Here is a 144,179-nt window from a genome sequence, read left to right on the forward strand (position 1 = left end):
AGTGCAGTGATTGACTGGTGTGCCCGGACTGACAGCGTTCTAGGACTGACAGCTCTCTTTATACCTTTCTCTCCCTCTCTCTCTCTTTCTACTTTATCCTATCACTCCCCCTCTACTTCCCTTCCCCTGCACTGGGTTGTATGCAGGTGAGCTCCCTGCCGAGCTCAAAATATCCCCAGTGAATTTCCTTTCATTTTCCCGTCGCAAACCACAACCACCACCACCAGGTGGTCAAGAAGGGGTGTTCACGACGAGGTAGTTTTGTCCAGGTGGGCAGCCCAGGCCTCCCAGGTGGAAATTTGGCGGGGCAGTGAGGGAGTGAGACAGAAAGAAAGTTATTTAAGCCCAAACTGGTAGAAGGAAGGGGGTACACAGGGAGGATGTCCCTGGCCTTCACAATTAGATGGCGGCCATGAGCCCGTGGGCCCTAGCGGCATCTTCCGCCAGCTGGCCGAGTAATAGTGAGTCGGGGTGAGAGCTGAGCAAAGCGGCCTCCCATTGCTTTTGAGTCCTGATGTTTAATGCTCGATTAGGTGACTGAGGTTTCTGTGGCCATGCCCATATGATGTGCTGTAGGGTAGCTTTGTCTGCACACCACTTGCATCTGTCAGAATATGTGTCTGGGAATTATCGGTTGTAGAGAGCGGGGTTGGGTAAGATGTTTGAATGTAGTCGTCTCCACGTAACCGACTGCCATCTGTAAAGAGTGGTGCAGGGTACTTGAGGTGGCTCAACCTGTAGTTGTGCGTTATCTCCCTGTACGTGACCAGCCTGTCTCTGCTTCCCGTGCACGTGGGCCCGTTGTCTCCGTCGAGGTCAGCCTGGTTGCCGAAATCTCGGCCTGCCTCGTGATCCAGTTCATTCCCCAGCAAGGACGAGTGTGCTGGTGCACATACAAGAGGAACATGCCTGCATCTGTCGCCAATAAAGGTCGAATAAAGGTTGAAAGGTGCGAGCGCAATAGCCGCTTCTTCCGCCACCACAGGGTGCGTCGTAAGGATTGTGCCCGAGGTCACTGCGTTTCCTTGCTGGTCTACCACGGCTACTGCCGCAGCCGGTCGGTCGTGATCTCCCGCAGCATCCACATAAAGGAAATGTGGGTTCCCGCACAGCTGCCGGTGAAGTGCAGATCTGTCGGCTCTTCTGCCTTGATGATGTTGCAGGTGCATATTTCGTGGTATGGAAGAACCATGGATGCACAATCGAGTGCTGTCCTTCAGAGAGCATTTGATGCCGTGGTGAGAGGCGAAGGGGAGGCCCAGGGAGCTTAGAATTTCGCGGCCAGTCTCACTGCATGAGAGCCTGTGCAGGTGCGCCATTCTTTGTCCTTCTACTATCTCTTCCAGGTTATTGTGCACCCCCAATGCTTGGAAGCGCTCCGGGGATGCCATGACGGGCCCGCATTCCTACAGCTTGCTTATAGGCTTTCGGGATGATGCACTGAAGTTTCTCTATTTCTGTGGTGCGACGTATAATGAAATAATGAATGAGGCGCAGTAAATTTGCCTCCCTGAGGCCGTGGTGTTAGCTATGCGGGCAATTAGTCGGCTGATTCGCTCCGCACTAAATCTCAACGTCGATATAGTAGCTGTGTTGGCTCTATTTGCTTGAACACGAAGGCCAAGGACGTGAATGCACTCGACGCGTGGCATCAAGTTGTCCTGTATATACATTGAATGTTCGAGACGTCTTTCTTTCTTCTTCCCTGTTTGGGAGGTTTGTATAATAGGATCTCCGATTTTTGATGGGAGCAGGCAAGACCTCTCAGGGTGATGTAGGCGTGGACTGCATCGGCAGCTTGCTGCAGCCTTTCCTCCAGATCCCCGTCACTGCCTCCAGTCGCCCAGATTGTAATATCATCTGCGTAGAGGCTATGTTGGATCCCCGGGATAGCCTCTAGGAGTGGAGGCAGCTTGGTCATAGAGACGTTGAAGATGAAAGGCGACAGTACGGATCCCAGTGGTGCGTCCTGACTCCCCATATGAATGAGCTCCAATTCCAATTCTCCCACGGTGAGACCTTCCGTACGACGGGACAGAAAGTCCTTGATATATGCATAGGCGTGGCGCCCCACTACCAGCTCGGCCAGGTTGTATAGAATGGCATCGTGTCTGACGTTGTCAAATGCCTTGGTGAGGTCCAGTCCAAGTATAACTCTCGCGTCAAGGTCCGAACTTTGCATGTTGTCCATAATCTGGTGTTTTAGTTGCAGCATAACGTCTTGCGTGGAAAGCTCGGGCCTGAAACCTACCATCATGTGAGGAAACAAGTGGTTTGTCTATATGTGCTTGTGTAACCTATTCAGCACCACGTGTTTCAGAAGCTTGCCAAAGGCAAGACGGAAAGGAAATAGAAGTGACGTTGCGGTGTGTGGGCTCTGATACAGGTCCAGTAATTGTGGGTGTATGACCTTGTTCCGAATCTCACCCAGAACCAAAGCTTCTGCAACTTTATTTTTAAATAAATAAGTTACTCTTCTACGGAAGATTTCACTCAGGCAATGTCGAGCCATTAACGGCATTCATTCACATGACTTCTATTCTTTGAACAGTCGGTCATTTTGTGTGCCATTCATAGGTCATCTTACGTGGTTTTCGGACTTCTAACCTCTCGCTGTATTTATACGATGAGCCTATCTTTTCTACGAATCGTCATTGTACCTTTAAAGGGGCCATGAAGACAAAAGACCAATTAATGTGAAGCAGTGGCCACACCCCAACCATCTTGCGGCACCTTTTTTATGACGGCCCCGAATCTGGTGTGCTTGGTGTCCGCCGCCCTAAAACATGGCTAAGACATAACTATACGATTTTAGTGGGGCCATTAGTTTCGTTTGAGCGTATAACTTAAATGCCAACGTTCAGTTAACGCTGCGGAAATAATAATTTTAGTGCTCGCCCACATGACGTCACTGTAGCACAAAGTTTCGTCGCAACCCCTCCGCCCCCGCATCCCCATTTCTCTCCCTCCTCGCGCGCAGTTGGTGCGCTGGATAACGCCATACTCCGAGCCAATCGAAGGCGGCGAAGCGCATCCAGCCACGTCGCAGACGCGCTCAGAAGAACGTTCGCTCAGCCAGTTCACCGCCGTCCGCGACGTGGGTAGGCCGCGCTTGGTTCGCTCTGCCAGAAAGCGGGCAGCCACGCAACAACGCCTACGTGAGCGGGCCCGCGAACCTGCGCTGCTCGTCGAGCTGATCCCGAATTCAGCATTTGGGTCAAGAGGAAAGCGCTGCGTTGTGGTTGGTCAATGGTCTTTCAAAAACTATAGTCTTTCTTGGGCTACTTAAACCAAGAAATTTTGGTCTGTATGGGTCTGTGACTCGATTCAGCGACAGGCCAAAGTGAAACGAAGTCTGCGCAATAGCTAAAGTTCGGTTTATATGTTCATACTTGTCAACATTGCTGAACACGAACAAGACATTACACTAATATAAGGCATAAAATTAATACACAAGGAATATTGGCAGTGTTCCTTTATAAAAAAATTCATAGATGCTTGATTTTCCCAAAATGTATTACAGTTTAACCTCGATTTAACGAAGTCACCGGGACCCGCGAATTATTTCGTAAATCGGGAACTTCGTAAAATCGAGAGAATGACAAATTTTGTTCCAGAAAAGGACAATTTTATTGCCTCGAGAAAAAGCTTGTGATTTTCGCCTGCGCGCGCTTCGTGAGCAGTGGGAGCATACATTTCTCGTAGCTGGCCAGTGAAGTCAAAGCGTCCATGGCACCCTCGCGTGCACCACCAAACCGCCTCAGAACGTCGACGGCGTCCATCACCTGGCTTGGTGTGGGCACGGAAGCTTCGTCAGTATTCGGATCGTTCGCATCTTCAGACTCCTCTTGAGCGTCGGAAACATGCTGCACTAGGTTCTCGTCGTCGAGAACTTCCGTTGTGCCAGTGTGCGCGTCTGCGTCGGCGTAGATGAAGTCGTCAAAGTTCTCGTCTGCAACCACCTCGTCACGCCGACGAAGCTCTTCCCAACAACTGGGCAATGCCCCTTCCTGCTCGTGTTGCGGGCTTGTGTAGCCCGCAACAGGCGCTAACAGCACACTGCCTGCTCGTGTGCTTGTACTGCAGCACTCTACCAGACCTTCTAGACGCCATAAATTTGGAAAAAAAAAACTCTTCATATGCATATTTTTTTCGCGGAATGCTTCGTTAAATCGGGTTTGGCGGCGAAGTTTGTTTCGTTTTTTGCAGTTTTCCAAAACATTTTGCCTATGGCCAACAGCGAGGGGAATCTGAATTTGTTCGTTAAATCGGGAAATTCATAAAATCGGGTTTCGTAAATTTGAGTTTCAACTGTACTACATCTACTGCAGAAAAAAAAATCACACTGTCGTCTGCTGTTGCCCGCGCCACTATAGCTTCTGGCGGCATTTTAAGAATTCAAGCGGCAACAGTTACGGGAGGTTCCACTAGATAGGTCCCACGTGCTGCTTGGAACGCACGTGTACTAGGGCAACGCGGTTCTATAAACGTTGAAGTACAGGGCGCCTCGATTCACGCGCGTCTCCGCCGTCCTGCAGCGCTGGCATCGAGGCACCCGGCCTGGAGCAGTGGAACGCGGTAACTTTAAATTGGCTTGAGCAAATTTTTAGCAAACCTTGGGCGGAGCGCGACGCAAGGAGGACAACACGAGCTGTGAGCGGGAAAGCGAAGGTAGGCGTTTACTTGGCAAATGTCGACAAAGACTATCGTCTTTTGTCGTCATTTGCGAATAAAAGAGCAGATACGCCGCCAATTTTTTTTTATTTTCATTTCGTCAGAAGGGATTGGTTTTCGTTTTCACAGAGGTAAATCTTCGCGTTCATCCCCGTTTCCGGTAGGGAATGGTTTCGTTTCTTCTGTTGTTATAAACGTCTTTTGTGGCTGAAACGGAGCTGAGTGTGAAGTTAAGTTCTTTCAGATTAAACAACTGCATTTTGTCTTCATGGCCCCTTTAACAACATGCAGGATTCCCTCATCTCTCACCCTGCGTAACAGCACAGCCCCTCGGGATCGAGTTTGATACTGGTGGTTGTGGCACGCGCTGGGGCACTAACTTCTCCTGCTCGAGGCAAGTGCACGACTTGTGGCTCGTTGCGCTCTTCACGCCTCAATATCGTCGTACATTTTTTTAGTGACGGCCATCTCTACGCTATAGAGGACCCGCCACACCTATATACGCACCATTCTGTGTACTGTCCATTCATCCCATTATTATTTTACTCCCGAACTCCGCTTAAATAGCTGCTACCAATCGACAAAATCAGCATGGTGCTCTAGCCACGCAAGATTTCCACATCGAGAGGAGAAAGTACACCAGCTCCGAGTAAACCCTCATGCATTCAAGAGAACGTGAGAAGGCCGCGAACGAAGAGCGCTGGAGCAGGCGGTTTCTTCGGTGCTTTGTGTGGGCCATCCTCAGTGTGGGTCCGCAAACCCCTTTGTTTTCACATCGTATTACTTGCAATCTCACGTGACCCGAACGCCTGAGCGGCCCGTGAGGCATCCGATACTTATAGGCACGTCGACCCCTGCCAAACACAACCCCCGCCCAACCAGTCACGATGGCAGTGAGGGGCGCCGTACAAACGCGGAAAAGACGTGATTACTCCGCGTATAGGCATACCAATGCACGAACGGTTTGGTCACGAATCACTTCCTTCCTCGGCACGTGTAGTAAAGTTCAAGAGGACTTGGCTGGGGCAGCGCGGACGCCATGTAGCCGGGGCGTAATACGCACGCCGCCACAATCGCGCCCAACCAAACGGCGGTCACGGCTCTGCTATTTCTCAAGGCGAACGTGGCCGAGACCCTTCCATTCATGTTAGGCTTCGGTTGCGGCGCAAGTAAAAAAAGAAACAGCTGAGTACGAAGTCAAAAGTACCGGCAAGCTGTGGGAAAGTAACGATCGATTGTCACGGTCGTGTTCTAAGCCCGGAATGGGCTCGCATGCCGACAAGCGTGTTTCGGCTTTGGGACGGGGAGTATTCTGGAGTACGGCGGAGTGCTGTTGCTCTTGGGGTCCCCGAGGTGACCCCGTACAAGCAGCTGAGTATAGTTGGAAACGACGGGCTTGAGTTTACCTACATATCAAATGGCTTTCACCGTTCACGATTGTGGGAAATACAATGATTATTAAAATTCGACAGTAATTCTACAATTGCGTTGTTCATTTTGTGAGACGTTTGACACTGCAATGTATTGTGACCTAAGGTACAATATTTTGACAATTCAAATTAAATGGAGATTGTATACATGCTGGAGTTACTCCTGGGAACCGTTGTCAGGAATCGAACCCGTGTCTAAGTGCTCAGCAACGCAACGTCCTTTTCGATGATCCACCACGGCGTAGCTCACCAGATGCGATATCTTGCAACTTCTTGTATTTTTTGTCCAATGCACGAAAATACTGACGGCAAGAATGACAAAAAACGAGGTACATTTGGATTAGAAGGGTAATCGACCCCCCCCCCCCCCCCCTAATTTGGATGGAAATGAGAGTTCAGCGCGAATCCCTAACGCCCCTAATGCAAAGGGGACCTAGTGAATGCCTCGTAGCCCTCGACTTGGAAACGTGTGTTATGGACATGCGCTGACACCTACATGAATAACTGGAGCCCGTAAATTACAGAAATCGTAGTTAGACGAGCGGCAAAATGGGGTCTCGCTGAATGTCCTCTGCTTGCGATGTGAAAGTGGATGTGTGCCGGCTTATAGGGTGCCTTGATTCACGCGTCCGCCGTACAGGGGGGCGCTGGCATCGAGGCACCCTACCGGCCTAAAATTAGTAGCGCCATCATGCACCATTCACTAAAACCTGCAATCGTACGCTGCCACCCCAACAAATGGCGCGCGAACAGTGAATCTCCAACGTCGTCAACCAGGACCCGCATTGTTTGGAACATCCTAACAAAGACGGTCAACCAAGGCTCAGCATGAAGGGAAAAGGAATGGCTACACTATATGGTGTGCGTAGTGCACTCCAAGGCGATATATACTCGACTTCTCGCGACACGCCACATGGAAGTTCACTGATGCACTTTATTCTCGTTTTGCTGTCGAGTGCACAAGTGCACGCTTGTCAGCGCACACATATCGCGCATACTGGACTGTTGAGTTCATAACTCCAGTATAGCGCACGCCTGCGCACGCCATGCATGCTTCAATCTGCATGTGTTCCAAATCAACGTATACGGGGTGTGTGAAATGCTCGTCCGCTTTCCCACGATCACCGCGACAGAATTTATCGCTTCATCAACACCCGCTGTTCCGTAAAGGTTTGTGAATCGATTTGCCGTGATTTACAGGACGTTTCTGCCATCCTCTGTAATGATTCGTCGAAAGGAATCGATCTTCACGTTCGGCGACGAGTTGCGTGAGGGCTGGTTGCGTGCAGATTTTGGCTTGCATTCTGGAAATGATAACGCGTAATTGCTTCTGCCTTACGTGGATCTTATGGCACACCAAACGAAAATGCTGCTACAGGAAACGCGCCTGAAACCACCCTTTTGGCTTCTTGTTTCTACAGCTTCAAGATCCTAGTTTATATTAAGTAGGACATTTGGTACAATGTCCGTCTAATGCCGACACTGTGACAGCCAACCGAAGCGTGCGTGCCCTGCTGAATAGACCACGAAGTAAAATTCGGTAAAAGGTTTTATTTAGCCCTCACTTCGGTCGCCAGGGTAAGTTTCTCGGCTCGTTGCGTCGAAAGAAATCAGAAATAACAAATTCGCAATCTTTTATGCAAAACCTTTGCTTACAACATATTACAGCCTACATTCATTCAGGAGGAACCACAACCAAACACCGGTAAAAAATTGAAGACATGCGCGTAAACAAAAATGAAGGCATTAAGTACTTTGAGGAGTACAAGATAAAAAGAAAGCGTTTTCAAACCCTAACTGCTGAGTGCCGCAATCAGATATCAAAGGCGCCACAGCAGACACCATCGTCACCGCTCGGCTGTGACGGCAGCAGACGATGACCTCCTGCTCGGAAGCGACAGTTGAAGCAAGACTACAAGGGCACATCGTTCATGTACAGGGTAACAGATATACCCGATTTCCGCCGCACCAGAACATTCACCTTGCTGAATATACATTTCATATTATCATGAAGTAGATTTGACCGAATGTACGAAATAATGCAATGATAATATTATTTCAACCGTCCACGTATTGTCTGGTGTTTAAAAGTATGCCGAAGTGCAGAGCACATGGCTTGCCAGTAGAGCACAGGCTATACGGTTGAACGTCATCTGACTCGTTAATTGGCGTAAGGACAAGGCTCTTTAGAGAGCACGTAAGCTCAGCCTCCAGGACTAACCTGCAGCCCAATAGAATGCCTCAGTTAAACTGTGGGCAGTACAGTCCTATAAGTCACCTGACCAATGAAGTGCCGATCTGACCTGACAATTACGTAACGGACAACGTGGCATCACGTGTTATAATCACATGGCTTATAATCGCGACAAATCACCAAGACACATCACTCACAATGCGCCCACTTTTCGGTGCGTGTCATTTAACGAGGTGACATAGCTACCAAACATGACAAAGCGTTAAAGAAAATCTCGCGAACATCCAACTTTTGGCCACAATGTAAACTAAAATCCCGCAAAAATGTAAGCTGGGCTAAAACGTCTGTATTTATAGCTGGCGCAATGAAGAGACAGCACGATAAACAAAGCGTCCATCAGAAAAGAGCGCCGTCGCCCAAACAACCGCAGCCCGAAATCGTCGCGAGCAACGGCGCCATTCCGTCGACGCCATCATCGCCGCCCGGCGGCTGCAGCGTCACCAGACGATGCACTTCTGCTCGGGGTTCATGATCGTCCCGACGCGGCAGTTGAAGGCCTCCGAGAACCGCTCGAAGTTCATCAGCGGGATGATGGTCCTGCGAGGAGCGCCACGGAGCGAGACTCACGCTGACAATGGCGGCTCATGCGTTGCGCCAGAACTGGCTTGAAGGGGCCACGAAGAGAAAATAAAGCTTTGTTCAGCTTGAAATAACTGGCCTTTGGTAACTCAATCAGCCCAATTCCGGCCACGAAAGAGGCTTTTTGTAGGCTGTGTCTGCAGTGCCGTCCGATAGTACTACAAGCATTTCACTAAAGGGTTGTCCACCACCGCTTCCATGAAAAAAATGCCAAGTCTGGCACTACTCAGCCCTCCTTTAACGTAACGTAACGTAAACTAACCTAGCATAACCAAACGAACAGTAAAAAATTTTAGAACATCGAAAACATATAAGCCATGAAAATTATATTTGAAACTTAAAATAAAAAAAATAGAGGACACAAAAGCCAGACTAGTAACAGGAAGCTAAGGCGGAACCTCTACACCACAGTCCAGTCTTAAAAATTCGAACGTCGTCAGATGGCACTATAGCTGTAGTGTATTAGAAGTTATAAGTGTGTCGTTCGGGGCCAGTTAAGGTGGTCCCTAAATCCTGTTGTAAGCAGCGCCCCTGGTGGCCGTCGCTTACCAGATGGCTTCACAAGTTTTGTTTGTTAAATGAATCCTTATTTATTGCCCTAAATAGTCTTAGTTTTTATTTCTTGATATAAAGTTTTGTAACACCCGTCAAATAACTGTTTAGTTTGATTTAAAAACATAGATGGCGCTGGCTACAACAGGAGTTGTGCGGGGAACGCCTGCGCTCCATACAATTTTTTCATCGCAAAAGGGACCTGCGCTCTCCATTGGTTCTTCCCCCGCACGACGCACCTCTATCTTTCAGTTCACCGTACTATAGCCATGGCTGTAGCATGGCTGTAGCGCTAAGCTGGGGTGCTGTCGGACGACAGTCTAGACACTCGGTTTTAAGTGCGAATGCACTTCTTAAGCGAGCCTGAATCGTCCGCCGCCGTAGTCCGCATAGCAACAGCTGCGGGTGCGCGCGCTCCTCGTCTTCCCTAGCAACGGGGGGAGATGGGCGCGCGCTGCCTGGCCGCGTCCCCATGGCTCGTTCTTGTTGTTGTTCCTGCCGACATGGCACATACCCACGTGGGGGATTGGCCAGGAATCGGGCGTGAGAAGGGCTAATGCACCCGCTTAAAGGAGTACTGACACGAAATTTCAAAGTTGAGATCCGCTCTAGCAATCAAGTACAACGACAACACAAATAGGTGTCTGTGAATAAATGCATCTTTCTTTCTTTGTAGTTGTGTGTGTGTGATCTCTCTTTCGCGAACATTACCGAACCGCGCAAATTCAACTCCTGCATTCGCACTTTCACATTCTTCCCCTCGGGGAAATGCGGGGAATTTTTTTTTTCTCACCGAAGAAATACAAGAGACACAGGAAAACTTTCAAATTTCGCGCCACAGTGACGTCATATGGGCAGGGGTGTCGTAGTACGGGCCAGCGCTGGAACTAGATATCAGTGGGTTAACTGCTCGTTACCATTCAAATGATACGATCAAACTGAGCTTGAGGCCCCACTATACAATCGCCCAGTTATGTTTCCTGGCGCTGGCTCACGACGGCGACCGCCAATCGCACGAGCAAAGTTCTGCGACGTCATAGAGACATCACCGAAACGTGGCTGAGGCGTCATGTTTCATTTAATATGTTGATAATTTGTCTGAAATAATTTGATAAAACAGGTATCTTTATTATCGAGACAAAGCAGTCTTTTTACTGAATCAAACTTGCGTTTCGCGTCTCGGACCCCTTTAAATTTGCCATGAAGAAAGAATACAAGTCTGAGTTCTGCTTTAGAATGACCCGTATTAACAAGTGTGATTTGTCCGCGTAACAAAGGAACCAATTTTATATCAACTTCAGACATGATAGTAATTTCATTGTAACTCCAGACAAATAATCCATAAAACGCAGCAATGGCGGCTCACCAGTGACTTTCTGGCCGGTTCTACATGACGTCACAGGACCTTGTTCGTGCGATTGGCACCGGTCGGACAAAGCCACCGCCAAGGAACGTGACTGGGCGATTGCAGTGGGGCTTCTAGTTCCGTTTATTCGTATCGCTTGAATGTTTTACTCGTCCCTCTGATAGCGCTGTGTAGCGCGAAGTGTGAAAGTGTTTCGATATTTCACGTGTTTTTTTTTTTTTTGTTTTTTTTTTTTTTGTTAGGAAAAGCTTCTTTCGTGGATGGAATTGAATGACTTACCGAAGGTTAGTTCATTCAAATTAAACAGGGCTGTATTTTGCACCTTATCTAAGCATTCTTGCACCTGCAAGCATGTTTTGATAAGGTGCGCCTTGTTCATTTGCTCAGCCCAATCACTCTGGTCAATTCTAGGGATTAAAAATTGTACACTGTTTCAGCAGTTCAGTGACGATAGGCAAGAACATCACACAACGAGCAGTGTTGCACTCGCTACATTAAGCTGACCTTCCCACAGCCATCTGCGCCTCCTACTGGGTACCCAGAAGATATATCACTTATGTCTCCATCGTGGAGTAATCTTGTTTAGAAAGGAGGGGATACGCATTTTTGAACGCGAATCATTCTTACCATACTCGTCCAGCAATGTACGAAGCTCTTAAAGTACCAAGAAAACGTAACATCAACCCTCAACGCTGACTGGCTCACCGGCCTCATGAGTACGCGTTAGTCCTCATTCACACAGCCGTCACCTTCTCCGTCACGGCACCATCACGTCAAGAAACCGCGACGGAGACGTAAACGGAGTAGCGTTCGTACTGGAGCTCTCCGTCAGTGTACAGGGTTGTCTGCCTAGTTATCAGTTTAGCTTAGAATTGAGCTTGCTTAATCTGAAAAGTAAAGAAAATGGATTAGATTTTTACTTGTGATCACTTTTCACTAAATTTAGCCTTAAAAATTTCTTGTCTGATTGGGTGGTTTAGCGCGCGGCGTGGTCCCGTCGCGTTGACAGAACGGAAACGTAGAGCTCGGCTTCCCGTCACCGCCCCACCGTTTTCGGCGAGAAATCGCCCGAGAAACCGTCGACCATGACGGAAGACGGTGACGTGACGGTGACGTGACGGGGTGAAAAACGGCTGTGTGGATAAGGGCTTAGACACAGATCTCAACCGGAGGACAAGTCCCGGTATGGTGCATTTTGCAGGCTGTCACTATCCCCGCAGTTCGTCTCATGAAACATGGTCTGGATCCCGCACGTGGGATCCAGACCAAACGCCTATGCGCGTCCCGGTATAGTGCATTTTGCAGGCTGTCACTATCCCCGCAGTTCGTCTCGTGAAACGTGGTCTAGATCCCGCGCGCGGTTTCGAGGCAAGAATTTACGTGGTACCGGACAGTGCCGCCACATCCCGTGCCCTCTGCTTCCTTATCATCACCACCATTAAGACCGCTGCAGGAGGAAGGGCTCTTCTCTAATCGTTCCCTTACTTTATCAAGAATGTGATTGTATGTGACGTCGCCGGCAGGTGGTGGCAGATTACGTAAGTAGGAGCGTTGCGTCATTTTAGTGTTTGTTAGCCCCAGCTGGCATGCAACGTGCTAAGCAACCCGAGGAGGAACGGAGCGGCCGTCGACGCCCAGCCAAGGGAGTGAACGGCGAGTCGGGGGAGACACCCAAGGAAGGAGAGTCTTAGCCCGGTAGTATCAATACTTGCCGAAGTGACAATTGTTAAAGTATGAAGGTTGCACGTGTGAAACAATTTCATTCCAATTGGCCACAAAATTTGAATGTGTAGCGTTTTTGCCGAGTACCCCGCAGCAAGGGCCGTGTAACGCCATGCATTCGCACAAAAATGCAGAATTTGCAGAAGTGACACATTCAGTTGTTCTAATGGCGTAAATGAAGATAACTGGTCGAACAGAATTTTTTTGAAAAACAAAAATAAGAAAAATAGGAAAAATAGAACTTTCAGAAAACTGATCTCACGAAATCAGAAACATGCATCTTATGTATATCCGCCAAAAACCAAAGGCTGAACAAAAAAATCCCGCAAAAAAAGTTCAAAATACGAATAAAAATAGCGAAAATGCGAAAAGTGCGTAACGCCCGGAATTTCCCCAAAAATGAATAACAGGCGGGAGTATACATTTGATAGAGCAGCGTAAATTAAGATAATTGGACGAAGAGAATTTTGAATAACCAGGAAAATAAAACAAAAAAATAAAATTTCCCCGGAAATGAAATGACGAAATCAACGATATGCATCTTATACATGTCCTCGGAAAATGGAAGACTAAACTAAAAAAGCTCTTATCAAAGAACGTAGGAAATGCGGATAAAAAATAATGAAAACAGACCAATCCTGCACTACATCTTGCATTTCCGGAAAAATACACAATTGGCGAAATAATGGCATTTGATCGCTATGATGGTATAAAAAAACATCATTGGTGCAAAAAAAAATAGAAACAAACACTAAAATAACCCAACGTGTTCGGCTACTCATACCTAACCTGGCTGCAAGGAACTCGCGCTCTAGACAAGCGGAATAACAATACTGCGCATTAGTATACAATTCTATGATTTCTGCCGATTTTTCAGCATTCCGTGGACCATAAGGACTAAAAATTTCAGCATTTTAGAAAAAAAAGTGTGATTTACGGGTCTTGTTAGGTGTTAGGTTCTTAGAATAAATATCATGCTGTAGAAGTAAAAGCACTGTTGCAGTGTTCGTATTTTCCCATTTTATCTCGTCCTATTTGGCTATCCTCCCGTGAGCAAGAACCTTGACCATACAGTAGCCAAACAGGAAACAAGCGCTCACCGAAAGTTGCCGGGTATCGTCTCCCGAGGGTTGAGGTAGGAATACATGGACCTCTTGCGAGGGACCTCGCACCTCGACTGCAAGGAGAGTTCAAGGACACGATGAAGGTCAAATGTGGCCGCATAGACTTAACAGGAAGGAATCAGAATTGTGTGTTGGGGGCCACCCAGGCAAAAAGCTGCTCAGTGACCGCTTGAGGGGACCTGGGGGCCCGCACAAGCCAGCCGGGCTTCACGAATACACTGCAGAGGGTAAATTACTAAAATACAGAGTGGAGAGTCTAAAATACCGTAAAGTGTAAGATCTTATACAGGTCATCGTGGTGTCGCATGTAACAGAAATAGGCACACTATTATTTCTTTAAAATATCTCTTCATACAACAGTATATGAGCTTGTAATAGTAATATTCCAAGTTTCTATAACATCTCTTTTTGACAAACAAGAAACAATGACATTTTGGCGAACTCACGTATCAAAAACAAACCACACTGAGCATTCTGGAAAGTTTCCGTAAATGGATTAAAAAGTATTCGCGCACTTGACGCGGAGAGAGTGCGTTAATGTTTATATTCCCGTAGGCAAAGGGTATGCTAGTGGTTGAAAAATGTTAGTCCGGTGGTGAGGAATAAACCACTTGTCAGAGCTGCGGGTGCGGGAATCAGTGTGTTGAGCAGTTGTTGTGAAAATGTTAAGCGCATTAAGTGTCAAATGTTAAGCACAATGTTAAGCGCATTAATTGCCAAAAAGCCTAAACCGAGCCTTCATTCGCTTTCAATTGCGTTTGTCCAGGCGACCATCGATTATTTTGTTGGCGGTTGATGACAAGCTGTTCGACTGCGCATCGTTGGTTCTGGATGCATTCGTCATTCACAGAGTGGCGAAAAGAATAAACACACTTATAACTTTATATTAAATGTTTCATTTGCGCCTGTCTCTATAGACACATATACCTATGGAGCCTTATAATCGAACAAAACTAACGCTCGACATTTTTATGTCCCTAGTTTGCCGATTTCCTTGCACAGTTTTGTTAAAGTCATGGTTGTAAAATGTCCAAGCAGCAAGCAGGTAGCCCAAAGTGAGGCCCAGTTTTTCAACTGAAAACGCCATTATATTATAATTTGGGGCGAATCGGAGTGCGCACTAGGAGTCAACGTTTATAGAACCAAGGACCTGGTTCTATAAACGTTGCCAGGAGTTTAGTACAAGATTACCTTTCCACCTCTCAGAGTTACACTGATACATGAACTGGAAAAAATTGAGAACCCGGTGCCTCGGCTCACCTTGGAACAGTACAAGGGGGGGTAGCGGCACTTGAAAAATGTACTTGAGTTGGAACTGCTTGCCTCGGGCCGACGAAAATCGGGGTTAAGTTCGTCTTTAAGATTATGAAGGAGAAAGTGAATTACCGCTTATGTAGACCTGACCATGTTTTCAAAATAAGAAAAATGGGTGCCCCGACTGACTTATTTGCGAAATCCTTCGTTAGAACCATCAGAGAGTGGAACAAGTTTGTCTCAAGTGCAAGTGTGCTGTAAAAATTAAGATTTGGTTATTGCAGTGCCGCGTCCCCCCGCTGTAGCGCTTCGAAGTTTCTTATTCTTTGAGCAGCCGACTTCATTCAACCCTGCTAAGTTCTTTCTAAAGTTATTTCATGCGTTGTGTCTTAGGCGGCTTGAGAGCAAAGACCGGCGCCGTGCACAAAGTAACGTGGTGGCTTATTATACTCACGAGAGCGTAGGCGATAAAAAATACTTGGTCCATGGTGTACGGCTCCGTACCGGGAATGGTGTACGCGCTGTACAATTCCTCGTACTTGACCATGTACACGCGGTACGCCTGCGCAGAGAGTTTTCAGAGCGAGCGCGCCGAATGCGGTCAGCGACAGCAACACGTTCACAGTGCTACGATCCGCATAAACGAATGGCCTAATGCTCTGCACATTTTGATGCGAAAACACTGCGTGACTGATTGTAAGAAAACAGTTGCGACGGCGGTGCCTCTAGCCGCAAAACGGCACCTGAAACTAAATTCCCGCTGGCTGTGACACATGTGGCTGCGTACAGCGGCCCTCGAAAAAAATGAAGGAGCTCACACTAACGCGTAAGAGTTGATGGTAGCAAAGCTGGGCGCAACAGTAGCGTGTTTCATCTTTTTCGCCTCACGGCGAAGCGTCGCCGCTGTACGAGCGACCACAGCTGGATGTTCGTCTTAAGCCCGTTCTACATGGGGCGAATTTCGCGTGCGAATTCGCAGTTGCGGCGCCGCCCGTGCGGCAAAACTATTTATTTTCCTATTTTCACTGCTGCGACATATTGCCAAATGATAAGCGGCGTTCACAAGTTCGACTCTTCCAAACATTTAGAAATTCGCCCGCCCGAGCAACGAGAATAGATCGTTTTGGTGCACGCGAGCGGCGCTGCAGCTGCGAATTCGCCCGCGAAATTCGCCCCATGTAGAACGGGCTTTACTTCATCGCACACGGCTTTGCGCGCACGTCGCCTTCCTTCGTCGCGGGCACTTATCGCTGCGGCGGCGGCGTCCTCGCCTTCCTCCGCCAGGTGGCGGGACGGCTACCGCGCGCTTCTCCGTTCCCACCTCGCCTATCTCTCCTCGCCATCGGGTGCTGCTCCAATACGGGCGCTTGCGGAAGGGGGTGTGGTTTGACCTCTAGCTCTCAAGGTCAAAACTGGTCACCCCGCGAAGACTGCCCGAGGTAGCGTACTGTAGCTTTCGCTGCAGAAATATGGGGTACAAAGTCTGCTTACGCGCTTTTAAGGCGAAAGCCTGGCCTATTGTGACGGCCACCTTACATACCCCCCCCCCCCAGTTGACGCAGCAGCCACGCTATTTGACCGTACTAATTCGCCTTAATCCCCTTCATTCCAATTTTTTACATACCATAATTCATCTCAATCTACACTATCTTACCTTAATAACGCCTATCCGTCCTTAATCATTATTATCACTGTATTCTAATTCAAATGGCTCCCCTATAATCCACCATAATCCACTCTCTCAACACTCTAATCTAGACTATCAGTCACAAATAAATCTTTTATTTTATTTATTCATTTTATTTTTCTTCATTTTAGTCTCCGTGATATATCTTTATCCACTATAATCGGGGCTTATTAGTTTTATTAGTCACTAATTAGCCGCTATTCTATTTTCATTCATTTTGGTACTCTTAATCCAGCATATTGTAATATATTCCCACGTTGCTCATCATTACTATTACTCACTAATCTAACATTGACTTTAATAGTCATTGTTAATCATCCGTTAAACAGGGCTGGCATGCTTTTCTTCGCTTGTGCCTTTATTGATTTTTTGTACCGTCTGTGTCGACACCGGGGTACACCTTCCAATGAGACATTTAGCAAAACGTAGAACAGCGCGTGCCTCCATTGAGGCATACATGGCTACAAAAAAAACTGGTTGATGCCTCTTTCACAGGAATCGGTAAAACACGAAAGTCAAATGTGCCTTCGCAGGAGCATTTAAATGTTTATTGGGCATCCATATGAACTTGCACATCGCTATAGTATATTACGTCGGTATGGCACCACTAGACGCATCAACGTCAGACACTGGATTGCACGCGCCGGAACGTTGCGCAAATCCGACTGAAATCACATCTCCTGAAAACCGTGCGAACGAAACCGAACCGAAACCGAAAGCAGTGAGGTGTCTCAATTCACCCGCGTCCCGCGTACACAAAGACGCTGGCATCGAGGCGCCAGCTGCAGGCGCTCATTAGCGTCGTGATAACTACTTCGCTTCGCCTCTCTTAGATGGCAGCACCATCTGAATGAATAAGGTAGTGGGGATGATATAAAGCGCGTTCGTAAGCCTACTTTCGCTAGCGAAGTGGGCACAGCGCTGTGTACCTGCCGTTGTGGCGAGAGAGTTCGTGCCTCGAATCCTGTCCGAGCCGCGTCAATTCACTTTTTCTGGCAATGCCATTTCCGTAACGAATATGACGCCGTGACATCTCGGTGTACCCGAGCATAAAACACTTTCGTGCTAAAATGTCTTACGATTACTATTCTCCCTAATGCGAAATTTGTGCTCAGCGCGACCTGCAGTCTGCTCGGTCATGGCACATGCCGTAAGCTGCATCTCAGGAAGTGATCGCGTCATCAGCGAACGCAGAGCGGCGCGCGCTACTCTGCCGTTATCTCGCAGCGCGTCGCCGCCGCCGAGCGTGTTGCTGTAAATCGTGCTTGAACCTCCCGAGCAAATGTCACGTGGTTCGGATGAGCCACGCAATGGAGACGACGCCGAGGGATCGATGCACCTGCAGCACTCAGCGAGTGCTGGGCTTCTGTGGCGCGGCATCGGAATGCTGCTCTCCTCCTCACACTTTCACCACACTTTCCTCCTCCGTTTACTTTGTCTTCGTTCAGTCGGTTACGAGACCGGCTACGCCGTCAAATCACGGTAGCGGACGCTTAAGCGCTGTGCCCTAAAAAAGCGAAGGGTGTGACGAAGGCTGCCGCATCTGTTCGGCAGGCTGTATCGTCACGCCGAGCCTCGCACTCCAACTACTCACGCTCCCCTCAGCCTGCGGTGCAACAGTCATCTACAGATCCAGAACGCTGTGCGCGTCCGATTGGACATCACTTCTTTTGCATTCGCAGCCCACAAAAAACTGTGGTTGATTCCTCTGTGATAGGAATCGGTGAAACACGAAAGTGACCTAAGCAGCGACATCTGCAGCTGAGCATGACTTACGGGTCGGCGGCTGTCTTGTAGGTGTGCTTGGTGAGCGACGTCCTGCTGTCGGGTCACTTCGGCCAAGGTGTACTAGCGTCATTTCCGTGACGGATATGACGTCAGTGAAATCTTGGTGTATCCCGGCATAAAACGTTTTCGTGTTAAAATATAAAACCCAAAAACAAACAACCCTAAGTATAACCAGAGTCCTTCAACGTACGCTCTAGTACTAAGTGTTGCTTCCCCGCAAGGAGACCCCTGTCTGCAGGGGTGCACCCTTTACAGGCCGCTTGCTTTGTTGAACTGGCGTCACTTCCATGACGGATATGACGTCATTCAAATGTTTGTGTATCCGGGAATAAAACAGTTTTGTGTTAAAATGCTTAGGTGTAGTCGGAGATTTTACGATATTATGCTTAGCGGGGCACTGACCTAGTGGATAAAGCATTTCGCTCCCGAAAGGACCCGTGCAAGATCGCTGAAAGACGCTTCGGCCATATTCTGGTTAGTTCGAGATTCAAGACGGCTGTGCACTGAGACTTCTGCGGAATAGCCTTAGCCAAATACTGTCACCGGATGGTATTTGGGACGCAAGCCTCGTATTGGGCTCAAGCAGCACGATATGGACGCTTCTACTTTTTGAGACGCAAGGTTACAGAAAAGGCAACCTGGAACCATTGACACTACACCCACGCTACCTATTTGACCGCACTAAAAGAGTCAGGAACCGTAGCTCTTACACCACATAATAAGCGTGCCTTCTTTATAACAAATTCGGTTTATTACAAACCTCCATTTATTGAAAATGTTTCGCGGTACCAACTGCAGTGAACTCGAATCAAACTATAGCCGCTTTTAACAAAATATCGCCTATAACGAAGCAACTTTCCTTTGCCGAGGACTTTGATGTTACCAGGGTTTACTATTCCCTCCCATTTTTCCCGCGGCTTGCCTTCTTTATTCGTTTTACATAAATTGCCGACATTTATCATGTAAGCAGGAAAAAAACACTGCAACATCAAGCGAGCTATACAGGTTACGCCCGTAGGTGTCCTTGCACGATGATGTCGTAACCGCGATCCCCGATCAGGCAGGTGCGGAATTCTGAGTTGTGTCAGTTCCAAAAATGTGTCCATTTCGCGTCCCATTCAAGAGTTACACACTTACACTTGCGAGACCTCTGCCCAAAGATAAACACAAAACCGAAGCCCCGCCTGCTTCAGCCATTAAATTTTGACGAATTAATTAGCTTTTAACGAATTATCGATTATAACGAAGCAAGTTTCGCCTCCCGATGACTTCGCTGGGGCCAGGGTTTACTATTTCCCCAGTTTTTAATCGGCGTGCCTTTTCCAGTTCACATAAAATGCACACGTTTTGCAACTAAGCGGCAAAAAAAGCACTGCAACATCTAGCGAGCTATACAGGTTACGTCCATGGATTTCCTTGTGCTGTGCTGTCGTAGCCGTGACCCCGAACAACAAGCTTCGGATATTCTGAGTTGTTTCAGTTCCAAAAACTTTGCCATGGCTTTCTAAAGAAAGTCGAGAGAAGCGCGAAAGCTTTCGAACGTCAAAAACTGCGTCAAAACTGCGCCAGAACATTTGCTACAAGTGCGCCCAACCTTCGCCGAAAGTGCGTCCAATAGATCGCCAAACCTTCAAAGACACAAATCGCAAACGAATAACGAAACCACGCGACGATTTCTCGCGCATCTGCGAGCGATCTAAATGTATACCAGTACGTGGTTTACGAAATAAACGTGTACTACCGTACTCCTTTATGATCGATGCGTGCGTTGTCTTATCTAAAACCGTTTCTTTTCAGCGATATTCAAGCGACCGTTATGACACAATGGAAACCCGGTTTCACGCAGGCGTCGTAGGTTTAAAGATCTTAGCGGAGATTTTCGGTCAACCAACCGGTGTATAGGAAAGTGCATTAGTTTTTTGATAGGACGCCACCGGTGGAATTAAGAAAGCCTTCGCTTTAAAAGTGTGCATTTCGCGTCCATTTCAATCATCACTTGCGAAGCCTCCGATCAATGACAAACCGAAGCCCCGCTTTGCTTGTGCTGCGTCGCCTCCGAGTTATCTACTTCAGCCAATCAGGGCTCGCTATAAAAGGCAATCACCATCATTTTCAAGTTGCTATTTGCGGCGGGTTCTAGCTTAAACCTCGCGGACCAAGATCTGTGTTGTCTGCTAGGTAGCCGATACAGTCAGTTCTAGGGGCAGGCGTTTGCCGGAAAAATTCGGAGACTGCACGTTGCGTGTTTCGAAATCACATTCGGAATGCGCTAATAATCTCCCCGAGACCCGGGAGGGTGCTTCAGTTCACGTATACGTTTGACATCGTGTGGGTATCCTGGGGAGATATGTCCTGTTCTATGGGTGCAGCCGACGGCACAATACACGCTGCGTACATAGCGGAGCTTCAAAATTACTTCTTCGCTTTTATGGGCTACGTTTCTTGTACGATAGCAAGTGATCGTTGGCTTGTGGAGCTTACCTTGAAAGCTTGCCGCAGGCCCGCGTTGTCGGCGATGTTGAGCTCAATTGTGCCGTTGATGTTAAGCTGGAAAAGGAATGAACGAGCGTAAACACGACGAGGTACAAAGCCATTTTTTAATGCGGAACATGCATTGCCAAAAAAAAAATCGCCCTTCTAAGTGAGGCCGCTTGTTATTCTGTCCATTTGTGTTCCCATCCACAATGATTAGAGTAATATATGCTTTCTATTAACGTAACTGACTTTATGTACGGCTAGGCTGCTTCTATCAGGTGCAGACCTTGTTAGCGCTGATTTTCCTGAATCAGCGCTGACAGGTAAGATATCACGCGAGATAAGGGCAGACGGGCCAAGCCGATTACGGTGTCTAGGGGTGATGCCACCACAACAAAGATTCAATCGGTTAGGAGAGGGATGGATAGAAAGGTGGTGGGAAAGGAGGGGAGAGGAGAGGTGATGGTGATTGAAGATGTCACGCGCAGCACAGATACTGGCAGCATCACAGCCGTTCAGAGAGTCCGTGTCTTTCAGAAAATTCAGGAGAGCACGGAAGGCGTTTTCGCGAATGAAAGACGACCGCCTAGGAACAGCAGGTATGAAGTCCCTTTTGAGAAAATCCAGTCCTCAACTTGCTCCTTCTAAGCTTGCTCCAGCACGGGTAGAGGTAGCCGGAGCACGAAGAGGACAATGATGATCCGTTTGTTCGAAAGGGACAATGTCATCCTACTCCGCATTTTGTTGCGACTCGTGGTCGGTGGCCGACGGGCTCAGTTGCTCTTGAGTCGGGGCGAACATCGAGGCCAAGCTGAATGAAGTAGTCACGTGATTCTAATCTCGGTGAACAGGGCGCGCGCTCCTGCATGCAAAGGATTACACGTACACGTACGGTCCATCCCCTATTCGCGTTCCCTACGCAAAGACCAGGGGCCGTATTCCCGTGTTTTGTCCGTTTTGTGTCCGTTTCAAAAGTGTCCGTTCTGAGCAAGCCCTGATTGGCTAAAATCGAACACCCGGATGTGACGCCATGGAAGCACGGCGGAGATATGAGCCGCGGATTCTCGGCGAAGACGATTTGGAGCAGACGATTTTTCGTCGCCTTGTTGCTGGTTCGCTGGCGGAACAATTAACTCATAAAAAATAGTTTAAAATAGGCTTAGTCGTTTAAAATGTGTACAGGAACAGTTGCGCAAAAGTCAACCCAAAGCCCGCCTACAACTGGAAGTAAGTCACAATAAAACGGACGCAAGACGGACGTTCTCAAATAGACAAACACGAGAATACCGCCCCAGGTTTGCACCAGTAATCCTGACAGAGTCACGACAACCGAACGCTCGCACTGAGAGGGTACCTTTCCCTTTCAGACAGGTGACGTCTCGTCGACTTAGGGGACGCTGTCCTCGGTGTTCAGCGGGCCGTCGGGACCACCGAGGCAGGGAGCCAAGACGGCGGGCCAATACAAGCGAATGCTTGATATCCCTACGCGTCCAGAGGCCTACGGATCAACCCGTACCAGTGCCATCGGACCAACCACTTATGCAAGCTGACGCCGTCCACTCGTCACCTTAAAGAATGGTCGCGCGGAACACTATTGTCAATTGCGGGTTCGTTTTGATTGATTGATTGATTGATTGATTGATTGATTGATTGATTGATTGATTGATTGATTGATTGATTGATTGTAGGTTTTAACGCGCCGACGCAACGCAGGTGATGAGGCGCTCCGTAGTGGAGGGCTCCGGATTAATTTTGACCACCTGGGGTTCTTTAACGTGCGCCGAAATCTCATACGCACGGGCGTTTTTGCTTTTCACCTCCATGAGAAAAGAGGCCGCCGCGCGGGTTCATTTTCAGTAGCTGACTCCGTTCTGACGGAGGCAAAAAGCAAAAACGCCCGTGTGTCGAGGTTTCGGCGCACGTGGAAGATCTTCAAGTGGTCAAAATTAATCCGGAGCCCTCCAGTGTGGCGCGCCTCATCGCCTGCGGTAAACCTCATAATCAATAACTGACGTCAGCATATCCCGTTAACAAAAGAGTTTGTCGGGCTGAAGTAACAAAAGGCTGTCCGCTGAATTACGCTCCTATCTTTCCGTGGTAACAATATCTACAATATCTATACCACTTCGTCAATGCTTCTTAAACACGTCAAGAGCTGATAGCATCTGCATGCGTGCGTGCGTGCGCGCGTCTGGGCGACCGTTTATGAATATAGCGAACCGCACATTCGTAAATTCATTTCAAACAGGCGTTAACCCTTAAGCCAAAATAAAGGAGTCTCGCGCTTAAGGAATAAGGATCGTTAACGTGTACGTTTGAGCACCCACTGTTTTACCACTACAATTACCCAGTACCTATGTGCATCCTGCGTTACAGGGCAGTTTTTGTTATATTTCAGGAAAAACGGCTGTGTCACTGCTGTCCGCTAAGCATTATTACTATAGCAGTCTGCATGATATAACCCTGGCATGGTGAAACCACAGTGCCGACCCCATTGTTCGGCTAGCCATGACCGCAGATTCGGTCCCACAAAATTCACATCCCCGCTCAAACTCACGCGGCTAAAGGGCGGAACACTGGAGAAGACGCGTTTGCGCATGCGTATATTACTCTGAGAACCGATTTGTCTGCCGTGTAGCTACGTGCACACTAGCGTCGAACTTGCCGTGCCGCACTGCCGCTGGCGGCCGTCGACAGTACGGCACGGCAAGTTCGACGCTAGTGTGCACGTAGCTTAAGATTCCCGGATCGGTCGCCCCCGCGCACTTCCAACCTGCTAGAAACGGGATCACGGGCACTCACATCTGTCTGCCGATTAAGTCAGTGGCAACACAGCGCAGTGTGCGTTGCTATCAGCTGTCAAAAGACGACTAGCATCTTCTTTCTCAGTGCTGAAGGCTGCGAGGTCGGTTCGCCAGTTAAACCCGTTGCTAACATGTTGCATGGTGTCAGGCTCCTACGGTCTAGTTTCCTTTTCGCGTCCGGTACATTCTCAATTTTCTTCGTATACTCTCCCCTTTCTAGAATAAGCATCAACAAAACTGGCTACTTAGCCCTTTGCGACACGCATTATTAGGTAGCCGTTAGAAAATTTTGAAACTGCGTGTTTATCTCTTTGATAACCAAAATTCGCTTACAAACCCTACACAACTCAATCCCATATTTTAGTTGTGTCTTAATCGTAAACACGCTATCGTAAACGTGACCATTTCTTAACCATTGCTACAGTACAAAACGTATACACATTGTGATCTTTGGCCCTCATATATTAAGTTAAATGCTTCAGGTTTGCTTTATTAAACGTTTTAATTAGATAGAAAACGGAAAACCAAGAACACTTACTTGACGCGCCGAGCATTTGGGGCGTCAAGTAGGTGTTCTTGAACTGCTCGGTAGGCGTTCTTGAACACCACTTGAACCGTACAACCAGCATTCGCATTTCCCGCCGTAGGGTAGGAAATGCGAATGATGGCTGTACGGTTTAAGTGGGGATGGCGATTGTAAGTCGCAAAAATGCTCTTAAAAGCCGCGTGTGCAGTTGTACACGCCGTCTCGTAAAGGGTGGAAAAGTAAACGTGCATTGAGCTACATATGTAACTAATTATTGACACTACCACAGCACTTGGTCAGAGACGTGTGCGAGAAAGGACAAACGGTAGCAGATTCGTACTTTCCGCCAGGCCCCGTCTAACCGCAGCGATATCCCGAATTCAGTAGAGCGCTGATGACTACAGGTGTCTGTACATCGTTATTTTCAGACATTGCGTTATAGTCGGGCCACCACACCTGAGGCTCCGGTTTGGTGCTGTTGATTTTCGATTGCAGTTCCTTAAGCATCCTTTGCAGGTGTTCTGCAGCCTCACTCAGCAAGATGTCGTCTTCAAACCTCAAATGACTCAAGTATTCTCCGTTTATCATTAATCCCGTGTTTTCCCAGTCGAGCTTTCTGAATAGCCCCTCCAGACATGCTGTGACAGCCGTGGGGCTAAAAGTAAATATTTAAAGTAATAAGGAATAAGCATGCCGAGAGTGCCCTCCTCAGCTTAGGAAACGAAATGCCAGAAGAAGTAAAAGAATAAAACTATCTCGAACAGATGGTTGGTGCTGACACCAACCACGAGAGAGAAATCCGGCGCAAAATAGGTATAGGCTGGGAAGCACTCGGCAAGCACTCCCAAATAATGAGAAGCAAGCTACCTCTGTCACTCAAAACAAAAATCTACAACGAGTGCGTACTGCCGGTGATGACATACGGAGCTGAAACTTGGCGCCTTACAAAACAACTGGAAATCAAACTCAAATCGGCTTAACGGGCCATGGAACGAATAAGGATACAAGCAACACTTAGGGACAGGAAAAGAGCTTCCTGGATCAGTAAACTAACACGTGTAGATTATATCATAGTTCAAGTAAAAAAAAAAAAGAAATGAACCTGGGCTGGCCGTGTACTGAGACGAACCGACAACCGGTGGACAAGTAGGGTGGACACCAAGAGATGGGCCTAGAAGAAGGGCAAGGCCAATAACACGACGGAAATAACCTACTCAGGTTCACTGCAGGCCTTCGTCCTGCAGTGAACTGGAGTACGGGCTGTTGTTGTTGTTGTTGTTGTTGATGATGATGATGATGATGATGATGATGATGATGATGATGAAGTTTTCGAATGCTCACCTTTTTGCCGGTAACGGGGTTGGTGAATGCGTCGTATTGCTCTAACAGGCAGCGCGAGCTGGTGGAGTACTTGCGGTGCGTGTGGCGCGTCCACCACTCGACCAGCTTGCCGCGGTCATCGTACATGGCACCTGTCATTGCAAACAACCTGCCGCTGTACTGCGCTGTTTGCGCTTACGCTGCCCGCGGATTTGCCACAAACACACATTTTAAAACATTCTCGGAATATATATTGGTGGCTCTTCACGACTGCGATTCACGACTCTTGACGACTGGTCCTTTCCCTCGCGAACTTGAGGTTCGACCAAAGCTCACGCCCCACTCCGGCGTCACAATTCCGCGACGCGACGTTTCTCGCACACCCCTCGTACGCCGTGCCAACCGTGATTAGCACCCCAACCGTGTCAGTTGTTGCGTTGGCTCGCTTTGGCATTGGCTGCCTGCCACCTCTTTGCTGCCAAACAGTATCGGCCTTTCGCCTAAGCCGTTCCCATTCCTCTCACTTAAATCTACTACCTGTGCGGGTGGCACATTTAATTTTAAAAGCGCAAAAGCGGTCGCGGGAGTCGCAAGACCAGTCGAGGTGGCGACGTCTGGCGCTCCACGCCCCCGCTCGTATCCATGGCAGCGTGGCCAGCGTTCAGAAAGAAGGCTCTCGATGCGTCATATCCACTCTGCCGTTCTCTGCTCCTCTATCGCTGCCTGTGGTTACAGAGCGCAATGAATAGTTTGCCGATATTCCCCATTTATTGTTCACGCTGTTAATGAGGACAAAATGTGTCAGTCATGCTGGGTTGAAAATGTGATTGGTTTTCAGTGTGACTCTCAAAGTAGATTACACATACATTTTGACCACCTGACGACTGAATTGCTGTTAATGGTAAAGCAAGAATTCTATTTATAGGGTTGCTCGTCTTACTCGTCATCTTGCACCAGCATTGAGCGGCATTACGAGAGTTGGCAAGTACCACTGCACTTGGCTGCTATATTGTCGCCGGTGATGGACGCCGAAGCTGTTGCTACAATTGATGATCGCGCTACGACTGCCAAGATAGTCAGCTGATAAACTGGACGCTATGGCATGGTACCGCTCAAAAACAATTGTGGACTACAAAGATACTTGTTTCCTAAAATTCCAACATGCAATGTAGCGATGGATGTCCGCAGGGGGTATATGCCTTCGCCCAACCTTGTGCGTCAAAAAAAAAACAGTTAAGCGTATACTTGGAGATCAGTACGGGGCTGATTATGTGGGATACAAAAATGGTGCCCAAGTTGGGGATGAGAAGGCGCGATAACGCGTTGAACATTTTTAACACGAAAATGTTTTATGCCCAGGTACACCAATATCTCACCAGTCATATCCTTCACGGAATTGACATCGCCATAAAAAGTTCCATTGTCGCGGCTGCGCCCGGATTAGAGCCACGAACTCTCTCACCGCAACGGGAGGTACACAGCGCTTTGCCAAGTGCGCTCAATCGCAAGTAGGTCTATGACTGCGCCTTATATCTTTCCCACTACCCTCTTTATTCAGATGAAGCTGCCGTCTAGGAGAGTCGAAGCGAAGTAGCGCATTATGACGCTAATGTGCGCCGACAGTTAGCGCCTCGGTGCCAGCGTCTTTAAGGTCCCTGAAATTACTAAGGTAGCGCCATCTTTAGATCTCGCCGCCTTTCGCCCTCGCCCGCGCTCCTTTCCTCCTTCGTTTTTTGCCATTTTCTTTTTCGCCGGCGAACGCCGCGCGCCATTGGGCAACGGCCAGTGACGTAGTACCTCGTCCCCGCGTTGTTTGTTTTTTCTTCTCTTCCCCGCAACTGTCCATTTTAGGCTCAGCTGCCTCGGAGCAGGCCTTATCGAAGCCGCCAGCGTATAACAACCGATAACAACCGAAGAGTCAGCTGCTCGTTTCAAACAAGTGTTGCGTCGGCATCACTTTATGTAGCTTCGCGATGCCGAGTTGTTCTCTCGGCTGCTCGATTAAGGTCAGTGCAGTCGCGGCCAGCTCGGCTGTAGCAAGCGGTAACTTATCAAAGCCCACACATGAATCAATGTTACCTGTACAGCATAAAAAGGATTCACAATTGCTCTTGTTAGCGCGCTTCTGGCCTTGGAATACGGTAGTTATAATAGAACTGGGCACAACAGCTAATTGTAAGCTGAGCGCATTCTTTAACTGCGCGTTCTTTGTGCGAGACTGTTCCAAATATGCCCGACAGGGCCTTACTCGAAGTAATTGTGAACGCCAATCGCACTAACATTGCTATGCCACGGACGCACTGCTAAAAGTACAGCCGTCTTGGGCGAGGCCAACAAGGAGACGCGAGAACTTTGACCTAGACAGCAGCCTATAACGACGTGAAGGTGACATATTTTGCAACAGCGTCAAAGCACCGGAAAGTGCACGGAATAAAGGCGGCATGAATGTCAGTAGCTAATGCGGGACGCATACTGAGCGCTGCCTAATGATCTACAACTAACGCAAAAAACGCGAACGCAAAAAAGCCAGCGCAGCGCTCGAACTGCCGCGAACCAAGGTCACCGCGAACCATGCGCAAGCCCTCTGTGCAGCGCTTGCACGACCACAACTTAATCACGCAAATGCAAGAACGGAATTACTGTAACAGAGCAATTTGAAACGTCGACGTTCGATCCTTTCGCGTTCACGAACTATCCTGAGCCTGCCGCACACGTAAACAAACACCGCGCTGTCCGTATGCGCCAGCGGCATCCATCCCGCAAATATCACCCTTCTACACAAAAATATACAACAAAACAGCCTCACTTAGGGCGTGTTGGTAATACGGGGCTCTAGAAATACTATGTAACAGAGCAGTTTGAAACGTCCACGTTCGATCCTTTCGCGTTCACGAACTATTCTGAGCATGCCGCACACGTAAACAAACACCGCGCTGTCCGAATGCGCCCGCGGCATCCACCCCGCAAATATTTCCTTCTAGACAAAAATATACAACAAAACAGCCTCACTTAATGCGTATTGGTAAAACGGGGCTCTGGAAATACTATTAATGCTACCAAAGAGCGATTGCGGCGCGAAAACAAGAGCAAACTGCACGAAAAACTGCAGCGAGCGGCCCGAAGCGTTGCGAGGGCGTCTGCTCTGAGGAAGCCAACAAAAATGGCGGCCCCGCTGAGGGACCGCGGCGCCGCGGGTGAGGGGAGAGAAAAAAGAGGAGGGCAGCGGAGAAGGAGAGAGCAGTTGGCGCTACCTTAGTAATTTTAGGGACCTTAACCGTCTTCGTGTACGCGAGCCGCGGGTGAATTGAGGTACCCTCCGCCACCTACTGCTATCGGTTTCGGTTTCGGTTCGGTTTCGTTCGCAAGGTTTTCAAGGGCCTGTTGTTTCAGTCGAATTTACGCAATATTCCGGTGCGTGCAATCCCGTGTCAAACGCTGATGCGTCTAACGGTGCCATACCGCCGTATTATAAATAGCGATGTGCAAGTTCATATGGATGCACAATAAACATTTAAATGCTCCTGTGAAAGAGCATTTCACTGGCGTGTTTTACCGATTCCTGTGAAAGAGGCATCAACCACATTTTTTAGCTTTCCCCTCCACCTCCTCTCCACAGCTTTGTTCTCTGCGGCTTCCAAGCAATGTTATGTTAAATATTGGCGGGAGGAGGCGTGTAATGTAACGTTTGTTAATCACAGAAAACTTTCTAGCCAGAAATCCACACTGTCTAGCCCTAACCACCAAGTGAATAAGAATCGCGCCAATCCCTAGGATAAACATCTCATTTTAGTAATTGATTTGTTATTTATGAGCGTTGTGAGGACAAATTTGGTCAAGCGGCTGCCTTCACCCACAGGGAGGAATTGATGTGAGGACAAATTTGCACCTCAAGCGAGCCTTTCACTTGCATATCCCCATCATGCAGTGGCGTCAAGCTACTTCTGCTTCATCTGTACATAATCCATAATCTGTACATAATCTGTACATTATCTAGCTGTACATATTTTTTACATAATGTGTACATAATTTTACATAATCATTGTGTGGTTTTGTTGTTCGTTGGCCATGGCGCTCGACCAAAAGGCTGCCCCTGCCTTTCACTGCCTGCCACACTACAGTTGGGTTTTAGCGGAGCCTATAATACCGTCCTAATACTCTGCCAAAAAAAGGTTGAAAAAAAATGGGGCACGTACAAAAGCACGCACACAAAATAAACATTACGCGGAACTATCTTTAGATTCAATTATTCTATATTTCCGCTTTAAAGGCTACCGCGTAATCTCAACATAAACTTCAACCACGCTATCCACCTTGTTTCTTTTTTATCTTTTTAAATACACTCCACGTAGTCAAATCTCGCGCCCGTAGAGACTCCCATAAGCAAGAAATACCCACCGTGTTCCCCGAAGCCGTGCGTGATCTCCTGGCCGATGATGGAGCCGAGCGCACCGAAGTTGATGGGTCTGCGCGGGAAGAAAAAATGTGTATCAGTGAAGCCACCTTCAAACAGTACACGGGCCGCGATCGCGTAATGATTCCAGTACTTGGTAACAGCGGGATCTACTTACGGCGGCATTTCCAAGAGGAAGAATGGGTATTGGATGAAGTCCACAGGCAGAACTGCAAGGGCGGGAACGGCAAAACATTTATTACTGACAGCGCCATTTGAGGTATGCATCGATTCGCAAATACATAATACGAAGATTTTCCGACGTGTGATATGGTCTTTAACGTAAGACGGAGCTGCTGTTCTTAGGGGAAAAGTACGTGGCGCTTGTAATAATTAAGGCACCGAACCGACACTGGTTAAGGACAGCTGGAGCTACGGGAGAAAGCGTTAAAATAGTACTGCCACAGAACGGAAACATTCAAAGAGCTTACGAATGTAATTGCCGAGGTGGCTGTAGTGGGTAGAGCCATCGACGCTGCCGGGAAACCATCTGCAATATTATTCGCGCACGAAAGAAAATATTGTCAGCATATTACTCTGAAGTACAGTTAAACCTGGATGTATGTAACGAATTCCTGGATTTAACGAAGTTTTTCAATTCCCCATTGCCAGCCCCATTGAAGCCCGGGTGTGTGTTGGCGACCTCGGTGTAACGAATGCGTTGCGACGGTTAACCTCCATGTAACGAATTCGCTATGATGAGTCTGTTTTGTACACTTGTTCTGAAAAATCGGCTGGAGAAATATACTAATTTAGCGAATTCCGCACGCACCGCAAACTACCGTGTCTTTTCACGTTGTGAGTGCGGTGCTGGTTAGGTGCTAGGCCTGTTTGTCGGCGTGTAGTCGCGCGACTCCACTGGTATCTGTGGTTTCGGTTCGTCGGTGATGAGTATACTGCTGCCCGATAACGAAAAGTTATGTAGTTTCAAGATAAGCTCGCAATTTTAAATGCTTTCTCCGCCAGGTTCATTACCCCAGCTAGCACCCTCTACAATTTTGAGCGCGGAAAAGAGCACCAAGTTCGTGGAAAAGCGCCCTTTCATGATAGGTTTGGCCCTTGAAACGCGTCATGGCACCGAAAACACTAAAAGTAAAAGTGATACTTAAGTTACGTTTGTGAATATGGGGACACATGATTTTGTTTCTTTGGAATGCCGTGTAGTGATTAAGCTCGTAGGAACGCAGCAGGCGCAAATCGCGGTTTTTAGATGCAAAGCATCTCTTGCTCTCGGCTCCATCGTCCGTCGTCCGTCCGTACGCACCTCTCCCCCTCTCCCCACCAGCTGTGCGATAGCGCGCACGCTTCTCCTCTTCTTCCTCTCTCCACGCCAGCTGTGCGATAGCGCGCGCGCTGCTCCTCCTCTCCCCCTCTCCACGCCAGCTGTGCAATAGCGCGCGCGCTACTCATCACCGCAGCTGCGCGATAAGCGCGCATGCGCGTCTCCTCTCTCATCTCCTCCTCTCCATTCCATCTGCTCTAAATAATAAACTCGGTCCGCGAACTGCTCCCGCAGTTGCTGCTGCGGTTGAGTGACGCTGCGCCGTGCGGAGTTCCGTCATTTTCCGTTATTTGGATACCCAATCTCGTGAACGTTTCGGAACCTCCGAGATGCTTCGCATCAACTCATGGTTCCCCCGCGAGAAGGTGGTGTCACTTTTTACTGCAAATAAATCCTTCAAGGGTGAGTTCACCGTCACTGATGCCTAGCATTTTGGTTTCGTTTCTGCTTCATGCACGTGAGCCTTAACTCGAAACCTGCATGTAACGAAAACCTGCCTGTAACGAAAAACTGCGAATTTTTGTCAACTTCGTTATATCCTGGTTTAACTATATACTGCGACGCTAAACACTTTCGGGACGTATGCTCACGTTTATAGCTTAATGCAAATTATTTTGCTGGATTTTTCATTTTATCGCACTAAAAGAGGCGAGGTGTAGGACCGACCCCTGCGGTGTGCCTTAGACACCCACCGTACAATTCTGAACTTCTCACTGCCCGCACATTGATATCACAGTAGTCTGGCCTGAGTTTTCTATGAATCCTAAGCAAGATGAAGTAAAGCTACCATAGTTTGATCGATGACTGATATTGTAACGAGAGTTCACGCATATCTTCACGATGAATAAAAAATATGAACGTGTTGTATATTACCGGGTTTTCTGTTAAAAAGCAATTTTGCCCTATACTCCTTCCCAGTTGTAAAGATCCTGTTTGATTCAATGCATCCCCAAAACCGCGCAGTAATATTTCAATAAAAGAAAAAATACGACTGTCGAAAATTATCGTCTTATAAACTGTCTAGATACTACCATAGAACAACGTGCTTGGAGCGGGCGCCTTTTACACCCACGTGCATTGATTTCAAGAACACAGCCAGACATCAAAATCACTAGACGCCCTCGTAATAGCCTGCCGCAAACGGTGTACTGACAGTATCCATTCGTGTTTAAAATTTGAAAGTGGGTCTCAGACGTAGCATGATGAAAACAGCCAGTATATAAAAACTTCGAGATTGAGTTCCCGAACTTACTTTCGTTTCTGTCACCAGCTGTCCGGAAAACTCAAACCTGTATCAATAAGTTTTGCCCCACAAATACGTCATAATGCGGTGGATAAGGTTTTATATTTACGAAAACAAAACCCGGATGCTAAGTTTGCAAGACATTTCCCCCCCAAAAAAAAACAGTTTCTCTCGCCTTGCGGCTTTGGAAGAGCCGGCCGATTTGTCTGCCCAAATTTAATAACAAAGAAAACCCAAGAAAGAAGTATACCTAACTACTTGTTCCTTGAGCGCGAATAGTATGTGCAAACTTGAAAATTCCACCTTAAGCGCATAGACAAACGTTCCGATCCCTGCGAAGCCCATCAAGCTAAGAAGACCAAAGTCTGGCGCTATAGATGTAAACCATTACAACATTTCATATTATTATAGATGTATACTATATAAGTTGGTCAGGTTCAACACTTGTGAACCTAGTTACAACTAGCAACAGTTCTCTCTGGCTTGGTTTTGCGAAGGCTATTCAAATAGTGTTTCTAAAGTTCGGCTTCGACATTTCACAGCTTGACGTCCAGCTGTATCTACTGGATGTCTGAATTCTGCCTGTCCCTTGCGCGCCATCCATCACGAGACTGAGCGACTAAGCGTCAGCGAAGCAGCCGTTAAACCCGTGCCTGCTGACGCGGTAGCGGCGAGGTTCCGAGCGGGCCCCGTTGTGGCGCCTCCACGCAGTGGATCACGTGGTGTGACGTCACACCTGCCACACTAGCGCTCCGGCGGCCCAAGGTCATTTCGACACCATGAATGACATTTCGATGCATAGTAAAGCTTTCGCTCTAATGTATGTGCAATGCATACCCAAAGTCCGGTGCCCGCCGCACGTTTCGCAGCTTGGAGAAGGTGATGCGGCTGTGGATCCTAAGCACCTTGAGGAGGCTCACGAAGAACTCCTCCTTGCGCAGGTCGGGCAGCTGCACGGTTTGGGTAATAGATTAGTCGGGGTGATTAAAGCGGGAAGTTTGAATGCAGCTACGTGGCAAACACGGTTTGTTGGAATGCACTCGTTCTGATCATTAACCCGCCGCGGTGGCTCAGTGGCTAAGGCGTTGCGCTGCTGAGCACGAGGTCGCGGGTTCGATTCCCGGCCGCGGCGGCCGCTTTTCTGATGGAGGCGAAAAGCAAAAACGCCCGTGTGTACGAGATTTCGGCGCACGTTAAAGATCCCCAGGTGGTCAAAATTAATCCGGAGCCCTCCACTACGGCGCGCCTCATCGCCTGCGTTGCGTCGGCGCGTTAAACCCTACAATCAATCAATCTGATCATTATAGAAAGATATTGAAACACCTTGAATAAACCTTTTTTTTTTAATGATTGGTGGGGCTGACTGCGAAATATCTGTTTGTTAAGGAAAATAGTGCTCCGTGCAATGCGTTCAAGGAAGCCGTTGCTTCTATCTCGCTTTTGCATGACTGGACCATACTAGGAGCGTTAGACTACGGCGAATACAACCTGAAGAGCAGGATTATTGCGGGATGTCCTACGTGCACGGAGCAGGATTATTGCGAAAAAGCAGCCAAGCTGAAACGTTTGTCCCCCAAGTGAGAAGCTCTTCCTTTTAACCCGGTGTGTGTTCTTTGTAAGTCGGGATGTAAAGGAAGTCTGCAATGCTTGACTTCAGAATCGGTTGATCGATTGATAGGTTGATTGGCTGATTGATTGTTCAACTGTTCAATCAATCGATCGATCGATTGATCGATTGATCGACTGATTGATTGATTGTTCGATTGATTGATTGTTCGATTGATTGATTGATTGATTGATTGATTGATTGATTGATTGATTGATTGATCGATCGATTGATCGATTGATCGACTGATTGATTGATTGTTCGATTGATTGATTGTTCGATTGATTGATTGATTGATTGATTGATTGATTGATTGATTGATTGATTGATTGATTGATTGATTGATTGATTGATTGATTGATTGATTGATTGATTGATTGATTGATCGATCGATCGATCGACTGACTGACTGACTGACTGACTGACTGACTGATCGATTGTGGGGTTTATCGCGTCGAAACTACATCAGTGATAAGAGCCACACCGTAGTCGAGGCCTCGAATCAGTTTTGACCACCTGGGAAAACTTTTTTTTTTTTGACAAATACAGTACCATGATTTCCTCTGCGCTGATAATGAAAGGACCGATGATCATCTTCTGAAAGCTCACGTTTAGTGCAGTGTGGGAAAGAAATTTAATGATCTGCAATTACCCTATACAACGCGTGGTAAACAAAGAGATGATGTTCTGTCTTAAAACAGTTCTTTCCGGTAATGAAAGGACGACCAAAATAAACGCGATCGCTGCCGGCTGCCAGTAAGCGAGGTTTACGAAAAAGGAACAAATGCAGTTCACTCACGTCTCTGTAATATTCGTCTAAGTCGCGGTCGCTCCGGATCCACGGAGGGTAGCCGATGTTCAGCTGCAGATGGTGGAGCTACACCGAAAAAAAAAAATTCACATCGTTATAAACGAAGCTACCATTTATCACCGCGTAAGTAAAGCACATACGAGGACATACGTCAAATACTCCAAGGCGGAGACACCAATTAAAAGTATCGCAGCTATCTGTAGTTACGCTCACGTAATTCTAAAAAATTCAGTGCCTTTCTACTCAGTTAAGAAGGTCCGACAAGCGCATGAAACAAACATGGTTCTATGTAATTTTCAATTTTTCAAACTTCCAAGTTAATTAGCTGAATGAAACTTGAAAGGACTAAAGTTTTATACCAGTGGACAAACAAGGGGCTGTTTGTTTCCCTCCTGTAAAAGCCCATGTATTTGCAGCAGACAGTAATTCCACAATATTTACAACTTCCCTGTGGACTGCGCAATTAGGAAATGTAAATTACACTCGGCGTAATGCTAGCGCCGTCTTAGCGGGTAATTGTCATTTAATCTTTTTAGGTTGTAATTTTCATAAATTAAGAGTTCGAGTGGTTTTCTGCAACCTTATGTATACTCTCTCAGTAAATGGCCATGTAGGCACAGGAGCCAAGAATTATGACAGATAAACTGAACTCGACATACTGTTAAAGTCGGTTTAGCAGATAATTTTCATACAGTTTGTTTCGGGATAATTTTGGTTAAACAAGAGTTACAGCCATTTTCTCTTATCACACTCCCTGCGTAGACAGCAGGCAATAACTCTACGACGTTTGCAACTTCACTGCGAACTAATTAGGATAAGTAAACAAAACTTGATGTAATGATAAAATCGTATCCACAATTATATATATTTTCAGGATAATCCAGATTTTATTGGAAGCCACGCAGCATTCACGAGAAAGTTGGGCCGCAATATTCCAAATTCTGCCGGAGCGACTCTGACCATGAAAGCAATCATTTTCAAGAACTACCCATAGACAGCTTCGTTTAAAAAGAACAATTGTGCGCAGGTTCAGCGATAACTTCGAGCGGGAAATTATAGATGCGTTTTAACATCGAGAAGCCTGGTGACAAGTCCATCAGTGTACAGTCTGTCGCCGTATCGGAGATAGAGGCCGACTTTTTGGAAAGAGGACCAGAGTTGACGTAATGTGTTCTTTATAAACCCGGTATCCGCAAATAAAATTCAGTTAGGAGAGCCGCCTTGTCTGTCGTACGTGCTTCTTCGTCCGTGTGTATTTTTATTTTTAAGTAGGAGGACAACGGCCATTCCTCCTGGCACTCGCTCTAGCTTTTAAATATATATATATATATATATATATATATATATATATATATATATATATATATATATATATATATATATATATATATATATATATATATATATATATATATATATATATATATATATATATATATATATATATATAGAGAGAGAGAGAGAGAGAGAGAGAGAGAGAGAGAGACATACTGCGGGCGAAACAGCGACCTCCGAACGAATACCCTACGATAGGGACAGCAGGAAAATAGGTTACACTGCGCTGCAAAAGTGACAAGCATGGGAGTAAAATACACCCGAGTATTTGCCCAAGTAGGAAAGTGATGTGACACCCGTTTATTTGCCTAAATAGAAAAGTAAAGAGACACCGCAGTATTTGCACAAGTAGAGGAGTAAAGTGACGCCCTAGTACTTGTACAAATAGGGATGTAAAGTGACACACGAGTATTTGCACAGATAGGGAAGTGACACATCGGTATTTGCGGAAGTAGGGAATTAAAGCGAAACCCTAGTATTTGCACAAATAGGAGAGTAAAGTGACACCCGAGTATTTGCACAGATAGGGAAGTGGCACACCGGTATTTGCGCAATAGAGGAGTAAAGTGACACCCTAGTATTTGTGCAAATAGGGGAGTGAAGTGACACCCGAGTATTTGCACAGATAAGGAAGTGACACACGGATATCACTGCAAGTAGGAGAAAGTAAAGCGACATCCTAGTATTTGTACAAATATGGGTATTTGCACCGATATGACACACGGGTGTTTGCGAAAGTAGGGAAATAAGCCTCCGGAGATTGGGCACGCGGCGATTACGCACTACCCTCCCTTTAACCATCACTTCATGTATTATCACTGACCCCAGGGCACCTAATTGCACTCTAGCTACGCTCAAGCTGCACCCATTTATTTTTGATGCGCGCTTTATGACGTCAGCATCACTTAATTAGGTTCAGGCATGCGCAGGCTGTCCCAAAAAGAGTCCATCCGAGCGTACCTTCTGCCGGGCCCTGTCCTTGGTTTCCTCGTCCATCCAGGGGTTCATGTCGATCAGGACAGCGAACGCGTCCCGCACTTCCTCCGCGAGGTCGTACACCTACGGGTGAGCAGTCTCAGTACGTCATGCTAGCTTGAGCATGCAGTGCATTATTTTGCACAGTAATAAAGTAGGCTTAGACTGAAGGACCGATAGGATAGGATAGGAGTAACTTTATTAAATGTCGGCAACCGACGGTTTAAAACATCGTGACGTTGGCCAGACGTCGACCCGGGGTTATGCCCTACTCTGCAATGCCCCAGTTCGGCCCGTTTGTGGCGGGTCGTGAGGCTTGTGCTTTTCGAGCGCACCCCGGGCCTGCTGGACGGCCCATAGTTGAGTGTACTTATCTGTACACAGCACTGCACTATGAAGTTCGGGCGGGTATATCCCTTCGGCTTGAACGTGATCTAAACTAGAATAAACTGATCAAGCAGCTACAGCGGACAAAATATTCCAAATGTTGTTGAAATGTTATTTTATTTAAAAAGCAAATTCTAGATCGGCTGCAGTCATCGTTTACACAGGGGAAAAACTAGGCAGCAAGAGAAGGTCAGGGTTCGCAGCTATACGCCAGGCTTGGCAGGGCGGCTTCCTAACCTATTCCACAAGGGAAACAAAAGTTTGCTTACTTCCTAGCACCGTCAGTGCCGGTAAATTCTGTCCATGCCTCGTAAAATAAATTGAGCTATGTAATTTTATTAAATCGCACAGACAGAGTAAATATATTTATTGTTTTTCTGTCCTTAGGGCGGCCTCATTCCAGTAGTCCATTGGTACGGGCCGAGTCTTATGCCCTCTTCTACTAACTTTCGCTGGACGTCGAGGGACGAGCTGGCCAAGGCGCTCTCCCGAAGCTCATAAGTGTGGAAGGCACCGGGCGGGTCCAGTGGGCTTCGTGTACAGCCGCCGACCACATGAAGAAGTGTCCCGGTTTCCCCAGAAAAGTGGCACAAAGGGGGTGCAGGGTGGTGCCTACGCAGTGGTGTCTGCTCGGGTGGGGGTAAGTGTTAGTTTGCAGGGCGTGGAGTACTTTATCATGGCCCTTGGATAGTTGCTTGTGCGGTGTCTCAGCAGCCGATAGAGCACGGAAATATCTTAATACGTGACTAGAGGAATCGGGCCCAAATCTTTGTCTTCGGGTGCTCTGCCGGTGAACTCACGAGCCGTGTGATTGGCGATCTCCTTCCCTGAGACTCCAATGGGCACAGGCACCCATATTATCTTAGCGAGTCCCGCAAGTGGCAATTGGCAGGTTAAGGTTGCCTTCCAACGGGGTTATGCTCGCGTTTGGGTTAGATTTAGCAACTAAAAAGCAACTGGAATTCGGCTGGTAATATGCAGCTTCAAAGCAAAATAATCCAGGACCCAAAGGCGATTCCTTAATATTTTTAAGTGTTTAAAACTACCCGAAATACAGTTATGGCTCTAACGAAGCAAATACGGCTGCTTACCCTTTGGTACATTAACTCCCGCTTAAGTGGTAATGAATGGTAGGACCCGTACGTTGTGCATTCCTTCGATTTGGCTGCAACGGCTGATCTAGGTCATGCACATTCTTTTTTTCCATCTGTCAATGCAACTGTACCACGCAAGTGCAGACAGCGGGGCTCTCCGTTACCAGTTTATAGGACTCACCGCGGATAGACCTCGGCGACGTTACTCGCCATAGAAATTGTGGGAAAACAGCTTCTGGGTTGTGTCTCAGGCAGTCCGTGCTAAGTAAGAGAGTGATAATAGGAGATCCTCAGTGTTTCCCGCACTTGCAGGTGAAGCAGAACACACTTGCAGGTGAAGCAGAACACGCGGGCAGTGCTTCATAAGTAATAGCTGCGCCTGCGACAGCTGCAGAAAGCTGCTGCCGTCGAGGCACTAAATTGAAGATACGCCATGAAAAGGGTGTTGCTGGGTTACACTAGCCAGCAGTCAAGGGGAGCATAGAGTAGCGTACCTTGCGGTACCGCTCGGCAGGCTTGCTGATGTGCCTGTCGAAGTAGAGCCTGCCGACGGCGAAGTAGAGCAGCTTCGTAGTGATGCGGACGCACTCGCGAGGCAGTTCGACGATGTCCTGCACCAGGTATCGGTACCGGTCGAAGCGGAATCGGGACCGCCGGAACCGGTCCAGCGCATGCACGCCCATCGTCTGCACCATGCGCCAGCCGAGGTAGTTGGCCACCGTCGAGCTGCATGGTGTACATAGCCTCTGTTGCGGCAAAAGCATGTAGGTGACAAACTTTTCAGTGTGCATTCAGCCAATAATGCGATGAAATGGCAGGTAGGGGTACACCCTGTAGCTGGTCCCTCGGAGACGAGTATATTGCATACGCCAATGCCTTTCAGGAAGTGGGAGAGGGGGGCAGGTGGCTTCGAGGTGGTAGGAATGTACTATGTAGGTGGGACAATTGAATTAAAAATACAGGACAAATTTACAGTGTTGTAACTTTTCCTCTTCTGGTGATGGACACCTCGACAATGCTGCGCGGGAAGGGGAAAGGGTGTTAAATAAGGGAAAACTAAAAGAGATCAGAGATCAGGAAAGAAGAAGGAAAAAACTTTGTTCTTTCCTAGAGATGCAAAGATCTTTGGCGGATCCAAAGGACGTTCGAACCCCTGCCTTAATTTTTGAATTTAATAACCCCCGAAACATGGCCTATCATGTCGTAGAAAAAGTCTATGGTTTTTTCCTATTTCTTCTATTTTTGGATTTCTGAAATTTCGTTGAATAAGAAAGGCCATTATACACCTCATCCTCATCTTCAGGATCACTATCATCATCATCGCTATCACTGATAGAAGCTGACCCCCCCCCCTTAAGAAAAAACTGCACTCCGCTCCTTCTTGTGTGTATACAAGCGCTAAAGGGAGCTAGAGGCGCAGTGGAGTGCCTATAAAAGAGGCGCCGAAACGGATGCGAGGGGCAGATGCAGGTTGCGTGCGAGGATTCACTGGATTTTACCTGGAGCTGAAGTGGTTCAAAAGATTCAGGACATCGTAAGCGCCTGTCACGTGGGCAGTGCAACGGAGATGTTCAAGCGCTGTTATCGAATCGGCATGTGTCCGCAGTCGGAGACGCTTTGGGTGCACAGCCTTCCAGCGACAGGCCACATGAATGCTGGGTGGTCCACGCTTAGCATGGTTCAGATGTCCGGCGCACAATAGAAGAGGCCTACGACACGGGCACCGGTATGTTGTACAACTAGTCCAGCTATATAACTAGTCCAGCTACCTCTGCAGGGCCAACGCCGAACAGCTTTAAAGAAGGAGTACGTGGATAACACGAGTTGGTCAGCCAATTCTTGCAACAGCGCAACGTCCTGTGACCCGCTGGAGGAGGACAGTTCTGGGTGGCTGATGCGAGCTTGACACAAATGACATGCAAAAAAGAGGACATTCCCTCCGGCCCGGAGAGGGCAGAGCTCTGTGCGAGTTGCTAAGCATGGCGTGGTTCTCTGCCAACGGAGAGTTCTGTAGTCGGTTCAAGTTAAGGGCGATGACAACTAGTTCAGCGTGGAGAGTGGCCACCATATTGGTGGAATTTACACTTTTGCTGGCGAAACTGTACGTGGTTGCTAACTCGTCGTGAACAATCGCAATGATACTCTGATTCAATGCCTGAAAAAAAAATTTGATGCTTGCTACACATACCTGTGAATAACATTAGAGAGATTGTGTCTCCTTGTCTGACGCCCTTTCTTATAGGTACTTTACTGGTCTCCTTACGGAGGACTATGGTAGCTCTGGACCCATTGTAGATATCCTCTAGTCGCAGTTAGCGTTGTAGATGTCCTCTTCTCTGCGCCGTTAGCACAGGACCGGGGTAATAATTGGACATATATGGGAGAGAACTTTGATTTGCAGTGGCCGTAGACTGATAATGATGACGATGATGATGATGATGATGGCGCATTCCTGAGATTATCGCGGCGTCAGTAACATCATTTATGGGTGATTAGTCAAAGAGCTCCTTTAATTAAGAGCTTAACCATGGTTCTCTTTCAGAACTCGATGTGGCATCTGAGTCACTGCAGGAAGGGAGTGTCGTCGTCTGACCAGTTGCGCCTGTTAATATTGTATAACATCGCTCACTGTCTGGCGCTTTATTGGCCATGCGCAGCCTCCACTAGGTTACCGAGCCCTGAAATGCAGCTTGGAGCTCAGGCAAGTCCGGAAGCATTACGTATGTGGACAACCAAACCTCAGTGAGCTCACACCGTCGGCGACGAAGCTGGCGGTGAGAATGTCTGCGACTGGACAAGTGGCATGGTGGTACACTTTCCTGAGCTTGCCTGAAGAATCGGTGCGAACCTTTTGGCAGGTCGGTTAGCGGCTTGTACAGGGATGACTGGATATAAGGCTGTCTTGAAAAACGTCTATGCATTCTGCCATTTTTATGCGTCTGCACGTTATGCGTCAGCGTAGGTATGTGTGAAAAACCCTGAGCTTAAAGTCCCAATTAGTGCAGGCGTCGGGTGGCGAACTTTTAAGGGGGACAGCGGGTGGTCATGAGTGGACAAAAAATACTTCCGACTCCGTGAAAAGCGAAAGGTGGAGCAGTGCCGGCCCTTCAGAAATAAGCGGATGTGCAAGAACACCGGCTGGAGTGGGGAAGCTCTTACATTCACAGTACTGCTGTATTCTATATGCGCTATTTATAGTACAGTGGGAATCGAAAATATCGCTGCAGATGCGCTATAACAGCAGCTGGTATATTCCAGACCACTTCGAACCTTCAATTAAGGTATGTCATCACTTTCTTTTGTAATTCACTTTTGTGACCATCTAAACCATTAACAAGTTTTCTCTGATCGGCTAAATCCTGGCAGCAGAAATTCTTAGCCACCGAACCTCACAGGCTAGCATGCAGATAAACAGGAACGAATATATCAGGTACATGTAAATGTGTCTACCGCAGGCAAGAAACGGCCGTCAAATGAGAATACTTCATCGTCAGATCAACGACACTCAGTAATGCACGTGGCACTAAAATCTGATGAATGGAATCGAAATCGCGGCGAGAAGAATGTACAAAAGCGTTCTTATACACGCAACGAGAGAATCTCTCGCAAGTAATCGTCATCATCATTATCATCAGTCCGTTCGTGTCCACTGTATACGGCAAAGACCTCTGCCGTGCTCCTCCAGCGGTACCGATCTTACGATGCTTCTAGTAAATTCCTTTCTTTCGAATGTTCTAATTTCATCCCTCAACCTAGTTTTGCGATTTCATCAATCAAACAATGCACCGACGCTCACCTGGGCACCTCCTTGAGGAGTCGCGAGAGCCGCTTGAGGTAGAGCGGGTGCATCACCACCACGTGGTCGTCCAGGTCCAGAGACACGCCCACGTCTCGCAGCACCTCGTTCAGGAAGTACACCCAGCGGATCTGTTTGCGTCAGGGGGTGAGTAAAACAGCGTCTATACACCCGGTGGGAGGGGGGATGTAGTAGTTAACGCGCGTTGGTTTGTTCATAGTATGCTTCAGGTGCGCGTCAGGATAAGCTTCGCATTTAGCCTGGATAGCAAGCTCGCTGGTTTACGGAACTGTTAATAAACAACTCCATGTATACTGGGAGGTGAAATTTGCTCTCACGTGCGGGCATCACAAGGCGTCATCGACGGGGTGACTCACAGCTTATCGCTGAAGTGAGGAGCGGAGTACCACCAGCGACTTATCCGAAGCGAGTAGTGTAAGCGTGCTCCAACCTAGAGATATATTATCATCACGTTCTCCTTATATCAACAGACGCTAAGAAATTGGCTTACGATTACGATAGTCCCTATTTTGACCGCAGCGCGAAGTGTTGTTTTCTCAGCGACGACACATAGCTGCTGCGCCTCCCGAAGTAATCGCGTCAACAGCGAACGCACGATGGCGTGCGCTATATTCTGACGCTATCTCGCAGCGCGTCGCCGCCGCCGAGCATGTCTCGCGCGGCCTCGGCATACCGCCCTCTCCTCCCACTTCGCCGTACGCTACTCCTCCGCTTTCCTGGTCACCCTCTCTCCCGTGTCCTCTTCCTTCAGTCGGTTGCGACACGGAACCACAGGCTCGGGCGCTTAAAGGGACCCTGCCACACTCTTTGAGCAGTGCAAGTAAACCTGCGCGACGTTTAGATTATACTGCCAGGAATACCTGAGCCAAATATTACACTTGCACGTGAAGCGGTGAGCGCGCAAATCGATGTGAAAGACGCGGAAAAACCAACTGCTCTCTCTTCAATTTTCCTCATTATGCATGGCCTAAGGGACGTCACATAGGCCATGGCTGCCCGATCGGCTGTCACTGGTCAACTTCGCGGCTAGATTCTCCCATTTCTGTCGTCGTCATCGCTGTGTACGAACCTCTTCTATGCCTGAACCTGTAGGCACAGTTTTGCCGTTTCTTTTGTGTTTTGAGTGCGCGCGGAGTTTGAGTGATGAGCTCAATACTTCCCTTTCAACGGGACCACTCGACTACAAACGTTTATTGCTTCAAAAACGCCCTACCAGCCCGAGCGCGCACTTGCGAACAGGCACCCATGCCTGCTTTTTTGTGGCACCAGACCGGAAATAGGCCCCTCCGCGTTGCGGAGAAAAGGAGAAAACTACCCGGCATGTGATATATCGAAGGCCGCCGAAGAAAACGCCGCGAGCCGCCCCCCTCTACAGGAGAGAGCGCGCAGCTTTCGTCGCGTTGTCAGCGGTCGAGTTGAGAGGGAACGATTATGCGCGATTTCTCATCGCGCGTAGTTTCGTTAATTGTGAACGGATTTTCATAATTCTTGCGGGGGGAGATTTTTGGGACAATAGACTTTATCCCAGAACACTTTACTAGTAGTCGATGGCAAGTGTTGCAGGGTCCCTTTAAGAGCTGCTCTCTAAAATTACGGGACATGTTTAGAACTTTCTGGGGATGTGAAGGTGAAACCCTAGTTGTACATTCTGTTGATTCGTTAAACTTCGCGGCTGCGCCCGTCACCACTTGCCCAGGCGATTCGACACCACCCTCGGAAGCTAGTTCCGCTCGCTCTCCATCGCCAGGTGCCTCCACCTGTTCGCCGCTGTCGGTACCATTAGTTTTCAAGGCGGCTCCTATTGCACGTGCGGCAGCGGCCTACCCCCTCCGGCACTCCGCTCCATCGCTTTCTTCAGAGCCCTCCCCCAACTCCCTCCCACACTGTTGCTTCCCTTTCCCGGCGCGCAATCCCCGGCTCGCGCTTGCTCCTACCTAACCTCTTTGGTGCCATCGATTTTATTTCCCTGACAACGCGCTTGCATGAAACAGAGATCTAAGACTTTCGCCTAAAAAATGGGGTTGTTCTATGTTCCATGGGAACCGGTAAAACAGGAAAGTGAAATATGCCTTCAGAGGAGCAATTTAATGTTTATTGTGCGTCGATATGAACTTGCACATCGCTATTTATATTTCGTCGGTATGGCACCGTTATACGCATCAACGTGAGACACTAGATTGCACGCGCCGGAGCATTGCGTAAATAAGATTGAAACCACGGACGCTTGCAAACCGTCCGTGCGAACGAAACCAAATGGGTTGGCAGAGAATCGTTCCACTGCAGCGAAAGGAGCAGCGGACCGTGTCACGAGCGTGACAACCGCAAGTCGGCTACTCCGCAGCTTACGCTGCGCGTCCCCCGTACGCGTAGGCGCTGGCATCGAGGCGCCAACTGCCGGCGCTCATTAGCGTCATGATGCACTACTTCGCTTCGCCTCTCCTACATGGCAGCACCGTCTGAAAGGAACGATATAAGGCGCGTTTGTCGTCCTATTCACGCGTCTGTTCATAGCGCAGCCGGGAGCGCGTTTCGTACCTCCCGCTGCGGCGAAAAGAGTTCGTGGCTCGAATCCCGGCGCGGCCACGTCAATCGAAGTTTTTCTGGCGGTGTCATTTCCGTGACGGATAGACGTCGTGAGATCTTGGTGGACAGCGGCATAAAGCACTTTCGTGTTAAAACTGGGTGAAGTAACGCAGGAGCTGCAATCGCACTAATTTCAGTGCGAAGTTTGAGCGGGAAACATGCACGGCTCTTTCTTGGGCGGGTTCAGAGAAATTTCGGTTACAACATTGTGGACTGACGCGTCCCCTTGCTTCTTTCGAAGCGGTGTATGCAATTAACTGTACAACTGCAGAAACGCCCTCGGTGAAAGACTAATACGGCGCTTCGGTGCAAGAGTGTGCTAGACAGGGGCGATTGCTCTACGCACCTCGGGTATGGCTCCTTCAAGCATCTTCAGCGACATGAGGTTGTACACGCCCTGCGGGTTGCGCATCGCTGTCGGGGGCTCCGAGATCTAGTTGAAGAGAAGAAGCAAGAGCGATATCATTTTTTAAAAATGGGGAAATTGAGCTCGTTATTTTCTCTTACGAAAACCTCATTTAAGTAACCAAAAACGAAAACAAAATCCCGGGCCATCTCTACCGAACGGTAACCTGTGGAGGGATGAAGAATGCAGCTTATAAATGCATTCTCCCTCTTGCCTCACGGCGCGCGCTGATCGGGCGCCGGAGAAGCGCCGGTGGGAGGAGCAATCGCGCGGTTGCTGAGGCGGTGGCGCCCTCTCTTGCGTTGAACCAGATTTAAGGAATTCACATGCCCATCTGCCCCAGTTTGGGGCAGTGGCAGCGGTCAACATCAGCGCCGTGCAACGCCCGCGCCTTGCCTTGGGGGCTCGCCCTTGGTGATCAAGGAGGTCTCGGCACCAGGTAAGTATACCTTGTTGCTGCGACCGACCACCCGACTCGATCACGCCTAGCGTCGAGAGCCGCGGTGGGTATTTGAGTACAACGCAAATTATAACCCGACTACAAACAGCTTCTCTTGTGCTTGACGATTGTTATAGTGGGCAGGGAGCGTTATACAAATCTTAAATCATGTTTATTTTGAACCGGGTCTATCTATTTGTTATATAGTTTTCTTTTAGTGCGCGTTACGGTCTAACGCAAGGCGTTGAAAACGATTGTCACGGTGTTTTAGTACTGTGACTACATGAGACAATAGGAGACGCCGACAGCCTGAGCCACTAAGAGGCTTTGCCCCTAAAATGCAGAACACTCGTGTGGCAACGGCTTGCACATGGTCGGACGGCGGCCCGTTGATAGATATAGAAGAAAGGGGCAGATAAGCAAGAGCTAAGGGATGCGGTTCAATAGTTAGTTTTCTCAGGCTAACATAAATGTTAGGCAACAGGTTTTGCCAAAACAGCATGCTTTTAGCCTCCCCTCTCCTGCGTGGACATTGCACAATATCAATAACGGGGTTATGCGCAAGTTTAAGGGAAAGCGCGACCCTCTACACAGTCACCATACTTACAGTGAGCACCTTAAAAAATGGGGCGCTCACAACTGTATAACGAAGCCCCATACGTCTATTTCGGCGTCTAAAAAGGCATAAGAAAAAAAACGTTTCCCTCAACGTGAGAGAGAGAGAGAGAGAGAGAGAAACTTTATTGTAAAATGCAGTTAAGAGGGCGGGGTGGCCGGTGCATAAGCCTGACGGCGACAGCGGTGGCTCGGTTGTCCAGGGAGATTTGGATCCCCGGGTCTGAGCTACCCAGCGCACCTATTTCCACTGCTCGTCACACGCTATGGAAGGAAAGAGGTCATTAGGACATGCGCACATGGAGTGGGACATGGTGGCAAGAGCACCGTACGAAGGGCGGTTGGGGGAGGGAAACAGTGTGGGGTGAATATGCTGCAGTACTGCACGACACGGAAGGGTGTCGGTCTGCAAGAGCCGCCACGTGCCTTTCTGAGAGTTAAGGCTGACATGAGCGGGGGTAAACGCGTGGCGGGCGAAACGGTAGTGTATGACCAAGTCGTGATAGCTGAGAAGCTATCTCGATCCGATTTGGCACCGTGTGAGGGGACAAGGCTGGGGCCCGCTAGTTCTCGAGCAGTAGCGTGGGCGGCCTCGTTGCCCCCCCACACGGATATTGGCTGGGGTCCAGATCAGTTCTATCGGAGTGGTAGGTGGATTTTTGGAGAAAATTTTGGGGGGCCTGCGGGATTATTAGACCCCGGGTGAAATTTTGAACGGACGACTTCTAATCAGATTACGATTGCGGGGGCTGGCCGCTGTGCTCAGGCTAGTGCAATTGCCGTCTTTTCCGCCGTCTCGGGCAGCTAGTACGGACGGAGAAGGAGGTGACAGGTAGGGCCTTTGGTCGGCCGACTACTTCCACTGCGTATGCCGCATGGTGTCGATAGCTCGCCGCATCGACCGCTGCAGGAAGTGCAGAGCAGTGATTCGCCATAATGGGCTGTGGCACCATTATCTGCTCACTGCTACCACCCATCACGTTCTTCGCCGCCCTGTCTCACTCCTCGCGATGAATGGAACGGAGGTTTCTTCAATGCAATTCAAATTTCCCGCCTTCTGAAAGCTCGCGCGCAGCCTGCCTAGAGCAGTGCGAGCGGCCGGGAGTTGTTTTTTTTTGGGGGGCTTGCTTTTCCTCCCGCACATGCCGGCGTTGCACTGCAACATTTTTTTTTTCTTTTACTCTCGTAAAAACAACCCAACGAGCATTCCTAACTGATTGAAAGCGGGCCCTGCGGGTAATTACGCATATTTTGCCTCAAACGCACATGCAGTTTTCTTTGCGCTAAACAATGGAGATATGTATGATAAGTGTCAGCGGCTCAAGAGTTTCGAACAGTTATGACTATATAAACCGCTTGGTTTTTGAAGCCTCTCCGGGACGCCGTTACGGTACGCCGTCGGGCGGGCTCTACTTGGTTCCGTTATCTCGCTGCGCCGCCTGATTCCGGCAGTCGCTTGACATCGAAGCGTTACAGTGAGCGAGCTACTACGACAAGGCGAGCCCCTAAAGTGTTCTGCACTTTAAATTGGCGCAGCTTGCACCAGTAATGCAAGACTGGAAAAATAGTGCTTGGCGCCGACCTAGCTTCTCCCCACAGCCCACACTGACAGCGGATCCCAGGAGAGAGGGAGCAGCCGGACCCCAGCAATGGGAAGCCGTTTTGGACGGCAGTAGATCTAAAACAGACCATTAAAGTATGTGCAGTGTCTTACTCAGTAGCAATTGTCATTCCTTTCGTCCTCGTCTTCCGGCGGCAACGCCACGCAGGGCAAATTTGCTTGTAGCGCGTCCTCACCTATAGGGAGACCACTTCATCAGCTGGTCCGGTGTGGGTTGCGAAGGGATGGCTTAAAGGGACCCAGAAAAGCTTTGTGAAGGTGGCAATCAAATGCATTCAGGTGGTAGAACACATAACCGGGGATTTTTGAGCGAAGTGTGAGCCCCATACATTGTACGGATAATTTGTAAACGATTTTTGAAGATCGCCTTTCTCAGCCGATCGCCTTTCACGCCGCAGCGAGCCGACCGCGGCTGACGTAACACCGACCGCGGCTGACGTAATGCCGGTCGCGGCTGACGCAACGGCGAGCCGCCCCCCTGATTCGCCCAATCGCCGGTGAGGTCGGCTGCCGGCAACGTCACTGCCATTCGCTTCCGGCTGCTCTTCCTCCTTCCTGCGCGATCCCGAGGCAAAGGCGGGTCGGCAGCGATTGACGCGTGCCTAGGCGCAAGAATGTAGCTAGCAAAGAACGGAAGTCGAGCGTCGCGATGTCACATGGCTATTCCCAGTGTTTCCAGCTGCTTTGAAAGAAGCAGAGAGGGAGGAGGAATCGATCAGCAAGGGGGGAGAGGTGCACTTAATTGCTTCTCGCGCAGCTAATACTGAATGTAGATCAATAATTCCAACGGCATTGCATCGCTATATTGGTACTACGCGACAATACAGGCCTTTTGTAACTTTTACAGAAGGCTTTTCTGGGTCCCTTTAAAGGATTCGTCATCGTCATCTTCGGCGCGGCGGACCCATGGCGCGCCGGTCGTTACACGATGACGACGATGAAGGCGGGAGCTCGTCATGTGGCGTAAGCCCACGCGCAAGCCTGGACGACGCCGGGCGGTTGCGGGGAGGCACGCGCACACATGCGCTAGGCTTTTTTTGTTGTTGTTGTTGTTGTTGCTAAAGCCACTGCGCGAAGGTCGACGCCGGGCGATCACCTCGAGGCACGCTCTCATATGCTTTCGCGGTTTTCTGTCTACGCCAGGCGGGTTTGTGTCGGCCAAACAGCTCTGCCGTTAAAATGAATTGACAATCATGTTGGGGCGCAACTCAAAATGTCGCTATGCACCGTTAATGGGCCCAGTGTACATTGATAACTGATGCTCTGTCTGTGCACGGAATAGAGCGTGAGTTTAGCGGGAGTACTAAGACCTACAGTATAAGAGTAGTGTATTCGAATTGGAATGATTAGGATTAGTGTAACTAGGTTATTCATAGCCGGGCACTGTACTAAGCTTCTGACGCCGTTGAACTGCAAGAATGAGACTCGCTATTCCAAAACTTCGACTTCCTTTTATTTAAGCCGTGGGAAGGTTCACCTCCTTGCAGGCAGCGTAGATTTCAAGGGCCGAAAAGCTGCATCGCGTAGGTCGAAGCGCAGTATACTGGCGACTCCCACGTCCTGCCCCAGACAGGTTCGTACTACTATAAGAACGCGCAGCGTATATATACTCACGGACGCCAACTTGGCCTCGAAGCTGACGATGTCGTTGACGATGTCTGCCGCGGCCACGTTGGCTCCCAGCAGCAGGGCGCATCGGTAAATGTAGAGCTTGTAGCGGTGCAATATGCGGAAGAAGGGGCTCCGGTAGCGGCCCCGCAGCACCATCGTCTCCACGCCGAAGGACGGCTGGCCGATCTGCGATCGCCGCGACGAGAGAGCTCTGTGTGAGGTCTCCACACGTCGCATGCGTCTGAGTCGATATGTTGTGCATCTATACGTGTGTGAGTCTATAGGTGAGTTTGTGTACACATGTGTGTTTGTCTATAGTGTGTGTCTATACGTGGGTGAGCCTACACGTGTGAGTCTATATGGATCTATATGTGCACGTGTGTGAGTCTATATGTTGTTCCTGCGCACGTATGAGTGCTAGTATAATGCTACGTTCAGTCTACCGACGCAAAAGCCACGCATATCGTGATCTATGGACGTAAAAAAATTAGCAGTGGCTTAGCTCGGCTATGCCAGGATATACGTATACTATAGCGTGGGCTAAGGTTGAGCAATCCTACCAATCAAATCCAATCAAAATCCAATCCAATCCAATTCATTCCAAATCTGATGCAATACAATCCAATGCTCGTCGCGCTTGCGCAGCACGGCCCTTCAAGGTCCACGCGAAACTGCTCAACCTCGGCCAGTGTAGCTTACGCTACAAAACGGCGTGTCACGCAGTTAGGTTGGCTGAGACGTGAAATGGAAGGTATTACGACAGTTTCGGCAACAGTCTGAACCCGGCGTAAGTGTGTGTGTGCTGTGTGAGTGTGCTTGCACTACTGCGTCTACTACGCCGCGCAGCCAAATGTGGCCATCAAGATCAATGCCCATTAAAGATAGTCTCGTTAGGGTAGCACTCGCACTACCTTTCACGCGAACTCCGCTTAAATAAGCTGCATAATGAGGAAAACAGAATAGCCATGCTACTCACAAGCTACCTTTCTTCTCATTGACACTTTATTGCGATTGGCTGATACAGAAATATTCCAGCTGAAATTGAACAGGCATTTTAAACTTGCAAAACGAGCTATCTGGGCACAAATTCAGCGCAGATTATTTTTATAGCAGAAAGAATGGTGGTGTAAACAATGGAAGTTATGAACTAACACGTAAACATAGAAGCACCAATGCGTACGGAACGCACTACGCCGGCCGACGCTACGCAGCGGGCGGACGTGTTGGCTTTGTCTGACACGACACCGGCCAACTGGCATAAACGCCACTGCAACTTACGTGACCCTATCTGTCAAGTCATAACCAATGTTCCATGAAACGATTAATATGAACCGTAGCAATGAGCCAGTCAGAAAAAAATGAGAGTGGACGTCAGTCCTTGAGAGTTATCGCTGCGCCATTCTTGAAGGCTGGCGGCAACCAAGGTAGCAAAAAACATGCGTTGCCGTTGCCGGCAACCTTAGTCAACATACTATAGTTTTAGGTACCAGTCACTAATACGGCGTTGCCGACGTCGCGAAACACACGATGAAGTGGGATAATCAAAATTTTAGCTTAAATTGCTTAATTTCTCAGTGAATAAAGCATTTCTTGCCGGAAAAGCGCTGAGGGCCCTATAAAACACGAAATCTTTCGCATAAAACGAACCAGTTTTTTTGTGTTCACGGCCCCCTTAACACTGCACGTAGCGGCAGCGTAAATGATCAAGCTGGCTTAATTTTAATGCGAGCATTGGTGGGCTACATACAAATCTCGGTTTCAAAGGCCTGCGTGTCTGCCAATAGCGCTCGGGTCCATACCACCGTCGTTGGCGTAAAAACGCTCCCAAGCTCACGCACGTACACATGCTAATTCTACAAAGCCAAAGAATGCGCCTTATTAAAGACGTCATCGGGGATTCAATCTTGTATTTTTTATCTCGACTTTCAAGCCTTCGCATACAAAGCGCTGTGCGATCCTTAATGTCTACGTGGATAATATCACCCTCGTTTACGCGACAAACAAGCAGGTTTTATACAATATTTTTACACGTTCATTATGCAAATATGGGCTCCGCTCGCACAAACCAAATATGCCATCGCAATCTAGTAAAAAGAGGCCCCAAACTCCTGCAGCATTTCTGTTGAAACTTTCAGATGCTATGGATGGGCTATCCCGGTCGGTCGTCCTGCACATAAACAACCAACGTCTCAGGAACAGCGCTGTTATACTCACGTAGAGTATGTATCGGTCGCTATTGTGGTAGTCGAGGTGCGCGCTGACCGAGACGAGGGCGTCGAGGTTGAGCTCGCGTATGGCGTTGCCCAGCAGGTGGAAGACGCGGAACTGCAGGGTCCGGTTCACGATGGGCCAGTGCGCCAGCTCGAAGCGCGCAAGCAGGTCCTCCAGGGGCTTGGTGCCCTTGCTGTTGCGCAGGTCTACGAAAAGCAGCGAAGACAACGAAAGCAGCGTCGCATTCCTAGAGCGCTGCTCGCAGGGGCACAGTAGTCGCGAGCGTTGAGTGATATGTCACCTGCAAAGCTGACTGCACGTCCTGTTTCTGCGCTACCTGAAGAATACGCCCGTGGTACACGCTGGTGGTACCGGCCAGTTTCTTTCTTTTTATCCTTTCACGCTCAGATTCACCGAACCAAAGGGGCCATGCAGACAACATGTTTGTTTTATTCGAAAGATTGTGTTTTATAGTGCCTGTAAGCCCGCTGCGTAATTCTCGTTTTGTTTACCGGCGAGACGCGAAGTTGGAAGCCGCGAGCGCATGCCTCGCGTTCCTTCCTTTTGTGCGGCGAGAGGAGGGGGTGCTTTTCCCGAGAACCTTCGTTGCGCTGGTATGCGGTCAGCTCTTCCCGCGGGTCGGGCGGCGGCCGTCCTTGGCCTCGGGAGGGGATTAGCCCCGACTTCCTCATTGTGCCGGCGAGCGCCCGTGGACAAAGGCGAGGCGGCGAGACGTTAAGACGTTGCTGTAAGGCGTTAGTCTAGACCGTTCTAAGCCGTCCGGCTTTCGCTTTGGAGCAGTTACCGCCCGTTCATCCTAGTGGGGTGACTGCTCCTCACGGTATGCGACTTTGTGTAGCCGAGGCCTTGCCTTGGCTTAGCGGTGGCAAGAACGTTCGCGGAAAGCTGACTAGGAGTTGCATGAGACAGATTATCGGGTCATGTGACCGCGGGGGTGACATGTTTACGATTGGTTAGTCCTTTTTTGTGTGTGTGTTTTATTTGTTTGTAGTGGACCAATCGGGGCTTTGAGAGCTGATGTCACCCTGATGTCAGCCCGGATATCCGCCTGACATCATGTGCACTCTCGCACCAGCAGGGGCGCTGCCCAAATCCTATAAATGCTAGGAACCCCATTACCGGGGGTCGGATTTTACTTCTTGCAGGCGCTTCGCGCCATCGGCTATGCCGAGCGTTCTTCTAAGATCCACCACTTGGGTCAATTCTCGTTTGTAGGTACCCTGTACCTTCGGCTATGCCGAGAGTTGTAACGAGTTACCCCATTTTATGTAAATATTGTAAATTTCTCTTGTAAATAGTACTGCCCATAAACTCCAAGTTATATCGTACCCAAGCCTGCGTCTAATGGCTACCGGAATCCAGCAACCACCGAACCCATCGACTCCTCGACGGCCGCCTCCGGCGGCTTAATAACAGATCGTCGGCCGCACTGGCGAACATCTCGTCTGGTCCTCATCGGCTGACGGCGGTACCAGCGGAGCCACCTTTGGGGGAGGAGTGCGAAGGAAAACTTTACTCTGCCCCCCACGCTTGTCCGGAAGCAAAGGATGGCTTATTCCCTGCGAAATTAAGTTAAAATTTTGATTAGTGTTTTAGAATCGTGTTTTGACGACGTCTGCAATGACATCATAAGAACGGGTCTTCAAGCTAAACTTGGTGTGAAACGGAGACTTGTTTACCGCTAGTCAACCTAGATGGCGCCACCATACCGCAGCGAGCCGTCCTGTGCCTTTGCTTTGTTTCTGACCGTATTTGTATCTGGCTTGTTTTTTTGTTTTTTGTTTTTTTTTGGGGGGAGAAAATAGTCGTTTCGTGAAATATGGTATTCACTCGACAAATATGATCCCGTAAGACGCCGTCGCTTAGGCCAACTGGCCAGTGTCGTCTCAGACAACCTCAAAGAGACGCAGTGCTGTGCAGCTAAAACAAGCATAGTGCGCGCAGTACCAACAACAGTACGCATCGGTACTTCTATGTTTACTTGAGCTTTCGTAACCTCCACTGTCTATCCCCCCATTCTTACTGCTGCAAAAAGAATTCACTCTAAATTGAAGCGCAAATAGCTTGCTCGGCAAGCCTATAAGCTCTGCCTAATTTGCGTTTGCTTTTGCCGGCCTCAGCCAATCGCAGAGCTGACACGTATGACATCATAGGTTCTGTTGAGGATAATGAGCTGGTGGGTCGCATGGCCATTCCCTTTTTTTCTAATTATATAGCTTTTTTTTAGTGAAGTTTACTTTAGGAATGGTGTCAGTATGACTCTAAAGAGGCAATCTTTCCAATGAACCAGACTTATGTTTTGTCTGCATGGCCCCTTGAAGCATCATGGCGCCGGTAAAGCTTCCACGACAATTTTAGACATTTACTGGCGCACTGGCGGGCAACAAACACAGCAATGAGATGACATAACTCGTCTGTGCAGTCTGCGTAAGTCCAGCAGTACTAATGAGATAGGTTCTCGCAGGAAGCGCTTCTGGAAGCTTCGGCAACGGGATTCAATCTTAGATCTTAACCCCCGTACTTGTAAACACGCTTTACCTTAATCGCTCTCGTTTGGTGGGGAAGTACAACTATGCATACCAAAAGCTTGATGTGGCCGAGTTGGCACATCATGCTTGAAGGTAACTACGGCGCAAGAAAGCAAGACGATAGAAGAAACACGTACAACAACGATGCGTTGAATTGCAACAACACTGTTATTGCAAGTGCTTCTTCTACAGCGCTCGTTTTCTTGCGCTTTAGTTACCATCGAACTATACGCACCTATGTTGATGCAGCCTTGGTAGAGGGCTGCAGCCTTCTGAGCCGCCGTCTGGTCCCGGTACGATATCACTGTGTTGTTCAGTATTTCTGAAAAAAGAAAGCCAAGTGAAATAAATTGGAGTGTAATTTTTTCGAACGAGCTTCAAAAAAACGTAGCGGACGTGACACTACGGCTCCAGTCGTATATACATTTCGTATCACGTATCCTTGAGTGGCAGTCGAACCGATAAGAACTACAGCTGCGCTATAAAATGGAGTTGTTGGTGTAAGCTTGATTAAGAAACAAATAACCCGTCTTGGTTATACGACGTGCCCAAGACACCCGGTACCTCCTTTGGTACCAAGTGTCAGGTACCGGGTGCCCAAGACAAGACACCTGGTACCTCTCTTGGTACCAAGTGTCAGGTACCGGTACCAAGGAAGGTACCGGGTGTCTTGGGCACGTCGTATACCAACCAACTTGGTAGTAGCGCTTTGTCCTCTGCCTGCCGCCCACTAATCGCCCCGGCACTTTTTCCTGGCTCAAACCTAGTACATGCATTGTTATTTTTCAACTATAGCTGTGCTGTTGGTGCTCCTCTAGAAAGTTTCACACCGAAAGGATCAAGCCCGCAACAACTTCACCTAAAAATGCAACAGGAAAGGCAGTCAAGACCGCTGTTACCACAACCGCACCCGGATCTAGAAAGACACCAACAGACCACATTCAGACAAGCGCAAGCTGGTACGCTACACACACCAGATAGATTACCCCTCCTACAAACTAGCAGGAACAAATATCCCGGGCCACCTCCACTAACGTGAAACCTGGGGAGGGGCGAACCATGCTGTGTGTCAGTCTATTCTTGGCACCTCGGCGTTTCTGTCCACGGAGATGAAACCGTTGGGGTGTTGAGGTATATATATACGGCTTTGCTGTTAAAGTCTCGTGTGTTTGAAGCACGAAGCGTTCTAGTGAAAGCGTTGGAAACCCCATGGGGCTTCGCCCCTAAAAACACGCCCCATATGCCGCTCTTTGCAACGCCATCGCTAAGCAACAACGCATCTTAGGGGAATGCCCGCTTTACACACAGGTTTAGACAACTGTAAACTATACACCAGTTTCCTTGCTAGAGGTGGGCGCCGCCATTTGCTTTTCCTGACCAGGCGCCAGCGCCGTACACAAGCAACAACGCATCTTAGGGGAATGCCCGCTTTACATACAGATTGGACAGCCGTACACTTAGAGCAGTTGCGCAGCCAGGAATATACTTAGAATCGAGGGGGGGGGGGGGGGAGGGGGGGGGGAAGGTCTGGACGCCATTATAAAATCAAAAATAAAAACTAAGAGAGACTGCCCCGGATGCCCGAACAATACACGTGATTTTTCCGCATGCCTAAATTTCGGGCGATGTTTTGACGTCGAAACATCCCGCATGGCTAGGCCCCGGCCATAGAGTAGCTATAGACAACCCTATGATATAGAGACCCGGAAGACCAGAAAAGAGTTGCGTGGCCTGGTGAATTTCATCCAGGAGACCATCACTGGGAGGGTCGACGGAGGCACCCGGACTCCACGGAGCTATCATCTCTTCCTCTTTTTCTTTCATTCAAAATAAAATTTGCCCTGTCTCTCTCTCTAGATCAGTGTCAATGTGCGGGGGCCCCTCTTTAGCTTGAGAAAGAAACGGGGGACCCCACTACGAGCTATATTGAGTCGTGTCATAGTATCAAACAATTTACACTTGCAACTAAAATCGCCCACGCACCTATTCAGTGTCGCTATTTTGTGTTTGACTTCTAGGCTGGTGCGTGTCATATTGACCTGTGATAGGCTTACCATTTATGTGCCCGGTTTTTCCGCGCATCCAGCGTGTTGAGAAAAATACCGACGGTGAAAAGTGCGCTACGCGGAGTAGTTAGAACGTACATGTCATGCAGAGAAGCCACACATGTATTGACTTGTCGGCAAGGTTTGGAAAAAAGGAGTAAGTTGGGTGGAGTTGGTCCAGAATCTAGAACCACTGCTCTAGATTTAGTGTTAGGAACACGTGAGTGCCACAAAGGGGGAAGGGGGAGGGGTGTGAGATACGGCAGCAGCGGAGCATGCTCGTCCCAACTTGCCGGAGATTTGGTCCTCCACGGCCCGGTGCATGTCCCGGGCGATGCTCTTGAAGACCTCGTCGGGCGGCACCTTGGCCATGCGCCTCCAGCCGCCGCACACGTGCTCGTAAAAGTCCTCGCACGGCTCCTGGAAGTCCAGCTTGGCTGACTGGATCGTCAGGGCTGCGCATGGAATGCGACACGGGGAGGAGAAAGCAGGTCTCTTCTCTTTGCCCACTGTTTCCACAATTGCACTTTACCTTTATCACCCATTGCTCGGTGTAATCAATTGTAATCGAATGGAGGGTTGCACTCGGTGTAATCAAATGGAGGGTTGCACTCACGGAACACAGTAGAGATGGCGCGGTGAATTTACACAGCGTTCTCCGCGCGGAAGTACCTGCTCGCCGGCGTCGGCGTCGGCGGTATGGCGTTGTCGTCTGCTTTAGCGACATTGTTTTGAACCTGTTTTGGTACAACTTCGCGTCCATTGCGTGGTGCCTTCGCACTGCTTGATTAACTTGTTCGACAGCACATCCAGGGTAACCCGCACCCGACGGAATTAAGTGGTACTGCGGCAAACATACGTTAAGGATTGGTTTGCAGGGTGTGAAAACAATGTAGAGACCACATACAGACATCTGGCCTCTAAAGAAACGCTACCTTTTGCGCACTGCTTGCCACGACTGGGTCTCCGTTTTCTAAATTGGTGATTACAAATTCGGTTGTGTTTTAGAGGTATATCAAAAGGCGAAAGCGATCATAAAAGTTCCCTCAGCTCTCTCGCAATTCTCAAACTTACTAAACTAACTAGCTTAAATCGGTACAAATGGGAATCACTTAAGCTCACATGCCGCATGGTTTCGGTGTCTGTGCTTGTGTCGCGCGGTGGTGTAGCCCCGAGCTAGCACACCAGGATGGCTAGGTTCCGCTGCCTCACCCTTTGAAAGGCGCTCCTCTCCGTTTTTCTTTCTCCCGACTCACGACCGGACTACAGCGGCGGCGTCCGCCGCTCCAGCCCGGCCGTGGCCGACGCTGCATGCTGCTGCGTTCGGGACGCCCCCCCCCCCCCCCCCCCCCCCCCCTCTCAATTCAAAATAATGGCTGGCAGGATCTCTGGTTGCAACTCTTTGTAGAGCCACGTGTGTGAATTGAAGTGACGTCGCATGGGCAATTGTTGTGGGTGGCGTTTTAAGCTTTGCTTTCCAACCACCTTCACAGCGTGGATGTGAGACTTTTTTTTCGGAAAGGTGGTATGCTAATAGATCATGTTGTAGGACTATCCGTGCAGAACTAGCATTCGAGAAAACAGGCGTCCAACTGCTTATCCGCTGCGGTATTAGATTTAAACCACTTTGCGCGTACCGATAAGGCAACAAGACAATAATCGGCCGTAAAAGACAACATGGTTTCAGACCAGCTCGCATATCGGTGTGCTGTGTGCTCTCGTACTTCTTGTGCTCGGCGTATGATGAACGCATTCTTACTCACCGTAGGACTTGCACTCGTCACTCTCGCAGGAAAGTGAGTTGTTCACGCCGGCGAGGGCGATCGTCGTCCTGTTGCCTGCGGGAAAGGACGATACTTATGGTAAACATTGTCCTTAAAGTGACCGTGAGGACAAGGTATACAGCCTGGTTCATTTAAAAACCCGCTTTGTCCTGATAACAATTATACAAACTTTATCGCAAACTCGAAACAAATAATCGAGATATTAGAGAGTTTTAGTATAGCGTTTTAGCTGTGGCGTTAACGTTAGCGCGCCGCAATCGCAAACGGATAGCGCCTCGTTACGCGACGGTTAGCGTGCCCGCTAACGCTATGGGCGCGCTAAAGTGGTGCTTTCCGCCCTGAAACTCTCTATTAAGAAAAACGGATGAAGCACTGGCGACTTTTCCAGGCACTTTCCGGCGGCGTCTCTATGACGTCACAGAATCTTGTTGGGGCGTTGGCGGCCGCCGACCGACCCCGTGACCCAGAAACATGACTATAGGCAATTGTAGCGGGGCCTCTACTCTCGTTTGATCTCTTTTGAATCGAGTTTTAACTGCATCGCTTAAATTATTAACGTGCCGCTGACACACTCGTATCTTTTTAATGTCCCCTTTATTGCGTCACCGTACCCGCCGCGGTGGCTCAGTGGCTAAGGCGTTGCGCTGCTGAGCATGAGGCCGCGGGTTCGATTCCCGGCCGCGGCGGTCGCTTTTCTGATGGAGGGGAAAAGCAAAAACGTCCGTGTGTACGACATTTCGGCTCACGTTGAAGATCCCCAGGTGGTCAAAATTAATGCGGAGCCCTCCACTACGGCGCGCCTCATCGCCTGCGTTGCGTCGGCGCGTTAAACCCTACAATCAATCAAATCTATTGCGTCACCGTTCACAGTATTGCGTTACGGTGGACGTCCTGCAGCGCGAAATTCAAAAGTTTTTTTTCTTTCGAATTCACAAGGTTGTATTCTGTATTCATGGCCCCTTTAAACGTATATAGTGACAGATTGGGGAAGTCGCTTATATTACGAACAATGCTCCTAACCCCTACGTAACTGAAATCTCACAACTTCACCTTATTAGGAAAGGACAAATTCTCTGTATGAATCGACTTAAAAAGGTGACTGCATTCTCAGCAGCCCACGGATTCAAGGTGAAGCAAGGAGAAAAAATGATACAAAGACGACGAAAACTAAATTCAGTTCCACCCAGTTAAAATCTGCTGAAACGGGGGAGCAGTGGGCTGTCTGTACGACGATTCCATTTAGGTTCGGCCTCTTCCTTGTCGGTAACTTTGGAGTCATCTTAGCGTCTCTAACAATGGTACAGTCGGCTTAGCCGCTAATTTCTATACAGTAATCGTATAGAAATATATATATATATATATATATATACAGTAGTATAGAATCTATATAGTAATCATATATGTAATCATACTGCCTCCTTAGTTGGTCGTGCTTCACTGTGCAACCCTCACTGTGGGAAAGCCAACATACAAAGACCAAGTTTATACCGATCCCCGTTAAAGTCGGCATCGCCTTATCTCACGAATGCGTTGATGGGAAGGAATTTTATCAAGGGTAATATCACCAGCCTGTCTACGCCCACTGCAGGACAAAGGTTTCTCCCATTACTCTCCAACTACACAGGTCCTGTGCTAACTGCGACCAATTTATCCCCGCAAACTTCTTGATCACATCTGCCCATCTAACTTTCTGCCGCCCCCTGCCACGCTTACCTTCTCTAGGGATCCACTCTGTTGCCCTTAATGACCAACGGTTTTCTTGCCTTCGTATTACATGTCCTGCCCACGTCCATCCATTTCTTCTTCTTAATTTCTACTAATATGTCCTTAATACGCGTTTGTTGCCTGGCCCACTCCGCTCTCTTCTTGTCCCTTAATGTTGCTCCTATCATCTTCCGTTCCAGTGCGCTGAGTCGTCCTCAATTTAAGTTGGACCCTCTTAGTGAGCCTCCAAGTTTCTGCCCCGTAGGTGAGTACGGGTAAGGTGCAGCTGTCATACACTTTCTTCTTCAGGGACATGCGTGCAGAAGGACCGTGGTTCGAATCCCGGTGCCGTACAATTCCCACCAGATTAAAAAATCCGCGTGTTGATGGAATTGCAAAATGAGGCTTGGGGTGCAGCCTGACCCCGGCGACCGTTGCAGGTAACGCACTCCCTCACCGGAGCAGGATTTGCCACCCTGGTGTAGTAATGGCCACAACCTCCCATGAATATGCCAATTAATCCAAGGGTAATATAAGACACCGTATATCAAAATATAAGACCCTGGTATATTTCTTTTATTAAAGACGACAGCCTTTCTTGGGCCATTTAAACGCAGAAATTTTGGTCTGTCTGTGACTCGATTCAGCCCCACGGCCAAAGTGACACATAAGCTGCAGAATAGGTTTATACACCTACATCTACATCTAAACGTTTTAGTCCGGTGGCAATATTCACACTTGTAAACATTGTTGAACAAGAACGAAACATTACGCAAATATGAGGCAAAAAATCAATACATAGGTGATATTTGCAGTGTTCCTGCATAACAAATCCATGTATGGTTGATTCAAATAAAATACTGCATCTACTGCATAGAAAACAATTCACTCCGTCGCCTGCTGTGACCCGCGCCACTTTAGCTTCTAGCGCCATTTTAAGAAATAAAACGAAAACAGGTACGACATGTTCCACTAGATAGATTCCACGTTTCGCTTAGAACGCATGTGGAGTATGTGGTTCTATAAAGTTGAAGTGGGGCGCCTCGATTTACGCGTGTCTCCACCGTACGGCAGCGCTGGCAACGAGGCACCCGTCCTGGAGCAGTGGAACGCGGTAAATTTAAACTGACTTGGGCAAACCTCTAGCGCTTTTACCTTGGGAGGAGCGCGACGCGCGAAGGGATGCGTTTACTTGGCAAATGTCGACGAAAGACAATCGTCTTTCGCTGACGTTTGGAATGAAAGGAGCCGATACGCGGCCAATGTTTTTATTCATTTTTCTACACTGGAAACCGGTTTTCGCGAAGCGAAGAAACCTGCTCCAGAGAGCGTGACACGATACCAGGGCCGGTATTCTCGTGTTTTGTCCGTTTTGTGTCCGTTTCAGAAGTGTCCGTTTTGAGCAAGCCCTGGTTGGGTAAATGCGAACACCCGGATGTGACCCGATGCAAGCACGGCGGAGCTATGAGCCGCGGCTTGTCGGAGCAGACGATTTGGAGCAGAAGATTTTTCGTCGCCTTGTTGGTTCGCTGGTTGAATAATTAACACATAAAAGATAGTTTAAAACAGGTTTAGTCGTTTAAAATGTGTTTACAAGAAGAGCTGCGCAAAAGTCAACCCAAGGTCTACCTACAACTGGAACTACGTCACAGTAAAACGGACGCAAAACGGACGTTTTCAAAACGGACAAACACGGGAACACCGCCCCAGCACAGACTGTCAAGGACAGCCCTACAACAGCCCCACTGTTCGAACACGCAGGCTCGTGCTGTTGCCCCCTCCATATGCCCCTTGCCTCACCCACTTTACCACGAATCTGCAGTAACACTCACAACAGCCTACCCTAGTTACCCCTGCAGGAAAATTTTGTTTCTTGGCCTGCTCTAACGTATCGGCCGACCTCGTATTAATGCGTTCCTGGTCACGCTAGTCGCTTGCACACCTCCCCATGTCTCCTCGACCTTCAGAACCAAATTGTAGAGTTGCAGTGAGACTTACAAAGATCGTGTACCAGTATAGCTAGCAACAGCAAATACCGTATTTACTCGATTCTAAGCACCCCTTTTGTTCAAACCATCGTGACTCCCAAAGTTAGGGGGTGCTTAGATTTGAGAAACCTAGATTACCCCCTCCCCCCCCCCTTTTTTTTTTTTTTTTCGCGCGGCCGTATATTTACGATAGGGACGCAAAGAAAAAAACGTACAGGCAGTGAACCCACCGCTTACGTGTGATCCTCAGCAACCCTCACTACCATTCGAGTCCGTTGTGCCGCTTGGGACGCCGCTCTCAGGTCATCTTATGTTCCGTTAATTGTTTTAACTGGAAACTTCATAAATGACTTGGCTATAACCTGAACTCGTACCCGTTCGCACGCATCTGGAATACACCTTGTGACGTTTGCATAGGTAAATGGGTGCTCAGATTCGCATGCAAACGTTTATTCCAATTTTTTTTTCCCCGAAACTAGGGGAGGGTGCTTAGAATCGGTGGGTGCTTGGAATCGCAAAAATACGGTACAATATTTCGGGCTCCTGTCACAAGGGAAGTCTATAGCTCATTGAGCACTGATTCTGATACAATTGGGTCCTAGTCTCCTGGACGCTATCACGGTTTAAGAGCAGGAATTTCAAGCGTCTATACTCTCACGTCAACGACCGATCATTTGAAAAGCATCATTCATCCCGTCAAAGCACCAACCATTACGCTATAGTTTCGCAACCCTTCGTGACGGAATATTGCATTAGCCACATATGTCTGCGTCTGTTTCTCGGAGAATGGTAGATGCCTGTGGGTTACACCTTAGGGTATTCCCTTAATCCGCTAATTGCCTCACGTCTGATCTCTTGCAACAGAATATCACAGTCTCCGATTTTTGAATAAAATAGTGACGTCATGGTGGTACTGTACGGCGCTGGGCGTGGTCGCACACGGGGGCAGACAACACTCCTTTTACTGCCGTCAAGGTGTTTCGAATGTTAGCCGCAAGAATTACCTCACAAAAAGCGCAATCCGTTTTCTCGCTCCGTCCAGTAGGAATGGACTCGGTGCAATCGAAAGTCTTTGGGCTTGTTGGTTCATATCACCAAAACAAAGCCGCGCTCAGGACTGCACGAAAAAGTAGGCTACACACACACACGCACAGCTCTGCGCTGCCTAGAGGAATATGCCCGGACAACAATGCGTTTTCGCACGAGTTTTTCCCCTCTTTAAAACCGGTCCTGGGGCGGTATTCTCGTGTTTTGTCCGTTCTGTGCCCGTTTCCAAAGTCTCCGTTTCGAGCAAGCCCTGATTGGCTAAAAGCGAACACCCGGATGTGACGCCATGCAAGCACGGCGGAGCTATGAGCGGCGGCTTCTCGGAGCCTATGCTCGGAGCAGTCGATTTTTCGTCGCCTTGTTGTTGGTTCGCTGGCGGAACAATAAACACATAAAAGATAGTTTAAAATATGGTTAGTCGTTTAAAGCGTGTTTACAAGAACAGTTGCACAAAAGTGAATCCAAAGCCCAAATGCAATTGGAAGTACGTCACAATAAAACGAACGCAAAACGGACGTTTTCAAAGCAGACAAACACGAGAATACCGCTCCTGCAGGCTTCATGCGCGTTCTTCACCGCTGCCGAACCGGTTTCCGGAGATAGAAAACGCACGCAGAAACGCATCGCTCTCCGCACATGTGTGTCGCCCTTAATTCAGGAAGTGAAGGAAATCGCAGTGACATAAAACACACGAGGGGAGGGGGTATAACAATGCCCTAGAATTAAAAGCTAACCGCAGTGTTTTGGGGGTATGTGATGGGCTAAGATATAGAGCACGTGCGTCTTCGGTCGCAGTTAAAGGGACCCTGTAACACTTTCGATGAGCGCTTTCACTCTTTCCTTCGCGTCTGGAACCACTGAGAAAGCTAGTTATCGCCAGCACGGAGCGCCACTGCGTGATTTGCATGTTGCACCAGATACGCCTTCCATGTCTGCTTCGTTTTTGTGGCTTTTTTTTTTAAACTTGCCATCGAAAAGCGTTCATCGCTGCAACTGAAGGAAAACCGGCCAACAGCCGCTACATGGCCTTAGTGGCGTAATTCGCGCTGTCGAAGAACGTCAAGAACGGGAAAGACAGAAAAATCTTTTCAGCGAGTTTACAAGTTATCTGATTGGTATAGAGAGGCAATTTTTGGCTAAGGTACTTGCGACGCCCTAATCTAAGTACTGGATGTGTTGGGTGACTGCGTTCTGCAAGCAGTTAAGATTTTTTTTTAAAGTTGAAAAAAGTGTTGCGGGGTCCCTTTAATGTGCGTAGGCGTTACACACCCCTCACCCGAAGGAGGTTGTCATCAGTGCTACTCACAGGCTTCCTGGACGCTGAAGCACTTGAGGAGGATGAATCCCATGACGATAAGCGTGACCACGATCAGTACGGCCACGATGGTCACGCACGTGTTGAGGAAGTTCTCGGACTTGGGAGCTGGACTGCGCGCGAGAAAGCCCGGTGAGCCCCGAGCGGTAACCTGCTTACTTTAAACCAGGTTTAGAAGTTTTGTAGGAGCTACAGGTGCGGGGAAAATGTAAGCCCGTCATTCTACTTAACATCCTATTAACCCAAGTGATTTTTCACCGCAAATGTAACCACCTCACCACGAGCTTACAGGCAACCAAACAAAGGTAGCTTAACAGAAATGAGGCTGTGCGCCGTTCGATAGCAGACGACACTTCCAAATGAGACGCATCCATAGCTGTAGACCCTGCGGAAGGGGAATGGCTGCGGTTTCCCTCCTTTGGTTAAGATCAATGATGCATGAAGACAAAATACAAGTATGGTTGATTGAAACCACCACTTTGTGCTCCTAAAAATGCTACCAATTTTATCAGTAACTTCACAAAATGACGGAGGTGTTGAGAAAAACATACAAAGCAGAGGTACACCCAGCCACTTTCTGGAGACGTCTCTATGACGTCACAGGATCTTGTTTGTGCGATTGGTGGCCGCAGACAAAAGCCTCCGCCAAGAAACAAGACTGGGTGGTTGTAGCAGGTGCTTCTAGTTCTGTTTCACCGTATCACCTGAACGCTAGCTAGTGGCTAACACACCGATAATTAGGTTTCTAGTGGTGGCCTCTACTTCTGTCACTCCCGCCCTACGCCATCACTGTAGGGCGAAATTTGGAAGTTCTTGATAATCTTGTCGTTTTTTTCCGACTTGAAAAAAACGCGTTTTTGCCTTTCGTCTTTCGTTCCCGGAATGGAAGTGGGTAAGTTACCGAACGCTAGTTCATTCTAGCGCTGGGCACGGCTCGCCTAGACACTGGCGCCACGTTTCCGCATATCTTAGTACGAAACTATGGCCGGAGCATGGTACAGTGTACTAGAAGAGAGATGTGTCGTTCGGAGCCGATTAGGGGGGGGGGGGGTCCCTTTTGCGATGAAATGCTGCTGAGGAACGATGATGGTGATGATGATTATGATGATGATGATTGCTATTGTTATCCCGTTTGCAGCGGGGTCATGACGTTCAACTTACCAAACAGGAGTAATATATGTTTTACATTCTTGGTTTAATACTAGCGCTGCTTAGGGCAGGCACAAAATACTTTTTTTTTTCTGTTACAGGTGGTAGCTGACCTAGGCAATATTCCCCTCCCTGCTTTTCGTCCACCAGCATTCTAATCTTTTCGTCGCCTCGACAGCCTTGAAGTTAACTTCCTCTGTGCTACCGTTAAATCCTAGGGCTTCTGGAAGCCAAAACTTTTCCTCATGTTGATTTGGATGGATGCCCTCGCATTCTAACACTATGTGCCGCATAGTTTGTTTCTTTTCCGTAGACTACGCATACCCCATCATTTTGTGAATACTTCCCCACAAAGCTCTTAGTTCGGAAGCAACCTGCTCTAGCCTCAAAAAGCCAGGCACTGCCTTGGGAATCATCGTAGAAATTTTCCTTTCAGATGTTCAATTTGTCAGCCCTGTGCATCTAACGACGTTTTAGCTTCCATTTTTTCTCTCCATTTATTCGTTTCTATCTGCCTTGCCTGTTTTTTTTTTCTTGGTTACCTTGGCTGTTTCGGATTCGCCACTGTCCTTTCCGTATTTCATCTTTAGCCTTCCAGTCTTCCTTAACCACTGTGTTTCCACGCTTTTCAAGTATAGGTACTTAAAAATCTTAGCTTGTCCACCTACGTTTATCCATTGCTCTCAACCTTCTCTTAAAACATATTTTGCTTCTGTTGTAAGCAGCGCCCCCTGGCGGCCGCTGCTTGCCAGTTGGCTCCAGAAGTTCTGTTTGTTAAATTAATCTTTATTTATTGCCCCAAATAGTCATATTTGTCTATTTCAACTTGCCAAATAACTGTTTAGTTTGATTTAAAACTTATAGGTGGCGCTGGCTGCAACAGAAGTTCTCTGGGGAACGCCTGTGCATAGAGTTTCTTACTAAGAAACTCTATGCGCCTGCGTTCCATACAGATTTTTCATCGCAAAAGGGACCCGCGCTCTCCATTGGTTTTCCCCCACCCGCACGACACCCTTTACCTTTTAGTACACTGTGGCATAGGTGTGTCTACAGTTAGAGTCCATGTATACGTCAGAGGTGAAGCCAACTTACGGAGGGGCGTCCGCCGTACGACCAATGTCTACAGGAGGCCGCATTCCTGGTATGGGACGGAAAAAAAACTGCGATTAGTTTTGCCCTTCGTTCCGACATCTTGTCTTCGCAGAGAAAACGAATTGTGAAGGTGAAGCGGAAAACACGAGTGGTAATTTGAAATGTAACGTAAAACAATAGGCAGTGTCTACTCTCACGGCCGCCGTGAGAATTACTAAGAAAATTTGTCACGCGAGTTTCCACAAAAGCCTAGCTGACCTGACAGGCTCCCGTGAAAACACCGAGGTGGCTACAGCGGAAACATACCTATCATGAACTGAACCCAACCTGATAAGTGTAAATTCTGCCAGGAACCAGGACGTCTGACACACATATCAATCGACTGCACAAAAAACTCGTACCCTCCCGCCCCTGAACCCGTCCCCCGGTTCCCCTGAGCAGTGGGAGATACTGCTGTCCAGCTGTCGACCTGAGGACCAGCTCCTGCTTGTGACCAGGGCTACGGCAGCCTGGACAGCACATGGGCCCCTGGACTGAGGAACCACTCTCGCATTGTTGCGTAATAAAGTTATCTCTCTCTCTCTCTCTCTCTCTCTCTCTCTCTCTCTCTCTCTCTCTCTCTCTCTCTCTCTCTCTCTCTCTCTCTCTCTCTCTCTCTCTCTCTCTCTCTCTCGATAGCGAAAAATTCCACAGCGAAAAATTTGTTAACAAAAGCTCGATGAAGAAAAGCTAGAAGCTAGTCAAATTTTGAAAACCGAAATAATGGAGCTCCCCTATTCCGGTTTCAAACCACAGTCCTCCTGATTGAAACGTGTGCTACACCACAATGCTACGGAAACAGTCGGCAGCATGGGCTTTTTTCGGATACTTGATCTAACGATGCTCCAGGTGGCGTGCTTAGCTAATCACAGGCGTAGGGTGCTTTCCAATTTCCCCTTTAGGCGGCTTTGTTGCCGTATTCGCGGACATTCCGCCATGTTAAGCCCCGTTCCAATTCGAACGAAGCAGTCAACGAAGACTGCTTCGAGCAGGGGACAGCTGTAAGCAACGATGCAGGCTACTATGGTCCCTAGAAATATGTGCTAGTCTGCCGTCCGCCGGCCGCGAAGGGGGCTCCTCCGTGATGCATGCAGCGGCGGCGCTGCAGTCAATCGGAGCGCGGTGGCCGGCCGGCGCGATGGGCAGCGGCGGACGGCGCTCTGCCGTGCCGCTGCTGCCTTCGTATACTCTGCCCTGTTTCTGGGCGGGTTCAGCCCAATTTAACTGCCCCTTTTCGAACCCTATCCGCTTCTGTCGACAAACCAGATTAGCCAAATAAGTTGGTTCTTACCAGTACGAAGAGTTTTAACCGAAGCGTGAAGTGACAGGAGTACGTTTTCGCGTATTATGAAGGATCGAGTTTCCTAAAAACCGCGGAATCGTGTCGCTACGCTATTTCGATTTCGACACATATTCGGGAGCTTCGGGAACACTGCCGGCACGGCATCGTTTTCCAGCTTGGAAACATCCTGCGGGACTTCAGCTACATTACCAAGCAAACAACCGTTCTTTATGAATATCCCCGCCGTTGTTAACTGATGGATTAGTCAGCGCCTGAAAATGTGTGTGTGGTGTGTCGGCGCTCCGCTTTTTTTGTATGGCTCTTTGGAACCGTCTTTCTTTGCAAGTTTCCCAAGATGTTGTCCCCTGTACGTGTATGTAAATAAAGCAGCTCGAACCGGTGCCTTCTGACCTTTCGCATCGTTGATCTGGAGGCCCTTAAGCGCGCGTCTTCGCGGCCCCCTCAGTTACGTCCAGTCAACTGGGAATCTGCTAAATGTACATTACGAATAAAAAAACAAGACGTGTGCACATGCATACAAAGTTTAATCACCTTCAGTCATCAGATACAGTGATTTCTCCATAACTCGAACTCGGATATCTCGAAATACCGGTTAAGTCGAAACATTTTTTTACCGTGCATATACCTGCCATAGGCGACATTTTCACCCTTTGTCTCGAAACGTCCATTCGGGGATCACGAATATCTATAAATGTTGACAAAGAGGACGCAATGCAACATCCGCTGCAGGCAGCTGATAAGCTCTCGGTTAAAGCTTAGCTCCCATTACCCGCCGCACAACGCCGCGAACGGCCAATTTGCGCGGAGTACGCACTGTGCGCGGCCGATGTCCCGTTAGCGGAGTGCTGTCCGACGCCTACATTGTTGATATAGCTGGGGAAGACCCTTCTGATTATGTGGACGACGACTGGTCTCAAGAAGTGCCAAAAACGGCAGGAACAAGAAAAACATCAGCTTTGCCTGCTTCACAGCAAGATAGAATATAGCGTTGGCGACCAACAGTTGATGCGGCATTGAGAAGCTCGAAAACACTTTTTTGGGACCAGATGCGAAGGCGAAACAGGCGTGCATCACGCAGTTCTTTTTCCGCAATACCTGAACAATTTTTTTTCTGCAAATTATTTTGCCTGTATCCAGAAGCGTCCCTGTGCATTGGAGCGTTTGTTACCAGCACTAGCTCTTACTCCAGTGGTCTGGCCATACATTTTTCGCATTTCGCTTAACCCAACACTCCGCTTACCTCGAAATTTTCAAAAATTTGGGTACTATCAAACCTCTTTTGCGTGCCTGTAATTTTCGTGAATACCACGATTTGAAACATTCGCCAGCATTGGGTACGTGCAACTGATTTTTAATAACACCCGGCTGCAAATCAGTAACTTCGCTTGCATTCCTCATCGCACAGGTTCTTTTTGGTCACCCACACACTCGGAGGGAATTGCGAGACACACGCGTGGAAAGCAAAATGGGAGAATATTTGTGTTATGGCCAATCATTATAATCGCGGCTGTTTGAAACCAAGGAGTAAAAATATTGAGGTTTATTTATACTGTCATGACCATATATACCTTGCTTTATCCCCCCTCCCCCCGCACTCTGCCCAAAGTATATAGGAACAAGTTTTTGCTGGTACAACATTTTACTCAAGCTTTCGCTTTTCTTTTTGTCAGTCTACCAGCCGGCTGCGTGCTTGTCACCGTCAATGACGTTCGGGAATGACCCGGTAGTTTCAATGTGGAACAAACGCAGCTTCTGGTGCCGCAGGGAGCTCTTTTTGAACGGGATTCACTGTCTCAACATTGATGGTTGAACGCGAAGCTTTCTTGTGAGCGATTCCTTGTCGTCTCAGTTTTGAATTTGACTCATTGAGCTTTCACGTTGACTGACACGCATTTTGGACTTATGATCGCGTCGGATATGACATCGACCCTTTGCCGTTTGATTTCACGCGAAGAAAGCTTCGTGTTCAACCATCGTTGCGGAGTGGAAGAGTGGATACTTTTTCTGACTGCACTCCTCTCCAAATCCAAACTGCTTTGACCATGTTGGAAATGCGCATTGAGATAGACGTCGGCTTCAAAACGCGATGGAGCCAGCTTCGATTCTGAACACGGGAAGCGTTTTTTTTTCCTCTCACTTTACTCACAAACATCACCGTCTTCAGAGACAGTTGGCTTTCCTGCAGTGCTTGTTCGAGGCGATATAGGCCATCAGTGAGACATAGAAAGCTTCACTTTAATAATGGTTCAAGCGGTGGTAGCGAAACGGCTACGCTAGTTGGTGCGGTTTCATCCTTCGGTCTCACTCGCGAAATTCAGCGGCCGCAAAGAGGCTCCAATTCGCGAAAAACTTAGGGCGTGAAACTAAAAGGTCTTATAGTACTATCGTACCTTCAATTGTGAGCTGATGTACCTCGTACCATTCGATTTCACCGCTCTAAGTGGCCGACAAACCCCGATGCGCGCTCGCGCTCCGCGGCAGTAGCGCGCGGCACAGGCCGGCCGCTCTCGCTCCGGCCGCTCGGGCGCTCCGATTGCTCGCAGCGCCCTCTGCGCAGCGCTGTGCATGCATCAGCGGCGCGGACACGCCTTCCCATAGAGTAAGCGCGCGGACGGCAGACTAGCACAATTTCTAGCAATTTCTAGGGACCATAAGGCTACCTTCCTGTCGCAACTGATGATGATGATGATGATGATGATTAAAGGCCTCCCCTTTGAATCGGGGTGATGGCGTGCGCCATCTAGCCTATCTTAGTAGTTTGAATTTAAATTTAGTCTCTCAACTCGGATTTCTTTTTAATTCTGCCCTACCGCTACCCCTGGCTGGGCTGTTATTTTATCGACTTCCCTGCTTTTTTTCCACCAATACTCTAGCCGCTGCTTAGTAATACCTACTGCTGACCAGTTAATGTTTCCATCTATTGCGAAGCCCAGTGCCTCAGGAAGTAGGACTTTCCCCCCAATTCTATCCGGCTGAATCTTTTGGCATCCTATTACTATGTGGTCGATTGTTTCTTTATCCCTGCCACATACAACACATGTCTCATCCTGGGACGAATATTTGCTCATGTAAGTTCGAGTTCTCAAGCAGCCAGCCCGCGCCTCAAAGAGCAACGCACTACCTTTATTGTTGTCATAAAAGTTCTCTTTCCGGATCTCTTTTTTGCTTGCTTTGTAGATTCCCAGCGACGCCTTCTTTTCCATCCTCTCTTTCCACATGAGCGTCTCTGTTTCCTTCACTTGCTTTTTAACTGCCCCCCCCCCCCTTGTTTATTTGCCGCGGTCAAGGTATATTTAGTCGCCAGCTTTCGCGTCCTCTTCCGCCATTGGGTGTCCACACTTTTAAGGTACAGGTACCTGTGCACTCTGGCTGCCCAGTTCTTCTCATCTAAATGTCTCCGACGCCAGCGCCACCTTTTTGCGTATTAGTGCTCTAACAAACGCACTTATCCTTTTACTGAAATTTTTAGTATAATTTTCTAGTGGTTAAGATGATTTTCCTTAATTTTTAAATCACGTAATGTTTGTGATAATAACGGTACTGTTTGCGAAATCTGCGGCTTGCATTCTCAACATGTCTGCTAGGAGGTTGTCGCCTCGTTGGTGTGGCGTTCGGGACCGCTGCGCCGTTCCAACTCTTATTCGTCTAGGCGTCTAGTTAGACTGCTTCAAGGAGGTTCAAACCTCCTTGGACTGCTTCGTAAGCAATGTAGCAAGCTGTCCGCGAATTGGAACGCAGCCATAGATCGCAGGCGACTGCGGTTCGAATTTTGGGAACGTAATTCTCACGGCTGCCGTGGGAATAGATAGTATACTGCCCAGGCGTGAAAGGATGCAACAGCGTTGAATTCCGACATATCCCCATGTGTATGCGAGCCAATTATTGATGCTTCGCGTCTGATCGTACAACCCAATGCTTGGATATGATGAAAGACTTCAATTAGGCAACTTTAATTCGTGCCAGGAACCTGTGAAGAACAATTTCAGTAACTTTTGAAGTACAGTTGTCAGGTATCCCTACACTTGTCCACCATTTTCCCCACCAGCTTTGTGATTACGTCCGAGTAAAAGGTTATTTCAGCTTAACCTATTCCGAATAGCGTTCCTGCGATCGCTGTAGCCACTCATATGAAGTTCACTGAGGCAGCCGTGGCTATGAGGTAGACATGACCAGATCGGTGGAATATTCAACCATGACTGCGCCACATACATTTTTGGGGAGGCGAAAGTGATGGGGGAACCCATGATAAACGATGTTGTGTTGTGTTAAGATTTCAAACAATTTGCACTTTCAGCTAAAGTCGCCCACGTACTTATTCAAATTCCGGTGTTTTGTGTCTGACTTTTATTCTTATGTGTGTCATATTGTCAAGCAATTTGCACTTGTAGCTAAAGTCACCAAACCTGTACGCAGCCTTTTCCGTTTCTGGAATTTCTGCATAGCTGTCATGCTGCGCAAAAAGGCCAGCCTTAAAGCATATGCTACGCCGAAGAAATTAAACGTACAAGTCGTGCAGCAAAGCTACCTTTTTGCACACCAGGCAAAGTTTGGTAAAAATCTGGCACACTATTGATTGATTGATTGTGGGGTTTAACGCGCCGTCTCCACAATGGCGATGGGGCGCGCCGTAGTGGAGGGCTCCGGATTAAGTATGGCCGCCCGAGGTTCTTTAACGTGTGCCGAAATCTCCAACACAAGATCGTTTTCGCTTTTCGCCTTCATCAGAAAAACGGCCGCCGCGGCCGGGAATCAAACTTGCGTCCTCGGACTCAGAAGCCCAACGCCTTAGCCACTGCGACATGTAGCCCAGCAATTTAAAATTCTTACATGGAGTATTCTAGGGGGGAAGGGGGGGGGGATTCGGTGCTAGGGAAAGGGCGCTCCATTCGGTATCGTGGACCTATTACTGACGTCCGCGAGGAGCGGTCTGCTTTGTCTCCGATCTGAGGAGGAAGACGTCCCCAGCCATAACACGAGGATCCGCTCTCTGCCACTGCCTGCAGAATAATTACTCAAGAAAAATAACACCAACCCTAATCCACCGTTCGGGGCATCTCAAGCCAATTCGCCGTGCAACGGATCTTTACAATGGTCTTGGCAGTTCTCAACGTCCTCACCCTCCGCGACAAGGCCTGGGCGCTGTGTACGAAAGCTTACCGTAAGTGTGCGAGCTGGGCGACGAGTGAGTGACCCCACCGACCGTACGAGGCGAGTGTCGCTCAGAGCGGGTGACAGTCGCGTCCTCTTCGCTGCGCCGGAGTCGAAAAATATGGCGACGATGTCTCGCGCGCGAGCTGCGCACGGTCCGCGTGAGCACGCTCAGGCCCGTGTGCTTCTTTGTCTTTGGCGTCTAACACCTGGGCCTTTCAACCTAGGAATACTATTCCTAGATTTAAAGTCTGAGGTGTCAGAGAGAGAGAGAGAGAGAGAGAGAGAGAGAGAGAGAGAGAGAGAGAGAGAGAGAGAGAGAGAGAGAGAGAGAGAGAGAGAGAGAGAGAGAGAGAGAGAGAGAGAGAATACACACCTTTAATTTCGAGCTTAATTGGACAGGATGGTGAGAGCACCGGTAGGGGGCGTCCGCTAGTCCGGGATGACGCTAGTACTAGCAGAATAATATATTAAACGGTGTGGCGCGAGGTTTGCTTCGGATAGGGAATGCTGGGAAGGGTTATTTATGGCTCAGTATGGAAGCCACGCAAGCGAAACTCCATTCTCAGTCGGCGTTATGCAGACCGAAAAAAAAAAGTTGCGACTAGGTTATACATGGCCCCGCTTCCATTGAGGTATTTTTTTACGTTTACTTAATATTTTTCGCAGACATTCAAAGGGGCTCATGGAATGCCTGCCAGTGACACAAATTTGTTCAAGCTTACGCTATGTCGCATCGGGCGAGACTGCCATAGTGATAGTGATCTGTGATCATAACTTAATCTCGTACAGAACTGGGGGAAACGGGGAAGGGAAAGTGGGAGCCTTCCATGATGCGTGTTTCCAAACGCTTCTTTAGGGACCTTAAGGTCACCAGCCTATCCCTTGTCCACTGATATAAGCCGGCGGCGTCGTCAGGGCAATCCTGGGAGCTGAAACCTTGGCCATCAAATGAGCTCTATATACGGCTCGTTGCCTGGAGAAGATGTGTGGGCCAGTGTCTTGAACTTTGCCACCCTGGCGGCAGGGACAGCACAAGATGCATTGGGCTACGTTGGAGATCTTGTCAATTTCGTAGTTCTGGAGAGCTGTTTTGTAATCGCTCAAGATAGTTTTAGCCGTGGATGATGATGATGATGATGATGATGGTGGTGGTGGCGGTGGCGGTGGTGGTGGTGGTGATGATGATAGGTGTAACATCAAGGGACAAGAAGATAGCGGAGTGGGTCAGGGAACAAACGCGTGTTAAGGACATATTAGTAGAAATTAAGAAGAAGAATTGGACGAGGGCAGGGCATGTAATGCGAAGGCAAGATAACCGTTGGAGAGAAGGCAAGCGTGGCAGGGGGCGGCAGAAAGTTATAAAGAAGTTATATAAAGCAAGTTATAGAAAGTTATAAAGAAGTTATGAAGGGCAGATGAGATAAAGAAGTTTGCGGGTATAAATTGGTCGCAGTTAGCCCATGGCCGGGATAATACTGGAGAATAATGGGAGAGGTCTTTGCCTGCAGTGGGCGTAGATAGGCTGGTGATGGTGATGAGGACGATGATGATGCCAATGTTTTGGCACATACCCACAACGGGGGATTGGCCAGGGCTAAATCACTGATTGGACTTCGATAGCATTTAAAATATACTAATGTATTACCAGAAAAAAAAAGGTCATGGTGGAGGCTATTACAAGCGCGATGGTGGCCGCTTCTTCCTCAGCGTGATGCGTTTCAACGGAGGCTGATGCCAGAGAAAATCGCCGCTGACGTCTATGCCACGATAGCCATGGGGGTCGTTGCGAAAACGCTTTTGCAGGGCAGACGCACGCACGCACGCACGCACGCACGCACGCACGGTCATGGCGGCGAGCATAGTGGTAATCCGCTCTTTCCAGCCCCTACAGGTGACGCTGTTGAAAACGGCAATGGCGGGCCAGACGGTGATCGGGTCCCCTTAGCAACATGCGCGCCAGCATCAGTAGCGGCCTAGAAGCAGTTCCGCTACAAACAGTTCCCTTCTCGAAAAATGAACACAGGCATACGTTCCTGAATGCGAGACAACATTCGATTCGTTCCATGGCGTCTGGTGCGGCGTAAAACAAACCGCGTGCGACGCAATCAACTGTGCACAACTCAGGCCGCACGGAAGTAGCTTGATAACAGTCCCGCCTCATTCGGCAAACAAACTGCTATAGGATGTGCAACGCAAGTTTTTGGGACGGGTTTGCAATGTACGTCATCACAGTGTACGTTATACTTCAAGCGTTCTAATTTTTTCCCAGCCGAAAAAACCCATTGGCCGACCTATTGGCGTTCCAATGGGTCGGCCATTTGGCCAACCAATTGGTCGGCCAATAATGTTTTAGTCACCCATTGGCGTACCCATTGGCCGTCCAAATGGGCGACCCATTGGCCGTCCAATTGGGCGACCTATTGGCCGACCCATTGGAACGCCAATAGGTCTTCCCATTGGCCGCCAACTTGTTGCACTTTTAGTTGGTTCGCCGCAGCCACTCCATCTGAGCTGCCGCTGCAGTGCGTTGGTTACCTGTATCACAAATACAAGAACTCTTGGAATGAATGAATATCTTTATTGCTCTGTTTGTATACACAGCATGCAGACAGTTCGTCCTTTAAGCAATTTTCCACAGGCCATTGTCCATGCCGTGCTCCGCTCGCCGCAGGCTGGCTGGACCTTCACAAAGTGAGTGGCAAAAGCGAACAATGGGTTAAGTTTATAATAAACCGCAGTTTCGCGCATTAAAACAACAAGGCACTGAAATGTTGAGTGGCGTGAGCTCACCTCTTCAACAACGTCCCATGCATGGCGAACTGCGTTGCGCGGCGGTGTCGTGGACCCGTCAATCGTAACATGAACAGCCCTGAATACATTTAGGCAGACAAATTAATTCTTAATACCACCGCTCACGCTATGAGGAGTGAAAATGGCAAGGAAAACTAATCGAGCCAACTAATCGTAATCGAGCCTAATCGAGCCAACGGGCCCAATTCGGATCGCTCCAATAGGTCCAATTGGACCCATTGGGTTTCCATTTGGACCCATTGGGATTCCATTTGGACCCATTGGGTGGTAAATTGGACCAATTGGTCGGCCAATGGTTTTTTTTCGGCTGGGACGTGCGGTCCGCGGGCGGCGGCTTGAAAATCTTACCGGCAGTCAAATCGACATAACGTAATTTCAGCCAGGAGATTTCTCTTACATTAATTATCACAAGCCAAAAGCGCACCTGTAAAGTAATGTCTGTATTTTCATGTACGCTTCAATATCGCACGTCATGACATGCACGCGTAAATACGCAGGCTTATATGATTTTTTTTTTCATATAATGTTAACATCTTCGCTTGTTTGCCACTTGATACGACGTAATGGGAGCTTCGTCTTCGCGGTTTTCCGGCCCATAAACTAGGTTTTACTACACCCATGCAACACACCGCAACAGGCACATACCACGCGCGCATGGTGTGCATGGTCTTCTGTTTGAGGCGGCACCATAATTTTACCTGAGACGTCTACGCTGAATTTAAAGCTACAGCAGTTTCCCGAATAAGGTGGGGCTTTGTCGCAAAGCGTAATCTGCTGAACGGCCCTGCTGACATAACAAAGTAGAAATTAAAAAAAACTTCATTGCCACCTATATACTCACAAAAAAATGGGATATATAACAAGTAGTTGAATAAAGGAAGACCAGGTGCGGCTTTCCGGCTTACCGCAAGTTTTCCAGGAGTGATTAAGTTATTGAGCGCAGTGTAATGTCTTTTCGCAGAGCCAATGATGGGGCAAAAGCTTGCTTTGTGCGCAGTTTCAAGTTTATAACTTTGTTCTCAAAAACTTCATGGCCTTTGAAATATCCCTTTGAAGTGTATGAGTAGTAACTTTTGATATTTAATGACACGCAAACTATTTGGATTTTGATATCCGAGTCCACTGCTTGGTCAGTGCGAAATATCACTTTTTCTTGTGAATTAACTATGTTCCCGTGGATCCAGTTATATTTTTCAGCAGGAAAGCTGGGGAGGAATCTATAATAACAGAGTGATAGTTAGTTGATATTCCGTCTTGCTCGCCAACTGGAGGTTGGGGTGGCTTTGCGCTGTCCGGGGGACTTCTCGTGCTCACTAGCGACATTACTGCTTTCTTTGCAAATTGTAACTAACACGCGCCTACGCGCGAGCAAGTGTTCTACGCAAGCTGAACACGTTGAATCGAAACCGAAAGTCACTAATAATGGCCAACACGAGCCAGTTCAAAGACAAGCCAAGAATTGCCAATAACACCTGCGAACCGCATGGATCGGAGCGGCTGCAACGCAACTTATTTCACGTGCACCGAAGTCAACTGTGCAATGTTAATTTTGCTACTACGCGTTGGCTTATTGTTGCAGTAGAACGTTTATATCTTACAGAAATTGGACTATGCCATCCTAATGCTGTCCGCCTTGATTCAACGGCTCAATCCTTGGAGGAAGCGCAGTCCTCGACTACCACTCGTACTGCTGCCTTCTTGTCGGCCCGGCTTTGATATGGGTGATTTGCAACAAAACAATCCGTTTGAGAGGTACCCGGGCGTGGAACAGTTGCTGCTGTCGGAGCTCCAGTCTGCCGGCGTAAGTTGCCCTTCGAAACAACGCGCGTCGCGCACCGATTGCAGCAGGGCATTCTCGTGCCACCGAGGTAAAACGGGTTAAAACGCGCACGCACGCACGCACACGCACGCGCGCGCGCGCGCTAATTTGAAGGTTCCCATTTTAAAATCTACAGTTCATGCAAAACACTGGTGTAAGTAGCGCAGTATGATTACGCGAGATAAACATCGCAGAATTATTATTGCTTATGCACTGATTGAACTGCCTACAAGCTACCCTATGGTATCTATTGCGCCAGAACGAAACAGATCAAGCAACCAAGCATGTTACTTGGTTTGCTGATCTCTCGATTTTTAAAGTTAAATTTTGTTCAATTTGAAAGAACTAGCCTGTGGTAATTAACTCCATTCTGCACGCGACAGATGTTTATTTAACCGAAAAAACAAAATAGTTTTTTGAAACACTTTCAGACTTCCCGTTGGATCGGTGTGATATTGGCCGGAGTGTCATGATGTGGGCCAGCATGAGCAACAGTTTTTAGTGTTTTAACTGCACGTCGGCATTCAAGCGATACGATCGAACGGATCTAGAGGTCAGGGGAGTAGCCACTGGGGTGTTTCGGTGTCAGAACACCCTCCTGAAATTTTCTCAACACCGCATCCGTCTCTCCCTCCTTCCGTTTGACCCTTTTTTTCCCTTATAATATTTACATACTGAATTGATGTGACTGAAATTTTGTTGGTGCGCAAAATCTCTTTCTTTTTGTTCTTTTTTACCAAAGGCATATGACGCCTCCCAGAAAATATTCCTCGCTATGCCACTGCTAGAGGCCACACCACAATTGCACAAAGTTGTATCACAGAGAAATCGCTGAAATGATTGGCGTCTTGCCACTGCTTTGTATGTTTTCTTTAATTGTCTCGGTTATTTGTTTGATGTTTGCGACAAAATTAGTGTCATTGTTAAACGCAAGCTTTTTAATAAACCAAACTTGTATTTTGTCTTCATGACCCCTTTAACCTGTGAAATATTTTACTTCAGTCATCGTCAACAGTCTTTTTTTCAGCTCGCAAATGCACGTCGTTAATGAAGTCTTACTAGACCATCGATGCAGAAAGCCGGCTGTCATGCCTCAAGTCCTGGCTGAGTCTGCCTCCGCAGTACACAACAGTGAGGGTCAACACACGCATCACGAGCGCAGAGAGTGCCAAGGCTTCTGTTCAGCATCACCTGGACGAGGTAATCTACGTGCCTGAATGCAAACCTTCCATATTTGCGTATGTGAAGTGCTTGCGCTGTGTGAATTGATGAAATGCTTGTAGTATCAGAGACAATGTTTGGTGTGTTATCATGCTGTACCAATCTTTTTATTGAACCGGAGGAGGGATTTATAGAATGAATACCAGTACCATATGCAAAGTCATCGAGCATATTATACACTCCCAGATCATTAACTACCTCGAAAAACATAACCTTATTTTTCGGCATCAGCACGGTTTCCGTAAAGGCTTTTCATGTGACACCCAACTAGCTGGCTTTATTCACGAATTATATTCATCTGTAGATGCTGGAATTAAAGTCGACGCAATTTCCTTAGACTTTTCAAGAGCATTTGATCATGTTCCTCACCATTGACTTACTCACAAGCTTACGCTACTGAACATCCACCCTGCTGTTATAACATGGATAAAAGACTTTATTTCTAACAGGATGCAATTTACATCAGTTAACAATCACAACTCATCTCTAGTCCCCATAACATCTGGTGTCCCCCAGGGAAGTGTACTCGGGCCCTTGCTTTTTCTAGTTTATATTAGTGATCTACCAGACTGCGTTAAATCTAACATCAGACTATTTGCGGATGACTGCGTATTATACCGTAAAATTCAATCTAACCATGACCACGACATTCTTCAATCTGACCTTAATTCTATAAACACGTGGTGCTCAACCTGGCTAATGCCTCTAAACCTTGCTAAAACAAAACTTGTGTCCTTTACTAATCACAACTCCCAAAATTCAGCATCCTACATATTAAACGACAGCCTCCTGGACAGAACTTCCACCTATAAATACCTTGGCGTACATCTAACCAGTAGCTTCACATGGAATAATCACATTAACCATATTCTCACGTCTCCTAACCGTTCGCTTGGTTTCATCAAACGTAACCTCAGACATGCTCCCGCGCGTTTACAAAAGTTGGCATATATTACACTAATACGCCCTAAACTAGAGTACGCGGCCGCCATTTGGAACCCTCATCAGGCATATCTAATAAATGACTTACTAAACCGTGCTGTCGGCTTCATCTTTTATGATTACTCACCCTATACCAGCGTAACCACATTAAAAATCATGCTGAACTCTAAGCCTTATCGCATCGTCGCAACATATCTCGCTTAACATTATTTCATAAACTGTACTACCACGTATCCCTTTGTAACGAATTTATCTGTGAACCCACAGTGATTTTTCCGCATCGAGATCATTCATGCAAAATCAAACGCATTACATGTCGTACCGTTGCTTTTGCCAAATCATTTGTTCCTCGTACCACAGTATACTGGAATAATCTACCATCAAACGTTGTTACTGAACCGAATACCATGAAATTTACTAATACTTTGAGCAAAAATATCAATATATAATATGTATCATTTCAGTGCCTCCTTTCACTCAGTTCTTGCGTTGTCAAATGATGTGTGCTAATATTACATGTGGTTATAATCTGTGTAGTTTGTTCTAGTTACTGTACCAATAACTGTTCATATTGTTCTACCAAATTTTTCCTATTTGTTTACACTCTACGATGTAAATTATTGTTGCCATTTTTTAGCTCTTGTGTTTATTTTGTTCTTGTTGTGGTTTTTGTGACACCTGTGTAACCCCCCTACCCTGTGTAATACCCTCCCCAGAGGGCCTTTAGGGTTTTTTTTAAATGAAAAATAAAATTCCATCTCTGTACCTTGATCTCTAAACAACTGGCAGTGTGACCCATGACGGTGGCAGGTAGGTAGTGTTGTTGAATCTGGAAGTCAGGTGACAAGTATAGTTCTGCCAATCAACAGAAAGTGATGACGATGCGATCAAGTATTAAGGAAATGTGGTGGCAAGGAAGGAATTAGGGTATCGCAAGGATAGGAGCAGCTGGAAGTGAATGGGTGAGACCCTTCATCATGTAGTCGTTACAAAATGGGCTGATGGTGATTATTATTATTACAAAATCATGCAGATCCTCTTGTAACAGTGGGGGCCCCCCGTGTAAGCTAGCTGTTAGGTGCACAAAGCTGCGGAAGTGACTATTTTCTTCTCTGGCTTCTCCAGAGCTATGGCGAGTCAGCACCGCAGGTCATCTGTCACCCCTCCATTCCGGACCTTCTGGTGCTGTTGGGTCGGCGGAACGTCGTTCAGCTTAAGCCGGCCTCGCCGGAAGTCGTCGTTCGGAGGGACTGCGCTGAAGCTGTTCTCAGGGGAGCTCACGTCTACATCCCTGGCGTCATGGGCGCTCCAAAAGGTGCTGTGCAAGAATGACCTCGCCTATAGATGGTATTCACTGAAAAGTTTAGCGGACGATTTCTTCACTTGGAAGCGCCGAAAACAGCCATGTCTGTGCCTGCACATGCGCCTTGAGCTTGCATCTCGCAGACAAAAAAAAAAGGCCTGGTGTCCGTTGTCCGCACCGTTACTGCCCGATTCTCGACCATGGCGGCAACTGATATGAATACGCGCAGGGACATTGTGTGGCCATGCTCTACTTGCCCTTGAAAACTCTGCATCACCACTGGAAAATAAAGCCGCGGTCACGAAAGAAAGCGCCCATGACGCACAAAATGCCTAGTTGCCTGTGACCACAGGTATCGGTACAAGTGCACCCTCACCTTGCCCATGGCAGATTTGCTAGTTCGACTGCATTGATTACAACACAAGGCGGACTAGAAAGAACACATACACTTTATGATTGAAATAAAATGGTAGCGTATTAGTGAGTGCTTTGTTAGCTGTGAGACAAGTGACATATATCGGCAAGTGTCTGACCGACAAGGCGCTCGCCCGGAGCTGAGCAATTTGTGGCCGATACAAAATATGGCAGCTGGCAGTCAGCTGATCAATGCCGACAGCCTCAATCGTGCCTTGCGACAGGTAGGCTGTAGTACGCTGTGTTAAACAATACATACTTGATGTTGAGGTAATGCTTTTTATCTTGGCAGGACACAATACTGCTGCTGCTGCTGCCTGCACAGATACTGCTGCACAACAGCATGAAAAGGGAACGCAGAGGAACAAGAAAGCAGGCAGAGCTCTCATCGAAGCATTGTTTCCTTCACATTCATAGAATTCCAATGCCTAGAGACTGTGTGGGCATTGGAATTCAACTTGGTCAACATTATATGCCATAAGAGAAGTGGACAGGCTATATCGTAGTCAAAAGTAATTGGGAAACTAATGAGTAATTTTTATGAAATTACTGGCCTGAGGTAATTTATTACATTACTATATTACGAACACTCAAAAGTAATTCATTACATTACTCATTACAGCAAAAAGTAATTTAATTACTGTAATTTTATTACTGCCAAGTCTGACACGTGCCCTGGCAATCAGCTGATCTGTGCTGATGACTCCACTCGTGCCTTGCGACAGGTAGGCTGTAGGACGCTGCGTTAAACAGTACTTGAAATCGCGGTAATGCTTTTTAGCTCGGTGGGACACAGTACTGCTGCTACTTCTGCCTGCACAAATGCTGCTGCACAACAGTGCTACTATGGTGCTTTGCAGCCTCTGAGCCACGACCAACTTGTACTCGCTTGTAAGGAAGTTGAGGTTAAATTGCAGCACAAGGCTGTCACACCGATGAACGGAACAGCTACTCTCTTCATTCTGAACAACAGCGCAAAAAAAGACGTGGATGAAGGGAACGAACAGGATGAGTGCTTACATGTGGGGGAAGGGGTACGAGGAAGAGTATTCAGTTTGAATGCTTTGGTCTCTCTCTTTTTCTGTTGCAGACATTTATATTCCACACGCATCCCGCGAATAAACGAGTTGTGGGTCAGCGCTCGCCCTGTCCGTTCCCTTCATCTACGGGTTTTTTCACGCTGTTGTTCAGATTGATGCCATACCAACACGCCCAGCTCACCACTTTGTTACAGCCACTCTCTTTGCATCCAACCCTAATGCAGCACACCCATGAGTCGCGGCCGCCTGTGCTGCTAACAGTCCGTGCATACGACGTTGCCTTAGCTACAGGGATGCGCAGGCACAGTTATGGCGGTGCACACACATTGTTGCTGGAATGTGCTGCACACCAGTGAATACATCCTATACGTATTAGCCAATTTTCCAATTGATGAAGCACTGCCAGTGCCGAGCATGGTACATTTGTTGGGCAGGCCCGTCGGTGTGCTGAACAGACCAGTGGTCCTTAACCATACATGTTCCATGGTCTCTTTGTAGACTGACATAGAGGACGCTGTAGGAGATGCGATAAAGACATTCACACCTGACATATTCAACCTCTCTCGCACTTAAAGGGGCACTAAAGCGGAAAAGCAAATTTGCCTGCATGGGTAGATTAGAGCGTTGTGAATACAGTTGGCCCTCGTTGACACATTAAAAAAAAAAACGCGACGTGGAAATGTGCTGTCCAGGAAAACGTACTATCTGGAAGAAAAGGTGCTACGGGGAATTTTTAGTGTTCACAATTGAGAGCGTAGTAACCGGGAGATCATACGAACCGAGAACGTATCAACGGAGTTCTACTGCCTACATACCATTAGCAGCGGCAGCAGTTGCTTATTAACGCAGAAAATGCCAAAAGCGTCAAAACAGGTGTCGGCGCCCTTTTTCCTGCACTGCACTTTGTGACATCACAAACCGCGATCGTATGCTGAAACGGGATTGGTGGAGCTTGCCGGAGCATTTTTCAAAACACTCGCAGAGGCAGAAGGGGCGTGCAAATGGGGCACAAATGTATGCAGGAACTTTTTATAGTCACGCACCTTTTATAAGACAAACCACAGCAAGCACTCATCATAAAATATGATGCCACATCCCAGGTGGTAGGCTGTGTCTCAGTTTTGATTTCACTGAAATGTTTTGCTTTGTGTGCAAGCGCAGTCAAAAGTGACAACCTAAACGTGACAACCTACCGCACCTACTGACCACCAGCGCATGTATACTTGACACAGACAGCGGCGAAAGCATATGTTATTAGTGCGATTGACCAGAAACGAGATGGCTCTAAAATAACGTATTTTCAACTCCTGCTACCAGGTGGAGGTACGTCCCGGGCAAATTCCAGAAAAGCTTCACCGAGGTCACTCTTCACCACCAATAAAAGCGCAGCCTAGTGGCTGGGTTTGCTGTGCGCCGTCACACCAAGATGCCATCATATGAACCCTTCCTGATTGGCTGTGGCAAAATTATAAGCCAATCAGGACAGGCTTCCAGGAAAACGGAGATGATCAAGTATTAGCGGGCCTGGCTCACTCCGCCCCCTTCTTGACATGCTCAGAAATGTCCTGAAAAAAATTGAAGGAAATTGGCAGGCAGAGAAAAAAGCCAGCTCTAATTATTTCTTTCTCGGCAAACAAGGCATCATTGGCTGTCGAACTAAAACTGACAAGGCTACGGTATACGCAGTCTTTCAAGTGACACAAAGAGTTACTCAGCCTTTAGGATCCGCCTAAATTTTATCGCTCAGCAACACTCTTTAAGAGTGAAGGTTTTTTCACAAATGCTGGATAACTGCGTGCCTTGCTGGTGGAGTTAAACAGTAAGAAAAAGACAGGTTAGGGGGTTTGTGCTGTACAATAAGGGGTTTGAAGCACCACTGGGAGAGACCACTGATAGATACCAACTTTTATTCACTACCGCTGGTTTTATGTACGCCAAAAATTCCTTGGCCACTCGTTCAGTGGCATCCAGGATTACAGGTCAACCTTTTGCATTTTTGGTGGGGCTGCACTCTAAGGAAAGGACATGAGGATAGGGGATTTGTACCGTACAATAAGGGGTTCACAAACGACTGGTATAGACCACTGGTATAGACCAACATGTGTACTTTCTTTAGTGAGTCCACTGTTGTGGTCTATGATGGCGATTTCTTGACGACTCGTTCATTGGCATGCAGGATTACAAGTGGGTCAGGAGGTGGCAGTCTACGGTGACCTTGATGGCCGTTGTTTAAAGGGCCGAACTCGACCGTACCGTGGGCGTCGCACCTTTATCGGCAATGGGACCATGGTTGTCTCTAGGGCAGACATCTTCAAGGGCCAAATGTCACAGTAAGTACCACCAAATTCCTCAAGTGATTATATTCAATGTCAATTAAATTTTATTGCATTAAATCATGCATATTTACAGCTGGGTTGTAGTACAGAAGAAGGTCCCAAGGCTGAAGCCGTATGCAGGACTCCACTGATGGTACACAAAATAAATAATGCAAGTGACATTCGGCAACGAAAAACATTTACGGAGCCATAGAGCGTAACAGAACCGTATACAAAGAAACATGAACTTCACTGAACCATAGACTCAGCGACGATATGCGACAGGTTTCAAGGTCAAGTGAAATGTAACCAGCGAGATACAGCCATAAAACTGAAACAACTTATCATGCTCAAAGGAAAGTTTACACTTCAAGTGGGTCATTCCTAAGTACAGTTTTAAACGTGTAGTAATAATTTGTTTTTATACTGGTAGATAAGTAATTTCAAAATGATATACAGTAGAACCTCATTACAGAAGACACTGTTACCAGGGATACTTGGTTCTTAGAGACACTTTGTTATAAGAGACATTTCAATGAAAACAATTTAGTTGGTTTCCGTGTGTTCACCATGTTAGCAACATCACATATAAGAGACCTTGGTTATAAGAGGCATGTTTTCTGGGTTCCTTTAGTGTCTGTTGTAACGAGATATTACCGTAGCAACCTCAGAAGGGCTTTATGTAATTTAAAAAGTGTTGGTATTGACTTGCGTGAACACTATCATTCTTAGTTGCCCACAAGTCAAGCAGTCCACGTGATCTAGCACAGTAATTACGGCTACAGAGAAAGAATAATAATGGTCTCTTCGGTTAAACACTAAAATGTAGTGCAAACAAAACTGCACCAGAGTTGAGAAGAAAAAATTAATGGCCAGTGTGTGATCTTCTGCAGGAGCAAACAAAACAAAACAAAGTTGTTTGGGTTTCTTTAAATACTAATGCTGGTGCAGAGTTGATTTTTAAGTAACATTACATACCCTTTGAACAGTCCCGTGTTTTTTCCTCCTCTTGTTCGAGCCTCAGATTGTTTGGTTGCTGCACAATTTCGCACTAAAAAACCTGAGGAGGTTAAAAGCACCCTGCAGAGGGCACACTCCCCAGACCCAGACACAGGTTGGGCTCTAAAAGTACCTAACTGTAGAATAAAGGACAGCTGTGCCAGTGCTGTGTTTATGAAGTGTACTTATATGAATTCCTTTTGTAGGGAAATCAGTAAGGACAGAGATTCTCGTGGCAGGTGCACTCACATACATGCACAGATACAGGTTCATATCTGTCAATCCATTTTTCACAGTGATGGGGAACAAGTTGAGGAAGGCAATCTTCATTCTGCCCCTGTCGCTAGGGCGAGTGGGCACGTACTCTGAAGGAATTCAAAGTGCTGGGGGAAAACAAGGACCGAAAACGTGAGCAAATGTGTGCCTCTCTGTGTTTCCTTCTCTGGCTTTTCCACAGCACTTTAAAACCCTGCAAAATTCTGCTCTTTGTTGTTTTTGTTTTTCTCGTTAATGAAAAGTCAGACTGCCCGCAGTTGTCATTAAAACGGGCAAGACCACCACCTAATTTATGTTGTCCCGTCCTTGCCTTAGTAAGGAGTTAGCTTAAACTATTTATGTACCCATTTCTAAGCATAGAGAGCATTGTTTGTCGTCAAACAAAACCTGGAACAGCTACGACAAGTGCAGTTTTTCGGTTGAGACGCGAGGTTGTTTGGCCCTTAGGCTTTCCTAGCCAAGTGCTAGTGCCGTATCTTCATGCGTATAACCCGCCCCTGCATATAATCCGCACCCTTACTTGCAGCCCGCCGGAAAAGAAAAAAAAAAATCCTCGCGTATAGCCCGCACATTTGATACAGGAAAGGTTGCACCAAAGCTACTTCTCAAGCAAAACATCACATACTATGCAGACAGAAAAAAACGTATACTTAGCAAGTAGAATATAGAATACACTGACTGCAAGGCGAAAGTCACAGTTCACTAATAAAATTCGGTTGTTAGAGTGCACTCATCGTCGTTTTTTCTTCCTTGTCCTTGTATATTTTGTGCAGTCGCTGCCATGGAAGGCTTAGGCAGTGTTACTGCGCAGGAGCTTCACAGCAGAATGCGCTTTGCTGTGAAGCTGCACTAAATGAAAAACCCCGGGTATTATCCGCACCCCTTCTTTGCCACTCAAATTTTCGCATTTATGGTGCGGGTTATATGTGCGAAAATACGGTGCATTTCGAAGAGCATTAACCTAAGTTGCATTTCTCCAGGAGTCTTCTACAACCCTTCAATTGGTGTGGAGCCTGCTTTCTTTAAGTGGCACCGTTAATCTGTCTCCTCGATCTTGTTTTTCACGCCCTCAGCAGGAACCCCGGCTTCTGTGCACGGGGTAGCACCAGAAATGTGTGGAACTTTGGAGTGGCACATTAAAGGGGGGGACACTAGCCTTGAGAACCACAAATTTCCCAAATATTCAATTTTCTTTGTTAATTCTATTTCCAGTCATCAAGCCCCAGAGAATGTACATGCAAAATTGTACAGCTTTTGCACTCTGAAGCTCTTCAAATGACCATTTTTTTTTCTTGCGTTTCTAAACATCTTGTCTTATTTTCTCAGAGCAAATATTTTTTCTGTGGGGTCAACTGTCACAATATCAAAAGATATGCTTGTCATATTTTCATAATTTTTCGTGCACTTGAAAGCTTATGGATTAGGTAGGGCAGTATCAAAGCTAAAATTACTGCTACAGTATAGTTACACCCTATTTCTTTCTAGAGCATAAGAGGATGCAGGCTAGTTGATTTTTTAATTGCTAGATCTATAAAAATGTGGCCAGGAAGAAATGGCATGACAGGTTACGCAACTTCAAACTTTGAGCACCTGGGCAAATAGTGACCACAGATTTGTGCTCAGGGTGGTAGAATACACTGTGCATGTAAATCACAAGTGCATAGACTAAAGCATAACCAATATGTCCCTAAGACGAAATCGATGGTTGGATGGCGGGCGGTGTGCCCAGTGTCAGTATATAGGAGATGAAGCATGGGTCACTGACCAAGTCCAAAGTAAAAATGGTGTTTCAGGGGTGCTATAGCCCCCTTGTTGTCTGAAAAATGCAACTGTAGCGCTCCCCAAAACATTGCTTTTGACTTGGTCAGTGACCTGTGCTTCATCGTTTATGTCCTTAAAGGGACACTGAAGTGATTTGTAAACTTGTGCAAATTGTAGTCTGGAATCCCAAGACCATGCTTGACCACACTGGGGGCATTTGCACAGCTTTATTTAGTAGACAAACAAATTCGAAAGTGCTGTCCTCCTCTCTTAATCCTCCTTGCCAGTTTCTTATGACGTTTTGTGTGACACTTACTTTAGCGGGCTTGGCTTGACTGCACGGATTGCCGACCCTCCGACAGCGTCGGTCGCATTGCCGACGGCGGGTTGTCGTAATTCGTTCTTTGAGTTGAAACTAAGCCACGACATGGTTTGTGCCCAGAAGGTTGTGCCTTTAGTTCGAAGTTTGTTGACTGTATCAAGCTTAGTAAAGTTTATGAGGGGAAAGTAGCTCCACACAAGTGCACATGCGACGCTTTGCTGACTTTGCTTCGCCGGACCTGTAAGCTGCATATGCCTGTGCGACAGGTACATTAGCGGAAAATCTAAGGCCAATTAAAGGCGGGAGAAGAGTCAGTGAAGTTCATATAGGCAATGAGGAATTAAAATCAACCAAAGCCTTTATTGTAAAGTGTAAAACCATGGTACAGGAAGCCCTTCTTGCGCAGGGTTAACTAGCACAGCAGTCAGCAGCACGACCACACATCTGCAATTGCTTTCCCTGCCCAAGGAACGGATTCACTAGAGATATGATATTCGTGCGGATTTGGGGGACGCTTACTGCACAAATGTTATTCATGAAATACTCATCTAAGCTACTGGGAATGCTGAAACTAAAAAAGAATACAAAGCCCATGTGATATGTAAATCATATTTGTTCGCTCTGCCAGTCCTGGGGTGATGTCCGAGCAGTCTGAAGCATTGGGTGTAGTGCGTTGCAATGAGCAAGTTCGAACTCATGAGTGGATGTGTTTCTTTTTATTTTTTGAAGTTGGTTTCCCTTTATGTAGGCAATATTTTCCGTACTGTATTCACCATTGTGCGCTGCAACCTTCATTGCTTCACGAGCGAGTTGGCAGACCGCGTGCGTACCGACATTGACGCGCTGGTGAGTTCCCATTGGTGTAGTGTTAACGTAAGCACCGACAGCTTGTGGGCGCAGTGCAGATTTAGCTGACTGTCAGCCTAGCACAAATACACTTCCTATGACACAGGTGCAAACCGGGCAAGCTTAAAAGGTAAGGGTGCAGAACCTTGCAGTTGAGCATCTCCGATGATGCTAAGGGTATTCAGCCCCTGCGTGCATCTCGGCTAGTGAAGGGTACAATTCTAAGTGGTGCTGGCCGGCTTATTTGACCCATTCACAGTCTGCAACAAGGCAGAAGTGCGGTATGCCGATTCCTGAGATATCGGTAATGTCCAGCCAACTTGCGATGCTGAGTATGTTGTTTCGCAGAACCAAAACCGAAACTGGTTTGAACTCCAACATTGGACATCGTCCAATCACATCAAATACGAATACACGTCACTGCTGTTAGTTGTTGCGGCCGTCTCAGATGTCGCGTGGTATTTTTCTTCTTTCAGGCTTTATAAATTAAACACTGCTTTATTGACCGAATAAACGATGAAAGGTGTGTTTATTTAGGACAGTCTACGCAATGCAAAGAAGAACAGAAGTTTGACGAACTCCTTCAGTGTCCCTTTAAGGCCAGTGTCCCCTCTTTATTGCAGAGGATGTGCGGTGCGCATGACAGACCCCCTGTCAGGGTGCCCTCCCCTGGGAGGCCTGGAGCCCTCCCAGCTCTTCCTGCAGAACCTCCCCTCTGCCTTGTGCGGGCACGTGCTGGCGCCCAGACCTGGGGAGGCCGTGCTGGACATGTGTGCGGCACCTGGCGGCAAGACAACGCACCTTGCCACGCTCATGGATGACACGGTGTGTGGGTTCTCCATCTGAGTGTGTGTTGCTAAGCCTTTTGGTGTTGGCAAGTGTTGACTGATAGCTAGACTGTGGGAAAGAATTCAACGCCCAGTACTTCCAGGTTTTATGACAAGGCAGGCTATGGGGTAACCCAGATGTACAATATTTTCGTGCGTATAACCCGCCCTGCACCCCCACTTTCAGCCCACTGGAAAAAAAAGAAAAAGAAGCCTCGTGTATTGCCCGCACATTTGATACTAGAAAGGCTTCACCAAAGCTGCTGCTCAAGCAGCACATGACATACTATGTACACAGAAAAAAAACGTATATTTAGAAAGTAGAATACATAAATACACTGACTGCAAGGCGAAAGTCACAATTCACTCATAAAATTCAGTTGTCAGAGCGCGCTCATCCTTGTTTTTTTTGTTTTTTTTTTGCGTGTCGTATGTTTTGTGCGCTTGGTGCCATGGAAGGTTTAGTCTAGTCAGTGTTACTGCATAGGAGCTTCACGGCAGAACGTGCATTGCAGTGAAACTGCACTAAAGGAAAAAAACCCATGTTTTATTCGCTCCACCACATTGTGAAATTTTTGCATTTTTGGTGCGGGTTATACGCGCAAAAATACGGTAAGTGCTCAAGATGGTGGCAGTGCAGGGTGCACTGTTGTGATACGTCTGGTATTCGCAGTGTGGAAAGAGCCATTTGGAAAGAAGCGGTTCCCTCGGTGTATTGCAACCATTGTGAAAGCACAGCTACAAGTGTAAATGGTAGGGTGACATTGTTTTGATTTTTCAGAGTGACCACCAATTACTAGGCCGCGCACTGTGGTCACGTGTGCTGAATAATAGCAAGCTGAATCATGCATCACGACTTTTTTTCTACTCGTATTTCACATGTTGGCAGTGGATGTAACGAAGCAGTTGCAACTAGAGATGCAAGAGGTTAAAAAAAAATTGGGGGGAAAAACAGGCTCTTCTTCCTTGATTTTCTTTTTTAACCAGGATAAAATAAAAAAAAGACGAACATACAGCTTTCTTAAGGAATTTCATTGTGATACGACGCCTTTCAATGCGCTTGAAAAGTTTGAGAACTTGTAATTGAGAGTATTGTTTTCGTCACTTTCTTTTTTTTTTATCTCATTTACCTATATTATGTGAGGGCTTGCTGGAAGGGGGGGGGGTAGTGTAGAAGACCATGCCGAATGAAAAGCAGCAGTAAGGCACAGCCCCCAAAGTCGCGCAGTCATGAGATCTATGCACAAATTATAGTTTTTACTTAATACATGCTCAAACTCACTCGCCCACTTTACTTTCTTTCACATAAAGGCCGTGGAAGCAGGTGAGCCTTTGCGAGACTATTCTGCAAGGGGTTGGGGAAGTGCTTTTTGAATCAATGCCTTGACGCGAAATCACGCACAGATTTTGAGACCGGTAGCTGTGCTGGGACTTTTGAGATGCACCACATAACAATTATACAGTCAAACCTCGATATATCGAACACGGGTATATCGAATTATTGCCATATCGAACACTTTCGGTATCACACGGAAAATCACATGCATTTTTAATTTTTTATTTCGAACTGGGACGGACATGAAATGGGTATATCGAACTCCTCCACCCCAGACTGCCCAGACCGCTCGCGCTGTGTTGGCAGGCGGCGAGCTATCCCGCAGTACCCTCGAGGATAGCGGTGGCACGATGGGCTTTCCCGACTGCTGCGCATCAGTTGCACCGAAGCAGAATTGGACGGTGCAAAAGAAGAATGCGAGCTTGAAGAAACCTGGGGCCAGATGGAGTGCTTTGTTTGTGCTGAGCCACGAAGCATATGCATTGATGACTTTGTTGGCGGTGACGACAGCACCGGAACGAAGGCGGAGTTGACGGATGTGGAGATCCTAGCGGAGGTTACTACTGAGCACACAAACGAAGACGCTGCCGAGGTTGTACCCGCAAGCGCTGATAGTGCCCCGCTCCCGGCTTCGACCGAGGCTTCAGCGGTTTTGGCCCTACCGCACCGCTACTGCAGCGCTGTAGAAGGCACTGGCCTGTCACTTGTGGAACGTTTGGACTACGTTGAGGAAGTCGTGTACAACACGCCAGGCTACCCTGCTGCAGTACTTTAAAGCCAAAAGAATAAATACTTTGAAGCACCAAGTGAGTATTTACTGCACAGTTCGTTCATTTATTGATTTGTACCAGTTTATGATGCGTTTTTTATGTGATTTTATATATCAAATTCTGGTTATATCGAACTATTTCGCGGGCACCGCGCTGTTCGATATATCAAGGTTTCACTGTATTCTTTTTAGGGTTAACAAAAAAAAATTCCTCGAGCACTGAACTCTGCTTACATGATTTGAAGACAAAAGCCAGTGATTATCTCTACTGCTGCAAAAATTCCTCGAGCACTGAACTCTGCTTACATGATTTGAAGACAAAAGCCAGTGATTATCTCTACTGCTGCATTGTGTTTGCGTCGTCTATTTCTTTGCATTCATTTCTTCGTCTTTTGACGTGAAATACTCCAGCGGGTAGGCTGCCCGACGGATAGACTAGCCGCAAGAGCTCTCATGCGGCAGCCTCCCCACAGTGAGAGCTCTCCTGATGTGCACCTGCTCTATGCGTGTGCCGTCAGGTTCACCTTTCGGGGCTTGCATCCTGTTCCCTTCTGGCGCAGTACCGGGTTAGCTCAGTATTACCGCATATGGCTGCAGCTCCGGCGACCCGGGTTTGAATCCCATTTGAACCCAAATGTGTTTTTATTTGTATTTTGTGTATTTTCTATTTAAAGCGGCCACAGTTTTACTTCTGTTTTGGTTGGTGCCAACAACTACGGTCACTTTTTGCGTCTGATGAGACATCCGAGGCTTTCGCATTAATTAATGTATCGGGTTCTTTGCACCTTTGTGCGCAATTGTCTTTCTTCCATTTTTTTTAATTTTCTCTAAGAAAAAGCATGAAAGAAACCTATTTTTCTCACGCCCCTCAAAATTTCATGAAATCCTATATCTCTGGTTTAAACTAGACATTGGAGACTAGATGGCCATAATCGTGTGTATGGGACAAGAGCTACGAGTCGTTGAACGAGTGTCGCTTTCTTGTCAAAATCCACCCACGTTTCAGTACTGTTTGCATTGTAAATTGATATTGTGGGATAAATAAGTACAGTCAAACCCTGCAGTAACGAAACTGCGGGGAAAGCCCAAAAATTCGCTTGTGCGGGAATTTCGTTGCCACGACAACGAACATAAACGACCGAAAAATCGGCCACAAGCCAAAAATTTATTTCCAAAAGTCGGTTTTATGACATTGCGAGCAGTGATGTTTCACACTGAGGAGAAAAATTCCCATTTGGAGGTTCAGAAATTCCCTATTTTTAGCATTTTTTCTCCGCAGGTTTGTCAAGAATTCCCTGCAAAATTTCCTTCGTTTTCTTTTGGCAGCTAATAGGTCTTACGTGGTTTCCTGTTCGGTTTTGGGTGTCAGCCAGCGCCACCTGTGTCTTGTTTAGGTAGCGTTCCGGGCGCAGACGCCGATCAGAGAATCAGAGTTTCAGCGTGAACGGAATTCTACAACATCTTCCGCGCAACAGTGTTTGACTATGCATTTCATGTTTTGTACCAAAAAACGCTCACTTTGCATATAAAGTTCCAAGTTAATTAAGACTGCTGGATGAAAAAGAACAAAACATGTTGGGAAATTGAGATAATTTTAACTCAGCATGGGGCTGCTGGCACCATTTCTCGTTGACAGCACGCAGACTAAGGCGCACCCGAAATGCTTTTTTGTAGGGGTGTGCGAATATCAATTTTTTAATTTCGAAGCGAATTCGAATAATAAAAACAAAGTTCGAATCGAATCAATATTTTTCGAATATATTTCGAATACGAATACTTATTGTTTTTTGTAAAATTAAAATTTTCACCATCTAGAGACACAAAAACTGCAACTTTATTGCACAACAAATCATACAAAGTAAAATTAGAAATTACACAATACCATTGCACTTAACACGTTAAGGTCGGCACTCACTTAAATGTTAACATGGAGAAAGGTTAACTGCTCGACATGTTCGGGGAGCAGTTACAACCTCCGGCTCGTCACGAGTCCACCAGATACCGAAAGCAGCCGCTCACTTGAGACACTATTGGCTGGCATGCCCGAGCCCGTGCACATTTCCGCGCGCTGATACAGTTAAATCTCGATGATACTAATCTTGCGAGACCGGGAAAAATATTCGTATCATCCGAAATTCGTATGAACCAATTCACAGACAAAATATTTAGCGCTGAAAAAAGTTTTCGTTTATTTCTTCTCTTACTTTCGCGTGAAGAAATTCATGATTTTTTCTGTTTTTTTTAACCCCCATGTCGCAAAGCAGTCCTTTCCAGAGCACGTAAAGCTTCGCGCTCGTCTCCTCACTCGCTGTGCCCAAGCTCGCTACACGCCGCAACAGTCAAGCGTGAACCGCATGGTGCTTTTTTGCACGCGATTAGATCGCCCCGGCTCTGCGAGCGCTGTATTTTCACGCCCGCATCGACGATTTCCCGCCCGCGGTAGCGCCTACCTCGGTCAGAAAATGACACACGACGCGCGCGGCAGAATGGAGGAGCCTGACTACTTGCGATGAGATCGAGACAGCCGGCTTGGCTCCGCCGGAGATGGTTAGGCTTAGCACCCCGGCAAATATTTTACGGGCGCTTTCTAGCGGCGCGGATGATGTTTTATAGTACCGTTTTCGCATGCATTATCAGCTCCTTTACCACACAAGGAACTTCGTGTCTCCCTTGAGCCGCATTCTAAAGAGCGGTGAGAAACGGTCGCTCGAGCGCCCGCGCCACTTCGTGGCTGGAGCCGACGCCATGTTGACGCAGCCGGCCGCGCCGCGCGCAGCGTGGGGGTGGGGGTGGTTTCCCGGCGGTGCCAGCACGCGTTGGACGTGGGCAGAGCGTTTTTGCAAGCAGAAAACAACAACACCGATACAGTCTGCGAAAGCACGTACCGTTCGCCGTGTATATGCTTCGCCACATTGCTGCTGAAACACGCTCTAATTTTTTTTTTCTTTCGTTTTGGGTGGTTCGAATATTTCGAACCATAAAAGTGTCGTTCGAATCGAATCGAATACCAAAAAATTCGAATCGCATATTCGAAGTTTCGAATATTCGCACACCCCTACTTTTTTGTATATTGCACAGGAATACATGCAAACAGGCTTCAGCCTTTCAGCCGCGGCTGCTTCATGCATTACTAGCTCGTTGTCATGGGGTACTCGTTCCTCTGTGCTCCCTCCTGTTTTATTAACAGGATTGAGAGCAGTCTTTGATGCTCGTGGCTTGTGGGAACACGAGTGCGGATATTTTAACAAGAAACCGAAGACTTTTTGAGGGATCCTTTTAAAAGAAAACAAAGTGATAAATGATGCGAGATCCGGTTTACAGACATTATTTTTCCTTTTGTCTCCACATCTCCTAAAATTCCCTGCATGGAACATCACTTTGCGAGCCTTGCCTTCCCACAACTTCGCAGCTCAGCTCTCACTCTACAAGAAGTGGTTATTTGCTAGTTGTCGTGTGTGCCTGAAAATGATGGTGTCATGTCAAACACATCCAAAACATCCCGCAGGTTCACCATCTCTGCATGTTTTTTCTCCTTGGCCCTTGGCACCAAGTATGTCCGCGCATGCAAGCGAAGTGAAGCTTCTTCCGTGAATGATGAACTTTGCCATACAGCGGCACCTCCTCGTTCCAATGCTGTTCACAAATCTAAGTGAGCACAGCTTTGTTAACGTCCAGAAAGGCCACAGCCGCCACCATTTTGTTTGGCGTACGTGCGCAATTGGCATGCTTGCTTTTCCAAATGGTAGGTCAGGCTGCAGGCGGCTCCAAACTCGTCGGCGCTATCCTCCCTTCCTAAGTAAAACTGTAGACTGGGTTAGTTGGTAATCCATAGTGATCAAAGAATCAGTTGGAAGTGAGCGCTCGTCCTTGTGTATTCTTTCTGTCCTGTGTGTTTCTGCTGCACTACATTTTATTACCTCCCTTCCTCCACTTGGGCCACTGGCTTGGCCGATGATGGCTGCCTTATCTTGCAGTGATAAAAACTGCCAATTTCGGGCTGTCAGAGTCATCTTACTGAGAGCAAACGTGCCAATCAGTGCACACACAAACAAACCCACGCGCTCTGCTCAGCGGTAGCAGGCTAGCGTAGCCCAAGCCAAAGCCGTGTCGTGAGTCGCCAAATGTCGCCCCCTGGTGGTATCGCTGTGAGGCTGCCTCCGCGGCCGCCTGCTGCACGTTTTTTTTTTTTTTTTTTGTAAACAAATATAGCAGTGGCCATGAAAGCGTGCTGTGGTAAAAGTTTACGCATTTTGAGTCCGAAAAACTGCATTTGAGCACTTTCAGACACTGTTAACCTCCAATGGGTAGGTAAAATATTGACCGGATTTGCAGCGAATTTCGTTAATCTGGGATCGCATCCCGAAAACATTTTGTTGCCGCGAGATATGAAATACATGGGCGTCTATGGACGCTTGCCGGGGATCCGAAAATATTTCGTTGCGGCGGGAATTTCGTACTCGTGGGATTTCGTTATCGCGGGGTTCAACTGTACATTATCCTAGGGTGAGAAACTTTACAGACTGGAGGAAAAGCAGCTACTGAAAACGGCGGTATAAAAAAAATTAAAAAATCAACTTTTCACATTTGTTTCGGCTTTAGAGACCTGTGTGCCCCCCCCCTTGGCTCATTAAAGGGGTTCAAAAGCACTGTCAACCAATGCCATGGCACACATATGGTCCCACATGATGCAGTTTGAATCTATCTCTCTCGAGTGATAAACATTTGGTCACTGCGATCGGCTAATGCAGCTATCAATCTTGTACAGGTGGCTCACCTTCTGTAAGTTGCTTCTTTCCTCAGTGGGGAAATGGGAACCCTATACTTAACAGTCCTTCTGCATTCCTGAGCCTGCCTCTGCTGTCCTTTCCAGGGCCTTGTGGTCGCTCTGGACAGGTCCGAGAACCGCATTTCTAAAGTTCGAGCCAACTGTGAGCGGTGGGGCATCTCTTGCGTTCGCACATTTGCACAGGACGCCAATGAGTATGACTCGCTCTTGAATGAAGGTGAGTGGCATTGTGGCACTCATCGTGTCCCACTGCGGGCGTACAAGCAGCCAGTGGCCTTCGTACATGCTCTGCAATTCAAGTAGCAACCACTGTCAAACCCTTTTAATTCGTGCTTCTTTGAAGGTGCCATAAAGATAAAATAGAATGTTGTTTAGTTTAAAAGAACTAGCACTTGGTAACTTACTTAGCTTTGTTCCAGCCACAATGGATGTTTTTTAACCCCCCAAAAAATGTAAAAAAATATTGAAAAATTCAAATTGACCGCTGCAAAAAAACGAAGTTGTTTGAAATAGATAGATTGGCATCTCCAGAAAATGAATATGCCACTCCCTGGGGCAGTACCTTGAAAGTAATAGCGTAAATAATCAAAAAGTGAAGCTATCAGTTGCCCAGCAGAGATGACGTAAAGGGCAACTGAGCGGATGTGCAAGGAGTCACGTGACGAACAACAGAACGAAAACCGTGCACACAAGCTCTCAAAGAAACACGTAAAAAGCTTTCTTTACACCTTTACTTTCATAAGTCCTATACAGTTATAAATGTGCGGGTATAATTCAAGGGGCGCCAAGCTGTCAAGCAAGCTGTCAAGCTGCGGCGCCAGTGGCGGTTGCAATGGTTATTGCAGATTCGGCGTAATCACATGCCTGTTATCTCCTTGTTTACATCATGGCGGCAACTATCATGTCGGCCTTCCACTGTTCCGCCCTTCTGTGGACAGTTATTTGTGTCTGATAGAACGAGTGTTTTGCTTCGTCACGAAGCACTGTCTTCTCAAATGAAGTTTTGCACCCAGGCCAGTGGCCGAAGCTGTGTGTCTGTGTTGTGATCGTGTTAGCTTCGCGATAAAATGCACAGCGAGCTGCCGCTGTTGGACTGTGCTTACTATGTTGGAATTATCACTAGTGACGATTCAACCCGAACAGGGTATGTAGAGTGTGCGTGATTTCTTTTTAAACCTTCTTGGCTTGCGTTGGAGTGAAGTGACTTGTTAAAGCATCTTTGCCGCTGAATAAATGCTGAGAGGGCTCCGGGACAGTTGAACTTTCGCCTGAGCTGATCTTGCTATTTGCCATCAGTGTGCCTTTAACGTGAGCAGGAGTGATGCAATATGGACCAGCATTAAAAACTTAGTTATCAGTTCCTTAATCGCACATATACATTCTAGTGATATGATTAAATGGAACTAGGGGCCCCCTACTATCGCCCAGTCATGTTTCTTGGCGGGGTCTTAGGTTGGCGGCCGCCAGTCGTGCAAGCAAAGTTCTGTAACGTCATGGAGGCTTCGCTGAAAAGGGGCTGGAGAATCTCGATTATTATATAATAAAATATCTTGATTATTTATTTGATGTTCTCAATAAAATTGCTATCATTGGTGTCGAGACAGACCTGTCTTTTCAATGAACTAAACTTGTATTTTATCTTCATGGCCCTTTTAATTTCAGTGAATTCCGCAGTTTGGACACGATGAGAAATTTAGGGGTGCCCACCCTTGCTACTGCTCAGTGCTTCCGCAGCGGCCACTTTGGCTAATGTGACACTTTCCACACAATAATGAGATCCTGTAAACCACAGCTATTTTCCATTTGACGAGACGCATGGCTGAAGCAGCTGAATGCGAAACAACAAGATCCCACTATCGTGTGGAAAATGTTATGCCAGCCGAATTGGCCGCTGCACAAGTGTGAGATGGCGGGACCACTGGGCGGCAGCAAGAGAGGGAAAGCTTTGAAGCGCTGTCCATTATGAAAAAGCAGATGCTTGCATTAGCACACCTCCACTGGCACTCTTGTATGAAGGCTTTATTATCTGTTCAGGAGTAGGGTAGCACAAAATGTACAAGTTTTGCACACTATGATAATTTTTTGTAGTGGGAATGCATCTTTAGGAATTTTCATGAAACCCACCCAGTTATAGGATGACCCACTTAGAACAGATCAGTGCAGTGGCAGCAGACTCCCGATGGAAACAATGCATACAGTACCCCAGTGTTGTGATGCAGGAGTACATGGCTCCGCTGCATACGATGCTCACACACCTGGGAATCGTGTGGGGATCACGAAACTGGCATCCTCCCCACCCTTCTCACTGCTTTGCTTGTTTTCTCACTCTATGCTTATTTTTTCCGACACACTCTCTTCGCTTACCCTCCCCCTCCCTTCGTTTTTTTCCTGTGTCAATCTCTTTGATGCTGCTCACCATGTTGTCTTTTTGTTTCTCCATCACTTCTAATTTTTTTTGCCTCCTTTGAACGTTTCTTGTTCCGCTGCCAGCTGGTTTGCTTCGTTGCCGCCCCCCCACCCCCCTCCCACTTACTACTTCTCCTAAGCTTATCTCAGGGTACTTCCCCAACGGCACCCATTTTCGCTTGTTTTCTCTGTTATTTCGTAATTGATGGAGAGTGTATGAGATTGATTTCTATTTATTCTGGTTGCACACCATGCTTAAAAGTGATCGCCACTGATGCTTGGGGATGAGACCAAAATAACTGAAGAGGCCGAAAGAAATGTGGGAGCTACCCCCAGCTCTTGCACCTGCAGTCACTGCTTTTGCTTTTGCAAATACATAACGGTTGTGAGTTTCCCTGCTCCAGGCTTGCAGGGGGCCATGACATATTCACATTTCTCTAACACTCTTGCCATGCTTGGTCCTATCGGTCCTCTTCTCAAGCTTATATCACAGCATGGCGTATGGCTGGTGGGCTAGTGCAGATTGGATTCATAGCGTGCAAAATGTGAAAGTAATTTCTTTCTTTTGGGATTGGGATTTAGGTTAACTGCTTGTACACATCGCGCGAGCCACAATTTAAGGTTAGTGTTCGCAGATTAGGCAAGGGCGCAAATTGTGTGGTATTTATGGCAGTTTGAATAAGTTCCAGCAAACATGTCATGCCAGACCATGTGGTAAGGCAGTCTATTTACTTACCCCTTGACCACATGGCACTCCATTCATACGCCGGTTTGGTGCAGTTCCAAAAAAGTTGGATGACCATGATTCCAGTGTATGTTTGCCTGTTCCTTTAATAAAATTCCATTGAAGTTTAGTGTCACCCAGTGTATTTTCTTTTTGTCCTTGTTGCGGTTATGCCAATGACCATGTGTTATTACACTTGTAACGAATTATCGCAGGGAAATCAATTTTCATTTGGGTCGGTGGTTAGTTTCGCATAGTCTGCGCTGTTGTAGCCATAGCGTTTCATACTAAAATATATACTAGAAAGAAATCTGGCACTAGTGTCTGGGCAAGTCATGCTTCAGTGAATTGGCCGTCATGTACCTGGTAGGAATGTTCCACTTGTCCTAGGTACGGGTCAAGAATGCGCTGAAAAGTTGTCTGGGGCCGCTAAAAAGAGCCTGTGGCCGCTAAAAAGAAAAAACACAACACACACAATGTTATTGTTGAAGGTTACTTAAAGTTGTTTTATCAATGAAATAGTGGAGCTCAGAAAAATTTGTTGGTCAGGACTTACTTAATAGCTTCATGCAAATAAAACAAAAAATAAATATCATCCTTTTGCATTGATTTTCGCTTCAGGAGCAAAAAGAAGCCATGTGCTTAGCGAAGCCAAGTAGGAGAGGAACGTTGTTCGCAGTGCCTATTCTGTGGACCAGTCCACAGGATAGTGTTCAGCTTTATTCTGTGGACCAGTCCACAGGATAGTGTTCAGCTTTATTCTGTGGACCAGACCACAGAATAATGTTCAGCTTTATCCTGTGGACCATTTGAGGCGGCGCTTGGCGGTGCTGTTCGGCGCGGTCGTGTCGTGCAACATTTTTTTTTTTAGATACTTATTTCAGTTTCGTAACTGCGCCTTCCAGGGCGGGCGCTCCGGTCGCGTGTTGCGCGGTGTCGGCGGCAGCGTTAACGGTGTGCGCCGGTCCGCTGAGCTCTAAGTTGCGGTGTGTAGTGCATGCGTGTCTGCTCTACAAGTTTCTTCTTTTCGCGTGCGAGAACCTTGCTTCTTCAGCGCGCGGTTGTGCGGCCAACTTAACTTAGCGTTTTCTGCGTGGTTTGTCCACAGGTTTGTGATCTGGTTTACAAAAAACCTAGGCTATGAACCTAGTAACACATATTTTTGATGCCGATTTTGAACGTACTGCAACATTTTTTTAGCAAGCCTGCCCCGAAGTCAACTGAAGCCACGCCAAGCTTGTTGTTTGTTGTTCTATAATAAACATTGCGACTACATATTACAAAGTTCGCGTGAGACATATACGGCACAAACTGAGCGTCCTGTAGCGTTAAAACGGTCGGCATCATGTCATCGGGAGTTGAAGACGTTTCTTTGCCCGCCTAATTTTTGTGAACGTGAACTCGGCCGCATTTCGCCGCATCGTGGTCGTCGTGGTGTGGAACGTAGGGCTCGCCGCTTCGGAAGTCTTTGTTGATTTCGTGTGTTCTGTTATGCTGTGTACTAAATGCCTGACGACGACATTACGCTACCTGCATCGCTTGCTGTGCGTAAAGGGGAATGCTGTTCTGATTAACGGAGTTGAAACCGTCGGGGAGGGGGGGGGGGGAGGGGATAGAGGTATACAGCTTTGCTGTAAAAGTCTTTTGTCTTCGAAGCACGAAGCGTTCTAGCTCGAGGCGTAAAGGAGAGTCTCTGTGTTTTTCTTTTTTTTACTATGCTTTTTTTTCTTTATTGCATATAGAACAAACAGGCACGTGAATGACTACGACGCTGGTTTAAAACACATCAGTGTCGGTTTAAAACCCGCTCACCGAACTTTGGTGGTCAAAAACTATCATACACATCGAAAGAAGACAATTCTTCTAAAATTGGTAACCACGTAAGCTCCGGGCACTGCATATTAATTACGCGTTACGAAGCGCTCTAGCGCGAGGCGTAAACGAGTGTCCGGGTGTTGTAGCACCGTGACATGAGAGGACGATTACGACGACGGGAGATGCCAGCCCCAGCCCCTAAGCGGCTCGGCCCCTAAAAAGAAGTAGGTGCCGACAGAAGTAACTGGAGCATGGGAGCTGTGGCCGAACCGCATAGGAGCACCGTGTAGTTGCACCGGCGGTAAACGAAAGGGGCAGAACACGCATGCGCGCCTGCCGACGGTGATAGCATTAAGAATTTTTCGGTTTTTCTTCGTTAGGCTGCTTGGTTTTATTAAAAGCTTTTTAGCAAGAGATTTCCTCCTCGTTCATTTTGTAAAAGACATAAGCATGTGCCCCATGCACAATGCATGTGCTCAGCCATCTCACAAGCGTCAGCTGCTTAAGTGGGCTGGGAAATTATATGTACTGTTCCTATAAATAAAGATTCCTATTATTATTATCCGCTCGTACAGCCGGCTGTGAGGTAGGTCGGGGCGCCAAGACAGCACATGAAAGAAAACAGCGTGTTTACGGAGTCACGAAACGTTTTCGTCCGCGGTCGTACAACCGAATGCACTGAAGAGGCAAAGTTCTCGCACAAGGGTAAAGACAAACGCAAGCGAAAAGAAGAAACTTGTAGAGCAGACACGCAACTACACACCGCAACTAGAGCTCAGCGGACCGGCGCACGCCGTCAACGCAGCCGCCTAAAGTCCTTCCAACTCGCGACCAGAGCGCCCACCCGGGAAGGCACAGTCGGCGCAGTTACGAAACTGAAATAAGTATCTAAAAAAAAAAATGTTGCACGACTAGACCGCGCCGAACAGCACCGCCAAGCGCCGCCTCAAATGGTCCACAGGATAAAGCTGAACATTATTCTGTGGTCTGGTCCACAGAATAAAGCTGAACACTATCCTGTGGACTGGTCCACAGAATAAAGCTGAACACTATCCTGTGGACTGGTCCACAGAATAGGCACTGCGAACATTGTTAGCTGCCGTGGCAGCACCCATGACCACACGCGATTGTAGTGTCAGATTTTCTTCTAGCATATATTAGTATGAAACTCTGTGATTGTAGAAACCCCACATTTTTATTTCACTGTCACACAGTATTTGTGCGTGGTGGTGTGAATGCAGAGTTGGGCCTTCCCGAGCAGTTTGACCGCATCCTTCTGGACGCCCCCTGCAGTGCACTGGGCGGACGGCCCCGATTGAGCTACGAGCAGTCGGCAAAGGCGCTGCGCTCCTATCCCCCACAGCAGCGGGCACTTGTGGAAACGGTAGGTGCTTGCGAGTTTCATTCGTGACGCAGGCGTGCCTGTCTGGGCAGGTGACTGTGAGACAACCTTACATAGCACGAATCTTCAATTATCGGTTTTGACCTCACCGTGGACTCCTTGAAAAGCAGTCCAACATTCATTTTTTCTAAATATTCCCATGATGAGGAGAATTATTTATCCGTGGAAAATCCAAATTATTTATCCGTAAACAAACTATCCATGGTAAGTCCGCGAGTATAAATTGAAGTGCCCCAGTATTGGCACTGAAAGAAAATGAGTCACAGGGCTCTGGGACCCAGCTGAAGCCACCCTTTTTACTGAAGTTTGCTTTTTAATGTTTCACCGTCACACTTCTCATCTATTCCTTCATTGCATGCTCCTCATCACATTGGTATACTTCACGCAAAAAGAGTTAATGCTCCAAACGGAAGAGTTAAAACGGAAGAGTTAATGCTCCAAACTTGTATTTTGTCTTCATGACCCCTTAATGTCTGCTGCCAACCCCTTCTTCATTTTGCTGCGTAGGCTGTGCATCTTCTCAGACCTGGGGGCGTTCTCCTGTACAGCACCTGCAGCGTGTCGTCTGCCGAAAATGAGGCCATTGTCAGTTGGGCTCTTCGCCGATTTTCAGAGATACGTCTCGTCAAGCAGGTAAAATGAAGCGGGCTTCTCAGCCCTTCGTTGTGTGATGCCGTCCAAGAACTTTGGTTGTCCCAAAGCACACAGGCAGCAGCCATTTTGTGTAAAGCATTTACAGTGAAATCTCGTTGATACGTTTTTCACGGGAACCAGAAAATGAAATGTATTATTTGAAAATTGTATTATCCAAAGAGGTCGAAAATATGCATACTCTGTCAGCAACTCACTTTTATTGAACGTTGAAGTTCCTGGCGAATTTGTGCGGCACTTTCCTGGTGAATTTGTGCGCCACTTTCTTCTTTTCAGCATCCAGGACTACATTCTTCTGGAACGTAAAAAAGAAGCTAGAGGTATCTTTCGCTTCGCTGGGCGCTGTTTTGTACAACAATTAGTGTCGTGCCATCAATCGGTGAATCCAGCCACTGGACGCTTGGAAGTCTTCAGTGTGCAAGAAGAGTGTGGATATGTGAAATTTTTCGCGTAGAATTGACCCTTCGACGTTGGTTCCTGTCGCTCTATCTTCCTCGAAGCATGTAAGCAGGATGTCTTCCGGTGCGATTATGATACATTTCACAAGATGGTGCAGTGTATCGCCTGACGTGCCATCATCATTGGACGGAACAGCCACACCTGGAAGCGATGTTTTCGCCGCAAAACCGGCACTGCCACGGCCTCAGCGGCTCCGCAACGTACAGATCATGCCTTGTTGGAAAGCAGTTTAAGCTAGTGTAGCGAACAGTAAACGTAAAATTTCTAGAAATGTCGGTCAATATCCACTTTCGCGATCGTATTATCCAATTTTCGGCAAAAATGTGATTGTATTAAACGCACAAAGATGCATTAATATCTAAGGGATATTGCCGGGATTAACCCTTTGAGGGTCGAATTTTTTTGAAAAAAACTTTCCCTGGTGGTCAAATTAGTTTATTGCAGATTTGGAATGTACAAAATGTCTAAAGTCAGGATTAAATGGTAAAAAATTATCAGGAACAGTATTTTGGGGTCAGCATCACTTAGAACTGAAAAATGTTCAATAGTATTTCAGAGTGTGGTATTCCTTGAAACACGGGTCTATGCACAGTGCCTTATCGCAGTCTGCATGCATAAAGCACATGTCCGATAATGAGCTGTCTTCTTCCGAAGAAAAACTGTCTTCCGATTCAGACTCGGTGAAAGGAGCAAACTCAGAGTCAGAAGAGTCATCGCGGTCGGTGTCATCAGAGCGGGCAGTTCGTTGGGCCATATCGCCGCTTTGCCGTGCATTTGAAGAGCTCGAAGGCAACCCAGTAAACGAGGACAGCGAGAATAACTCGTGCGCGCCGGTGATAAACAAGCTAATAGCAGCGCCAATATAGATAGAAATCAACTTCCGCCGCCCCCGCAACGGAGTCTCCGATTAGGTTACTTCAGTTCCAAGCAAAGAGGGCAAGAATACCTAGTGAGTGTGGGTATTAAACAAGATAAGAGCAGCGTCAATATAGATCGAAATCAACTTCCGCCGCCCCTGATAGCGAGCGCCGATCAAGTTTCGCGCGCCTCCAATGCGATCACGTGGCGAAACTGAAACCACGAAATAGTTGACACGTACAGACGCCGTAACGCGCCGAAGCCAGAAAGTTCTGTTTTTCACCGCAAGAAGGTAGCACAATCAAATTTCAAACACTTCTTGTAAGTCCCAGGAGGTGGCAGCACCTCCCAGGGAGCATGCATCGTTAATATGGCGCGAAATTTCAAACAGATGCTCGAAATCGTACCCGTACGGCAAAGACCTTGCGGGACGGAAAACCGCCGCAGTACACGTACGGCAAAAACCCTCAAAGGGTTAAAAAGAAAAACGTATTAAGCCGAAAAACGTATTGTGCCAAATCGTATCAATGAGATTCTACTGTATATAGCTATAGAATACGTGCAAATTTTTGGAATAAGCTATGATATTTTTGCGTGTATAAACCACCCCTGCACACAACCTGCAGCCCCAAGAAAAGCAGTAAAATATTATCTGCACCATTGACCACGCAATATAACCTTGCAACCTTCATGAAAAGGGAGCACTGTGCAATTATATGGCATATTTATTCAGACAGCTAACGTACCAGCAGTTTATACAAGCAGTTATACAACCGGGTTGTGTGCACCACACTAAATGCATTTTTTGATGTGGGGTTGGGCAGGCATCGGAGCTTCCCTGGGCTTCATGGCTTGCCTGTCTGGTGGATCATTACGGGATGCCAAACGTCTCCCCTCCATAATAGCAGACTACCTTTGGGATTGAATGGCCCTCAAGGGTAATCAAGGAGGGTGCGGATTTTCTAAGCAGCTTCATATTCTGTGTCTCGATCCTTAGTCCATATATTAAGTGCTGCGGTGTGACGCGGCTGAATAGCCATGAAAGAGAAAAAAAAGACTCCAATCACTTCATTTTTGGAGAAAGCCATGTGGGCAGTCAGGCTGTGTCTCTGCCAAGAAACCACTTGAGCTAGTCAGTAATGATCCACATGGCAACCCTGCACCCAAGAAGGAATAAAAATGATGTTTAACATATTCTTACCATATATTTATCTTATTGGCAAGCTCGGAGGAAACTCCAGAATTCTTGAAAGCAGCTTTCAACACATAGGCCAAGCTTAATGTGGGTGCTGCACATCAGTGTACATTAGCTCAAAAGGGAAAAGGTTACCTTGAAATATGGCATGCATTCCAATAAGAAATCTTTTGGTAGATCATGGTATGAGCTGGTGCTGAGTGATTGCTGCCTGTTCTTTCTTTTCTTCAGGAACCTCACATTGGAGGCTTTGGAAGAAGAGGTGTTGGCTTAGACGAGGACCAGCGGCTGCTTGTGCAACGGTTTGAAGGGGACCATGCAGCACCACAGGGCCGAGACTTTGATGTAGACACCATAGGCTTCTTTATGGCCTTGTTTCAAAAGGAACGTTCATGAATTAGGTTAAATAAATTAGTTCATGAGAAATAATTTCATTAATGGTATGTGATTCAACTGTGCGGCATTTATGCTGTGCTTCACAAAGATGGCGTAATGACGAAATTTGGCTCCAAAACTTGGCTGAGGGGGTGTATTAACTAAGAAGTTGATGATATTTATTGTGGTACCAGCAGAGTCGTGCAACTTACTGCATGCACGATCAGAATGTAAACTCTATTGAGTTCAAGGAATGCTCACACCAGTTTTAAAGATCAGTGTTATCAGGCTGCCGATTTCCTTAGTTCTTTGAAGTCCAGAACATTTACCCCCTTTCCGGCTGTTCCGTTCCGCAACCAGTTCTTGGCATCGTGAAGAAAAACACAAACTGCAAGAAAAACTCACAGGATATTTATTTTGTCTATTGCACTCTGCTTGCAACTCCTTTACTGATACTTGAGCAGCGTGTGAAACTGCTCGAAGCAATCTCTTGGGTGCAGGCCAGAGTTGCTGCTGCAGGTTTTGCAGAAAATTAGTTTCCCTCCTGCCTCCTTTCCTTTTCATATTGCTACAAACAGCGCAGTGCTTGCTGGTTCAATGTAGGAGCTTGTAGATAAAATGGCTTGTCCCAAACAGCCTTTCCTTGCACTCCATACGTGCTGACGGGCCCCGCTTTTTGGGTCGAACCTTTGGAAGACCCACCAGCTGTTGGATGAGGTGGCAGCGGTACTGCCGGTTTCGCTGCTCTTTCTCTGCATGATTCTGCAGCTGTGTGCTCCTCCAAATAAAAATATTGACAATAGAAACCTCTAGATACCAGGAAAAATTTTTTGCCACCTATCATTGTCTCTCGACAAAATGCGTAGCTCGCAGAGTAATCATCCGCCCGGTGCTGTCTGCAATGATCCGCCCAGGGCCTGCATGACATACCAGATTTTAGAGACAAGGAAAACATTACAATTTAAACTGTTGCTCGGGAAAAGATGGACAGGCCGCGCGGCCCTCCCACTTGGCCGTTTGCGCGCGCATTTCCTGTGCTCTTTCGTTCCAGTATTTCGTGCTGTCTCGATACTGGTCAAAGGGTATCCCCAGATATTTCGTTGGTTGCGTTGACCAGGTGACATTTTCAAATACATTCGGGGAATTTAACCAGTCACCGTGCCACAGTCCAGTACATTTGCTCAAATTAACGAAGCTACAAGTCATACTACAAAACTCTTGGGTGATACTTAGGGCGGTAGGGACACTGTCTTCATTCACACAAAAATAAACCACATCAACGGCATACGCCATAACCTTAACTTCACAGGATTGTAGAGTGTAGCCCTGTATCTGGGTATCTTGATTAATTCTTGCACACAGGGGTTCAAGATAGAGGGTGAAAAGAAGGGACGACAGGGCACACCCTTGACGCACTGATGCCTGCACTTTAATTGGTTTCGTTAATTAGCCATTAATCAAAATTCTTGTTGTACAATCCTTGTATGCCATTTTCACTCCTTGTAAGATTAATTTTCCTATTCGGACATGTTCAAGTATTTTAAGAAGGACCTCATGATAAAACCCTGTCAAATGCCTTCTGAAAATCAGCAGGGTTTGTAGTTGGGCAAGTTGGTACATAACTTTAACAAAACAGCGCGAAGCACGGGACAAAGGAAAGACGAAGGCTACACAAGCGCTGTGTAGTCTTCGTCTTCCCTTTGTCCCGTGCTTCGCGCTGTTTTGTTAAAGTTCTGAAAATCTATCTGCAGCATAGCCACCTTCCTGTAATCTATGTCACAAGATTCCGAGATACTTCTTGCTACATGAATGTTAGTAGTTATGCTTCGGCCCTTGATTCCGCATGTGTGGTGGGGCCCAACTAACGTTGTAATGACTGCTTGCATACGTTGTGTGATCACCTTCAGGAATATCTTATAGTCTGTGTTAGTTAATGTTATCGGGCTGTATCCCGTGATTTTCACGATGGATTTCAGTGGCGCCCCTACAGGCCGCGCTCGAGGCGTATAGTGCCAACACTGTTTTATTTTACCCCCAGGGAAACCCTACAGCTGCCCTAAAGAGTCTCCCGCACGTCTCTCGCCAGAAATACTGTTAAATTCATCCGCATTGTCTCGAGTGTTCTGTCGTAAATTCTTTCAAACCTGCGTTGACTATTCCTCTTACTAAGAACTGTTGCAAGCCGGCACACCGGCACAGTTTAGCAGGCATATGCTTGAGTGGACACAAGAACATCTCGTATTTACGGCTGTCGGCGTCGAAAACAGCGCGAGATGAAAAGGAATTTTGAATATTGAGAGGGCTGAGAGCAGGAGACACAGGCTCAACGCGTTCATTTCTCAAGGATCCGTTACAGAGGTCAGGGGCCAATGCAATGCACATTATTTTTGAACGACCGGAGACAAGGCGGGAACAAAAGCGACCGTCAAAAAATGCTTTGTTGTCGTCTGCTGCCCTTGGGTTTAAAACAGACGCTGATATGGAAGATTTGCAGGCTTCGTGAGTCAAAAAAAAAAAGTTAAAAAAAAAAAAGAAACATTGTCAGAAGTGGGATTCGAACCCACGCCCGGAAGACCGGACTGCGACCTGAACGCAGCGCCTTGGACCGCTCGGCCATCCTGACAAGGCGGGAAGTTGCGCTGGCTGAGCCGGTGCCAGTATCAACGAGGTGCACAAAGACAGCCAAATGGACCTTTTTCCATTACCGGTCCCTCTAGCGGCCGCCACGGCGAACTACAAATGGCAGTAAGGCACACCCCCAAGAAAGTTTGGCTTTCGGAGAACTCGTGCACAAAATATCCTGGTCCTGCTGCCCCTCCCGCACTGACCCGTCACCCGCACCTTTCACATGAATGTCACGGTAGCAGGCGAACGTTCTCGGGACTGGTGGTGGTGATTTATTAACAAAGGAGGGAAGAGAAAAGGCCTGGGGATATTGTTCGCAAAAAGGCGAACGTTCTCGGGACTAATCTGCGGTGTTCGAAGCGACCCCCTCCCCTTTTTTTTTTTTTTTCATTTTTGTAACCCCCTCACTGGCAGCCATGTGCTGGCAGCGTGGTCAGTCTCAAGCGTCTTCGCCCCTTTTCTTAGAAAGCCATTATTGTATGCACGTACCAACCCACCACGAGGAGTCCAAAGAGAAAAAAAAAAAAGAAAACGTGCAGATTATAGCCGCTCCCTAAGCAGAAAACCAAGGGGCGCGCTTTTGTTTATTTTGCCCGAGGCGCCTGCCAAGAATGGCGGACCTGCAGCCCGCGCATGCGCAGATCGCTACTGGAAAAAGGTCCATTGTTGTCAGTGGGTCTAGAGTCACGGAGAACTAAGAAAGCCAGGGAGGGAGCGTGTTGCAGAGAAAAATGAGGGCTATCCGTAGAATGTGTAGAGGCCCTCCTGTTACCATAGGACGTATCACTTAATTGCCAGTGCGAAAGATAATTACTCGCGAAATTTAAGATCTGGTTGGTCCCGTGCGGGACCGGATTTGATACTTGGAAATAAGTAAAGAAGACTGCGACTTCTTTAGGGATTGTGATGACGACAATGATGATGATAATGATTGTCTGGAGCATACCCCTTCCGAGAGGAATCGGCAATGCTCTGGGTAACTGTATAATGTACTAGAAGTACACTATACAGTTACCGTAATGGTCAGTTAGGATGGTGACAAATGGATAGAAAACAAAGAAAGGAGTGTGTAGCTATAGTGGATTTTTTTCACCATAATTTGCAAAAAAGAAAGAAAAAAACCCTAACTAACGCTATACAAAATACCACCATAAGCAAATGCCGCGCCTCCGCCAGATGGCGCCACAGGTCCCGCGACCGAGAGAATACGCAGTGAAACATCCCCCTCGCGAGGGGTACGATCAAATGCAGAGCATTTCCGGGGGCGCACGACGTTAAGTAGTTTGCGTTACGTTAATGTTGTTGCACTTGTGGCAACTGCTGACGAAAGAGCGCTCGTCAGCAGTAATTTGAATGAGTCAACGATATAAGGCGTGTTCGTAGCGTCCCATTCTGTGTCGGCTTTGTGGCGCAGTGGGTAGAGCACCATGTACATTGCGTTCCGCCCGCAGGGTCGAGGGATCGAAACCGGGCGCCGGATAGTATTTTTTTTATATATAGTAGGGAGGGGTGCGGACTACGGACGTCAACGCGGGTGACATCGTGAGTTACTGAAATGCTCTGCATTTAAAATATAGAACTCGAAAACAAGCTAGGGCCCAGGTACAATTAAGGCATGCTAGCCCGTGTGGCATAACAAAAGTTCGGAGTTGGAGGGAGAACTGAAGGGAGAACATGCACTTGCGATATCTCTTTCAGATACCGTAATAACCCGATTCTAACGCGCACCCTTTTTTCCGGAAAAATAGGCCGAAAAATCGCATGCGCATTAGAATCGGATACAAAACTGAAACTGCCGAAACAGCGAAAATTTCGTCCCACCCATCGCCATCGCCATCTCAAGATGGCGCCAAAGCCTTTAGCAACATGGAGGAAGACTTCCTCCATGTTTAGCAACAATTTTTTGAACGGAGGAAGCATAAGCGCCTATGGTTTTCTATCGGCGTTCACACAAATCGTCAAATCGTTCCACTTGCGCACTTGATAACAGCAATGGCAGCAGCGGCTCTCACGCGTTCAAAACGAGCGGTCGGCTGAAGCGTGCAGCTCTGGAGAAGCTCGTGGAATGGGCGTGCGAGGCGTGGGCCACGATCCCATCGACCATGGTTGAACGTTCGTTCAGAAGTGTGGCATCGCGAACGCTCTTGGCGGCAACGAGGACGAGATGTTGTGGTCAGCGGAAAGCGACGAGGAGTGAGATGAGTGAGATTACTTCGGGAAATAAATCGCCCATTTCTCCCGCATTCGTTTGTCTGGGTTATAAAGTTCCGTGCGCGTTACAATCGGAGGTGCAAGTTTTTTTGTTTTGTTTTTTTTTTGCCAGGAGAATCGGGTAAGTACGGTACATGATTGATTGATTGATTGATTGATTGATTGATTGATTGATTGATTATTTCGGATGGAGGTGAAAACTAACCTTCGGAGGAATAAAGTCCTTAATTTGAAAATTTGGATTTGAATGCTTTGCGTGGTGGACGCGTATACTGTCCCTTGTCAACAATCTACTATATTTTCCCCTTAGGGTAAACCTGCAGCTGCCTTTGGAAATCCTTTGAAAGACATCCGCATTGTCCTGAATGTTCCGTCGTGGATTCTTTCAAGCTTGCGTTGACCATTGTGCATACTAAGAACCGTTGCAAGCCGCCGGCATGCCGGCACGTTTTAGCAGGCATGCTTGAGTGGACACAGAAACATCTCGTGTTTACAGCCGTCGCCATCGAAGACCGCATGAGGTGAAAAAAAATACTTTTTTGAGAGTGCGGAGAGCAGGAGGGTGAGGCTCAAAGCGTTCATTCCTCAAGGATGCAGTACAGAGGTCAGGGATTAATCGGACCAATGCAATGCGCCTTATTTTCGACCGACAGGAGATGAACGAGAGCGACCGTTAAAAAATGCCCTACCGTGGTCCGCTGCCCTCGGTTTAGAAGAGACGCCGATGCGGAATATTTTTATCCTTGCGCGCATATTTCTATTGTGTTTCACGTGTAAAAAAGTGCACAAAACAATATCTGTCAGAAGTGGGATTCGAACCCACGCCCGGAAGACCGGACTGCGACCTGAACGCAGCGCCTTGGACCGCTCGGCCATCCTGATAAGACAGGAAATTGCACTGTCTGGACCGGTACCAGTGTCAACAAGGTGCACAAAGACAACGCCAAATGGACCTTTTTCCAGTAGCGATCTGCGCATGCGCGGGCTTCCGGTCCGCCATTCTTGGCAGGCGCCTCGGGCAAAATAAACAAAAGCGCGCCCCTCGGTTTTGTGCTTAGGGAGCGGCTATAATCTACACGTCTTGTTTTTTTTTCTCTCTTTGGACTCCTCGTGGTGGGTTCGTACGTGCATACAATAATGGCTTTCTAAGAAAAGGGGCGAAGACGCTTGAGACTGATCACCCTGCCAGCACATGGCTGCCAGTGAGGGAGTTACAAAAATGAAAAAAAAAAAAAAAAAAGGGGGGGGGGGGTGCTTCGGACACGGCAGATTAGTCACGCGGGCGTGCGCCTGCTACTGTGACATTCGTGTGAAAGGCACGGGGACGTTGGGTGCGGGAGGAATTGCAGGACCAGGATATTTTGTGCACGAGTTCTCCGAAAGCCAAACTTTCTTGGGGGTGTGCCTTACTGCCATTTTTAGTTCGCCGTGGCGGCCGCTAGAGGGACCGGTACTGGAAAAAGGTCCATTGTTGTCAGGGGTCTAGAGCTACGGAGGATAAAGAAAGCCAATGAGGGAGCGTGTAGGAGAGAAAAATGAGGACTATCCGTAGAATATGTAGAGGCCCTCCCGTTACCATAGGGTGTCATGTCACGTGTACATCACTTATCAGTGCAAAAGATAAGGTACTCGCGAAGGATCTGGTTGGTCCCATGTGGGACCGGATTTTACACTTGGAAATAGAAGACTGCGACTTCTTTAGGGACTGTGATGACAATGATGATGATGATGACGATGATGATCACATTGTCGGCAGCATACCCCCTTCCAAGAGGAATCGGCAATGCTCTAGGTAACCGTAATGGTCATTACAAACTAGGATGGTGACAAAAGGAGAGAAAACAGAGGAGTGTGCAGCAGCGTCTACGAGGCAGAAAAGAAAACCTAAACGGAAAGATAGCCTGCCGGCAGACATCTTATATATCTGATTTTCTTATTTTGTTTTTAGATATTAATATACCGACAGGAAGTGAGAACAGCATGGGCGATAAAGAGCCTAAATGCCCATTTCGTCACCCACGCTGACGCGGACGCACGCGCGGACACAGCGGGCACTGTCATGGCGGTTTTCAGTGTTGCCAAGGGGGAGGAGGAGGAACAAACGTTTATTTTACGTATTCTTTCCTCCATGGGCGGCCGCCTTAGTCCAGGTAGCCGCGTGCAGTCGCTGCTCGGGTGGCCCGCTGGATCAGGTTTTGCTGGTCCTGCAGGTCCGAGCTGGTCGACGGGCATTTCACCATAGCGCATTCCCACTGCTCGGTAGTAGGTGAGGAGAGGGGGAGGGGTGGTGTGGACAGAAGAATACGAGGTGGGGGGTTGTGGCTGGGGTGTCGCAGTCAGGGCAGTTGTAAGTGAAACGGCGGGGGGAGATATGAGACAGTATGGTGCCGTTGTAGAATTTATTTGTTTGGAGACTTCGCCAGATGCGGGATTCTTCGTTGGTGAGTGCAGGGTGTGGAGGAGGGTATTGTCGGCGGGTGGGGCGATAGTGCGCTAAGATATCGGAGTAGGTGGCTGGCAGTGGGTGTAGCCTGTTTGTCATAAGTCGCGGGCCTCATCGGGAGTGCCCGGTAGTGGAGTTCGCGGGCCGCAGCGTGGGCTGCTTCGTTCCCGGGGAGGGAGGCGTGACCTGGGGTCCAGACGATTGTCACTTTAGGAGGTGGCACTAGGGCAAAAGAAAAAATTTCCCGATAAACTTTTGTGTGAATACCATCTATAGGTTAGAATGACTTACCAACCCACCCATGCATGAACACAGAGATAACAAACGGCAGAGACCTCCCCTATTCCACCAAATGTCACCTCCTATATAATTCCCCGCTATGCCACTTCTGCGAAGCTCCTTGGACCCTCGTCGTTTATTTAGTAGGGGGCTGCAACCACGCCCCGATACACCCTCCTAATCCCTGCCATTCTTCCGACGTGCTTTAGGAGAGAGCACTGACCAACTCTGACTGCAATGATCAGCACATGCCGATATTTATGGTTCCAGGGAAAATTGTGGAGCCACCCCAAAAATGCTCAACAAGGTTCCAGAAGGAATGGAGAGCCATTCCGAGTGCCCCTGACGTTACCGTCCTTAAAGTCGCACGGTGCACATCCATCAACATTAAACTACCCAGAACAGAAACCCCAAGAAACCAAAGTAACAGAGCCTCAATACCGTTCGTTCTGTCAGCAGGGGACACTCTGTAAACTGCACAGCAGTAATCAGCACTGTTAACAGGTCACCAAAATCCACATTTGGGCTAGAGTCGGCTTTGGTTCACCGTAACCGCGATGAACACGAGAGGACAGGGGACACACGACTGCGCTGCTGTAGTGTGTCTCTTCTTCCTTCATCTGTGTCTTCAGCACTGTTTACGATGAATTGGCAACACGTCCCCTGCTCTCAGTGCGTTCACCCATGAACGCAGGCTGCTGCACTTTCCTTGCTTCGTCTCGCATTTGCTTCTTTCACTTTAACTTTCAGCAAGACACTGTGGATAATATTTTGATCAGGCCAGAACCTTTGCAGCAGGCACTGAAATAACTAAATAGAAACGCCGTGCATAGCTATAGTTGTGCTGCCTTCTTGAGGAAAAAAAGGTCCAACATGATGAGAGCATGTGTTTACTCTCATCAGCCCTCAAGACAGGGCATAAACTCGGCAACAAAGAAGTGGTAATTTTGAGACTAAGTTCAGGAGCACTTGTCAGGTATAACCAAGTCAAGTGGGAGACGAGTGACCGCAAGGAATAAGCTTGGGCGCCTTGGGAACAACGTTCTTGAAACAGCGCAAAAAAGTCGCGGGCAAGGCGTAAAAAGAACACAGCGCAGACTAACAACTGGTGTTAATTGCACGAAAAAAATACTAATATGCAGTACTTCGTTACAACAAAGGAGGGAAAGCGGGGAGATGCATTTCGAGCCGTCACTGCTGTTCACGTGTTATCAACAGATAATAGGCAATTTCTTTGTCTTGTTACGATTGATCGCGCCGCTACCCTGTTCGCACGTGCTACAACTTTGGTGTGGCGCGGGGAAGCCTCGTGCGCTTGGTGGCAAAGCCAACCTTCCTGAAACAATCTACGACACGCAGGATCGTGCCCGCCGCGCGCGCCCTTGTTGGGGATGAATTGCGCCCGCGGCAATTGCAAAGCGAACTTCTAGCGGGAACGCGTTGAGACGCGAATCTGCGTGCGGACGCCTCCTGTAGATATCTCTCCTTTTCACCTGCCCAGATTCAACGTGCGCCGGTTATCACAAGCTCAGGAAAGAGTCTTCTTGTGTGTTCGTATACTTTGTTCGAGACGTGTGCAAAGCGCTGGAGGCAGCGAAACCGTTGCCGCTTCTTTGCATAAATTCCGCCGTATATGGGTGGCTCGTATCAGTCGACATTGAGGGCTGAACTAAGAGCGCCCCTGTGCCCGTCAACTCCATGCTGTTCCTGTATCATCACTGTTTATCTTGCCATGCAGAGAACCAGTTAAGTTTGCTTTCGGCTCTTTGTCGTAAACCCCAAGGCCGTACTTATGCTCGCCGCTCGTCCACCATGCTACCACTACATGACAGAGGCGACGGAGCTCAGTACGGGGACACGTTCGCCACGGGGACGCGTACGTACACCGCGGCGGGGCGAGTGGGGTAGCGTTCTGCTAAGGCGTGTCCAATTGCTCTCATTGCTCATTACTTATTGCTCTCTGCAGCGCTGGAGAATATTAAGCGTGATTTAATTTTTCCGTTCAATTGCATCCACTCCAAATTAGACAGCCCGAAATTAATGATCTCTGTTCGGCTAAGGGCGCCAATGCGAGCACTCCGTTCCGACATGTGCATTGATGTAACGACCACAGAGATGCTGTCTACCGTGTGCCGTGTGCAACGCGTGTGTAATGATGATTTTAGAGCGAGACTTTATTACTTTCGCCGAGCGGTTTTACCGCGGATGCGCAAGTTCACCTTTTGACCGCAGACACACCCCTCGAAGCGCATCGCGTGATTCGCCGTCCCGCTTTCGGCTCCGCGCACAAGGCCCCGTTTTCAGTCGTTCTGCTCAGCTATCGGCGGCGGCCTCCGCGGTTGCGGGCGCTCAGCTGATCTGAAACCGACCAACCCCGCCGCCTCCCACGCATGCGCCGCTGGGGCGTCTCGGGCTACGTGACTCGTCTCGCGCCCGGCGAAGAGGGACGCCGCGTTCGCCGAATTATGAAAGCGAGGCCGGGCCTCCTCCTATGAGCGTTGCACGGGACCGAACGGCTTTGAGCCGTGGTTGGCAACACAGCTACATCAAGCGAAACCAAGACTCAACCAGACTAAGCCCAGCTTTTGCTTTGCATATCCAAGATTAGCTGAGCTAAGCCGCAGCCATTTTTTTTGTATCATTGGACGTATTTTGTGGCAATATTAAGTCTTTCAAGCGTACACTTAAAATGCAAGTATTTGAAGCTCTTCATGGCCCCTCATTATGGTGTATAAGGGATCCCGAATTCCTCCAAGCGAGTGCACGTGCGTTCATGTGCGTGTGTGTGCTGTGCATACATATCAATGTGCTTTACATGTATTTCGTGATATCTGTATTCTCCAGTATGGCACGACCATTTGACTGTCTAGAACATGAGTGTCTGCAGACGCCCGCATTTTGATTGATTGTAGGGTTTAACGCGCCGACGCGACGCAGGCGATGAGGCGCGCCGTAGTGGAGGGCTCCGGATTAATTTTTGCCACCGGGGGATCTTTAACGTGCGCCGCAATCTCGCACACACGGGCGTTTTTGCTTTTCGCCTCCATCAGAAAAGCGGCCGCCGCGGCCGGGAATCGAACCCGTGACCTCGTGCTCAGCAGCACAACGCCTTAGCCACTGAGAAGCCTGCATTTTGTCATGAACCCTATCTTCGTGCATGGTAATGTACCCGACCGTAATGTTCATATCATACAAGTGTAATTAGTCTGTGTGTTTATGTAAGTGCGTCTGTGTGTGTGTGTGTGTGTGTGTGTGTGTGTGTGTGTGTGTGTGTGTGTGTGTGCGTGTGTGTGTGTGTGTGTGTGTGTGTGTGTGTGTGTGCGCGTGTGTGTGTGTGTGTGTGTGCGCGTGTGTGTGGTGCTACACTGCACTTCGTGAGCCTCTGCGCTTCACATTCAGAATCCGTACTTCATTGTTAATTGGTTTCTTCTGTGTGCCGCCCTGCCCTTATAGGGCACCACCCAAAAAGGCCTAGTGCTGTTGGTGGGCACTCCCAAATAAATAAATAAATAAATAAATAAATAAATAAATAAATAAATAAATAAATAAATAAATAGCCCACGTAGCCTTTGCTGCGGCTACGCACACCACGGTGCTACAGTGTACTAGAACTTCTACAACCCTGTAAGAGTGCGGCGCGAGGAGCAGTTGGTTTCTCTGCTTACGTGCTCCCCGAGCGAATGACCCGGCCGGAGCAACGGCCTGCCAGCGGCAGTTGATCGCGGAGGCCACGGCTTTTAAGTGCGAATGCACTTTATAAGCGACCCCAAACCATCCACCGCCGGCGGCGTCGGCGTCCGCAGTGCTCCTCTATATTTAAAAAAGAAACAGCATCCGGCGCCAGGTTTCGATCCGAGGACTTTGCGGCCGCAGCGCGACGCTCTACCGACCAAGCCACGGACACTTTTTTTTTTCTTTATTGCCATACTTTGACACACAAATAAAACACTACACTCTTAAAGACGCTAGCCAGCACTTGACTAACAGAGTAATGGCTAAAATTGTTTCATGTTTGTTAAAGTTTCAAACACGGGCAACCATTCCGGAGGCTCGGGCTGAGCCCTCCACACTTCAATAATCAGACGAACAGACTCAGAAAAGTACTCTTTGGACCGTTTGGCATCGATGTCGCGATGGCGGATGGCCATGCGCGATTTCCAAATGCCGTGCAGGGCCAGAACAATGACGAGGTCATATGGTACCCCATCCTCGCTTTGAATTGGTAGAAACCTGATCCCGTAGGCATCCAGGGGGAAGTCCTTCTTTAATGTGCGCTGAAGCACATCCCAAAAGAAGACCCCATCCCAACACTCCAAGAAAACATGTTCAACCGTCTCGGGTTTTTTGCATGGGTAACAGTCTACCTCCCATGGAATGTATAGACCTTTCTCTTTTTGCCAGGTTTTTACTGGAAGGACGCCCACGTGAAGTTTAAAAAAGAACGTTTTAACCCATGGCGGCACTGCCATTCTCTTTACTCGTTTAAGTACGTCCTGCCCAGGCCCTGCACGGTACATGGATCTGTACATCGGCTCAGGCAAAACAATATCCGCAAGGTCATGATACAGTCTTTTGCGCGTCACGTTTGATAAGTATTCAAGCGTGAAGAGGGCCCGTAAAAACTTTGTTGCCAGTACCACCTCCCGAAAATATCCTCTGGGAGCACCAGAAGTAAAAAACGCAGAAGAAACAACAAAATCAGGTAGCGCCCTAGCTAGCCTCATCTGACACACAGTGCGCAAGAAAGGATCATGCACGTCACGCAGAAACAAAAACCGATTGACAACTTGTCGCAAAAACAAATGCGATAGAGAAAGACCCCCGACGCGCACCCGCCGAAACAAGTTCGTCCGGCTCGTTTGCTCCCACGTGGACCCCCATATAAACACTGCAAACACACGATGCAGAGCCTGTACGTTCTTACGCGAACAGTGAAGTACCTGAAGAACGTACCAGAGTTTGCTCATAAAAAACACGTTACACACTGAGGCCCTGGCAAACATTGAAAGGCCAGAGCCTTTCCATTTCTCGGCCTTTTCTCGCAGTTCAGCAGCCTGCCTGTGCCAATAAGAATCACTATCAACATAATTTTCCAACGGCACTCCCAAATACTTCGCTGGCGTCGTCTGCCAGCTAATGCACTCAAACACACTTGGTGTAGTGCCCAGTAGCCATGCCAAAAACCCAAGCATTTCTGCCAGTTTACGCCACTGCCACTGTACTTACAGAAAGTCTTAAGCGTGTTTACACCAACGCTTATACTGCTCCTATCGACACAAAAGAGAGCAATATCGTCCGCATACGCCAAAACACGCACCTCGCATGACTCGAGTAGAAAACCATTGAACCTTTGACTCTTAATAATACTCAAACAAAAGGCTTCAATGTAGACACAAAAAAGCAACGGCGACAGCGGACAACCCTGGCGTACAGACCGTTGAACTGGGATGGGTTTGCCAATTGTTTTGTTGACAACGAGCTTAGTTGTACACCCTGTATACGCCATGCGCACACCATCAAGAATAACAGACCCTACATTTACTTGCTCTAACATGTTTAAAAGAAGTTCGTGCGAAACCTGATCAAAGGCCTTTGCCAGATCAATTTGAAGCATTGCTAAAGTTCCCTGGACGCTATCGCAACATTCCAAAACACTCCGGGCCGTGTGAGCATTCGTTACAATCGACCTCCCTTTTATTCCGCAAGTTTGGTGCGGTCCAACAATGTCTTTGATCACAGTCTGCATGCGGAAAGCCAATATTTTCATCAAAATCTTGTAGTCGACATTCGTCAGGCTAATGGGGCGATACCCAGAGATTTCTCTGAGTTTAGCGTCATCCTCAGATTTCGGGATGAAAATGGTATGCGACTCTAAAAATGAAGGCGGAAGCACGCCATTCTGATAAGACTCCAAATACACTCTACACAACACCGGACTAAGGTCTTCTTTAAACTTTTTATAAAAGGCTGCGGATAAACCATCGGGGCCCGGTGTCTTTCCAGTGTTCAGCTCGTCGATGGCTCTCCTCACCTCCTCTACGGTGATATCCCTTGCGAGAGACTCTATGGTTTCTTCAGCCAACTTTGGCATTAAACATATGAACTCCTCCTTGAACTTAACCACGTCGACAGGGTGACGCGCGAATAGCTTTTCATAATGCTCACAGAAACACCGTTAAATATTGCTCTGGTCATTGTACACTACCCCATCGGACACAATTTCGGCTATCACATTCCTACGTGCGTATCTTTTTTCCGAACTAAGTGCTCTTTTTGTTGGCGCTTCGCCCAGCAAGAAACGTTCAGCCCTTGCCCGTACAATTGCACCGTGATAGCGTTCCCTGTCGATGACTTCAAGTTGCGCTTTTAGAGTTGTTAGAATATCATCTTTAAACATGCCAGGTGATTTACATTCTTCCTTTACAAAAACGTCCAGACTACTCCGCAGCCAGGCCTCTTTCCTTTTCTCCTCATATTTCATTGCAGACGATCTTTCAAGGGCTTTCATTTTAACCCTCTGTTTAAAATGTTCCCATTTAGAAGCATAGTTAACGTTGTCATTACTGCAAAAATACTCCCGTCCACATACGACGACGGCCTCAACAAATTCTTCATCCTCAAGCAACTTGTTATTAAATTTCCACAACCCCCAACAGAACGCGTTTCTTCGCTTTCCGATCCTACCAAGTGATACCGACACGAGACAGTGGTCGCTAAACGACACCGGGAACACCTGGTAATCGTCGCACTCAGGCAGAAGCTCAAGCGACATATACAGTCTATCCAGACGAGCGTGACTATTGCCCTGAAAATGAGTGTATTGTACTGTCCCAGCGCCACCAAGGCTATCACCTACATCTTCCAGCGCGAAATCTGTGACAATGTCGTTCAGCACCGCCGTACTTGCATCTCGGAAATTGGACAGGCTGCTTTTATCACGCGCAGAACACACGCAGTTAAAATCCCCCAACAAAATCAACAGCCGCTCAGTGTTACACCATGTTCGTAAATCCTCGAAAAAAGCCTTTCGGCACCGTTGTTGGGCCCGTACACGCAAATAACACGCCATTCTTTTAAACCCAAATCAAAGTCACACACAACAAACCGGCCCGCTTCCGACGCAGTGACAGCCTTTAGAGTAGCACCTAAACTACGCCTTATTAAAAGCACGCAGCCCGCAGACAATCCGACGGCATGAGAAACACAAACATCGTAGCGAGCCATGAAGGGCCGTACCATACGGTCGGTCTGGTCCTCGCTCTCAACCTTGGTCTCTTGCAAGGCCACAATGTCCAGGTCGCCGTCAGTCACGAGTCGATACAACTGGTTTTGACGCCTACGGTCAGCAAGTCCCCTGACATTTAGCGTGGCAATGCGCATAGGCTTGTTTAAAAAAACCATGTTGAGAGGAGAAACAAACCTGTCGCTCAGCTGTTGCCTTCAACACTACGTTGCCTTCAACTTACATCAACCCTAAACACAAAACCAGTCTAAGAACTGGAACGCCACCCGCGTTCGCTTCTACCAAGCAATGCGAGACCGAGCCAACGCAAGAGCATGCATAGTCCTCAACGACGCCAGCGTCCCTACGGGCTTCAGTACACATTCCTTTCGAAGCCCCGAAGTGGTGCTATGAAGGTAAACCCGGTGGCGTCCGTCGGTCAGGGGGCACGTTAGGCTTCGACTTGCAGCCCGAACGACGCCCGGGTACCGCTTTCGTAGGCGGCTCCTCAACGCTAGTAACCTCGGTGCCTTGGCTAGAGTACACTACCTTGGCTGGTGTCGTTGCCTTCGCGTTGCCGCTTTGCGACAGCACCACCGAGCTCCATGTCCATGACGTCCGCTACAGGAGCAGGCGTCGTCGTCGTCATCACCTCATTCACCTTGATGCTGCTGGCCTGGCTCGACAAAGCGCACGGGGTTGGCGTCTTCAGCTGACCTAGCTGGTCTTTCGGAGGAACGCCAGAGCCAGCGTCTGCCACGACCGGCACCTCCGGGACGCGCGTTGTCACCACCTCGTCACTGGTCCCAGCTGCCGTCTCCTCCGCGTCCTCTTCGTCCATAAGGTTTTCACGGAGCTCTTCGTCCCTTACAGGCCCGGTGACAGTCGCGTAGGACTTCACGCACGCACTCGCCTCGTGTCCGAAACGACGGCACGACGAACACCGCGGCACCTTGCACTCACGCCTGATGTGCCCCTTGGTGTTGCAACGCAGGCACTGGGGGGCCCTGCCTGCGACAACAACAAGAGCCCTGTCTCCCGCTGCTTCCGGTAGCGCTAGCGAGCGGACGCAGGATGGCGAGCTCCGTCCAAGGAGCGGCTTCGGCGGGCGTTTCGGCCCGCGGTAACAGGATTTCTGCCCAGGATACCGATGAATATCAAGTTCTTTTGCCCCAGTTCCCAACAGGTCAGTCAGTGTTAAATACTGTGTTTCTTCATGCTGATATGCGTGCCCGCCCCTATCGCGTCGAGGACTTCCGTGACACTTTGGCTCGTCTGTCATTGCTCCCCGATGTTGTCGCATTGGGGGCATACCAGATGAGTCACGTATGGGCAGTGACTTTCAAGTCGGCCGAAGGAGTGAAGAAGATTTTGGCCGCGAACGACGTAAAGGTAAAGGACCGGCGCTGCATCGTCGTTGATCCGGGAAACCAGGAGGTTCGCCTAAAACTTCACTGGTTGCTCTATAACGTGCCTGAAGACGCCGTCCGCGTTGCGCTAGCACCTTACGGGCGCGTCTGCGAGGTGCGTAGGGAGCGATGGCGCGTCGATGGCATCCAAGATAAAGGTTCAACGCTGCGTTCGGTGACCCTGAAGTTGAAGGCGGGTGTGACGGTAGACGACCTGCCACACCAAGCCACGGACACGACGCTGATATCAGTGTTAGTGACGCGCCTTATATCTTTAACGCATTCAAACTACGTCGTCAGCGGCGTGCGTTGGCGACTCAGCGGCGTTATAGCGGCTTGATAACTGCGTGGTGTACACGTGATACTACAAACCCGATGGAAGAGATGGAAGAGAAGGCGGCGAGGCGGTGGGCTGCGGGGGCCGAGCGCAAGCGCCGCAAGCGGGCCGACAACCGTGCATTCGCACTTTCGCATTCTCCCCCTCGGGGAAATGCGGGGGAATTTTTTCCGGTACTTCGGAGGGGGACAGATCTATGTGAGTCGGAACATTGATCGGGTGCAGCTTCCGCCACGAGGAAAAAAGCCAATGTTTAAGCGGGCGAGGGCTGACTGTACATTTCCCGGCATGTAGGGGCATGAAGTTTATGAGATTTAACTCATGTGCGCGAACGGGTCGAAGCAATCTCCGGTTTATTCGCGCAAAAAAAAATGACGAAATGTTGCCCTTTCATATAACTGCAAAAGGTGGCCTAACGAGTAATCAGCGTCTCACGTTGAGGCCTTTCCGAGCCCTTCTCGGTTCCTGCAAATGACGTTTCGGTATGTACACGATCTTCATCGCTACAACAGGAATGGAACAACGGGGAATTATGGGTTGTTTCGGTGGAGAGCTGACAGCAATTATTTTGAGCGAGGAAGTTGGATTAAAACGAAAGTGGCTTCGGGTACAATACATTAGTAACTGTGGACGCCAAGGTAAGGATGAAAGACATAATAAACAAACTAGTTAGAGAAGCTGATAAAGGTTTAGTTATTGATTCTAAATGGGAAGCGCGTGTTTTGGAATTGAAGTCAGTCACTGTTCATGCATGTCCACTTTTTATGGTATATTTGCCTCTAATCTATCTACTTCTTAAACCGAGCTTCGTATGAATCTGAGAACGTCCTTACCAAAACATTCAGCGTGTATGCCCCACGGAACAGCTGCATTCGAAAGAGTAAATCTGGCAGCGATATAGGAACTATACGCGTTTTCGAACAGATTGAGACACCAAGAACACGCATTGCGTCTTCACGTCAGATTTTTTCTATTTTTGTTGCGCAAAATCGGGTTAGAAGATGATTTTTATGGGACGTTGTCCCGGTCTGCGCATGCCAAGTGGAGGTTCCCTGGTGTGGTGGGTGTATTTCTAGCCGCTGGTTGTTTGGTAAAACGTTTATTGAGCTTAAAGGGAAGGGGCCATGGAGGAGGAGGAGGAGGAGGAATAAACTTTTATTGACTCCCAATCTGACTGCGTGTGTGGAGGCAGGCCGCAGACCAGTGGGGGGGACTCCTTAGTCCAGGAGTCCCTGGCTCTGGCTGGCCATCCGAGCCCGTCTAAGCAGCTTCAGCTGGGAGCCGGGTTAAGAGCTGGACAGCTGCGCCGCCCACTGTGAAGGGGAAGGGTGGGGATTGGGAGGGAGGTCGGGTGTGTGGGAGCATTCCCATACTATGTGATAAAGGGTACCCCTTTCGTGGCAAAACTTGCACTGCGTTGAGTGAGAGGCGGGGAAGATCAAATGCCATAGCGTATTGGGAAGGAAGGTCCGGGTTTGAAGTTGGCGGAGCACGAGGTCGCGGGTTCGATTCCCGGCCGCAGCGGCCGCTTTTCTGATGGAGGCGAAAAGCAAAAACGCCCGTGTGCACGAGATTTCGGCGCACGTTAAAGATCCCCAGGTGGTCGAAATTAATCCGGAGCCCTCCACTACGGCGCGCCTCATCGCCTGCGTTGCGTCGGCGCGTTAAACAATACAATCAAATCAATCAATTGAAGTTGGCGGAGAGTGATTTCGTCAGCCTTTGTTAGAGAGGGGTGAGGTGTCGGGAAGGTGCGACGAGACAGCTTATAATGTGTGAGATTGCCGTTGTAGGTGAGTGGGGGGTGGGCATCCAGGGTGGGAAGAGGGGGCCGGGGGATGGTGAAAAAAAAAGGCCAATGCCACGAAATCGTGTTCGACTTTAAAAATTTCCCTGCGGTATAAATTGCTTCGCAGCTCTCCACCATAGCCCACCCCATGTGAATTTCCGGCATGTAAAACCGCTATTTTAACTTTTGTTCGAGCATTTTGTTCCTTGCTTCTGCGTAGCATAATATCCCCTAAATGAAGTTATTTCTGGTGGAGGCGGGAAATGTAAATACCCGTGTGTCGAGATTTCGGCCAGGATCCCCAGGTGGTGGAAAAAATTCCCCAGCCCTCCACTATGGTATTATGGTAAAACCGTACGTGTAAAACCTCCAAAATCTAATTTTATCAGCAGAGCTGTTCAGGCCGACACAAATACATCCGTCACACCAAAAACCTCGAAGCCATTGTCGCGCTGTGGATACCTTCATCACCCACCACCCTCAGTGCCATGCTCAGCCACAAAACCTCATCTACGGTTACCGAACTTGCAGCTCTGCGGCTGGCATTTGGCTTATACCATCGAGCAGCCTGCACGCGCTAGGGCCATCTTCACGGACTCTCGAGCTGCACTGCAATGCTTGGCGTCTTTCCCGGAAGATCAGCTTGTGTTGGATGTATTTACACGCTTTGCATCTTCAAACTCTGCAGGCGCGTCATCAAATAACACTCCAGTGGCTTCCTGCCCATTGCGGAATAACTAGAAATGTGAAAATCCATAGCGCATAACCAACGTGGACCACAAATACCGGTACCATTTTCTTGGAAAGATGCTTCAGCACTTGCACCCAGTGTGGCATGGAGTAAGCAGTGATCGATTTGGGAAGAGGCATTTTATTATTACGCGCCCCTCTATACTCTATCGACCCGCATTGTAATTTTAGCATGCCACCTGAAATATCCAAGCATGATGAAGCAGTGCTCCACCGTATGTGGTTGAATGTCGAATACACGCGGTGCTGCTGTTACAAAATCAACCAATCCACTTCTCCACTGTGCCCACAGTAAGATGTGCGTGAAGATCTGCAACACACCTGTGATTGTGCGCGATTTAGTACGCAGAGTGTCTCACGCAGTGTCTCTGGGCCAGCCACTCTCCGTACGGCTGGAACTGAGGAACGTATTCGGTCCCTGGAATTCTTCCAAACGGGCCTCTCGTGCTACAAAAGCCTTATTGGCCTACCTAAAAGACACAAGCCTTGGTCAGACTTTGCAAATAGCTAAACTCATATGTGTTCCTCTTCATCATTATAATCATCATTGTCACCGCATTCATCTGGCGTAGCAAGCCATTCAGCTTAGCTCGGCTGACATCGCCAGTCTCGTTAATGACTGCTGTCTCTCTCCCTCTCGAAGCCTCAATAAAAATTTGGGTAGGGAGGTCCCAGAAATGGAACCCTGGACCCTGACGCCACTCCAGGGGTGGCGTAAAGGTCCCGCCCGGCCACCCCACAGGCCCGAGTGGTACGGGGTTATCAGCGGCGGGGAACAATATAACATGTGCAACCAACTGGAAAGGAAATTAAACGCTTCCCGTGGTCTGAACCGAACCTGGGACCCTCGTGTCATAAAACCGGCGTCTATCCGAGCGAGCTATCATCGCTTTCCGGCAGCACAGCATTTCCTTTATTGCGTTCGCAGCGCGAGCGTTGGCCTTGGACTGGGCCGCGGGTTCTACCGCGTGCTTACGCGGTCCGCTTTGTGAGAGATGTAAAAGCCTGTGGCCAAAACGATCCGAGCCTGTTAGTGACGGAGAACTTTCAGCGTCAAGTTCGGAAATAGGTGCAACAGCCGGGTCTCTGAAGAAGCCAGACGGGCCGCAAGCTCTGCTGTTTTTCTAGCCTTGCGCCACTACATGCAAGCTGCGTCAATTTTTTTTTTAAATCGAACTCATTTCCATAAGCTTAGGGTAGCGTTTTGTTTTAGTGTTGCAGTTTACAATTTGTACCCCCTCCTTTTTTTCGGCGGCAGTCGCGGCAAGGACGGAAGGGCGCAGCTTGCGTGGAAAGCGGGAACTGCAATTCAGCCGAAGACGTCAGAAGAAACGTACGCGCCCGGAAAGGGAAGTTCGCCACGGGACCGGGCGGCGCTACGAGTAGTCGTTTGCCTACAAAGATACGGAGTTAGTTTTTTTGTTGTGTCGGTAATATCCGCCCCGCCGTCGCCGTTATCACCGGACTGCTCTCAGCTAGCAGCGCTGCGCTGCTATGTCTAGTTGCTGCTTACAAGTGCCGTGAAGGTGCAAAAGGCAGCTATTTCCAGCCTGTCTGTCGTTCGACGCCGTTTCATGCTGTCCGACTCCCGGTGCCCCGTATGCGTGTACTGTGAATTAACGCTGCGGCCTGTGCGACTAAAGAAGCGGTAGTTTGTCTTCAAGATGACGTGCTGCGTTCTATCGTGGCTGTTTTTCATGGGCGTACCCGCACTCATCGCCTTCTTAGCCTGGCTTAAACTTGCCGACGCCGATTTGACACTTCTATTTAACTCCAAGTGGGGTCGCCCTATCGGTAAGTGCAACCCTGAATGGTTTCAAGGCGGCTAGCTGTCCTGCTCACCGTAAATGTTTCTCCCGCGGAGCTTCTCGTAGCGACTGCAGTGTAGTTTCTTTCACTTCTTCCTTAGCTCTAAGGTCACTCAGTGTCACTCTGTGACACCAAAATAGGAAGGCAGCGGCACTATTGATTTATGCGCTCTTGAACGCTTGCGTTTGTCTTTTTTTCTGTTGTCCTTGTTGAGTCGCGCTCTGATTTTTCCCAAATGTGCACCAACTTGCTCAACAGTGTGTGTTCTCGTGAGAAAGCGTCATGATCTGAGGTCGCTGACTTTTGAAGTGATATGCGCGGCCTATTTGTTTTGAGAGAGAGAGAGAGAGAGAGAGAGAGAGAGAGAGAGAGAGAGAGAGAGAGAGAGAGAGAGAGAGAGTAAAGTTTATTCAGGGGATCAGGTGGTGGTGATCCGGACAGCCCGTCGGTCTTCTGAAGTGCAGCGATCCAGCACCCTCCTGACGTGGGGTCACCAGATGCAGCTGGTCAGGAAAGGAGGTAGCTTGAGCCAGGCAGGTGGGACTCAGAAGGATGCGCTGCTTTGTTTCTGGGTGGACTGCAGATATTTCGGGAACAATGCGGGGGAATTCCCAAAGTACTGATTCCCAAAAGCGAGAGTACGCGAACGCGCATAGGGCTATCCGCTAGTACACCCACTGCCGCTGCATCTGAATGACTTTGTTCACGAGAAGCCGTGGGTATCTTAAGCGCATACGCATATAAAATGAGCGTTTGATTTTCCTTTCGGATCACTTGCCCCGCACAGCTTGAGGAATGCCACTGGAAAGATAAAAAAAGTGGAACAGGGCGGGTTTGTTGGCCAGAATGGCCTCAGGCAGCTGCGTGATATAATGCCATGAATAAAAAAAAATGACAAAAATAAAACCTTGTGCTCCACGCTTTTTAGCTACCTTTGGCGGTAGCGAAACGGCCTTGCGAGATAAGAAACACAGAGGATTTGTTGCCCTGAGGAGAACAGCGGAGCAGACGACACTCCATACAGCAGATAGTTCTATGCGCGCGCTGTCGCCTACTTCGCCGGTGAACACCGTGATAAGGCGTTGATAGGGCGATCGGTCGTCGCTCCCGCTATATTATTAAACATTTGGGAGGCTGTACGTGACTGGAATTGGGATTACCTCCGCCGTAGTTTAAAGTGGGGTGTTCGTTTGCACCTGACGAGCCTTGTTCTCTAGTTAGGTCGGGGTGCGGAATAAGAAACTCCCTCCTATTCAGTTTAAACTGAATAAAGGGCGCCATCACGGCGAAGCTTTTAATCCACGTTGACACGATGTCGTATATCTCTTTCTGCGTGTGAGATTCCTGATGACATATTAAAACAAAAGCCTGCTTTTTCTTTTTGTTTCTCTTGTGCGTTTGACAACGTGAGCGTTGATTATGCGAAAATGGGGAGGAGCAGTTAGGAGGAAACCCGCGTGGTATATAGAATGCGTGTGCACGTTACGTGTCCTGGCCTGCGTAATGTGAGAGAACCGCTACGCTGGAAACCTCAGTGCATTTTAGCAGTGTTCGCCATATATACATTTAAAAAAATATTGTCCTTCTGCGGCTACTTAACCACAAAAATTTTGTTCTGTCTGTCTGTCCCTCGATTCATTCGCCCGGCAAAAAAAAAAAAAATCCGTACTATATCTGGTGGCAAACATTGTGGAGCAAAATGGAAACATTAGACATATTTTAGCCAAACCTCAATGCGTAAATGATATGATCAGGGTTCTTTTTTATATACGTAGATGCTTTATTTTGTAATCTTCCTTCCCTTATTCCTTTCCTTCTTTTGTGCGCGTCGTACAGCAAGGTGTCACCAATCGCAACAAGACAAGCAGCGATGCACCCAGCGGAAGCTGTAAATCATACCGGCAAAAAGTGGCCGCTTGCATTCTTCATAAGGTTGCGGTGACGCCGAGTAGTTTTTTCGCGGGCTTTTTAAATTTGCCGCCAGCTGACCGGCCTTCAGAATAATAGTCTATGGTATTACGGGCACGACCTTTCCCTCTTTTGCCAAGTTGGTCGTACCGGAGTTTCACGGTTCCTGTTAGACCGCATATAGGGAGCGCAAAAATCACGTGCACACAAGAGGTTGTGGTTCCGTGGATTTTTCGGATTCGAGAACAAAAAATAACCAGGGTATTCGTGTCATGGAAACGGGGGGCCGTTGTAAGACGAACGTTCCGCTGTGTACATGCGTTATTAGCACGTGGCCATTACTACAGTCGCACGCCGCTAAAGATATGATTTGGACCTCAAGCTTATCCCTCTCCTAATTTGGATATTCATTTTGAGTGGATTAGTTACCGGTAGACGAAGAATAAGGTGTGTGAGTGTATGTATGTGTCATCGTTAGGAATGACCACCGGCAACGTTAAAGAGAAAGAAAATTTGCTGATACCTATCGCCTAAATTCCTTGTCAGCGTTATGTCTGAGCTAGAAAGCTCAGCTGGTCATGCACGTTCACAGACTTGAATGACTTATGATTATTTTAGGTGCGGAGCACCTAAAGGACCGCACAATGTCCGTCCGCGTCCGTGCGCATAGCATTTACAATCGCAAAAATTCACACAGGCACCGGCAGAATTCGAGCCTGTGTCTGGTAGACGAGACAGAGTTAGTGTTAGTCGTCTTACCCATTGGGCTACGACCGTGAGTTAGGGCCCAAAGGTCAAACGGCTTACTCCCTCGCCTGTAATGGTGCGGAGTTCCTTAAGACCTCCCAGTGTCCGTCCGCGTTCATCCATGCGCACATCACCATCAAGCGAAAATCAAGCGAAATTCGATTTTAGAAGGGAATAGCAGTTTCATTTAGAGAATAATCAAGGTGTAACTCACGGCTCAAATCGAATTACGGTCGGGGTGCAAATCGGGTTTCACTCGGTTCGCAACTTGGATGTCATTTCGAGTCCCCGTACTCCGCACCCTCGCCATCATCCACGGAGTGGAGATGCTGCAATTTTTTTTTTGCTAAGTCAATAGCTAACCTATGATTGGTGGTAATTCATACCGGAGGGATTTTATCACTGCAGCCACTGTGTCCTCGTGCTCGACCACCTGGAGTGAGGTCAACCAGGAATACGGCCTCGTGTTGCGCTATCAGCATCGGCCAGGAGATACTGACATTGCCGTCGTTGCTGTCTACATATCAGTCAATACTACAAGGGCCATGCGAAAGCCTAAAGTCGTTTGTGAACTTTTTACACTGACCCTAGAAATCACCGCTACATTTGTCTAAAAAGGAGGCTACACACACACACACACAAAAAGAAAATAAACACGACTGTTAGCCCGAAATTTCGGCGCACGTTCGACGTCCTCAATTTGTCTACGTCATTTCGTAGCTCTCAACTATAGCGCATTTCATTTATCCAGGGTCTCAATTCTCAGTTTTCTCCATGTAATGTCATGTCCGGCGCACCAGCTCCGGCGCGCCAGCTGTTCGCCGTGAGACGGCACTGCTCCTCGCGCATGCGCAGCCCGGCTCTCCAGGAGCCACGCGAAACTGCTCAACCTCGGCCAGTGTAGCTCACGCTACAAAATACCGACCGTGCATCTCGTGAGGAGCGCTCGGCGCCGGCCAGGCTTGCGCGTGGGCTTGTGTCACGTGACGAGCTCGTAAAAAATGGCAAGAAAAAATACCGAGCGCTCGTGAGCGTGCGCCTCGTCATGAGAGGCCGGCGTCACCCTGCTCGACCTTCGAGAACACTCTTCCCAGCGTTCGTGGTGTGATCTCTGGCGTGCTGTTCCCCTTTCCAGTTCACGTGCGTTCGCGCCTGAAGTTGGGCGTACGGACGCCGAGTTCGCGAAGCCGGTTGGCGCGGGTTCTAGGGCCTGCTAACGCGCTCCACTGTGAGAGATGTGAAAGGCTGCGGGCAAAACGATCCGCACAAGCCAGTCACGGAGAACTTTCAGCGGCAAGCTCGCAAATCTACGTGAGGCGCAACAACCGGGTCCCCACGAAGGGAGAGGGGCCGCCAGCTCTATTGTTTCTCCAGCCTTGCACCCCTAGTGCAAGCTGCGCCAATCTTTCTACATGTTCGCGTTTATTAACGCTTTTTCTATAGCATGTCGCATTCGTAAACGATGCGAGTTAATTTGGATATACGGTCTAGCCCTTCTTGCTTCAGCTATACTTTCGAAGCAATGGAAACCCGTAAAGCGCGGGAAGATAAAAATAACATTTCTAAAATTGAATACCACTTTTTCAAACGGGATTTCTGGTGTGCGCCTGCCTGTATATGTCAGGTTTTTTTTTTTAAAAAAAACATCCTGGACCTAACTTCCACAAGAAATTGTAAATGAAACATAATGGTACAGTCAGTGCTCAATTTAACGAAGTTCAGGGGACTCTCGAAATATTTAGTTAAATGAAGAACTTCGACAAATGGAGTTACGCATTTCATGGTCACTTGATTGGTTACATTGGATTATATACGGTACCGGCAACCAGCAAGCTAATGCGGCGCCGTATTTGCGAAGCGTAAATGCTAAAAAAAAATTATGGCCCGCGCGTATGGAAAGAGACCACGAAAATGGTTCATTCAGTCAATTCATTCATTAAACATTCATTCAATTAAGCATTAATTCCCCACCAAAGAGGTCGGTGGTGTTTGCTTGCGTCCGCTTTATAAGCAACGGCCTCATGGATTCTTCGTAAGTTTGTAGTGCGTCCAGTGCGTCTTCCGTATCGTCGTGCGTTCCGGCAAACATCCGCAGCGGACCAAGTGCATCCATCACTTGACCCCGTGTCGGCCTCTTTCCTAACATTCATTTAATGTTGGAAACTGCGCCAGTGCCATTTTTTTAACCGCTGGCGCCGTATGGTGAAACCAACTTAAAATTACAACTCCCGCTATGCGCCGCCCAGTTTCGTAATAGCGGGGCAAACGTGCTCGCTGAAGTTTTCTTTGGAACGTTATGAATCAATTTTTAGGCGTCCTCTGCACAACAGACCAAAAATTAATTTTTTGAGTTGAATGTCTGACGAAAGCTTCGTTAAGCCGGGACAAATCATTATGTCGGCTTCGTTATTCAGAGTTAGTCAAATCACTGAACTCTCTGGGCGTCTGAGGTGGGATCGGGATTTCTTATTTAAATCGGGACTTTTATTAAACTGGGTTTCGCTAAATCGAGTTTGGACTATGGGACGCAAACACGTAAAAAAACTGTCGGACGGTTCGGCTGCACCAGTCACGGAACAGCGTGTGAAAGCGGCACACATTCACAATCAGATGGCGCGCAGGCAGTGTGAAGGCGGGAAAATTGAATTGCGGGGACCAAACCTCTGAATTGATCCTGAGAGGATGGGGAAGAGCGTGCGGGAGGATGGGAACGAAGGAGTTATAACTCCTGCGTTCCCATAACTCCTTTGTCGCCCCGCCAGTGTTGCCCGACTCCTCCAGTGTTGCCCCGCCCTTGTCACCTATATATAGGTGACAAGGGCGGGGCAATGCTGCCGTATTACGACATTTTCAGCGTTGAAAGTGGCACTTTCTTTTTTTTTTTTTCGGTTGGAGGGGGGGGGGGGGGCTACGCAGTATATTGTTAGAACAGGCAGACCGAAGAAACATACAGAACTAGAAACTGCTGCAAATGGAGATATCCTCATGCAAGTCTGTTCTTCTTTTCCAGGCACCTTGAAAGGGAAGATCGTGTGGATAACAGGCGCATCCAGCGGCATCGGTGAATACCTTGCATACGAGCTGGCAAAAGTAGGTTGCCGTTTGATCCTCTCCGGCACCAACGAGGAAAACCTAGAGGCTGTCAAGAAGAATTGTCTTGGTAAGGAAATACCAACGTATCCTCCTGTATTTTTCCCACGCTGTTCACAATGCCGTCGCATGTTCTGTCATTCGCCTGCAGGCACGGGGCGTTATTTTCCCGAAGCAGCCGCCCTGCTATACAATTGTGTAGTGCACTCCTTCACCGAGGTTTGACAATGTTCGCACGCTGACTCTTAGAATAATATTTCAAATACTCAATAAATCATAACGTGCACTCTCTCTCTCTCTCTCTCTCTCTCTCTCTCTCTCTCTCTCTCTCTCTCTCTCTCTCTCTCTCTCTCTCACACACACACACACACGCGCACACGCACACGCACACGCACACGCACACGCGCGCACGCACGCACGCACGCGCGCGCGTGAAGCTCAATTTCTTGGGCGGGAACATAAGTTATACCCCAGTCACACGGCAAATCTAATGTCATTCAAAGTGAATCACATTGGCTGTCAACGACTTTCGGTTCGGCCGTGCGGGTCTACACGGCGAAACAAATGTCATTTTATAGTGATAGCGCTGACGATTAGCGAGCGTGCAAACCCGCAAAATTATATTTAAAGCGCATCTAGAATGTTTTCGCGAATAAACTTTTTTTGCAAACAAAAACATAAAATATAATAAAAAATAAAATTAAGAAAATCACCTTGTTTAGGTGACATCAGCAGACATCGAAAGCCGAGACAAGTCCGCAAAAAATCCGTATTACGGTAGCGCGCGCACTGGGGACGCGATTTTCTTTTTTGTTAGTACTTGTTTGTCTTTCTTTATTTGAACAACCACACGAAGAGGGAAATATAAGTTTAATAACAGTTTTTAGAAACAATATTCTTTGGTTTATTACTGAATTTTCTTCTCTAGTGACGCGCCACTGCTGTCGAGGCTACTCATTTGGCCGCTAACTGTGCCGCCAAATGTCATTCGCCTCAAATGTCATTCGGCATTCTCGTGTAGGGCCGAATTAATGACATTTAGAGCGAATACTACGTCATGTTGCTGTGTTTTGTTTGGGTGTTCATGCGTGAGACTTGGTAGGTGCAAAAATGTTCATTTTCGTCTGCTAAATGATATCAAGGCATCCTTGAGGGACAGGTAACGAATTTTAGGGGAATACATTTTTTTAAATCCAAATGAAAGGGCATCATTTTAAACGCCCTAACCAGAAACTATTGTGCTGATAGCGCACTACAACTTTTGAAATCGCAATTTTTAGATCTACTAGCACTACGTGTACCTCCAAAAGGAATGCTGGCAACAATGACAGCGAGCCGTGCCGCAACTTAACCGCACTCCAGATTAAACAAGATATTTAAATACTTTTCCTCGGCTAAAACAACAATAATGAGCAACTTTTCCTGTTCCTTCATGCTGTTATTGAGAAACGCGTTGAAATCGATGGAATTATTGGGACACGTAAGATAGTGTCATGTTTAGACACTACATGTCGCCGACTTCCAGACGTCAGAAATTTTAGTGCTAAATTAAAGTATTTCCGCCTTTCTATCTATAAATCCCTTTCAGTTACCGCAGTGTATAAAACGCTGGCTTTCCTATCAGTTGGAGGACATGCCCTCCAGAAAAATCGGTTGTCTGTCTCTAACTAGTTTTTTTCCCTGAATACCCTCTTAGGTCGGATTCGAACTCTCATGCAACAATAGTTAAGTGGTTTTTATAGCTAAGTCATATCCTGAACATTACTTCCCATCGTAACAGTTTAATGCCAACAGCCCGTACAACTGTGTTAAGATAATACCTGTTTCCTTGTGTGTTTTTGTTTCCGCGCTTTATATTATATTCTCATGGCATTATTTTCAAGGCTTTGGAAAAGACAAAGGAACCGAAGTTCTTGTGCTTCCATTCAACGTTTGCGACTTCTCAACGCACAGTAAGCAGCTCGAGAAGGTGCTGGACCACTACGGCAAGGTTCGTTTCATACGCTTGTCTGTTTATTTAGCTCTTACAGCAACTTTTGTAAAAAAAAAAACTTCAGGAGTATGAATCCTTGAGGACATCGTTTAATAAATGAACTGCGCTCTCTTCCTCCAGCTTGACATCCTAGTGAATAATGCCGGCCGTAGCCAGCGTGCTAATTTCGAGGAGATCTCCGTCGATCTTGACAAGGAGATGTTTGACTGCAACGTTTTCGGGGCCATATCCCTCACACGCCATGCAGTGAAGCACTTCAAGGAGAAGGGCCAACGTGGCCACGTCGTGGTCACTAGCAGCGCAGCGGGGAAGCAAGGTAAGCACTCCTTAGTTGTGTTATGAAAATATCGACGCCTCATTGAGCATCGAGTGTGGTAATATCGATAAAATATTCATTTTGCGCTTGAAGGCTAAAATGCAACTTTTCTTTTATCGGTCTAGGTATACCTTTCTCGGCTACCTACACCGGTTCCAAACATGCATTGCAGGTGGGTATGATATGCACTGATCCGAAGAGTGAAGCACATGAGATGTTCTGCAGGGGTATACGTCAACGACTCTTCATGCCAGCGCGCGCCTGGTGAAGTAGATGGCTGATAAATACCTGAGATTTGCTGGAGAGTTTTTTTCTCTCAGTGCCATGCTGACAGGGGTATGTTATTTAGCGGCGCTTAGAAATGATACAAAATTCAACCGAAAAATCAGATGCGTACGTGCGCAAGCAGGGTAGAAAATGCGACTTAACTGGGGCTGCAAAGATTTAACAGAAGGAGAAAAAGAGTGCCTGGGCAAATTACCTCGTGGGACTGATTTCCCTTACGACGATGCTGCAATATCGTGGAGTTCGGAAACTAGACTGTTACTGGAGTTCTTGTGTAGCGCTGAAGAGCAACAGCACTTATATATAGGCGCACTTGTCGAGAGATGTATGACCTTCGTTTCTGGTAACTAAAGCTGAAACTCGAGATATTGAACTTGGATCGAACTGCGTCACGTATTCAGCTGTTAGCCCTCTTTTGTAAAGTTTCTGCGGCAACGAATAAAATATAATTGTATATTGCACACAAGAGTGACGCCAGTTGTCGTTAGTATCTAACCTTTAAACTCATGATCATATTTCACAGAAAAGCTGCGCTTCAGGCAACCTTCCAATGGAGTTGTATTAAATTAAATAACATTGAGTTTAACAGCCAAGATGTATTTAAAAGGGCACTGCATTGGATTTGGCTCCGTGACATGTACAGTCATAAATTGCTATTTCACAACGAAGCATAAGACGCCGCCTGTAGCCGTAACGGCGGCCGCTTGGGCTTTCGGAAAACGACTCTGAAACACTTTCTAACTCTGTTGTTCTGAAACAAATTCCGCGTGCTGGTCTTTTGTACAGAATAAATTTGCTGTCCCAACATCTTGTCAGCGGTCTAGATCGGGGCCGGGCAGTCGATAGACGCCTCTTTCCGATATAGGAGTTTTGCATCAGGCCTTATAATCCGACTCCCAGACTCCCTGAATCGCTAAAGCGAGTTTTAATAGGCAAACCTCGGGCGAATGTTGTACCTCAAGCCAGCACGTGGCAACGCCGTTTGCGGCAAATCTTGATGAACACAGTAGAGCTCTCGCTGCCGTTTCTACGCGCCTTGCGCTGCTCCAGTGACCACGAGGGTACGGGTTCGAGGGAACGAGGGTACGCGGGAGTGCGAAAGCACGAGGGCACGGGTTCGCTTTCTGGAAGCGGCAGACGCTTTCCTGGTGAAGGTGCACGCCTTGCATATCCCTGCAAATGACCTAAATTAATCCACATCCCTCTACTATATGGCGAACCTTGTAGCCCGGGTTTCGCTACGGCGCGTAAAATCTAACCTGATTTTTTTTTTGCCAAATGAGGACCAAAAGCGTATTGGTTTTCATTCTAACACGAATCGCAGGACTGCTCATTTGCCTGGCACTAACCAGATTGCATGCTATCACTCTCGTGAAAGAATTGCTTGCCCGTTACACCAGGGAAATCTGCAGGGGCAGCTTTCGCTATTTGTATTCCCCCGTACCTACATCTTGTATTCGATGACTGATGCCTCATGCTGGGACGGAAACCAAACAGACCGTGATGCTAAACTTGCGAAGTGAGGAGCCGTAAAAGCCTCTAGTATACCCTTTGGGTAAACGTTTTGCGAAAATCGTCATTCTACAACAACACCTTCAGTGGTAATCATGTGCGCGATAGCTGCTAGCTAACGCCCATACTTAATTATATTGCTTGTAACATGAGTGCGGAGTTAAGGAATTAAACCAAAAAGTTCGAAATATCCAGAATATCCACCTGAAATTAATCCTGTGCCTGTTAACCGTGCTTTCCTGCGTAAATTTTCAGGGCTACTTCGAATGCCTACGCTTGGAAGGCGTGCTCTTGGGAGGTCTGGATGTGACCATTTCTTGTCCTGGACCTGTCTTTTCGCGCGTCCGTGAACGTGCCTACACCGCTACACCCGGAAAGGTAACACCAATTTTGCCTATGTGTAAAAAGATAAAACAATAGAGTTCTTCTATGTCGAGACGAACAGTCCGATTGTGTTTCTGTCGTCTTGATACGTGTATTAATGTTAAAGCAATGACTGTTAGGGACTCGATCGGAACTTTCTCGTTTTCTTTTTATTGCGCCGTAATTTTGTATTTTGCTTTAACCTTTACATCATTTGTGTAACTTAAACTTTAACTGCTCATGCCAGTGCAATAGGTGGTGAAGGAGGAGTCACAGGGAATAGAGAGCATAGAAACCTATTATGCAGATATTTTTCCTCAGTAAGTTTTACGTTTATCTTTTGATTTTTAGAACTGTCAGTGCAACACCATAAAGCCCCGGGTGATGAAATGGGGCCACCCTAAGTTAACATAATAACCACGCGCATCACGGCAATAGAGTGGTCTCGCATAACAAAAATTTCGTGTGAAATGTTACAGGCTTACTGTCTGCTGTGGTTTCTGCAGATTTTGGTTTATGTATTCACACTGGTCAGTCTCCCGTGGCGTTTTTAGTGTGGACATTCGCAGCGCCAAAATTTCTCTACGTGATATAAACTCGATGACTTCGGAAGTGTCCAGGAAAATAACATAAATTGTTCGGCAGCTATTGCTACTTTATTTGGATGTTGGAAGGCGACGATGGCGATTATCCACCAGTCCAAAAACTGTTTATTGCAGTGTAAATGTAAGTTCTTCTAAAGTTAAAACTACTATAGCTAGATGACAGGCTTTTTATACACTTGTGCAATCCTAGTTCGTATTTCAAAAAATCGGGCTGCATAAGTGAATGTTATTACCCCGTATATTCACCGAATCATTAGCCATGCACACAACTTGCAGTGTCGGCATATTTCTAGCCGCCTATTTCAGCAATATAGGTCGCCATGATTTTCATACATCTGTACGCTATTTAGGTCACAAAGAGGCGTATCTACAACCACTTCTACGAAGTTTGGAAAAATACCTTTTGTTGTTGAACATCAGTGCTCCGGTAGCATCAGAAGTCTGGTGTACTGCTATGATTTTTATTTTCAAACAATAATAAATTCTGTTATGACTGTACCGTTTCGTCCTGAGGCCACACAGATTAGATGCGGTGGTCGCCTTGCCACGCGCTATTTTTTTCTGCACACTTATTTTGGCGCACTAAACGTAAAAGTCCCGGTAACTAGTTTGGGAGGATGGCCCAGTAGATACTTTGTATTGTTTTTTCACTTTTCGCAGATGCACAACCTGAAAGACGCACCCAACTCTAAACTCATGCCCACTGAACGATGTGCCTGGCTCACTGCAGTCGCAATTGCCAATAAGATGGATGAGGTGTGGATTTCGGAGAACCCTATTCTTCTGATCATGTATTGTGCCCAGTACATCCCAAGCATATTCAGAAAGTAAGTGCGTTATCGTTCAGCAGAGTGGTGAGTGACTGACGGATTGCTCTGATAATATCCCATGCTTTACTGTAAAAGGTTGCTCTGACGTTCTCTCACCGTTGCTCTGCCACATCTTTTGCCCTTCGCTTGAAGAGTGCACTTGCCAACAGATTTGAAAACTGGCGTTGTTTTTCCTCTCCACAAGTCCGGAAATGCGTCGGTACCCGGGAACTATCGACCACTTTATCTACTTTATTCTTTTTCAAAAGTTTTCCTAAAGTACACCATCATCAGTAAAGATGGTTTGTGGTTCGTTTCCCCTAAGTCCGGTGTCCATCAGGAACCCAATCGCCCGGGCTCCGGTTGATTTGGCTCCTAGGAGGCTGGCAGGGCGATGATGTAAAAGTTCTTGCAGATGGCGGTCGAATTGACGAACTTGAGGCGTTGCTAGTTGGAGAAGGGAAACGAAGAGTTTATATACAGCTATTTACAGTAGGCTAACTGCGTACATGAGTAATAAAAAGAAACTTCAAACTTCAGCTAGACGCTAGCTCCGAGTGCGCACAAATCACTCGAGCTCCTCAACTTCGTCTAACTCTCCTATCCTCGGAGCGTACACAAACCGCTCGAGAAACGACGGCCGAGACTCTGTCTCGCCGCAAGATCCGTCTAGTTGCCCGGTACGGCGTTGTACCCTAAACTTCCGATGCGACCTTAACTTCTAGCCTAGGGGGCTCACAAATCCCAACCTAGCTTTAACGGTCGAGACTCCTTGTCCCCCCGGGAACTGCCCAGCTCAGCGCTCAGACAAGAACCCTTTCCAACGGCCAAGTTCGGCTTTATAACACCTCGAGATCACCCTCTCTCGGGAACGCCCCTGTAGCGTTCGTACACGCGTAAGGGAGTGCCCAAATTCACGTAGACAGCTGTCACTCAACGCGCTACGGAATATTCAATGAGGCGCCGCCATCTTTGGGTCAACGGCATGCTCGCAGACGAGCAGGTGCGCGCGACCCCGCGGGGTGAGAGCGAAAGGCGGCGACAGTGCACCGTGCCGGCCGGGGCGCGTTAACAATGGTGTCTCGCGCAGCGCGCGCTTCGACGCTGGTAATCCTACCACCTCCGCGCGTCACGTCGACGGTTCTCGGAATCCGGCGGCGCCGTCTGCTTTCTCAATGGGGGATTATCCCTGTGGAATTCGGTGGGCCAGACAATCCGTCTCCCGTGCGCACCGTGACGAATTGGCGACGGCTGCGGCGTAGAGTCCCCAGTGCTGGGCCCCCAGACAGAGTGGCGGGTTCTCACGCGCAGCCCGGGCGCCTGGCCGCTGATATCATAAGTGGACCTTACAATAATCTCTTGAGCAAAATCCGCCCCTTGATTCACAGTAATCAGCACGGGTTTATTCCTTCCCGGTTTGTCAGGTCGAACTTTGCCTGCTTTCTCAGTGACGCCAGCAAATGCGTACCTTCACGTTTTCAAATGGACGCCACCTACTTCGACTGCAGTGAGGCCTTCGACCGCGTAAACTATGAATTGCTCCTTCGCAAGCTGTCTGCGTATGGTTTGTCACCTGCTTTCTGCGAGTGGTTGTCTACTTACATCAAACATAGAACGAACTTCGTTCAGTAAGCTGGCGCTAAGTTTAGCAGCTTCGCTGTGCCATCCGGGGCCCCTCAGGGCTCCATCCTCGGCCCTTTACGGTTTAACCTATTTGTGAATGACATGCAGTTCATTGTAAAACATTCATCTCTCTTGGAGTTTGCAGACGGCATGAAACTTTACCGTGCAGTGGTATCAGAGGAAGATTGCGCCCAGCTTCAGAGCGGCGTGTACGCGATATCCCTCTGGTGCAAAACTAGCTACATAGACCTGAATACTCTGAAGACCGTTGCTATTGCATACACTCGAAAGAATTCTCCTTTAGCCGTTTTGTACCACCTTGACTCTCAGACGATAAAAAGAGCAAGCGTAACACGCGATTTCGGCGTTTTTGTAGAATATAAACTTCGGTCGACACCTCGTGCTAAATACCTAGCGCACGCATCTCTTCAGACTCTGGCTGCGATATATCGTGCAACAAAAGACTTCTCAAGGGGATTGTGCTTTCTAGCCCTGTATAAAGCTCTCGTTATCCCCAAGGCGAAGTTTGCATCGGCAATATGGAAGAGTATGAGTGCGTCGTCATCTTTGCGCTTAAAGAGGCTGCAAAAAAAGCTCACTCGCATCTTCTCTCGTCGCTACATCCCGTATCTAAAACACGCTTACAGCGATGACTTCAAGCAGCTTAACCTGGAATAATTACAATGTAGTCGCAGGAACCGTGATTGATTTTTTTAGTGTGTCCCCTCTAAATTCGACAGCCCGAAACTAGTGAGCTCTGTTTAGATAAGGGCGCCAATGCAAGCACTTCGTCCCCACATGTGCTTTGATGTAACGACCACAGAGATGCTGTCGCCTGTATGCCACGTGCAACGCGTGTAAATCATGATTTTTATGCATCCTCAGACGTCTTCTCAGGAAATATTACCCCGGTATTCTGCTCGTCCTTCATACACTCGAGGCTCCAGTGGAGAAGGTCCTTGAAATCGATTTCCCCATGCATAAGCATTGCGGAATCCTCCCCTCAGCCGAGTGGAGGGAGTAAATAGAGTGAAGGAGGGACTCAGAATACGCCCCTAAGTCTTTCAAAGGTTCTCTTAAAAATGCAAATATCTGAAGCTCTTCGTGCTCCCTCAGTAAGGTATGCAAGGGATTCAGGGTTCCCGTTTTGTTTGCATGTGTGCGAGTGTTCATGCGCGCGTATGTTTTGTCCATACATTTCAATGTACTTTACGTGTATTTTACATGTCTGTAAAGTACATTACAGACATGTGTGGACATGTCTGTATGGACATGTATGGACAGGCATCTACTTTACAGAGATGTAAAGTAGATGCCTGTACTTTTTCATGATCCCTCTCTTCGTGCTTGCTAATGGGCCCGACCGCAATGTTCATATCTTTATCGTGTTATTTGTGTGCTTTTTTGTGTTTGTGTATGTGTACGTGCGCGTTTGCATGCGTGCGTGTATGGGTCTGTGTGCTTGCGTGCTTATGTTTGTGCGTGTGCGCGCGTGCGTGCGTGTGTGTGTGTGCTGCGCTACACTGTACTTCGTGATTCACTGAACTTCGGAACCAGTATCCCTACTTCATTGTTTTTTGTTCCGCGTGTTACCCTGTACTTCCAGTGCACTACCCAAGGAAGGCCTAGTGCTGTTGGTGGGGACTCCCAAATGAATAAATAACTCAATAACTCAAGCTGATGACACCGTGCTCTATACGTATGATTATTTTCTGTTGTTCAACCAGACTGTACTGCTTTCTTAAAAATGGACGACATCGTGTTAGGGAAGGTGAAGGCAGACAATAATTAAATGTCTTTCATGAAGAGAAAAAGTGCATTTAATTTCCCTCACTATTGAATCACAAATTTTTTGGTCTTAGCGCGATTACTGATGGCTCCCGTACTCGACCAGCCCGCATATCATGCAAGCAATGCTAACTAAGCACACATGAGTGCTAATGCGCACAGTTGAGTGCGCAACACTGCAGTACAAAATTGAGGTAGTATCATCTATCCGTCAATATCTGTTAACACGCAAAGCCGGGTTGTTGCTTAATATCGCGAAAGCTGTTAGTGTAACTGACAACGCACTCGCCTTCAAGGGTTTGTTAACCGTTTGCAAGAATGGTATAATATGGCTCCTGTGGGTGATGAAGGCAGTTTTTGACACGCCCAAGGCCTGGTTATATAACGGCACTTTGGCGTGCACTCCACACAACCTCTAGTGATTAATCGTATCATTTTGTCTAGCACAGCGCAGAACAGCTTTTTGAACCATGTGAACTTGTGGTACAAGCAATTAGTTTGCCCCTCGTCGGACTAACCAGGCGTTCGGGAACTGCAATTTTGATCAGGTGGCAGATATGCCCCGAGGGGCAATTTTTTAACGAGAAGTATTTTATATCAACTTATTGTGCAACTGGTTCAGGTGCGGTGTTATTAAAATTACACTTCCTCACGTTGTCTAGTTTTTAAAGAAGATAGTCTTTTTTTGGCGACTTAAACGCACAAATTTTGGTCTGTCTGTCTGTCTGGCTGTGACTCGTTCAGCCCGTTCGGCCAAAGTGATACAGAAACTGCGCAATAGTCTTATACAGGGTGTCCCAGCTACCATGCACCAAGATTAAAAAAAAGCAATGGCGTTACTCGAAGAAAACCTGGTGCGTAATGTTTGCAGTACTGTGGAGAAGCGGACAGTAATTTTTTTCCTTAATGAGACTTAACTAAATAATTGTAATTAATTATCTAACTCGAGAATTACTGTCCTAATCACTGAAGTGTCAATGAGGCACTTGTAGGTACCCACGAGGGGCATCTAACTGCGGTATTTTCAGCGACGAACTAATTGCGTACTCATTTATTCTGACTGATACAGAAAACCCGCGAAATATGAAAAATACCACGTGACGGCGCTTCCGCGCGCATTGTTAAGCAGCGTCCCCAAATAAGTTGATTGAAAGCAACTGCTTCGCCTGTCACCCGCCCGAAGAGACAGCGCATCACCTTGATAATGGCATGCATGGAAGGAGCAGCAACAGCAAGATTCGTGGGGCACGTGTGCAGATAAGGCACAAACTCGGTCACGATTTCTTCTTTCTTTCTTTTGTTTATTTCATTCTGGCTAAGTCAGAGGCAGCCTGTATGAGGGCATTGCTTTACGTCACGTGGTATTTATCATATGTCGCGGGTTTTC

General features: G+C 47.9%; 3 protein-coding genes and 2 non-coding genes across 5 annotated transcripts in view; 2 read left to right on the top strand and 3 right to left on the bottom strand.

Annotated features, from left to right (window-relative positions):
* Window positions 1-7,712: 7,712 nt before the first annotated feature.
* Window positions 7,713-66,758, bottom strand: LOC144146410 (neprilysin-1-like). Its single transcript, XM_077678364.1, has 20 exons — window positions 66,715-66,758; window positions 64,465-64,586; window positions 58,399-58,473; window positions 56,929-57,090; window positions 54,826-54,912; window positions 52,045-52,247; window positions 49,834-50,016; window positions 45,485-45,571; window positions 42,535-42,665; window positions 39,233-39,464; window positions 37,243-37,341; window positions 34,936-35,013; window positions 33,368-33,480; window positions 30,437-30,495; window positions 30,124-30,175; window positions 29,951-30,018; window positions 25,577-25,707; window positions 20,912-20,977; window positions 13,678-13,754; window positions 7,713-8,895 (listed from the first exon to the last, which is right to left on the bottom strand). Exons 1-20 carry the CDS (start codon window positions 66,756-66,758, stop codon window positions 8,796-8,798), a joined length of 2,169 nt encoding a protein of 722 aa, XP_077534490.1. The 3' UTR covers window positions 7,713-8,795.
* A 10,719-nt stretch (window positions 66,759-77,477) lies between these two features.
* LOC144146113 (tRNA (cytosine(72)-C(5))-methyltransferase NSUN6) lies at window positions 77,478-107,516 on the top strand. The gene is made up of 9 exons (XM_077678061.1): window positions 77,478-77,819; window positions 78,900-79,037; window positions 81,126-81,315; window positions 84,934-85,087; window positions 89,900-90,101; window positions 97,079-97,211; window positions 103,181-103,323; window positions 103,849-103,974; window positions 106,736-107,516. The coding sequence occupies exons 1-9, from the start codon at window positions 77,640-77,642 to the stop codon at window positions 106,898-106,900; spliced, it is 1,431 nt and encodes a 476-aa protein (XP_077534187.1). The 5' UTR covers window positions 77,478-77,639; the 3' UTR covers window positions 106,901-107,516.
* A 1,902-nt stretch (window positions 107,517-109,418) lies between these two features.
* Window positions 109,419-109,502, bottom strand: Trnal-cag (transfer RNA leucine (anticodon CAG)). Its single transcript has one exon. It is a non-coding gene; the product is annotated as a tRNA-Leu (tRNA).
* A 3,011-nt stretch (window positions 109,503-112,513) lies between these two features.
* Window positions 112,514-112,597, bottom strand: Trnal-cag (transfer RNA leucine (anticodon CAG)). Its single transcript has one exon. It is a non-coding gene; the product is annotated as a tRNA-Leu (tRNA).
* A 14,727-nt stretch (window positions 112,598-127,324) lies between these two features.
* The window catches only part of LOC144146114 (dehydrogenase/reductase SDR family member 7-like), a 22,471-nt gene continuing 5,616 nt past the window's right edge, over window positions 127,325-144,179 (top strand). The window contains exons 1-7 of the mRNA XM_077678062.1: window positions 127,325-127,738; window positions 133,419-133,568; window positions 135,382-135,488; window positions 135,612-135,807; window positions 135,933-135,979; window positions 137,860-137,982; window positions 139,233-139,399. Of these exons, the coding sequence (XP_077534188.1) occupies window positions 127,609-127,738; window positions 133,419-133,568; window positions 135,382-135,488; window positions 135,612-135,807; window positions 135,933-135,979; window positions 137,860-137,982; window positions 139,233-139,399 (920 nt within the window). The 5' untranslated portion in view covers window positions 127,325-127,608. The remainder of the gene's footprint in view (window positions 127,739-133,418; window positions 133,569-135,381; window positions 135,489-135,611; window positions 135,808-135,932; window positions 135,980-137,859; window positions 137,983-139,232; window positions 139,400-144,179) is intronic.

The sequence above is a fragment of the Haemaphysalis longicornis genome, unplaced genomic scaffold, assembly GCF_048455015.1.
Source record: "Haemaphysalis longicornis isolate Haplotype H1 unplaced genomic scaffold, Haemaphysalis longicornis Haplotype H1 scaffold_7, whole genome shotgun sequence".
NCBI classification, from domain to species: domain Eukaryota; kingdom Metazoa; phylum Arthropoda; class Arachnida; order Ixodida; family Ixodidae; genus Haemaphysalis; species Haemaphysalis longicornis.

Coding starts and splice junctions, on each gene's coding strand:
- LOC144146410 (XM_077678364.1), bottom strand. CDS start 66,758: ATGCGGCCTCCTGTAGACATTGGTCGTACGGCGGACGCCCCTCC. Junction 57,091..58,398: donor TGACGAGTGCAAGTCCTACG/GTGAGTAAGAAT, acceptor TTCCATGCGCAG/CCCTGACGATCCAGTCAGCC. Junction 30,176..30,436: donor CCACCTCGGCAATTACATTC/GTAAGCTCTTTG, acceptor CCGCCCTTGCAG/TTCTGCCTGTGGACTTCATC.
- LOC144146113 (XM_077678061.1), top strand. CDS start 77,640: ATGCTGTCCGCCTTGATTCAACGGCTCAATCCTTGGAGGAAGCGCAGT. Junction 85,088..89,899: donor TTCAAGGGCCAAATGTCACA/GTAAGTACCACC, acceptor TCTTTATTGCAG/AGGATGTGCGGTGCGCATGA. Junction 103,975..106,735: donor AGATACGTCTCGTCAAGCAG/GTAAAATGAAGC, acceptor TCTTTTCTTCAG/GAACCTCACATTGGAGGCTT.